Source organism: Triticum urartu, chromosome 7 (assembly GCF_003073215.2).
Source record: "Triticum urartu cultivar G1812 chromosome 7, Tu2.1, whole genome shotgun sequence".
NCBI classification, from domain to species: domain Eukaryota; kingdom Viridiplantae; phylum Streptophyta; class Magnoliopsida; order Poales; family Poaceae; genus Triticum; species Triticum urartu.
Window position 1 is genome coordinate 214,678,661 of NC_053028.1, and position 144,179 is coordinate 214,822,839.

Below are 144,179 nucleotides of genomic sequence, written 5' to 3' on the forward strand. Positions count from 1 at the left end.
TACATTATTTGCCATTTGCCTCTCGTTTTCCTCCCCCCACTTCACAAAAAATGCCGTTTTATTTGCCCCTCTTTTTCTGTTCGCTGTTTTCTTGCCGGATCTGTTTTGAGTGCAATATTGTTGTGTGGTCATCATGACTCAACAGAACACCAAGTTATGTGATTTCTCAAATACCAACAAAAATGATTTTATTGGCACTCCGCTTTCTCCTCCCACCACTAGTGCGGACTCTTGTGATATTAATACTGCTTTGTTGAATCTTGTTATGAAAGACCAATTTTCCCGTACTCCCAATGAGGACCCCTCGTCCCATCTTAATACCTTCACGGAATTATGCAATATGCAAACGAAAAAAGATGTGGACAATGATGTGGTGAAGATGAAATTATTTCTATTTTCTTTGCGTGATTTTGCAAAAATTTGGTTCTTTTCTTTGCCTCGCAATAGTATCAATCCTTGGAATAAGTGCAAATATGCTTTTATCACTAAGTATTTTCCGCCCGCAAAAATTATATCCCTTAGAACCCAGATCATGAATTTCAAGCAACTTGAACATGAGCATGTTGCACAATCTTGGGAAAGGATGAAAATGATGCTAAGGAATTGCCCAACTCATGGGTTAAATCTTTGGATGATCATACAATTTTTTTATGCGGGGTCGAATTTTGTTTCGCGTAATCTTTTAGATTCCGCCGCGGGTGGTACTTTTATGGAAATTACTTTGGATGAAGCCACCAAATTTCTTGATAATATTATGGCAAATTATTCGCAATGGCATACCGAAAGAGATCCTACTAGTAAAAAAATTAATTCAGTTGAAGAAATTTCTTCTTTGAGTGAAAAAGTTGATGCTCTTGTGAAATTAGTTGCTAGTAGAAGTGCTCCTATTGATTTTAATGATATGCCTTTGTCTACTTTGATTGAGCAAAACAGTGATGCCATATATGTGAATTTTATCTCTTGAAATAATTTCAATAACAGTGCTTATAGAGGTAATCTTAATCCTAGGCCTTTTCCTAGTAATTCCTCTAATAATTATGGTAATTTCTATGGAAATAAATATTATAATAATAATAGGAACACCTCTGATCGTGAGAATAATAGTAAAGAATTTATCAATATGCAAAAAGTTTTCAACACTTCCATAAAAGAAAAGTTGAGTAAGATTGATGATTTGTCTAGAAGTGTTGATAGAATTGCTCATGATGTGGAAAATCTCAAGATGAAATTTTTTGTGCCTAAGGTTAATGAATCAATTAAAGCTCTTTATGTTTCTATGGATGAAATAAGAAAAGAACCGCTATGCTTAGAGCTAAAAGAGAATGTTTAGAAAAAGTGTTTTCTAGTGATTTCTTTCGCTAAAGGGATGAAGATCTTAAAATGATTGGTGTTTCTTCTATTGATTCCTTGTTTAGTAAAGTTAATATTGATGAAAAGGGGACTAGAGAAGAGTCAACTTTAGCTAGAAGGCGTCCCATTGATTCAGAGGTTGAAAATCTTGTTGAGAAGATTGATAAAAGTGGGTTTGAAGAGGTCAAAACTTTAGCAAGTGATGTGACCACTCTTTTGGATTACAAAGAGTTTAATTATGATAGTTTATCTTTGATTGATTGTATTTCTTTGTTGCAATCCATGATAAATTCACCCCATGCTTATGAACAAAATAAAGCTTTTACTCAACATATTGTTGATGCTATGATGAAAGCTTTTGAAGAAAAGTTGGAATTAGAAGTTTCAATTCCTAGAAAATTTCATGATGAATGGGAACCTACTATCAAATTAAAGATTAAAAATAATGAGTGTTTTGCTTTGTGTGACTTGAGTGCTAGTGTTTCTACAATTCCGAAATCTTTATGTGATGTGCTTGGTCTTATCGATATTGAATCATGTTCTTTGAATTTGCACTTGGCGGATTCCACTATTAAAAAGCCTATGGGAAGAATTGATGATGTTCTTATTCTTGCAAATAGGAATTATGTGCCCATATATTTTATTGTTCTTGATATTGATTGCAATCAATCTTGTCCAATTATTCTTGGTAGACCGTTTTTACGCACTATCGTGCCGTGATTGATATGAAAGAAGGCAATATTAAGTTCCAATTTCCTTTGAGGATGGGCATGGAACACTTCCCTAGAAGAATAATTAGTCCACCATATGAATCAATCATGAGGACAACTTATGGATCAAGAACCAAATATGACAAAACTTAGATCCTTGCTTTATGCCTAGCTAAGGGCGTAAAACTATAGCGCTTGTTGGGAGGCAACCCAATGAATAAAATTTATTTTTGCTTTTTGATTCCTGTTTTTGAGTGTTAGCACAATTATGCTACTTCTATGATTGTGTTTTTATGTTTTAATTAGTGTTTATGCCAAGTAAACCCTTTAGGATCTTCTTGGGTGATAGTTGTTTGATGTTGCTGAAAAAACAGAAACTTTTGCGCTCACAAAAATAATTCTCGTTTCTTACCAGAGAGCGATAAAATACTGATTCCATTTGCAGTAGATCAATATACAAATTACTCAGGTCGTCCTAATTTTTAGAATTTTTGGAGTTATAGAAGTATTCAAAATAGTCAGATTTCTACAGACTGTTTTGTTTTGACAGATTCTGTTTTCTTTGTGTTGTGTGCTTATTTTGATGGCTCTATGGTTTTCCATGATGAGTTTTTGCCATAGAAAAGTTGGAATACAGTAGACATAATGCAAGAATAAAATATGAATTGGTTTGATACAACACTTATAGTAGTTATTTGTTATTTTATACTAACGGATCTCACGAAGGTTTTGTTGAGTTTTGTGTGATTGAAGTTTTCAAGTTTTGAGTTATCTTACGATGGATGCAGGAATAAGGAGTAGAAGAGCCTAAGCTTGGGGATGCCCCGGTATCCCAAGCTATTATCAAAAAATGAGCAACCAACTAAGCTTGGGGATGCCCCCGAGTGGCATCCCCTCTTTCTTCTAACGACCATCGGTATTTTACTCGAAGCTATATTTTTATTCGTCACATACTATGTGTTTTGCTTGGAGCGTCTTGTATTATATGAGTCCTTGCTTGTTTTATTTTGTGCTTTAAGTCTTGGTCCCTTGCTCTACACACCTATTTGAGAGAGCCAAAATTATGTCATGACTTGTTAGAATTGCTCTAGTGCTTCACTTATATCTTTTTGAGCACGGTGTGCTTAGTATTTTTGAATAAATGCTCTATTGCTTCACTTAGATTTATTTGAGAGTTAGTAAATTTTCAAGAAAATCTCTCTTGCTTCACTTAAATTAATTTGAGAGAAATAAAAATCATGCTCATGGTCTTCACTTATATTTGTTTGAGCTTATGAAAAGCAACACATGAAAAATAGTCCCAAAGTGATAGATATCCAAGAAGGATATAATAAAAACTTTCATGAAGATCATTGGAAAAAATAAACTTGATTCTTAGTAATAGTTTTGAGATATGATGATGTGATATGTGAGTCATCTTGATGAGTAATTATGCTTTAGTAAGAATATTGGTGTTAAGGTTTGTGATTCCCTATGCAAGCAGGAAAGTCAATAGTCATGCAATGAAATTATATCCTACTTGTGGTGCATTATTCGGTGTTAATTATGCTTAATGCTTGCTTATGAGATTATCCATTTCTTGGTTGGTCGCTTCTCAATCCTTTGCTAGCCTTCATTTTGCACTAGGTATGATCTCTACTAGTGCATCCAAAATCTTTTAAACCAGTTTTGCCATATGAGTCCACTATATCTACCTATATGTGGTATTCTTTTGCCGTTGTAAGCAAATTTGCATGTGCCATCTCTAATTTTCAAAATAAACTTCTCTTTTGTGTGTTCGTTTCGCTCGCGGAGCGGTGAGGGGTGGCTAATATTTTCCATGCTAGATGTGTTATTCTCACGATGAGTGTCTATTCACTTGTCATTGCACGAGAGTAAGGCAAAGGTATTAGGGATGCCGAGTCCCGAAATGAAAAAATGAATTTACTTTATGTTGTCAAATAATAAATTCCTTGGAAAGTGTTGGTATGGAGGGAAATCGTGGATATGGCTAGCCATGGAAAGTGAAATGTTGGAAATATGCCCTAGAGGCAATAATAAAGTGGTTATTATTATATTTCCATGTTCATGATAATTGTCTATTGTTCATGCTATAATTGTATTAACCGGAAACTGTAATATATGTGTGAATACATAGATCGTAATATGTCCCTAGTAAGCCTCTAGTTGACTAGCTCGTTGCTCAATAGATGGTCATGGTTTCCTGACCATGGACATTGGATGTCGTTGATAACAGGATCACATCATTCAGAGAATAATGTGATGTACAAGACCCAATCCTAAGCGTAGCACAAGATCATGTAGTTCATTTGCTAAAGCTTTCCTAATGTCAAGTATCATTTCCTTAGACCATGAGATTGTGCAACTCCCGGATACCGTAGGAATGCTTTGGGTGTACCAAACGTCACAACGTAAATGGATGGCTATAAAGGTGCACTACAGGTATCTCCGAAAGTATGTGTTGGGTTGGCACGAATTGAGACTGGGATTTGTTACTCCGTATGACGGAGAGGTATCTCTAGGCCTACTCGGCAATGCATTATCATAACAAGCTCAGTGTGACTAAGGAGTTAGCCATGGGATCATGCGTTACAGAACGAGTAAAGAGACTTGCCGGTAACGAGATTGAACAAGGTATAGAGATACCGACGATCGAATGTCGGGCAAGTAACATACCGATAGACAAAGGGAATTGTATACGGGATTGATTGAATCCTCGACATCGCGGTGCATCCGATGAGATCATCGTGGAACATGTGGGAGCCAACATGGTATCCCGATCCCGTTGTTGGTTATTGGCCAGAGAGATGTCTCGGTCATGTCTGCATGGTTCCCGAACTCGTAGGGTCTACACACTTAAGGTTCAGTGACACTAGAGTTGTTGTGGGAAATAGTATGTGGTTACCGAAGGTTGTTTGGAGTCCCGGATGAGATCCCAGACGTCACAAGGAGTTCCGGAATGGTACGGAGGTGAAGATTTATATATGGGAAGTCCAGTTTCAGTCGCCGGAATGGTTTCGGGGGTTATCGGTATTGTACCGGGACCATCGAAAGGTGTCCGGGGGTCCACCGGGTGGGGCCACCTGCCCCGGTGGGCTAAGTGGGCTGAACAAGGGTGGGAACCAACCCCTAGTGGGTTGGTGTGCCCCCAAGGGCCCAAGGCGCCTAGGGTTGAAAACCCTAGGGGGTGGGGGCGCCTCCCACCTAACTTGGGGGGCAAGTCCCCCCTTGGCCACCGCTCCCCCCTCTAGATGCATCTAGGGGGGCCGGCCCCCTCTCCCTTCACCCTATAAATAGAGGGGGATGGGAGGGCAGCCGCACCCTTCCCCTGGCGTAGCCCTCCCCCTCTCCAACACCTCCTCCTCCGTAGTGCTTGGCGAAGCCCTGCCGGAGAACTGCAAGCTCCACCACCACACTGTCGTGCTGCCGGAGCTCTCCCTCAAATTCTCCTCTCCCCTTGCTGGATCAAGAAGGAGGAGACGTCCCCGGGCTGTACGTGTGTTGAACACGGAGGCGCCGTCCATTCGACGCTTGATCGGATCTTCCGCGATTTGAATCGCCGCGAGTACGGCTCCATCAACTGCGTTCTTGTAACGCTTCCGCTTAGCGATCTTCAAGGGTATGAAGATGCACTCCCTATCTCTCTCGTTGCTAGCATCTCCTAGATTGATCTTGGTGACACATAGGAAAATTTTGAATTATTGCTACGTTCCCCAACAATGGCATCATGAGCTAGGTCTATGCGTAGATTCTATGCACGAGTAGAACACAAAGTAGTTGTGGGCGATGATTTGTTCAATTTTCTTACCTTTACTAGTATTATCTTGATTCGGCGGCATTGTGGGATGAAGCGGCCCGGACCGACCTTACACATACGCTTACGTGAGACTGGTTCCACCGACTGACATGCACTTGATGCATAAGGTGGCTAGCGGGTGTCTGTCTCTCCCACTTTAGTCGGATCGGATTCGATGAAAAGGGTCCTTATGAAGGGTAAATAGCAATTGGCGTATCACCGTTGTGGCTTTTGCGTAGGTAAGAAACGTTCTTGCTAGAAACCCATAGCAGCCACATAAAACATGCAACAACAATTAGAGGACATCTAATTTGTTTTTGCAGGGTATGCTATGTGATGTGATATGGCCAAAAGGATGTGAGGAATGATATATGTGATGTGTGAGATTGATCATGTTCTTGTAATAGGAATCAGGACTTGCATGTCGATGAGTATGACAACCGGTAGGAGCCATAGGAGTTGTCTTAATTTATTGTATGACTTGCATGCCAATGAAAACGCCATGTAATTACTTTACTTTATCGCTTACCATTAGCCATAGTAGTAGAAGTAATAGTTGGCGAGACAACTTCATGCAGACACAATGATGGAGATCATGGTGTCATGCCCGTGACGATGGTGATCATGCCGTGCCTCGAAGATGGAGATTAAAGGCGCAAGATGATATTGGCCATATCATGTCACTTTATGATTTGCATGTGATGTTTGTCATGTTTACATCTTATTTGCTTAGAATGACGGTAGCATAAATAATATGACCCCTCACTAAAATTTCAAGAAAAGTGTTCCCCCTAACTGTGCACCGTTGCGAAGGTTCGTTGTTTCGAAGCACCACGTGATGATCGGGTGTGATAGAGTCTAACGTTCGCATACAATGGGTGTATGCCATATTTACACATGCAAAACACTTAGGTTGACTTGACAAGCCTAGCATGTACAGACATGGCCTCGGAACACGAGAGACCGAAAGGTCGAACATGAGTCGTATAGTAGATACGATCAACATGGAGATGTTCACCGTTGATGACTAGTCCGTATCACGTGTTGATCAGACATGGCCTAGTCGATTCAGATCATGTATCACTTAGATGACTAGAGGGATGTCTATCTAAGTGGGAGTTCATTAAATAATTTGATTAGATGAACTTAATTATCATGAACTTAGTCTAAAATGTCTTTATAACATGTCTTGTAGATCAAATGGCCCACGCTAATGTTGCCCTCAACTTCAACGCGTTCCTAGAGAAAACCAAGCTGAAAGACGATGGTAGCAACTATAGGGATTGGGTCCGTAACTTTAGGATCATCCTCATAGCTGCCAAGAAAGCTTATGTCCTTGAAGCACCGCTAGGTGACACACCCATTTTCCTAGCAACTCAAGAAGTTATGAACGCCCTGCAGTCGTGTAGTGACGATTACTCCCTGGTTCAGTGCGGCATGCTTTACAGCTTAGAACCGGGGTTCCAAAAGCGTTTTGAGCAGCACAGAGCATATGAGATGTTTTAAGAGCTGAAAATGGTTTTCCAAGCTCATGCCCGGGTCGAGAGATATGAAGTCTCTGACAAGTTCTACAGTTGGAAGATGGAGGAAAACAGTTCTGTCAGCGAGCATATACTCAAAATGTCTGGGTTGCACAACCACTTGTCTCAGCTGGGAGTTAATCTTCCAGATGACTCGGTCATTGACAGGATCCTCCAGTCGCTTCCACCTAGCTACAAGAGCTTTGTGATGAACTACAATATGCAAGGGATGGAGAAGTCCATTCCTGAGTTATATTCAATGCTGAAATCAACGGAGGTGGAAATCAAAAAGGAACATCAAGTGTTGATGGTGAATAAAACCACTAGTTTCAAGAAAGTCAAGGGTAAGAAGAACTTCAAGAAGGACGGCAAGGGAGTTGCCGCGCCCGGTAAATCAGTTGCCAGGAAGAAGCCAAAAAATGGACCCAAGCCCGAGACTCAGTGCTTTTATTGCAAGGGAAATGGTCACTGGAAGCGGAACTGCCCCAAGTACTTTGCGGATAAGAAGGCCGGCAACGCCAAAGGTATATGTGATATACATGTTATTGATGCGTACCTTACTGTAACATCCCTAATTTTCAATTTGGAATGTTATACATAGGTCATTCGTGCATATCATATTCTATTGCATTTTTGTTTCGCGATCCTAGAAATTCTAAGCAACTCAAGGACCCACAGAGAGAGTTGGGAATTTCGTTTTTTTTCATATTTGAGTTTTCTCAAATTCTGAAAAGAGGATCATTTGATTTTAATTATTTTCCCCAAAAATATTTTATATCAAAATATATGAGAGGAGACAATATGACTTCTCCAAAATGAATGAAATATTGGGGTAAAAATATTAAAATCAAATAAGTTATTTTTTATTTGGATCTTATCGCAATTTTATTTGAATTAGGAAAAATACGCGTTTTTCAAAATTGCATTTTAGGCCTAAATAAATGTTCACTTTGTCCGCAATAATATCAGAGGACCGTGAAAATTTATTTCAGGATTTTTGGAGTCCGCTTAGTATTTATTTTAATTGTTTTTCTATGTCAGGATTTATTTAGAAAAAAAGGTTACCGCCTTACCGGGCCGTACCCGAGCCGGACACCTCCGGCCGGGGCCTTTATAAACCGCCCCGGGCCGCCGCCTCAGCCCACCAGCGCCGCCCTGCCGAAACCCTAACCCTAAGCCGCCGCCACCGTCTGCCGCGCCGCGCCGCCGACCGCCGCCGCCTCGCCGCCCCGTCCCGCCGCCCGCTGTCGAGGTAGCCGCCGCCGCCGGTTTTCGCTAGAAAACCATACGGTTCGTTTTTTTCGAAACCCTAGTTCGTTTTTTTCTAGATTGATTTTTTTTCGGTTTTCTCGGTTTAGTTAAATCGCAGACGTTCGTCCGTACGTTCATTTTAACGAACGACGTTCATCCGTTAGCCACAGACAACAAACGTTCGTTCGTTAGCCTGTTCGTCGGTTTTCTTTTTCCAGGGTTTTTTTGCGATTATTTTCGATCGCGATTTCTGCCCTAATCTTTGATCTAGTTTATCTTTTCGCTCGTTTATCCGAATCAGGTGAAACAAGCGCCTAGATCTTCGTCTCGAAGCCCTCTTTCTGTTTAACCAACGTGAACAATATTTTGGTACTGTAAAATTTGACTTTAGTCCAGATTAGTAATCGGATCTTGTTTTTTTGTAGTTTGAGTTTCCTTGCTCCGTTTGATTTGATTATTTTTGCAAACGGGAGTTTTTCAGTTGAACTTTCTGGTTAGATCTTATTATTTGAGTTTTCCCCGTGCATCTTGGCTTGATTGCTTATGTATGTTATTGTTTGTTTGCGATAGAACACCCAGAGTGCGAAGCGTGCTAGTACGAGTCTTTAGGATTTGCAGATCGTTAGCAAGGCAAGTAACACTTTGATCATACCCCTTTATCACCCAGTTTTTATGCATTAGTTTCAACCCTCACACATTGCATGAGTAGGATCTCTTAACATATGGGTCTGGGAAGTAGATGATGAGGTAGAACCTATTACCTATTTTAATATCAAACCCTTGGGAGTTACTTCTACGTTATGCTTATATTGCTATGCTATGCTCGTAGACGTGGTTTGGGTATGAGTGTATCCATGAAAGATGTGAGTTGTTAATTAATGGTTCAACTTAAGGTGGCAACTCTAACACACATCTGGGTGGATTTCTTGTGGGCACCTGGAGAATCCAGTGTTGTCCTAGGATATCCCGGAGTACCCGTCTGATCATCCTACGTCCGCCACCCAGGCTCAAAGGGATCATAATATTATTCATGCTAGAAACTTCCATGTGCAGCCACAAGCCATTATGGGCTCTGGCATAGTTGAGTATGTTGCGTGACCTCTTTCAGTGGCGGGCTAGCAGATCAAGTGTAACGGTCCACCCAGAGTAAATAGTTAATGCTCCTAGAAGACTATGTCTCGGTCATCCGTTTCTCAAACACCCTGTAGTGCGAGAAATCCAACGGAGGAGATCGAGTCTTGTGGGGAAAAGTGCGCAAACCTCTGCGGAGTGTATAAACTAATCATGGTTAGCCCTGTCGCCGGTTATGGACATCTTGAGTATCTAGTACTTGAATTATTGATTTGATCTCATCACTCAGAAATTAATTTGTTGGGATGTTAATGACTACTTTAATTGGGATTGAGTTGGAGGAACCTTCTCAACGATGTTTCAACTACCTTGATAGTTAAATAAAATATATTCCTTTGTTGTAGGGAAAAATTGGCTTTTCGCATAACAATATAACCATAGGTCGATGTGATCGCCGTCATGTAGTGATAGCATTTATCTGTTCATTGCTCTCTTGTATTATATTGCCAGCATATTCCATGTGCTGACCCGTTTTCGGTCTGCAATGTATCATGTTGCAGACTTTTCAAACGACGAGTAAGATGCCGTAGGTCGTTTGTCATGCACTCAGCTATGCCGCTGGAGTTGATGGACTCACTTTTCTTCCAAGCCTTCCGCTGTTATCTTATTTAGATGGCCTTAAGCCATATTTATTGTAATAAGTTCTCTTTTGAGACATTCGATGTAATAAGTGTGTGATTGCTACTTTGTTATAAATCCTTCGAAGTACTGTGTGTGTTAGCATTACCGACAGGGATGATGATGTCTACTACACAACCTTCTTCTTGTAGACGTTGTTGGGCCTCCAAGTGCAGAGGTTTGTAGGACAGTAGCAAATTTCCCTCAAGTGGATGACCTAAGGTTTATCAATCCGTAGGAGGCGTAGGATGAAGATGGTCTCTCTCAAGCAACCCTGCAACCAAATAACAAAGAGTCTCTTGTGTCCCCAACACACCCAATACAATGGTAAATTGTATAGGTGCACTAGTTCGGCGAAGAGATGGTGATACAAGTGGTATATGGATAGTAGATAAAGGTTTTTGTCTGAAAATATAAAAACAGCAAGGTAACTAATGATAAAAGTGAGCGTAAACGGTATTGCAGATAGTGTTGAAACAAGGCCTAGGGTTCATACTTTCACTAGTGCAAGTTCCTCTCAACAATACTAACATAATTGGATCACATAACTATCAACATGCAACAAAGAGTCACTCCAAAGTCACTAATAGCGGAGAACAAACGAAGAGATTATGGTAGGGTACGAAACCACCTCAAAGTTATTCTTTCCAATCAATCCGTTGGGCTATTCCTATAAGTGTCACAAACAGACCTAGAGTTCGTACTAGAATAACACCTTAAGACACAAATCAACCAAAACCCTAATGTCACCTAGATACTCCAATGTCACCTCAAGTATCCGTGGGTATGATTATACGATATGCATCACAAAATCTTAGATTCATCTATTCAAACAACACATAGAACCTCAAAGAGTGCCCCAAAGTTTCTACCAGAGAATCACGACGAAAACGTGTGCCAACCCCTATGCATAGGTTCATGAACCCGCAAGTTGGTCACCAAAACATACATCAAGTGGCACGCGGTATCCCATTGTCACCACAAATATCCACGGCAATACATACATCAAGTGTTCTCAAGTCTTTAAAGACTCAATCCGATAAGATAAATTCAAAGGGGAAACTCAATTCATTACAAGAGAGAAGAGGGGGAGGAGAAACATAAGATCCAACTATAATAGCAAAGCTCGCGATACATCAAGATCGTGCCAAATCAAGAACACGAGAGAGAGAGAGATCAAACACATAGCTACTGGTACATACCCTCAGCCCCGAGGGAGAACTACTCCCTCCTCGTCATGGAGAGCACCGGGATGATGAAGATGGCCACCGGAGAAGGATTGCCCCCTCCGGCAGGGTGCCGGAACGGGTCTAGATTGGTTTCCGGTGGCTACGGAGGCTTCTGGCGGCGGAACTCCCGATCTATTGTGCGTTCCGGAAGTTTTAGGTCACGTGGGTATATATGGGTGCAGGGAGGACGTCGGAGGAGCCACGGGGGTCCCACGAGACAAGGGGGCGCGCCCTAGGGGGGGGGGGCGCCCCCACCCTCGTGAGCACCTCGTGTCTCCCCTGACGTGGGGTCCAAGTTCATCAGGTGTGTTTCCTTCTAAAAATAACTTCTCCAGTTGATTTCGTTCCGTTTTGACTCCGTCTGATATTCCTTTTCTTCGAAACACCGAAATAGGCATAAAACATCAAATCTGGGCCGGGCCTCCGGTTAATAGGTTAGTCCGAAAAATAATATAAAAGCGGATATTAAAGGCCAATATTTCCCAAAACAGTAGATAATATAGCATGGAGCAATCAAAAATTATAGATACGTTGGAGACGTATCAAGCATCCCCAAGCTTAATTCCTGCTCGTCCTCGAGTAGGTAAATGATAAAAAGATAATTTTTGATGTGGAATGCTAGTTGGCATAATTCCAATGTAATTCTTCTTAATTGTCACATGACTATTCAGATCCATAAGATTCAAGACAAAAGTTCATATTGACATAGAAATAATAATGCTTCAAGCATACTAACAAAGCAATTATGTCTTCTCAAAATAACATGGCCAAAGAAAGTTATCCCTACAAAATCATATAGTCTGGCTATGCTCCATCTTCCCCACACAAAGTATTTAAATCATGCACAACCCCGATGACAAGCCAAGCAATTGTTTCATACTCTAACTTTTTCAAAACTTTTTCAATCTTGACGTAATACATGAGCTTGAGCCATGGATATAGCACTATAGGTGGAATAGAATGGTGGTTGTGGAGAAGGCAAAAAAGGAGAAGATAGTCTCACATCAACTAGGCGTATCAACGGGCTATGGAGATGCCCATCAATAGATATCAATGTGAGTGAGTAGGGATTGCCATGCAACGGATGCACTAGAGCTATAAGTATATGAAAGCTCAACAAAAGAAACTAGTGGGTGTGCATCCAACTCGCTTGCTCACGAAGACCTAGGGCATTTTGAGGAAGCCCATCATTGGAATATACAAGCCAAGTTCTATAATGAAAGATTCCCACTAGTATATGAAAGTGACAACATAGGAGACTCTCTATCATGAAGATCATGGTGCTACTTTGAAGCACAAGTGTGGTAAAAGGATAGTAGCATTGTCCCTTCTCTCTTTTTCTCTCATTTCTCTCTCATTTTTTTATTTGGGCCTTCTCTCTTTTTATGGCCTCTTTTCTCCTTTTTTTATTTGGGCTTCTTTGGCCTCTTTTATTTATTTATTTATTTTTGTCCGGAGTCTCATCCCGACTTGTGGGGGAATCATAGTCTCCATCATCCTTTCCTCACTGGGACAATGCTCTAATAATGATGATCATCACACTTTTATTTACTTACAACTCAAGAATTACAACTCGATACTTAGAACAAGATATGACTCTATATGAATGCCTCTGGTGGTGTACCGGGATGTGCAATGACTCATGAGTGACATGTATGAAAGAATTATGAATGGTGGCTTTGCCACAAATACGATGTCAACTACATGATCATGCTAAGCAATATGACAATGATGGAGTGTGTCATAATAAACGGAACGGTGGAAAGTTGCATGGCAATATATCTCGGAATGGCTATGGAAATGCCATAATAGGTAGGTATGGTGGCTGTTTTGAGGAAGGTATATGGTGTGTTTATAGTACCGGCAAAAGGTGCGCGGTATTAGAGAGGCTAGCAATGATGGAAGGGTGAGAGTGTGTATAATCCATGGACTCAACATTAGTCATAAAAAACTCACATACTTATTGCAAAAATCTACAAGTTATCAAAGTAAAGTATCACGCGCATGCTCCTAGGGGGATAGATTGGTAGGAAAAGACCATCGCTCGTCCCCGATCGCCACTCATAAGGAAGACAATCAATAAATAAATCATGCTCCGACTTCATCACATAACGGTTCACCATACGTGCATGCTACGGGAATCACAAACGTCAAGACAAGTATTTCTCAAATTCATAACCACTCAACTAGCATGAATCTAGTATCACCATCTCCATATCTCAAAACAATCATCAAGCATCAAACTTCTCGTAGTATTCAACACACTCATAAGAGAATTTTATTATTCTTGAATACCTAGCATATTAGGATTTTAAGCAAATTACCATGCTATTTAAGAATCTCAAAATAATATAAGTGAATCATGAGAGTTCATCTATTTCTTCAAAATAAAACTACTACCATGCTCTAAAAGATATAAGTGAAGCACTAGAGCAAACGACAAACTACTCCGAAAGATATAAGTGAAGATCAATGAGTAGTTGAATAATTATGCAACTATGTGAAGACTCTCTAACATTTACTAATTTCATATCTTGGTATTTTATCCAAACATCAAGCAAAGCAAAAGAAATGACATGATGCTCCAAGCAAAACACATATCATGTGGCGAATAAAAATATAGCTCCAAGTAAAGTTACCAATGAACGAAGACGAAAGGGGGGATGCCACCCGGGGCATCCCCAAGCTTAGACTCTTGGTTATCCTTGAATATTACCTTGGGGTGCCTTGGGCATCCCCAAGCTTAGTCTCTTTCCACTCCTTATTCCATAGTCCATCGAATCCTTACCCAAAACTTGAAAACTTCACAACACAAAACTTAAAGTAGAAAACTCGTAAGCTCCGTTAGTATAAGAAAGTAAATCACCACTTCAAGGTACTGTAATGAAATAATTATTTATTTATATTGGTGTTAAACCTACTGTATTCCAACTTCTCTATGGTTTATAAACTATTTTACTAGCCATAGATTCATCAAAATAAGTAAACAACACATGAAAAATAGAATCTGTCAAAAACAGAACAGTCTGTAGTAATCTGGATCAATCGTATACTTATGGAACTCATAAAATTCTCAAATAAATTTATGGACCTGATAATTTATCTATTAATCATCTGCAAAAAGAATTAACTAAATAGCACTCTCCAAATAAAAATGGCAGCACTTCTCGTGAGCGCTAAAGGTTCTGTTTTTGACAGCATGATCAACAAGACTTTCCCCAAGTCTTCCCAAAGGTTCTACTTGGCACAAACACTATTAAAAGCATAAAACCACATATAAACATAGGCTAGATGAATTTTTTATTACTAAACATGATCAAAAAGTAAGGAACAAAAATAAAATTGGGTTGCCTCCCAACAAGCGCTATCGTTTAACGCCCCTAGCTAGGCATGATAATGACAATGATGCTCACATAAAAGATAAGAACTGAAACATAAATAGAGCATCATGAAGAACATGAATAGAACATTTAAGTCTAATATGCTTCCTATGCATAGGGATTTTGTGAGAAAATAACTTATGGGAACAAGAATCAACTTGCATAGGAAGGTAAAACAAGCATAACTTCAAAACTTTAAGAACATAGAGAGGAAACTTGATATTATTGCAATTCCTACAAGCATATGTTCCTCCCTCATAATAATTTTCAGTAGCATCATGAATGAATTCATCAATATAACCAGCACCTAAAGCATTCTTTTCATGATCTACATGTATAGAAATTTTACTACTCTCCACATAAGCAAAATTCTTCTCATGAATAATAGTGGGAGTATCATAAGAGACTTGAATATTATAAATTGTTTCTACATTAAAAGAGTAATGTTCAGAAAAGGGGTAACCATAATCATGACAAGTTTTATAAATATAATCCTCACTACTTTTTATAGCATATGTATCATCACAATAATTATCATAAGTAGGAGGCATGTTATTATCATTATGAGTTTGCATATCAAAATTTGGTAGACTAAAAATATAATCTTCATTAAGCGTAGCATACCCAAGATTGGGACAAACATTAATTGCAGCAGATATATTCTCAAAAACATCATCTTCATCAAACATAGCATCCCCAAGCTTGGGCCTTTTCATATTATAAGCATAATCACTCTCATCATTAATAGTATGGATAGCACCAATAGTATAGCAATTATCATATTCTTCCAAGCAAGTGCCAAAAAGATTTTCAAGATCATAAGAAGTATCATTATCTTCCACAATTATATTTTCATGAGGCACAATAGTAATAGGAGCAGCATTATTTGGGAGAGATATCTTTTTACCTCTCTTCCTTTTTCTTTTCTTCTTCTTCACCACATCATGCGTGGGTTCAATTCTCTTTTTGGAGCTCCTTATTAATGAGATTGGTTGAATAGGAGGCTCCTTCTCGTTACCTGATTCATCATAAGAAATAATAGGAGGATATTGGGAAGTCTCTTCCCTTTCATTAGTATTCTCTTCATCCTCTATTTGTTTTCTTTTCTTTATGTAATTGGCAATATAAGGATTTTCAATGCAATTCACCGCACAATACATATAAATATTTTCTAGATCAAAATCAAGAACTTTATCAAGGGCAAATTTTGGAATATCCTTAGTTATACGTTTCATTTCTTCATAACCCAAAAGAAGGCTAAGCTCTTTATGATGCTCAAGGGTAATCAAATTATCACAATATTTGGACACGACTTGATCATGAAACAAATAGCATTGTAGCTTTAAATTTGGTTTCTAAGTACTTATGCCTCTTGCAATATCTATCTTCCCTATTTGGTGTGTACTTGCAAACCCAGTCTACTCCACAAAAATTGACATGTTTATAGGAGGCATTTTCATCATAACTAGTGCAATCATCATTAGTATTATGGATATTCAAATAATTCATACTAACAACATTGCAATCATGCTCATCATTCAAATATTTAGTGCCAAACATTTTATAGATTTCTTTTTTCTAGCACTTGAGCACAATTTTCCTTTCCATCATACTCATGAAAGATATTAAAAAGGTGAAGCGTATGAGACAAACTCAATTCCATTTTTTTGTTTTCTTTTATAGACTAAACTAGTGATAAAACAAGAAAGTAAAAGACTCGATTGCAAGATCTAAAGATATACCTTCAAGCACTCACCTCCCCAGCAACGGCGCCAGAAAAGATCTTGATGTATACTACACAACCTTCTTGTAGACGTTGTTGGGCCTCCAAGTGCAGAGGTTTGTAGGACAGTAGCAAATTTCCCTCAAGTGGATGACCTAAGGTTTATCAATCCGTAGGAGGCGTAGGATGAAGATGGTCTCTCTCAAGCAACCCTGCAACCAAATAACAAAGAGTCTCTTGTGTCCCCAACACACCCAATACAATGGTAAATTGTATAGGTGCACTAGTTCGGCGAAGAGATGATGATACAAGTGAAGTGGTATATGGATAGTAGATAAAGTTGTAATCTGAAATATAAAAACAGCAAGGTAACTAATGATAAAAGTGAGCGTAAACAGTATTGCAATGATAGGAAACAAGGCCTAGGGTTCATACTTTCGCTAGTGTAAGTTCCCTCAACAATACTAACATAATTGGATCACATAACTATCCCTCAACAAACATGCAACAAAGAGTCACTCCAAAGTCACTAATAGCGGATAACAAACGAAGAGATTATGGTAGGGTACGAAACCACCTCAAAGTTATTCTTTCCAATCAATCCGTTGGGCTATTCCTATAAGTGTCACAAACAGCCCTAGAGTTCGTACTAGAATAACACCTTAAGACACAAATCAACCAAAAACCTAATTTCACCTAGATACTCCAATGTCACCTCAAGTATCTGTTGGTATGATTATACGATATGCATCACACAATCTCAGATTCATCTATTCAACCAACACATAGAACCTCAAAGAGTGCCCCAAAGTTTCTACCAGAGAATCACGACGAAGACATGTGCCAACCCCTATGCATAGGTTCATGAACCCACAAGTTGGTCACCAAAACATACATCAAGTGGCACGCAGTATCCCATTGTCACCACAGATATCCACGGCAAGACATACATCAAGTGTTCTCAAGTCTTTAAAGACTCAATCTGATAAGATAACTTCAAAGGGGAAACTCAATTCATTACAAGAGAGAAGAGGGGGAGGAGAAACATAAGATCCAACTATAATAGCAAAGCTCGCGATACATCAAGATCATGCCAAATCAAGAACACGAGAGAGAGAGAGAGATCAAACACATAACTACTGGTACATACCCTCAGCCCCGAGGGAGAACTACTCCCTCCTCGTCATGGAGAGCACCGGGATGATGAAGATGGCCACCGGAGAAGGATTGTCCCCTCCGGCAGGGTGCCGGAACGGGTCTAGATTGGTTTTCGGTGGCTACGGAGGCTTCTGGCGGCGTAACTCCCGATCTATTGTGCGTTCTGGAAGTTTTAGGTCACGTGGGTATATATGGGTGCAGGGAGGACGTCGGAGGAGCCACGGGGCCCACGAGACAGGGGGACGCGCCCTAGGGGGGGCGCCCCCACCCTCGTGAGCACCTCGTGTCTCCCCTGACGTGGGGTCCAAGTTCATCAGGTGTGTTTCCTTCCAAAAATAACTTCTCCAGTTGATTTCGTTCCGTTTCGACTCCGTCTAATATTCCTTTTCTTCGAAACACTGAAATAGGCATAAAACAGCAAATCTGGGCTGGGCCTCCGGTTAATAGGTTAGTCCCAAAAATAATATAAAAGTGGATATTAAATCCCAATATTGCCCAAAACAGTAGATAATATAGCATGGAGCAGTAAAAAATTATAGATACGTTGGAGACGTATCAGATGACACTGAAGCACAGAGACTTGACCGTCTGAGGTCGGGTCACTAGACTTACCAGCACTCGTAGTAGCTCCTGGGTATTTGATACCGGTGCGGTTGCTCAGATTTGTAACTCAAAACAGGAGCTGCGGAATAAGTGGAGACTGGCGAAGGACGGGGTGACGATGCACGTTGGGAATGGTTCCAAGGTCGATGTGATCGTCGTCGGCACACTACCTCTACATCTACCTACGGGATTAGTTTTAAACCTCAATAATTGTTATTTAGTGCCAGCTTTGAGCATGAACATTGTATCTGCATCTCGTTTAATGCGAGATGGCTACTCATTTAAATCCGAGAATAATGGTTGTTCCATTTATATGAGAGATATGTTTTATGGTGATGCCCCGCTGGTCAATGGTTTATTTTTGTTTAATCTTGAACGTGATGTTACACATATTCATAGTGTGAATGCCAAAAGATGTAAGGGTGATAATGATAGTCCCACATACTTGTGGCACTACCGCCTTGGTCACGTTGGTGTCAAACACATGAAGAAACTCCATGCAGATGGACTTTTGGAGTCTCTTGATTATGAATCATTCGACACGTGCGAACCATGCCTCATGGGCAAAATTACAAAGACTCCGTTCTCTGGAACAATGGAGCGAGCAACCAACTTATTGGAAATCATACATACTGATGTGTGCGGTCCAATGAGCATTGAGGCTTATGGTGGCCATCGTTATGTTCTCACCCTCACTGATGACTTGAGTAGATATGGGTATGTCTCTACTTAATGAAACACAAGTCTGAGACCTTTGAAAAGTTCAAGGAATTTCAGAGTGAGGTAGGGGATCAACGTGACAGGAAAATAAAGTTCTTACGATCAGATCGTGGAGGAGAATACTTGAGTCACGAGTTCGACACGCATCTAAGGAAATGTGGAATTGTTTCACAACTCACGCCGCCCGGAACACCTCAGCGAAATGGTGTGTCTGAACATCGTAATCACACTCTATTGGATATGGTGCGATCTATGATGTCTCTTACCGATCTACCACTATCATTTTGGGGTTATGCTTTAGAGACTGCCGCATTCACTTTAAATAGGGCTCTATCGAAATCCGTTGAGACGACACCGTATGAATTATGGTTTGGAAAGAAACCTAAGCTGTCGTTTCTGAAAGTTTGGGGATGCGATGCTTATGTCAATAAACTTCAACCTGAAAAGATCGAACCCAAGTCGGGAAAATGCGTCTTCATAGGATACCCTAAGGAAACTATTGGGTATACCTTCTACCTCAGATCCGAAGTCAAGATCTTTGTTGCCAAGAATGGATCCTTTCTAGAGAAAGAGTTTCTCTCAAAAGAAGTAAGTGGGAGGAAAGTAGAACTTGAGGAGGTACTGCCTCTTGAACCGGAGAGTAGCGCAGCTCAGGAAGATGTTTCTATGGTGCCTGCACTGACTAGAGAAGAAGTTAATGATGATGATCATGAAACTTTGGATCAAGTTGCTACTGAACTTCGAAGGTCCACGAGGACACGTTCCGCACCAAAGTGGTACGGCAACCCTGTCCTGGAAATCATGTTGTTAGACAACGGTAAACCTTCGAACTATGAAGAAGCGATGGCGGGCCTGAATTCCAACAAATGGCTTGAGGCCATGAAATCCGAGATAGGATCCATGTATGAAAACAAAGTATTGACTTTGGCAGACTTGCCCGATGATCGGCAAGCCATAGAGAATAAATGGATCTTTAAGAAGACTGGCGCGGATGGTAATGTGGCCGTCTATAAGGCTCGGCTTGTTGCTAAGGGTTATCGACAAGTTCAAGGGGTTGACTACGATGAGACCTTCTCACCCGTAGCAAAGCTGAAGTATGTCCAAATCATGTTAGCAATTGACGCATTCTATGATTATGAGATATGGCAAATGGACGTTCGGCGCGCAAATTTGTCTTCAGCTTTGCAAGGCAGGTTCTTCTCCAAATTCTGAATATCTGTTGAGTAGTGTCCGGCTCCCCATAAATGTTGCACTTCTTGGCTTCCGCGCCCAATAAGGGCTATCTTCCACGTGTCGAGCGAATGCGAGGAGCCAGGGCATTTTTACATTCGCCACCCTAGCCATGTAAGTAAACTGTCTATTAAAGAGAGGGGGATTCTTAGATCCAGACCACACCATTCTCCCACGACGAGTATCCATCGAAGCGCGCTCGGAAAAATCCATTCCAACATGGTCGGCCATCGCAGCTCCTCCTCCCGCTCCCGTAGCCCTTAGCCCGGTGATTGGGAGAAGTGTTCCATCCCGCACAGCCAATTAGTAGAGTTACATACCCAAGGATTTCTCCCTCCACCGTATATGGTCCCCGTTCGAGCCGGGCTCGCCACCTATAATGGCGGGGAGCAAGCGGAGAGCTTCCCCAATCCCTCCAAGGGGGAGCGGGTATGCCTTGTCCCTTATTTACTAAGGGGACTTGGATTTCCGATCCATCCATTCCTCTGCGGGCTCTTGGAGTTTTATGGCCTCCAGTTGCATAATTTCACCCCCGCTTCCATATTACACATCGCTGGTTTTGTTGCTCTTTGTGAGCTGTTTCTGGGCTGTGAAGCTCATTTCGAGCTGTGGAAGAGGCTATTCTGCCTTGTGCCCCGCACGCAGGAGGGGTCAATATATCAAGTGGGCGGAGCCGAAATATGGCGCATCACCAGGACCGAATATCTGTCCGGTACCCCAAAGAAGACGTCCGAAGACTGGCCTTCGGAGTGGTTTTACATGGAGGACGTCCCCCTTCCAGATCCTATTCGGATGGGTCTTCCCGAGTTCGACAATGCCCCTTTGAAGAAACGCTGAAGCTGGCGCCCACAGAGCCCTCAGGAGGAAGATAACGGAGAAGTCCTTTACCTGATGGGCCGGATAAAAGTATTGCCTCAATCAGGACTGACAATAATCGAGGTTATGTCAATATGTATAATGTGGGGGGTGCAGCCACTTCAATATCGAGGGCACCCCATGTGGCGCTATAACGGGGAAGATGGTGCCACCCACTGCGGGCGTAAGGGACCGGACTCAGTTGCTGCTCTAGCAATTTTTTTTCCGATTTGTTCAAGGGAGAGGAAGAGGAGTTCATCCGTATTAGGCCACGGGATGGATTCTCCATGTACAACCCCCAAGATGGGTGAGTTGTCACTTTTTACTCCCAACCTTCCCGCATTCTTCGTCATAAATACTCACCTTGCCGTTTCATGGCAGGAACTACGAAAAGCCGTAAGGGAGGTCAACAACCCACCTCCACAACCGGAGGACCCTGACCGGGCCCTCGATCTCGGACTCGAAGAGGATCCGGATATATTTGTGGAGCTGACTGACAGGACATTCTATCAATTGAGCTGCGATGATGCCATGGTGGCCATCATAGCCGACTATCTTGGGCTACTCCCTGCATCGCATGTAAGAAAAATCGGAGTCCCAACTTCCGAGAAGGATCCCCTTTTATGCACTTCACCTACCGTACACATATGGTCTTTTATAGGGAAGGCCCTCTGGACGCCATGCCGAACCCGCAGTGACTCGCCAACAAGGGACACCGAAGCAGGTAGGCTAAAAAGGAAGGCGGTCAGGACTAAGATGCCGACGTAGAGGTATGATAGAGAACCTCGCTCCGTGGTTGTCATCTTTCTTAAAATATAATGACGTCCATGTTTCCTAGTAGGAAAAACGCTCGCCGGACTATATCTGGAGAGGTTGCCGATCACGCCTCCACCAGTCGGGCTTCAGGGCCGGACATAGAAGCGGAAGCTAACACGGGGCGAACGCCGGATGCTCCTCCTACAGAGGATGCGGATAGACTATCCACTACAAATTCCGAAGTGGAGAGTGCCATGAATCACAGGCGTCACCGGGCCGTACTTCGTGACGCTTGTGTCTCCCAAGAGGCGTTCGATGCCTTCAACTCAAGAGACGCGTACATCCGTGCTGCTCAAAACGGTCTTGCCAGAGCCACGGACCAGTATGTAAAGGATATACGGGTAAGAAAATCTAACGATTATATATATTAGTAGCCCCTGAGACTTGAAACAGTTGACACAACTGATTTAAGGATCATTATATGTGCAGGTTCTTATAGAGAAGAATACCCAATTGTCTCAAGAGCTGGAGGAGTGCAAAGCCTAGCTACGGGCCGCGGATGCCGTGTTGAAGGAGTCCGAGAAGGCCCCCTCTGGTAACACTTGTTTCCATTGCAAAGAATGACAGGTACCAGATAGTATGCGGCATGCATGCAAATCTAACAATAGATGTTGCAGATGACTCCGGAGTGAATCTGGAGGCCGTGCCGGAGACTGCGCAACGTGCTAATCGATAGCTAAATGTTGGCGAGCGTGTGCTTACGCGGGTCAGGCAGGAGAAAAATAATCTCCAGGATGCCAATATCCAGCTGGGCGTGGAACTGAAAGATGTCCGAGCCTAGCTTGCGGACTCCGTGAAGGAGAACAAGCGGCTTCGACGCGGCATTTTCAGTAAGTGCTTGAACGAACTTTTGAAAGAGTTCAGCGAAGAAGCCGACTAACAGAGTTATGTCTGCAGGTATGCTGACGGGTCATCCCGCGGAGGAGATGCCCGGGTCTGCGGGTGATCTTCTACCAGAGCTTTCACAATTGCACGAACAAGTTCGGCAGGTGATGCAGGGTATTGCCCAAGCCTTGTGGCCATCTGCCTCCCCACCAGGAGGCATGGGGGAGCTTATAGAGAAGCTCAAGGGAGCGCGGCGGTGCTTCCGATTATGGAAGATATCGGCCTGCCGACAAGGTGCAAGGGAAGCCTAGGCCATGGTGAAGAAGCGATATACCAAAGCTGATCCAAACCACATGGCCGAGGTCGGACCTGTGGGGCCCGATGGGACAGAGATCCCCGCCAGTTTGGTGTATGACCAAGTAGAATTAGCCGCAAAGTATTCCCAACAGGATTGTAGGCTAGATAGCCTGTTGGATGGTATAGAAAAAGAATTTAGTCAGTCTTACTAACTGTGTACTTTAAGTGACATATATAATGTCCCTAGCCGGATTGTAAATCATTTGTCATGGCGAACCTTTTCGCTTCGACCTCTGGACCCGATAGTCCGGAGTGTATCCGAATACCCGCTCGGTTATGTAAAAACCGGGGTATGCACAGAAACCAGGCGTAGGGGTCATAAGTGCTTGAACATACAAGTACCCAACTAGCTATGTTATATTACATGCATAGTAAGAAACATCTTCCAGGGAGAATAGTTCCGTTAAGGGTTCGTTTCCCTGGGTACGCAAGCCCTAATGTGCATGTCCGAATTGCGAAAAGAGACGCAAGCTATAAACATTTGGGGGCATGTATCAAAATAAATAAAAGTCATCTTTTGTTCATCGACCGAATATTCCCTTAAGAACGCTAGCTTTCGGCTTCACCCAGTCTGAGGTACACATCCGGCTGACCCGGCAGTAACAATCGCAGAGGTGCTCCCCTTATGCCCTAGCCGAATTAACGGGAACGTAGGGCATAAATACAAGAGCCAGGCAACCCAGCTTGGCCAAAACTTAAGTCATATCGATGCATATAATGGCGAAAAAGGTACATGTGGAAGAATGACACATGTGTGGGGCATAAGGCCCAAAAAAATAGTTATATTAAGCTTCTGTATAAGAAGCCCCCAGGTATAATGAGTGCGGTTAGCGTGTCAAGATTGTGTAGTCAAGACACAATTTAGCCTTTTAAGGCCTTGAGGAGAAGAAAAAAGAAGAGAGAAAGATAGAAAAGACAGATAATGGATATGCAAAAAAATTGACGGGGGTAAGGAGACGAACATAGAGTCCGGCACTAGGCGTAGAATCTTCGGAGTCTGGCTGCGTTCCATGGGTTTGTCTCGAGTCGATTGTCTGATGCATCCCGCAGACGGTACGCTCCACCGGTCAGAACCTGGTCAATAATGAAGGGACCTTCCCATTTGGGCTTGAGCTTGTTCTTTTTCTTCTCCGGCAGGCGTAGAACTAGTTCGCCAACGTTACATGTTTTGGCCCGTACTTCTCTGCTTTGATACTTTCGAGCCTGTTGCTGATGGAATGCGGAACGGGCTTTTGCCACGTCGCGCTCCTCCTCCAGGGCGTCCAAACTGTCCCGCCGATCGAGCTCGGCCTCTTTTTCTTCGTACATGCGCACTCGAGGTGAGTCATGAAATATGTCGCAAGGCAGAACCGCCTCTGTGCCGTACACCATAAAAAATGGTGTGTATCCGATAGTGCGATTCGGCGTGGTCCGCAGCCCCCATAGTACGGAGTAGAGCTCCTATACCCAGTGTGTGTTTGATTCCTTTAAGGACCGCACTAATCTGGGTTTGATGCCGCTCATGATAAGACCATTTGCTCGCTCGACTTGACCGTTAGTTTGCGGGTGATAGACAGAAGCATAATCGAGCTTGATGCCCATGTTGCTGCACCAAAGTTTTACCTCGTCGGCTATAAAGTTCGTGTCGTTGTCAGTGATGATGCTGTGGGGGATGCCATAATGGTGTACAACCCCAGATATGAAGTCTATCACATGTCCGGATTCAGCCGTTTTAACGGGTTTGGCTTCTATCCATTTGCTGAATTTATCCACCATGACCAGTAAGTATTTTTTCTTATGGGTTCCCCCTTTAAGGGGTCCGACCATGTCAAGCCCCCGGACCGCAAAGGGCCAAGTAATGGGGATTGTTTGGAGAGGGCGGCATATGGCTTTGGTTTGCAAAAAGCTAGCAACCGACGCAACATTGGACCAGATACTGTGCATCTGCTCGGGCCGTCGGCCAATAGAAACCTGTATGGAAGGCCTTGTTTACAAGGGCCCAGGCTGTGGCGTGGTGGCCGCCGAGTCCAGCATGGATTTTTGCCAAAAGCTTCCGCCCTTCCTCTTCGGAGATGCACCTTTGAAGGACTCCGGTAGTGCTTTTCTTATAAAACTCTCCCTCATGGACCTTGTAGGCTTTAGATCGCCGCACTATGCAGCGTGCCTCATTTTGGTCCTCAGGTAGTTCCTACCTGGTTAGGTAGGCCAGGAATGGTTCTGTCCACGGGGTGATGACGGCCATTATCACGTGGGCTGAAGGTGTTATTTCGATGGCAGAGCCTCCGATTGTGTCAGAGTGTTCGGTATCTGGTGTTGTGGCCGGGTCCGGAATATTGTTATCGGTGTCCCCTTCCCATACCACGGATGGCTTAAACAGCCTTTCCAAGAAGATGTTAGGTGGGACAGGATCACGCTTAGCGCCGATACGGGCGAGGATATCCGCCGCTTGATTGTTTTCCTGAGCCACATGGTGGAATTCATGCCCCTCGAACCGAGATGACATTTTGAGGACGGCGTTGCGATATGCTGCCATTTTCAGATCCTTGGCATCGAAGTCTCCATTTATTTGAGATATTGCGAGGTTCGAGTCTGCACACACCTCCAAGCGTTGAATGCCCATGGAAACTGCCATCCGGAGACCGTGTAATAGGGCCTCATATTTGGCTGCGTTGTTGGAGTCCGTGTATAGTATTTGGAGTACGTATTGGACTGTATTTCCAGTGGGGGATATCAGGACGACGCCAGCCCCCAGACCAGCCAACATTTTAGAGCTGTCAAAGTGCATGATCCAATTGGAGTACGCGCTGATGAAGCTATGTACCTAGGGTAGGATCATAGACCTGACTTAGACATCCTCCCCTAGGACATCACCCTAAAGCCAGGATCATTCAAAGGGTACCATCATCCACTCGACCAGAGATGTTCCACTCGGAAGAATCAATGTCACTCAACAATCGCAGAAGTCACTCGGCGGACAGAAGAGCTAAAGCCACTTTGCATGAACAACGGTCGAGCATTTACTTATAGGATTAATTGTCATTTATAATACTTTAGTGCGGGCGTTTCCAGTAACGTTCTCTCTTCAATGTACCTTAAACCCTCTGTGACGTGGGCTGGCTGGGGTCCTGGCGCACTCTATATAAGCCACCCCCTCCACAGGCACAAGGGTTCGCACCCCCTGTAACTCACACGCTTATAATCCAGTCGACCGCCTTCGGGCTCCGAGACGTAGGGCTGTTACTTCCTCCGAGAAGGGCCTGAACTCGTAAAACTCGCGTGTACAACTCCTCCATAGCTAGGATCTTTCCTCTACATTCCTACCCCCCATTCTACTGTCAGACTTAGAACCACGACAGTTGGCGCCCACATTGGGGCAGGTGTCTTAGCGACTTGTTGGAGAAGTTGCGATTTTTTCCAATCCCCATCAACATGGTTTCAGGCGGAGGTTTGGTCGAGGGCCGCGAGATCCGTCTCGACGCGCTCGTATTCGTCGCCAACGACTCCGCTTGGCTCCAAGAAGCACCACTCGACGTCGAGGCGCTCCCTGTCCGCGGGGCAACGCACTTTTGCGCGTGCGTCCGTGGCATCCTCCTACGGCAGCCGTTGACTCAGTATCGGTCGGCTCCTGTGCTGACCACCCTCCCTACAGCCCGCCGGAGCAAACATTCCAGTCGATCGAGGCTTCAGCGGTGGGTGAGGCATGCGGTGGCTCGCCAGTCGGCAACCCCCCAAGTCACGGCGATCGAGCCCGATAAAACTCTCTATGGCCTGTTCGACTGGCTCCATAGAGACTGCATCCGAGTGCGACAGCAGCGACCCCGCGGCGGAAGTTTTGATGGTCAATGGACCACGCAGTCCTCCTGGCTTCACCCCTGAAGATGGAGGCGATGAGGGCGGCGATCCGTCGCGTGTTCATGAAGAGTACCGCCCCGAACCCCTCTCTTCGCAGTGGAGGGAAGAACTTCGCTGCCAGAACATGGATGCGCTTCACACTCCTATCGTTGGAGAAACCCTTGAGGCCCAGGCCTTAGAGGAGGCGCGCCTGGCCAACTTGACTGAGCGCACTCGACTGGAGAACCTCCAGCACGCACTCGACGAGCGTTCTCGGCAGCGTATCCCCGAGTCCAGTCGACGTCAACTTTTTCTGCCTCCGACTCAGGTATACTGAACTCCGATCCAGAATCTCACAGCTGCGGCCCAAATAGCAGAGTCAATTCAACCTTCCCAGTCAGAAGCTAGTCAAGGTTTGGTGCAGATCCGGGCTTTGCTCCGAGCGGCGGGAGAACAGAATACAACGGTATCTCAGTCGCGGAATAGGATCCATAGCAGATCCGTGGTTGCAGACACAGTCCAGTCGGCTCACAGCCCGAGATCGCCCCCGAGGCGTGAGGGACGTGGGGACCGGCGAGATTAGTACAGAAACCGTGAGCAGTATGATCACTGACTCGATCACGATGATCGTCGTCGAGTGCCCATGCCTCCCCCAAGGAGTGGGTCATATGTGCCTCGGCAGCATGATGACAGACGTCCTCACAGTGGTGGGCGAAGGATTCCAGTCGACCCTAGAGAACCGGGCTTTGATGCGAGATCTATTCTCGTTCAGGGTCTGGTCGACAGAAACAGAGCTCATAGAGAAGGCCACGACAGAGATTTTCCAACCAACAGCAGAGTGCATGTCTCAGGTCCAGAGTGCTTCAGCAGAGCCATCAGGGCTGCAGTGGTTCCTCCCAACTTCAGGTTGGCGACTGGAGTCAGTAAGTTCACTGGTGAGTCCAAGCCTGACACTTGGCTTGAGGATTACCGAGTGGCTGTACAGATTGGTGGTGGCAACGATGAAGTTGCCATGAAGCATCTCCCTCTGATGTTAGAGGGCTCGGCCAGAGCGTGGTTGAATCAGTTAGCGCCTGGTAGTATTTATACTTGGGAAGATCTTGCCCGGGTATTTGTTAGAACATTTGAAGGTACTTGCAAACGGCCAGCAGGGCTAACGGAATTACAGTGTTGCGTTCAGAAACCGAATGAGACTCTGAGAGATTATATCCAGTGGTGGATCACATTACACCATATGGTGGAGAATGTATCAGACCACCAAGCAATCTGTGTCTTCAAAGAAGGCGTTAAGTATCGGGAATTGAATCTGAAATTCAGTCGGACAGGAGATATGACTCTGACTCGGATGATGGAGATTGCCACCAAATACGCCAATGGTGAAGAGGAAGACCGACTCCGGAGTGGCAAGCACAAAACAGTCGCCCACGAAACCGGAGGAGGGGACTCCAGTCGGAAGCAGAAGTGCAAAGCCGAGCCAGCTGCTCCTGGAGAAGCCTTAGCCGTGACACAAGGAAAGTTCAAAGGGAAACACAAAGGACGGTGGAACCCCAAGAAAGTAAAAGATCAAGATGGAAATGATGTTCTAGATTTACCATGCCACATTCACACTAAGAAAGATGAAGAGGGTAATTTCATTTACCCAAAGCATACCACTCGACAGCGTCGACTCCTAATCCAGCAATTTCGAGAGAAACAGCCCAAGGAAAAGGAGAAGGAAACGGACAAAGTTGAGGATGAGGAAGAGGACGATGATGGTTACCCCCACGTCAATTAAACTTTGATGATTTTCGCTGATGTTGAGAGTAAGAGTTGACTGAAAGTCATCAACAGAGAGGTGAATATGGTCGCTCCGGTGACACCCAGTTATTTGAAATGGTCTCAGACTGCCATTACATTCGACCAGTCCGATCACCCAGCGCACATAGCCACCCCTGGGAGGCAAGCGCTGGTGGTCAACCCAGTAGTCGAAGGCACTCGATGACTAAGGTTCTGATGGACAGTGGCAGTGGTCTGAATATACTGTATGCAGAGACGTTGAAAGGAATGGGCATTCCGATGTCCACACTCAGTGAAAGCAATATGAGTTTCCATGGAGTTATTCCTGGCAAGAAGGCCGCGTCACTCGGCCAGATCGCCCTTGATGTAGTTTTCGGTGATTCCAAGAATTACCGCAAAGAAAAGTTGCCATTTGAAGTCGTGGATTTCCAGAGTGCTTATCATGCTTTTCTGGGCAGGCCAGCTTATGCACGTTTTATGGCTCGACCATGTTACGTGTACCTCAAATTGAAGATGCCTGGTCCTAAAGGGGTGATCACTATCACTGGCAACCAAAAGAAGGCAGAAGAGTGCTTCCAGAAGGGCTCAAAGATCGCCGATGCACAGATGGCAGTAGTGGAATTGCAGAAGTATCAAAAAATGCAGATCTGAGTGATTTGTTGCGAGCTAAGAAGCCTGCCACCGATTCAACATTTCAGTCGTCCGGTGAAATGAAGCTGATTCATATTCACCCCACGGATCCCAATGCTGCTCCGACTCACATTTCAGCAACACTCGACTCCAAATAGGAAGAAGCGCTCATCTGGTTCCTCCATGAGAACTGGGACATCTTTGCATGGAAACCTTCTGACATGCCAGGTGTTCCCAGGGGACTCGCTGAGCATCGTTTGCGAGTCGACCCAAAAGTGAAACCAGTAAAAGAACTTCTTCGACGGTGTCGGTGTCAAAACCGGCGGATCTCGGGTAGGGGGTGCGGAACTGTGCGTCTAGGCCGGATGGTAACAGGAGGCAAGGAACATGATGTTTTACCCAGGTTCGGGCCCTCTTGATGGAGGTAAAACCCTACGTCCTGCTTGATTAATATTGATGATATGGGTAGTACAAGAGTAGATCTACCACGAGATCAAGGAGGCTAAACCCTAGAAGCTAGCCTATGGTATGATTGTTGTATGATGAAGTTGTCCTACGGACTAAAACCCTCTGGTTTATATAGACACCGGAGAGGGTTAGGGTTACACAAAGTCGGTTACAATGGTAGGAGATCTTGAGTATCCGCATCGCCAAGCTTGCCTTCCACGCCAAGGAAAGTCCCATCCGGACACGGGACGAAGTCTTCAATCTTGTACCTTCATAGTCCTGGAGTCCGGCTGAAGGTATAGTCCGGCTACCCGAACACCCCCTAATCCAGGACTCCCTCAGTAGCCCCTGAACCAGGCTTCAATGACGACGAGTCCGGCGCGTAGATTGTCTTCGGCATTGCAAGGCGGGTTCCTCCTCCAAATTCTTCATAAAAGTTTGTAAACACCAAGAGTAGTGTCCGGCTTTGCAAAATAAGTTTCCACGTATTGCCACAGAGAGAACAATATTAACACAAATCTAATCTGCTGACGTACTCCGCAGCATGACATCACACTACGGCCAAGCCTTTATTCAAATCGTTTTCACTTTTCCACCTCAGCGTGTTTTGCGAAGCGGTTTCCTTGGCACGTCTTGTCAAAGCAGAGATCGTGTCCCTCATTTATGGGATTCTCATCAATATGAACGTGGGTAACCCAACCGCGCCATTTATCACGGCGCTTGGGAGGCAAGCGAGTTTTACTAGGCTGGTGGGGACACATAGTCGCATCCGCCCATATAAGGGGATAAGGATCCACCTTTTTATCTACATCTTCTTCCTCCTTTGCCTATCCATCTTCTATGCACCCGAGCTCCAGCGCCCAAGCCCGCACTTCCTACCTCAACCTTATCCAACAATGTCCGGAGCGGGAGGCAAGTGGATGGTCTCCTCCGTCACGGAGGGCCATGTCAAAAAGCTAAGGAAGGCCGGATACCTGTCCAAAGACATCGCGCATCGGCTTCCTGAGGAGGGGCAGCTTCTCCCCACCCCAAGGCCCCATGAGAGGGTAGTATTTCTTCCCCACTTCCTCCGTGGACTGGGTTTTCCTCTCCACCCATTTGTCCACGGGCTCATGTTCTACTATGGCCTAGATTTCCATGATCTGGCCCCGAACTTCATCCTCAACATCTCGACATTTATCGTCGTGTGCGAGGCTTTCCTCTGCATCCGTCCCCATTTGGACCTCTGGCTCAGGACCTTCAACGTCAAGCCAAAGGTGGTGCGCGGCAACCAGGCGGAGTGCGGAGGTGCCATGGCGGGCAAACTAGCCAACGTCCTATGGCTCGAGGGCTCCTTTGTGGAGACCTTGAAGGGGTGGCAGTCAGGGTGGTTTTACATCACCGAGCCACGCAATCCGAAGTGGATCACAGCCCCTGAATTCCGATCCGGACCCCCTACGCGGCTCACGTCCTGGAAGGAGACGGGCCTGTCGTGGGGCGACGAAGAAGAGGTGACCGGACTGCAAAAATGCATCCAGTCCCTAGTGAACAAGCAGCTCAAGCTTGTCAACATAGTCCAGGTCATGCTCATCCGCCGGATCCTTCCGTGTCAAGAACGGGACTTCAATTTGTGGGAGTTCAACCCGGCGCAGCACCGAACTCTGAGCAGGCTCTTCGACACGACGTACGAAGATGTCTGGAGGGGGCTAACCAAAGGCGCCGAGGCTCCCACATCTGCCTCCGAAGACCGCGGATTCAGCTCGCAGCGTCCTGCTGGCGAGGTAAAATATTTTCATCTTTTACAGGATGTTAAGTTTTCTTCATAGTTTGACTCTATGCGGGATCTAAACTCCCTCACCTTTGAGAGGATTGGCAGGCGAAGTCCGGACTGATTAACTGTCCGGCTCCCTTGCCCCAAGACCCAGCCCCTGCTCTCCTAGTGAAGCTGCTGGTTCCGGCACCTTATGTGGTGCCGGAGAAGAAGGCCAAGAAGAAGAAGGCCACGGGGACTCGAAAGAGTTCCCAGCATATGGTGGTGTCGGACTCGTCGTCCGACGAGTCCGAGACGCACTCCTCCCGTTAAGGCGAGGAGGAGGAAGAAGAGACCTCTCCCCCTCCAGCGGGGGGAGGAAAGAAGAGGAAGGCCGCCCCCGTAGGGGAGGCCGAAGGGTCCAAGAAGAGGAAAACCCTCCGCCGGACTACGCCCCCGACGCCGACGAGGACGAAGAGGAGTGGCCGGACAGTGCCAAGCGTCCGGCGAAATCGTAAGTGTTCGGATACCAGAGTAACTCATGATATTCCTTTTGTTGCGCGGCTTTCCCTAATGTTGAATATAATCATGCAGCCCGCCCAAGGACGGGCTCGACGAGTCGTCGAGCGGCTCCCTGGATTCATCGGACGTGAATTCAGTTCCGCCCGCTACCTCCCCCTGTGCTGCGGATGACGACGAAGTGGCGTCGCAACAAGCTCCGGGGCGAGAGGGGGTGGTCCAGGAGGAACCGCGAGGCGACCTCCCGGACTCCATGAGTAAAGGGGACCAGACCCCCCAGGGCTCCAAGTCCGGCTTTAAGCCGGACACCGCGCCGGAATCATCAACGGTTTCGGACCGCGGCAGGCGAATTCCTGCCAAGAGGAGCAAGCCTATTGAGCCGGCGTCCTCCGTCCAACTGGAGGCGCCGGACAATCTGCTGGAGGTGCTTAAGGGCGCCTCCATCGACGAGGAGCACCATACCATCATGAGTACGGTGGTCCAGAAGGTTCGGTCCGCCAAAAGCGGACTGACTAAAGCTTGTGCTAGCCTTCTAACAGGCTTCGAGGTAAGTAAAAAATATGTAAAAATATTACCGCATAGACAGTAGCCCCTGATGCTCTGTTTGGCGTTCGGAAAGAAAAGTCGAATAGAGGATCTATTAAATATCGCAGGAGTCTAACTAAAAAGGAGTCAATATACATATGCAGGCTTCGCTACTGGCCACCGCCGCACTGACTGCGGAGGTGGGTGCCCTGAAGCAGGGCCTCGAGCGGACCGAGCAAGAGCTCGGCCTTGCCAAACGGCAGCTCGAGGAGAAGGAAGGTAAGAGATACCTTATAGAAAAAATGCCTATAAGAAGACGCAATTGCAAAAAATGACAGGAGTACACTGCTTATTATAGGGGCCACAACTGAGGTGGCGACCCTCAAGCAGGCGCTGTCCGAGGCCGAGAAGAAAGCGGCCACGGAGCGCACCGAGCGGGAGAAATTTGAGGCGCAGGTCGGCGAGGTGCAGCAAGAGCTTCAGGCTCTCCTGAAAAAACATGAGAGTTTGGAGCTCGACTCGAAGACGCGAGCGTCCGAGCTTGCTGCGGCCCTTAAAACTGCCAAATCTGCCAAGGCCGAAGCCGAGAAGGCCCTCCAGGAATTGGATGCGGTGAAAAAGATACCGGCGGGTAAGGCATTCTCTATGCAAAGCAGACATATAAAAGTAAACTACTTGTTACTTACCCGATTCCGGAGCTCTCCAGGGGCATTCGCAAATCTTCCCTGCAGCATATCCGATGCCGCCGCATTCTACCGAGCCGAGGAAGGCAGCTCGACGGAGAAGGTGTTCTGGTCTCAGTACGCTAAGGCCGGACACCCTGTGCCCTTGAGCGACCAGCTGAATCAGCTGGTCGAACTCCACAAGGCGGCCGAACAAGCCCTGAAGGGCTTCATAGTTCGGCTGTGGCCTGGAGAGGCCCTACCTGGGAGCTACTTCGGACTGGTGCAGCAGCTGGTGGAGGCTTGTCCCAGGCTCGAGGTCATCAAGCGCTCCGTCTGCATCGAAGGTGCCTGTAGGGCTCTTGCCCGTGCGAAGGTGCACTGGGGTAAGCTGGACGGTGAGAAGCTTGTGAGGGACGGGCCGCCGCCGGGGAAGGAGCATCGCAAGCCCGAGAACTATTACAAGGATGTTCTGGCTGGTGCCCGCCTTATGGCGGATGAATGTACCAAGGATGTAATTTTTGAATGAACTCGCTCGTGTTATCCTGTGCGCTGAAAACTTTTTCATATGCGCTAAGCAATGCTTTTTGAATTTAAAATATTACTTTCTGTGCGGCCGTTTATCAAAAAATTGAGAGATGGCCAGTCGTCGGCTTCTGCCCCCATGCCACTAGTGCTGGGGTGTTCGGGATAAACCTGAGCGCTCTTTTTCCCATGATTGGGTCCGTCGAGGAAGGCGCTCAGCACAACGAACAAGGCAATCGGACTATAATGCTTGAACACTCTCACTTAGCCATAGAACACTATAATTTTAAATTTCGGCGAAGCCCCTAGTATTCGGAAGACCGAGTTCGGGGCGCTATCCACGCCTTGGCCGGACAAAGCCGGTTCCTCGCTCGAAGCGGCATAAGTCTTTAAGGACTTGAAAAACCTCTCGAACCGCGACCGGTCTCTCGCCTCATCATGACAGTTAGTTTTAGCTTTCTCCACTGAGGTGCTCGGCCCAGCTCAACTGGGGCACAATCGCAGTGGTTCTCCTAGTGCTACCTTAGCCGATATAGCGGAACGTAAGGCACCAAAACATAGGAGCCGGGCAAACCCAACTATTGACCCAAATCATGATTCGGAGCCGATGCATATAGTGCTATAAGTTCGGGGTGCCGCACTTGTGAAAGTGTACGGACTTCTCACGCCATATTGATGGGTACTAAAGCCCCTGGCGTATTTTGCCGTACCACAATGTACGGATGCAACATGTTATTAATAAACATATATATATAAAAGAGGATAATGCAAAAAATAGACAAAGAGCTATGCATTGTTTATAGAAAGGTTGCTATGAAAGCGGAATGATACAAATAGTGCGATAAGCAAAAGAGATTGGACTATTTAACATGTCCTGGCCAGGGGCAGGCCGCGGAATTGAATTAAAAAACAGGTATACTGCTCGCAATAGAGACCACCTGGGAGTTCCATAATGCGGCGTGGCTTGTCTGCTTTCCTGGGTCTTGCATCATTTGTGCGGCAGTTGAATTGCCGAACGGGTCATCCGAAGTATGGAGTCCTGAGAGTAAGAAGAAAGAAAAAAAAGGAATCCGGCAGCCCCTGGTGCGGTTTAAGCCGTATTTCGGGCGTGCCGTGATAGTGCCCCTTCCCCTGTGCCCATGGTATTTCAAGAGCGTAGTTATGTACGCGAAGCATTGGTTTCGCTATATCACGAGGGCTAGGGTTGGGGCCGCATTGCTACGCTAGCTCAGAACGTGCCAGGCGGTCTTGTTGTAGGGTACTTCGGGCGCGCTTGACAGTGTCTGGCTTTTTGAAGGCCGAACCAGAGAACTGCCTAGAGAGGCTGCTTTGTACTTCTGCTGCGAGTGCTGCCGTGTGCTCCTCCGTTCGGAGGGAGCGTTCAGTGTTCCCATTGACCGTGATTACTCCTCTAGGGCCTGGCATCTTGAGCTTGAGGTATGCATAGTGTGGTACCGCGTTGAATTTTGCGAATGCGGTTCGCCCGAGAAGTGCGTGATAGCCACTACGGAACGGGACTATGTCGAAGATTAACTCCTCGCTTTGGAAGTTATCCGGAGATCCGAAGACCACTTCCAGTGTGACTGAGCATGTACAGTTGGCTTCTACACCTGGTATGACGCCTTTAAAGGTCGTTTTGGTGGGCTTGATCCTCGAGGGATCTATGCCCATTTTTCGCAGTGTATCCTGGTAAAGCAGGTTCAGGCTGCTGCCGCCGTCCATGAGGACTCTTGTGAGATGAAATCCATCAATGATTGGGTCTAGAACCAATGCGGCGAAGCCGTTGTGACGGATGCTAGTGGGATGGCCCCTTCGATCAAAGGTGATCGGGCAGGAGGACCATGGGTTGAACTTTGGGGCGACTGGCTCTATCGCATATACGTCCCGTAACGCACGCTTCCGCTCCCTCTTGGGGATGTGGGTTGCGTATATCATGTTCACCGTCCGCACTTGCGGGGGAAATCCCTTCTGTCCACTGTTGTTCGGCAGCCTGGGCTCCTCCTCGTCGTCGCTATGCAGCCCCTTGCCTTTGTTTTCGGCTCTTAACTTGCCTGCCTGCTTGAACACCCAACAGTCCCTGTTGGTGTGATTGGCTGGCTTTTCGGGGGTGCCATGTATCTGGGACAAGCGGTCGAGTATTCGGTCCAAACTGGGCGGGCCCTGAATATTTCTTTTGAATGGCTTTTTTCGTTGACCAGATTTGTAGCCTCGGAATCCGGCATTAACTGCCGCATCCTCGTTGCTGTCACTGTTAACGCGGCGCTTTTGTTTGTTCCGACGTGACCTGTCACTTTTGTCCTTGGTATTCGGATTACCAGGGTTCTTGGTTAAGTTGTTGCTGCGAGCTAGCCAGCTGTCTTCTCCTGCGCAAAAGCGGGTCATGAGTGTCGTGAGGGCTGCCATAGATTTCGGCTTTTCCTGTCCCAGGTGCCGTGCAAGCCACTCATCACGGATATTATGCTTGAAGTCCACTAAGGCCTCTGCGTCCGGATAGTCGACTATTTGGTTTTTCTTTGTTAGGAACCGTGTCCAGAATTGCCTGGCCGATTCCTCTAGCTGCTGAATTATGTGGCTTAGGTCATCGGCGTCCGGTGGTTGCACATAAGTGCCCTAGAAGTTGTCAAGGAATGCGGCTTCCAGGTCCTCCCAAGAACCGATTGAGTCTGCTGGCAAGCTGTTAAGCCAATGCCGGGCCGGTCCCTTAAGTTTGAGTGGGAGGTATTTGATGGCGTGTAGATCATCACCGCAGGCCATGTGGATATGAAGGAGATAATCCTCGATCCATACCGCAGGATCTATTGTGCCATCGTACAATTCGATGTTTACGCGTTTGAAGCCCTCAGGGATTTTATGATCCATTACTTCATCTGTGAAGCATAGTGGGTGTGCGGCGCCTCTGTATTGGGCTATATCACGACGCAGCTCGAAGGAGCTTTGTCTGTTGAGTTCGGCCCGGCCGGATTTATTGCATCCGGAGTGACGATCACCGTCACGTGCCGTGGGGCGCCTGCGCGATCCGTAGATCGATCTTGTTTGCCTTGCCTTGTCCTCCAGTATGTCACGCAGGTCGGGCGCATTTTCCCATGCCTTAGTATGCTTAACGTGGCGTCGGGGCATGGCTTGAGTGGAGGGCCAAGAGGCCTCTCTGTCGCGGCCACGAGGTGGCCGGTCGGCCATGTCATGCGCTGGTGATGTAGGTGCTTCCTCCTCTAGTCAGGGTAGCAGCCTGCGCTTTGGGTAACTCTTGGAGGGGCGTTCGAGTTCATACTCTTCGGCCGCAAGGACTTCAGTCCATTTGTCAGCTAGCAAATCCTCATCAGCTCTAAGCTGTTGCTGCTTTTTCTTGAGGCTGCTTGCCGTGGCCATAAGCCTACGTTTAAAACGCTCTTGTTCGGCGAGATCCTCTGGCACGACGAACTCGTCGTAGTTGAGGCTTGCCTCGTCTTCGGAGGGAGGCGTATAATTATCGTCCTCAACCTCTTGGTCTGCCGCCCTCTCGTGAGGGCTGGCTTCTCTGTCCTCTTGTGCTGAATCTTGCTGGAGGGGGTGTTCTTCGGCGCTATCCGGATTAGTATTATCTCCCGTGCCGGAATCACCATTTTTGCTTTGGCGGGATTTAGAGCGGCGCCGCTGACGCCGGCGCTTGGGCTATTTCTTAGAGTTATCGTCCCCCGCTGTTCCATCGCCATCTCCATCCTTTGGAGTGTCCACCATATATATGTCATATGACGAGGTGGCCTTCCAGCGCCCTACAGGTGCTGGTTCTTGTTCGTCTCCTGCATCGTCGTCCATGCCGTCGATGTCTTCGGAGTCGAAGTCAAGCATGTCGGTTAAGTCGTCGACAGTGGCTACGAAGTGGGTGGTGGGTGGGTTTTGAATTTCTTCATCGTCCGTATCCCAACCTTGCTGACCGTAGTCCGGCCAGGGCTCTCCTGATAAAGAGAGACTTTCGAGAATTCAGGATGTCTCCGAAGGGCGAGTGCTGAAAGATGTCCGCGGCGGTGAACTCCATTATCGGCGCCCAATCGGATTCGATCGGCAGGGGCGCGGGGGGCTCGGAGTTCGGAGAGGAATTCGGCTCCTCGGAGTCACGGGCCATGCGGAGTGCGGGGCTGGAGTTCGGCTCGATCGCCTTTGAGATCGCAGCCCCTGAGGCAGCATCCAACCGCTGATCTTTGATCGGCGCAGTAGGCTCCGAATCAATGGTCGGAACCGATGCGTGTGCGGCCTCCAAGGCGCTGTTCGGCGGCAGAGCTATATCATGCCCATCGAGACAGTGCGGCGCGCTTGGCTGTGGCTCGAATCCGTCGAAGATCAAGTCCCCGCGGATGTCAGCCGTGTAGTTTAGGCTTCCAAACCTGACCTGATGGCCAGGGGCGTAGCTTTTGATCTGCTCAAGGTGGCCAAGCGAATTGGCCCGCAGTGCGAAGCCGCCGAAGACGAAGATCTGTCCAGGGAGAAAAGTCTCACCCTGGACTGCATCGTTGTTGATGATCGAAGGAGCCATCGGGCCTAAAAGCGACGACACATAGGAACTCTCAATGAAAGCACCAATGTCAGTGTCAAAACCGGCGGATCTCGGGTAGGGGGTCCCGAACTGTGCGTCTAGGCCGGATGGTAACGGGAGGCAAGGAACACGATGTTTTACCCAGGTTCGGGCCCTCTTGATGGAGGTAAAACCCTACGTCCTGCTTGATTAATATTGATGATATGGGTAGTACAAGAGTAGATCTACCACGAGATCAAGGAGTCTAAACCCTAGAAGCTAGCCTATGGTATGATTGTTGTATGATGAAGTTGTCCTACAGACTAAAACCCTCCGGTTTATATAGACACCGGAGAGGGTTAGGGTTACACAAAGTCGGTTACAATGGTAGGAGATCTTGAGTATCCGCATCACCAAGCTTGCCTTCCACACCAAGGAAAGTCCCATCCGGACACGGGACGAAGTCTTCAATCTTGTACCTTCATAGTCCTGGAGTCCGGCTGAAGGTATAGTCCGGCTACCCGAACACCCCCTAATCCAGGACTCCCTCAGACGGTCCGCTGTACAGAAGAGAAAGGCAATTGGTGAAGAAGTGGCTCGGCTTCTAGCAGCTTAGTTTATCCGAGAGATTTATCACTCCGAGTAGTTAGCTAATGTTGTCATGGTCCCAAAGAAGGACGACTCACTTTGCATGTGCATTGACTTCAAACATATCAATCGGGCCTGCCCAAAAGATCACTTTCCTCTCCCTCGCATCGACCAAATAGTTGACTTGACTGCGGGGTGTGAGCGTTTGTCCTTTTTGGATGCTTATTCCGGGTATCATCAGATCCGTCTGTATGGACCCGATGAGATAAAAACAGCTTTCATCACCCCATTTGGGTGCTTCTATTATGTCACTATGCCATTCGACTTGAAGAACGCTGGGGCCACATTCATGCAGATGATTTAGAAGTGTTTACTCACTCAAATCAGTTGGAATGTAGAAGCATACATGGATGACATTGTGGTCAAGTCACGTAAAGGTTCCGACCTACTGGCTGACCTTGCTGAAACCTTTGCTAACCTCAGAAGGTGTGATATCAAGCTTAATCCAGCAAAGTGCACGTTTGGAGTTCCAGGCGGAAAATTACTCGGTTTTCTCGTTTCCGAACGAGGGATCGATGCTAACCCAGAGAAAGTGGGTTCCATACTCCGGATGAAACACCCTATGCGTGTGCATGATGTCCAGAAGCTTACTCGTTGTTTGGCCGCCCTAAGACGATTCATTTCTCACCTCGTTGAAAAGGCACTGCCTCTTTACCGACCGATGAAGAAGTCAGATAAGTTCGAGTGGACTCCTGAAGCTGATGCAGCATTTGCAGAGCTTAAAGCCCTGCTTTCCACCCAGCCGGTGCTTGCTGCTCCAATCAGCAAAGAGCCTTTACTGCTTTACATTGCAGCCACTGGACAAGTCGTCAGTACAGTACTTACGGTCGAGCGGGAAGAAGAAGGAAAAGCTTACAAAGTTCAGCGCCCAATATACTATGTTTCTGAAGTTTTGACTCCATCAAAGCAAAGATATCCACATTATCAGAAGCTTGTTTATGGGATTTATATGACCACGAAGAAGGTTGCACATTACTTCTCTAACCACTCCATTACAGTCGTCAGCGACGCTCCATTATCAGATATTCTGAACAACAGAGATGCAACTGGTCGAGTGGCAAAGTGGGCGATTGAACTCCTTCCCTTAGATATCAAGTTCGAGGCAAAGAAAGCTATCAAGTCCCAAGCAATAGCAGATTTCCTTGCCGAGTGGATCGAACAACAACTTCTGACTCAAGTTCACTCGGAGCACTGGACCATGTTCTTTGATGGTTCCAAGATGCTGAATGGTTCCGGTGCTGGGGTGGTACTCGTATCCCCCCGAGGAGACAAGCTCAGATATGTCCTCCAGATTCACTTTGATTCCTCCAATAACGAAGCAGAATATGAAGCACTCTTGTATGGGTTACGTATGGCCATCTCACTCGGCGTCCGTCGCCTCATGGTCTATGGCGACTCAGATTTGGTAGCCAACCAAGTGATGAAGGAGTGGGACGTTAGAAGCCCAGCCATGACTGGCTACTGCAATGTGGTGAGGAAGTTGGAAAAGAAGTTTGAGGGGTTAGAGCTCCATCATATACCCCGACTGAAAAATCAAGCAGCCGATGATTTAGCAAAGATAGGCTCCAAGAGAGAAGCCATTCCCATTAATGTGTTCCTGGAGCATATTCATGCACCTTCAATTCAAGAGGATCCCTTCACTGAAGAGCCCCCACAGCCAAAGAGTGCCACCGATCCGACTGAAGTCGAGATTCCAGCCGTGGTCGACCTAATGATGGATATTTTGGTCATTACTCCCGACTGGACAGTGCCGTACATTGCGTATATCCTTAGGAAGGAACTCCCAGAGGATGAAGAAGAGGCTCGACAGATCGTCCGTCGATCCAAAGCCTTTACTGTGATACGAGGACAGCTGTTCAGGGAAAGTATAACCGGAGTCAGCCAGAAATGCATAACCCCAGAAGAAGGTCTAGTGATCCTCAACGACATCCACTCGGGGACCTGTGGCCACCATGCGTCCTCTAGGACCATCATGGCTAAAGCATACCGAGCTGGATTTTATTGGCCACGAGCAAATGAAATGGCGAAAGATATAGTCGACAGATGTGAAGGCTGCCAGTTTTACTCCAATATGTCCCACAAACCTGCATCAGCCCTAAAGACCATTCCACTCGTCTGGACCTTTGCTGTTTGGGGATTAGATATGGTTGAACTGCTGAGGACTGGTAGGAGCGGCTTCACTCACGTGCTTGTAGCAGTCGACAAGTTTACCAAGTGGATTGAAGCCAAGCCTATCAAGAATCTGGAAGCTAGTACTGCCATCAGCTTCATCAGAGAATTGACGTTCAGATACGGAGTTCCACACAGCATCATCACTAACAATGGATCGAACTTCAATTCAGATGAGTCCAGAGCCTTCTGCGCCTCCCAAGGCACGCGAGTCGACTATGCTAATGGCCTGATTCTCAAAGGATTGAAACCCCGACTGATACGAGACCTCAAGCATGCAGCAGGCGCCTGGGTTGATGAAATTCCATCAGTTCTTTGAGGATTGAGGACAACTCCCAATCGGTCGACTGGTCGAACTCCGTTCTTCTTGGTCTATGGAGCTGAAGCTGTTCTACCGAGTGACTTGCTTCATAATGCACCACGAGTCGAGCTCTTCTCTGAAGACGAAGCAGAGCAAGCTCGGCAGGACGCAGTCGACCTCCTAGAGGAGGAAAGAGAGATGTCCTTGATCCGGTCGACCATTTATCAGCAAGACTTGCGTCGATTCCACGCCAGAAATGTGAAAGGTCGATCCTTTCAAGAGGGAGACTTGGTTCTTCGAGTGGATCAGTAGAAACCACACAAGCTCACTCCTGCTTGGGAAGGCCCCTTCATTGTCACCAGAGTGCTCCACAATGGGGCATACCACCTTTACAATGTCGAGCATAAGAAGGACGAGCCACGGGGTTGGAATGCGGAGTTGCTCTGCCCCTTTTACACTTAAGTACCCATTCGAATAAAATGTAATAAGAAGTACCTTTGTAATTTGCTTATCAAAGACAAGAGCTTTACAGTCCTCTTAAACGATTGTTGTTGCTTTTATTTGCGTCTGAAATCCCCCAGTGGGTGACTTAGCTGCGAATCCGTTTCGCCTAAGTTTAAAAGAAAATCCTACCGGGTGGTGAGCAAGACTCCCACTCGGGGGGGGGGGGGGCTTAGCTGCGAATCCGTTTCGCCTAAGTTTAAAAAATCCTACTGAGTGGTGAGCAACCCTCCCACTCGGGGGCTTAGCTGCAGTCCAGTACTTGCCCAAGTTAAAAAAATCCTACCGAGTGGTGAGCAAGCCTCCCACTCGGGGGCTTAGCTGCAGTCCAGTACTCGCCTAAGTTTAAAAAAATCCTACCGAGTGGTGAGCAACCCTCCCACTCGGGGGCTTAGCTGCAGTCCAGTACTCGCCTAAGTTTAAAAAATCCTACCGAGTGGTGAGCAACCCTCCCACTCGGGGGCTTAGCTGCAGTCCATTACTCGCCTAGGTTTAAAAAATCCTACCGAGTGGTGAGCAAGCCTCCCACTCGGGGGCTTAGCTGCAGTCCAGTACTCGCCTAAGTTTAAAAAATCCTACCGAGTGGTGAGCAACCCTCCCACTCGGGGACTTAGATGCAGTACAGTACTCGCCTAAGTTTGTAAAATCCTACCGAGTGGTGAGCAAGCCTCCCACTCGGGGGCTTAGCCGCAGTCCAGTACTCGCCTAAGTTTAAAAAATCCTACCGAGTGGTGAGCAAGCCTCCCACTCGGGGGCTTAGCTGCAGTCCAGTACTCGCCTAAGTTTGTAAAATCCTACCGAGTGGTGAGCAACCCTCCCACTCGGGGACTTAGCTGCAGTCTAGTATTCGCCTAAGTTTGTAAAATCCTACCGAGTGGTGAGCGACCCTCTCACTCAGGGGCTTAGCTGCAGTCCAGTACTCGCCTAAGGTTTAAAGTTCGTCCTTATCCACAAGGACGAGGAGGTGCAGGTCGACTACAACCTTCTCCTTAGGAGTTGCGCGACAAATACAACATACGCTCCATCACCATCCGCAATGGCGACGAGGTGCAGGTCGACTGCAACCTTCTCCTTTGGAGCCGCGCCACAAATACAATGTACGCTCCATCACCATCCACAAGGACGACAGGTGCGGCTCGACTGCAACCTTATCCTTTGGAGCCGCGCCACAAGTACAATGTGCGCTCCATCCCCATCCGCAAGGACGACGAGGTGCAGGTCGACTGCAACCTTCTCCTTGGAGCTGCGCCACAAATACAACGTGCGGTCCACCCCTGTCCGCAAGGACAATGAGATGCAGGTCGAAAGATTATTCAGAGTAAAGAGCAAATCCCACTCGAAGGCAAATACAAGCATATTCAGAAGTAAACCAAGTTCAGACAGATCCTAAAAATTCTAGATGATGGATCAAAAGTATTCGAGCATCAAGCCCAAAGGAGTTTAACGGTTACAACAACCACTCGATATCCCGAGGAAAATTTAAGGCAGGTTTAAATCTCAAAGTTTGCTCATTCGGCAGGAGGAGGGCTGGCAGGTTCGGCGAATTCGTCCAAGTCAATTCCATCTGCAATCCGAGTGGCAGCAGCGATGAAAGTCTCCATAAAGGACTGGAAATCATGTCTTTTGGTGTTGGCGACCTTGATCGCCGCCAGCTTATCTTCGCGGGCTTCCTTGTAGTGGACTCTTACCAAGGACAACACCACGTCAGCACCACACCGGGCAGAGGACTTCTTCCATTCTTGCACTCGACCAGGGACCTCGTTGAGGCGAGCCATTAGAGACTAGAGGTCATTTTGAAGCGTCGCCCTTGGACAGAGTGATGAGTCGATCCGTGAAACTGCCACCTTCAGACGAGCGAGGTAACTTGTAACACTGGCGACACGAGATTCCAGTCGAAGCACATTCATGGCAGCCTCGTCGCCGACTGGAGAAACAATAGGGTCCAAACCTGTCTCGATCCGTCCAGTCTCCTCGTCAAAGTTTTGGCAGAATTCTGCTGTCAAGGAGTGTCGACTGGGCTGGACTAACTTGCAAGCAGTAAAGCAGTCGGATTAAAAGGAGTACCTTCCAGCATAAGAAAGAGCTTCTTGGCGAGAGTTCTCAGATAAGCTTCCACGTCATTTCTCTTACGAGCCGTAGATTCCAGCTTCTCGTTTAGAGCCATCTTGTCCTTCTTCAGACGAGTTACCTCTCGGTTGGACTTAGTGAGAGAGGACTTCGGCTTACTTCTTCTTCCAGCGCTCCGACCGAAGCCAGCTTCTGGACAGCAAGGGCAGTCTTATCTTGAGCCTCCTTCTGCGCAGCTGCAAGGTCCAAGTCCTTCTTCTCCAGAGCCAACCTCATTTTCTCTGCAAAATAAGCAATCGGATCAAACAAGAGATCGAAGAAATATTTTAAAGGACGATCGACGTGAGCATTCGACAGGCAGTTACCTTCCATACCAGTAGCTTCATCTTGAGCTTTCTTCAATTTTTGTTGGGCCAGCTCCAAGTCAAGGTTGAGTTGCCTTTGCTTCTCCTCAAATTCGGCGAACTTGGAAATGAGAGTACAATATTTCTGTAGAGGGTAAAAGACATATCAATCGACAAGATCAAAGATTATTTATTTCCGAGTGAATAAAACTTAAAAGTTTACTCAGACCCCAGCCAACTGCCCGCAGTTGACCACGGTCTCGGGGACTATACCCAGCGGGTGCACTTGGCGTGCCCCCACTGATTCAGACCCCACTCGACCGGTCCGCACGGGTCGAGTAAAAAAAGAAGAAGAAAGAGAGAAGAACTACTCAGACCCCGGCCGACTGCCAACAGTCGACCGTGGTCTCGGGGACTACACCCACTGGATGCACTTGACGTGCCCCCACTGGTTCAGATCCTACTCGGCCGGTCTGCCCGGGTCAAGTGGAAAAAAGGAAAGTGAAAAGAAGTACTCAGACCCCAGCCGATTGCCCGCAGTCGACTGCGGTCTCGGGGACTACACCCAGTGGGTGCACTTAGCGTGCCCCCACCGGTTCAGATCCCACTCGACCAGGCCGAGTGGAAGAGCGCAAATACTAAAGACAACAAAACACCCAATGGGTGTACAGATTCGACGCAAACAATAAGAGATTGTATGAAAAAAATATTTCAGGTAGCATATCCTAATAGAACAAGGTCAGTCGAAAGCCAACTTACCTGGACATTGGCCCGAAGAGCCGTGCTGGCATCGTAAGCAGCCTGGCTGTTGTCGTGCACCATCTTCATCCGCTCCATCATCACGCTAGCCTAACGGATGGCCTCTGCAGCAGCGTCCGACTGGCTTTCCGGAACATGATAGTTGGTGAAGAAGGGAGTAGACGGCCCAGATGCGGCAGCTTGGAGCTTCGAGACATGAGGTTGAATGGCTGAAGGAAACACTGGTACAATTGACGGTGCGGGACACTCACTCGACAATGGGACAACAAAAGTTACAGAGGCCCCACCTGCATCTCCAGGTTGTTGGACGGTTGGTTCTGTCGTCAGTTCCGGCTGAGATGTCTTGCTAGCCGCTACTTTTTTGTTCTTTCTGGGCCTCAGGGCCACATCTTCATCATCATCCGGAAGCTCGATAACGTTGGGTGGGGCTGCAAATAAATCAGCTGACCCCAAGTGAATCGCCAGAATTTAATTGACCAAATAGTCAAGAACAAGATCACGAGAATTGTACCTGGGTTGGAGGTAACCACGTCCTCCATTTCCTCGTCTCGGTATTGGCGGGAGGAAGTTCCAGAGGTAGCAGCACTGCAAATGTCAGCATTCAGTCGGTTATGTTCTGTTGCTCGAGTCGACCAAAGGATCAGGTCAGATGGTTACCCAGAGATGGTGGGAATGGTCACTTTGATTCTGGGAAAAGCCTTCGGCGGCTTGGAGGATGCGACCTTCAATGGTTTCAGCGCTGGAGGCGGCGCGGTCTTGAGCTGCTTCGATACCTTCTCGGTCGGCACCGGAGAAGACGTCCGAGGGCGCTTTGAAGACTGCCCAGTTGGTGCGGCCACCAGGTCAGGGGTGCTTGCCGGGTCATGAGCATGCTTGGACCTCCTTTCTCTGCAAGGAGGCGAGTCGACCTCTTCTTCGTCACTTGGGTCGTCGCTCTCCTCGTTCTCCTCTGCATCCGAGTGCCACTCGCCACTCTCGCCCCCGCTCGCCTCTCCCTTGACATTTTGCTCCTGCACTCCATTGGGCATTGAGTACATATCAACAAGAGCCTGAAAGACAAGGAATAAAAGAAAGACAGTCGACCGTCAACAAGATGCTACATAGTAAAACAAGAAGACACTCAACAATGCAGAATCGTACCTGTTCCGGCTGGCGCGAGTGGTCGAATGGAAACACCCTCCTGGACCCTCGGGGATTATCCTTGTTGCCGGTAATACCTCTCAGCCACTCTCCACTGTGTCCTCACTGACATCCTCTGGGTGGATCCGAGTGGAATCCTCGAGTCCCGTGTACATCCACATCGGATGGTCACGAGCTTGGAGTGGTTGGATGCGTCGACTGAGGAAGACCTCCAACAGGTCCATACCGGTCACTCCGTCGCGGACAAGTTGGACAACCCGCTCGACCAACACCTTCACTTGCGCCTTCTCCTCCGGGATCACTATCAAGGTGGAGGGCTTCTCCACTCGAGCCATGGAAAAGGGGGGAAGCCCAGTCGACTGGCCCAGGGTCGGCTGGTCCTTGCAATAGAACCAGGTCGACTGCCAACCCCGGACCGAGTCAGGAAGGATCATAGTTGGGAAAGTGCTTTTGTTCCTCATTTGAATTCCAAGACCCCCACACATCTGTATCACGTGCGTCCTCTCGTCACTCGGGTTGGCCTTCTTGACCGTCTGAGAGCGACATGTGAATATGTGCTTGAAGAGACCCCAGTGTGGTCGACAACCCAAGAAGTTCTCGCACATGGACACGAAAGAGGCAAGGTACACGATGGTGTTTGGAGAAAAGTGGTGGAGTTGAGCCCCAAAGAAGTTCAAGAAACCACGATAGAAAGGGTGGGGAGGCAAAGAAAACCCGTGGTCGACATGGGTGGCAATGAGAACGCACTCACCCTCCTGCGGCTGCGGCTCAGTCTCGTTCCCCGGGAGCCACGCCGATTCGTGGGGGATCAGTCCCCCCTCAACCAGGTTGTCGATGTCATCTTGACTGATTGTCCAGTGGATCCAGTCGCCCTGGATCCAGCTAGGCGGCAGGCCGGACCTCGACGAAGATCCGCCCCGGCTGGTCTTCTTCCCTTTCGCCTTCACCATCGCCTTCTTCGCACGCTCCAATGCCACCGTCTTCTCCTTCCCCATGGCAGCGAATCGAGTTCGAGGGGGGCGACGACGCCGAGAGCAGAAGGAGACGCAACGGAGAAATCTGAGGACGAGGAAGAAGAATGAGGGTGCACTGTTCAAAAGCCCCGGTCCGGCGCCTTATATAAGGTCACTTTCGAGTCACTGACTTGTAGGCCCGGACAATCTTATCAAATCCCGCAACAGTCACGCGTGCGTTACGTGGCAAAAAAGGTGGCGCAGAGATCGAGGCGGCCTACCTAATCCGTCCCGATTACTGCGGCCTCCCCCGCCCGGCGCGCTTCCCGAAATTTCGGATCCTATGAAATCCACAGACGGCAGAACAACCCATCAGACGGAAGATTTTTTTTCCATATCAACACTCGAAACTTAACAACGAAAGTTCACTCGACAAAACCAAGAATGGATCAAGGCGACTGAACAAGCAGTTGAAGCCATCATGAATGTTCATTCAACCTCTGGGCGAGATATTCTCAAAGCACAAAAGTTGAATCGGAGAGATTATCAACTCCTTCTCCACTCGAACCCTCAACCGTTCAGGGGCTAATGATGAAGCTATGTACCTAGGGTAGGATCATAGACCTGACATAGACATCCTCCCCTAGGACATCACCCTAAAGCCAGGATCATTCAAAGGGTACCATCATCCACTCGACCAGAGACGTTCCACTCGGAAGAATCAATGTCACTCAACCGTCGCAGAAGTCACTCGACGGATAGAAGAGATAAAGCCACTCTGCATGAATAACGGTTGAGCATTTACTTATAGGCTTAATTGTCATTTATAACACTTTAGTGCAGGCGTTACCAGTAATGTTCTCTCTTCAATGTACCTTAAACCCTCTATGACGTGGGCTGGCTGGGGTCCTGGCGCACTCTATATAAGCCACCCCCCTCCACAGGCACAAGGGTTCGCACCCCCTGTAACTCACACGCTTATAATCCAGTCGACCGCCTCCGGGCTCCGAGACGTAGGGCTGTTACTTCCTCCGAGAAGGGTATAAACTCGTAAAACTCACGTGTACAACTCCTCCATAGCTAGGATCTTGCCTCTACATTCCTACCCCCATTCTACTGTCAGACTTAGAACCACGACACGCGCTGTACTCTTTAGGGAGTTCGGCTTCTGTCCACTCGGCGATGAAATCGGCCAGTACTTGCGACTTAATGGCTCGATGTGGTCTATATGTTATGTCGAACGGGAGGAGCTTGATAGCCCATTTGGCAATCCGGCCCATGGCATCACGGTTGTTTATTATGTCGTTGAGTGGTACTTCTGAGGCCACCATAATTGAACACTCTTGAAAGTAGTGTCGTAATTTTCGGGATGCCATGAATACCGTGTATGCTATCTTTTGATAATGTGGGTACCATAATTTGCATGGAGTGAGGACAGTGGATACATAATATATCGGCTTTTGAAGTGGGAATTTATGTCCGTTCGTCTCTCGGTCGACGACGAGCACTGCGCTTACAACTTGGTGAGTTGCCGCTATATATAATAGCATTGGTTCACCGACATTTGGCGCGGCCAAGATTGGGTTGGTGGCCAGGATGGCTTTTATTTCTTCCAATCTGGCCATGGCTGCGTCCTCCACTTGAAGTGTTCGGTGCGCCGAAGAAGGCGATAAAGGGGGAGTGCCTTTTCTCCTAATCGGGAGATAAAGCGGCTTAAGGCCGCCACACATCCAGTTAACTTATGGATTTGCTTGAGCTCAGTTGGGATAGCCAACTGCAACAGAGCTCGGATTTTAGCCGGATTTGCTTCAATTCATCTACTGGAGACGATGAAGCCCAGGAGCTTTCCGGCGGGCACGACGAAAACGCATTTTTCCGGATTGAGCTTAATGTCGTATGTTCGGAGATTGTCGAACGTGAGCCTCAAGTCGTCTATTAAGGAGTCGACGTGTCTGGTTTTAACGACCACATCGTCTACGTATGCCTCCACTATTTTGCCGATCTGCTTTTCCAGACATGTCTGAATCATGCGCTGATACGTTGCATCGGCATTTTTGACCCTGAAGGGCATTGTGTTAAAATAGAAGGGGCCATATGGAGTGATAAATGCCATTGCGGCTTGATCGGACTCTGCCATCTTAATTTGGTGGTAACCGGAGTATGCGTCGAGGAAGCACAATGAGTCGTGTCCTGTGGTAGCGTCGATAATTTGATCGATGCGAGGGAGGGGGAAGGGATCCTTTGGGCAAGCCTTATTAAGGTCCTTGAAGTCAACACATAGGCGCCAGGATTTGTCCTTCTTTGGTACCATCACCAGGTTTGCTAGCCAGTCCGGGTGTTTTATTTCTCTAATGAATCCGGCCTCTAGTAACTTGGCTAGCTCCTCTCCCATGGCTTGTCGCTTAGGTTCAGAGAAACGCCGAAGAGTCTACTTGATCGGCTTGAATCCTTTTAGAATGTTAAGGCTATGCTCGGCCAACCTGCGTGGGATTCCTGGCATGTCTGTAGGATGTCAGGCGAATATGTCCCAATTCTCACGCAGGAACTCCCGTAGTGCGGCGTCTACAGCGGGGTTTAACTGTGCCCCGATGGATGCTGTTTTTGTCGGGTCCGTTGGATGGACTTGGAATTTGACTATTTCATCCACTGGTTTAAAAGAGGTGGACTTGGATCTTTTGCCGAATATCACGTCGTCCCTGTCCACTGTGGAGCTCAACGCCATTAATTCCTCCGCCGCAAGGGCTTCGGATAATGCCTCGAGGGCCAGTGCGGCTGTCTTGTTTTTGGTGCGGAGTGCTATGTCCGGATCACTAGCTAGAGTGATGATTCCATTGGGCCCGGGCATTTTGAGCTTCATGTGCCCGTAATTGGGTATGGCTTGGAAGATCGTGAATGCCTCACGCCCTAGAAGGGCGTGGTATCCGCTAGTGAACGAGGCCACTTGGAATGTAATTTCTTCAGACCTGTAATTCTCCGGAGTGCCGAATACCACATCTAGTGTGATTTTCCCAGCGCAACGTGCCTCTCGACTGGGGATGATTCCTCGAAAGGTCGTGCTGCTTTGCTCAATACGGTTTCTGTCTATTTCCATTTTTTGAAGAGTGCCCTCATAAATGAGGTTTAATCCATCGTCCATGAGCACTTTAGTAAGCCGAAAGCCGTCCACAATTGGACTGAGGACCAAGGCGGCTGGTGCCCGGGCTGTTCGGAATTTAGGTTCGTCACTGGCATTGAAGGTGATAGCCGTGTCACTGCATGGATTTATTGCTGCCACGTGGCAGACTTCGGTAAGGCTGCGGAGTGCTCGCTTACGCCTATTATTTGAGGCGAAGGTCTCGAAGACCATAAATACTGTATTGTTTTTCATGGGATGATGCTCTGCGGTGTTTTGAATGAGGAGATCCTCACCGCTCTTGGCCACCTGCCGGAGTACCCAACATGCTCTAAGGCTGTGTGTTGGTATGGTATCCGCTGTACTATGAATTTTGCAGGGCCTGTTAAGCCATCCCTCCAATATGGTTCCACGCCCTGTAGTGGGCTTTTGCTTCTTTGTGATTGAGTCGGGCGACTTATGAGAGTGCACCCTTTTAGTTCGGACTGGGGGTTTTGTCAGAGCCGGATTATCCCAAAGTTTTGTTTGGGTTTTCCAGGTGCTTTCCATCGCACAATACTTCCATACTATGGCCGCCAAGTCAGGGAAGTGTGCTATGTCACGATGACTTATGGCGTTGAGGATTCCTTGTCCGTGCAATTGTTGCCAAAGAACGAAATTGTGTCTTCCTCACGGCAGTCCTTGACCTTGTTCATTACAAGGAGGAATCTGGAACAATAGTGATGTACTGTCTCTTGGGGCTCTTGCCTAATGTGGGAAAGATCGTTTATATCTGGGTGGGAGGGTGGATTTAAGTCTAGACCTTGACCCAATCTGAGACCCAGGGGTGGGGGATTTTCCGATCTAGGAAGTTCGGGCTCCGGGATGTTGCCCCGCAGGTTCGGCATACTGCCTGATTCTAGGTTCAGAGTTAGGGCGATGTCCTCCCGTGGATGGGTATCCGGCTCGGAGATCTCGGGAATCCGGACATAGTTCGTCCTCAGGATAGAGGAAGATTCGCCGCATTGCTCCTCCACCACCGCTATCTGATGGGTGACCGGCGGAGAGTTAATCTCCCTTTGGTCGGGTTTAAGCCCAATCTGATCATAGTCTGTAGTGACTCCCAGAGCGGCGATGCGATCCAAGAGCTCGTTCAAAGAGGAGAGCTCCATTGGATCCATCTGCTCAGTGAATTTCGAGCCGATGTGGAGGCTATTTTTGATGACCCGAGAAGTCGTCGTCAGCGCAGCGGCCGAGCGGGCGGTCATGATGAAGCCGCCTAGTCGGAGAGTTTGGCCTATAGCCAGGGCTCCCCAGAGTTGATGTTGTTATTTACAATGAGACGAGCCATCCCTCCTTATGATGACGACACAGTGGAACTCTCAACGAAAGCACCAATGTCGGTGTCAAATCTGGCGGATCTCGGGTAGGGGGTCCCGAACTGTGCGTCTAAGGCGGATGGTAACAGGAGGCGGGGGACACGATGTTTACCCAGGTTCGGGCCCTCTCGATGGAGGTAATACCCTACGTCCTGCTTGATTGATCTTGATGATATGAGTATTACAAGAGTTGATCTACCACGAGATCGTAGAGGATAAACCCTAGAAGCTAGCCTATGGTATGATTGTTGTTGTCCTACGGACTAAACCCTCCGGTTTATATAGACACCGGAGGGGGCTAGGGTTACACAGAGTCGGTTACAAGGGAGGAGATCTACATATCCGTATTGCCAAGCTTGCCTTCCACGCCAAGGAGAGTCCCATCCGGACATGGTTATCTTCATAGTCCAACAGTCCGGCCAAAGGATATAGTCCGGCCGTTTGGAGAACCCCTAATCCAGGACTCCCTCAGTTAGGCCCGATGAATCTCTTCTGTGACAACACTGGAGCTATTGCCCTTGCCAAGGAGCCCAGGTTTCAAAAGAAGACCAGGCATATAAAGCATCGATTCAACTCCATTCGTGAATATATTCAAGATGGAGACATAGATATTTGTAAAGTGCATACGGATCTGAATGTCGCAGATCCGTTGACTAAACCTCTTCCGCGAGCAAAACATGATCAACACCAGAACTCTATGGGTGTTCGATTCATCATAATGTAACTAGATTATTGACTAGTGCAAGTGGGAGACTGTTGGAAATATGCCCTAGAGGCAATAATAAAGTGGTTATTATTATATTTCTGTGTTCATGATAATTATCTATTTCATGCTATAATTGTATTAACCGGAAACCGTAATACATGTGTGAATACATAGATCATAATATGTTCCTAGTAAGCCTCTAGTTGACTAGCTCGTTGATCAATAGATGGTCATGGTTTCCTGACCATGGACATTGGATGTCGTTGATAACGAGATCACATCATTAGGAGAATGATGTGATGGACAAGACCTAATCCTAAGCGTATCACAAATTGTGTAGTTCGTTTGCTAAAGCTTTTCTAATGTCATGTATCATTTCTTAGACCATGAGATTGTGCAACTCCGAGATACCGTAGGAATGCTTTGGGTGTACCAAACGTCACAACATAACTGGGTGGCTATAAAGGTGCACTACAGGTATCTCCGAAAGTATCCATTGGGTTGGCATGAATCGAAACTGGGATTTGTCACTCCGTATAATGGAGAGGTATCTTTGGGCCCACTCAGTAATGCATCATCATAACGAGCTCAATGTTACTAAGGAGTTAGCCACGGGGTCATGTGTTACAGAATGAGTAAATAGACTTGCCGGTAATGAGATTGAACGAGGTATAGAGATACCGACGATCGAATCTCGGGCAAGTAACATATGGATAGACAAAGGGAATTGTATACGGGATTGATTGAATCCTCGACATCATGGTTCATCCTATGAGATCATCGTGGAACATGTGGGAGCCGACATGGGTATCCAGATCCCGCTGCTGGTTATTGACCGGAGAGATGTCTCGGTCATGTCTACATGGTTCCCGAACCCGTAGGGTCTACACACTTAAGGTTCGGTGATGCTAGAGTTGTTATGGGAAATAGTATGTGGTTACCGAAGGTTGTTCAGAGTCCCGGATGAGATCCCGGACGCCACGAGGAGTTCTGGAATGGTCCAGAGGTGAAGATTTATATATGGGAAGTCCAGTTTCAGTCACCGGAATGGTTTCGGGGGTTATCGGTATTGTACTGGGACCACCGAAAGGTGTCCCGGGGTCCACCGGGTGGGGCCACCTGCCCCGGTGGGCTAAGTGGGCTGAACAAGGGTGGGAACCCGCCCCTAGTGAGCTGGTGCACCCCAAGGGCCCAAGGCCCCTAGGGTTGTGCTACCTCTTGAGCACTGCGTTGGTTTTCCCTTGAAGAGGAAAGCGTGATGCAGCAAAGTAGCGTCAGTATTTCCCTCAGTTTTTAAGAACCAAGGAACCAATCTAGTAGGAGGGCGCGCACGAGTCCCTCGCACCTACACAAACAAATGAATCCTCGCAACCAACGCGGTAAGGGGTTGTCAATCCCTACACGGTCATTTACGAGAGTGAGATCTGATAGATATGATAAGATAATATTTTTGGTATTTTTATGATAAAGAGAAATAAAATATGCAAAGTAAAATAAATGGCAAAGGAAATAACTAAGTATTGGAAGATTAATATGATGGAAGATAGACCCGGGGGCCATAGGTTTCACTAGTGGCTTCTCTCAAGAGCATAAGTATTTACGGTGGGTGAACAAATTACTGTTGAGCAATTGACAGAATTGAGCATAGTTATGAGAATATCTAGGTATGATCATGTATATAGGCATCACGCCTGAGACAAGTAGACCGACTCCTGCCTGCATCTACTACTATTACTCCACGCATCGACCGCTATCCAGCATACATCTAGAGTATTAAGTTCAAGAGAACAGAGTAACACTTTAAGCAAGATGACATGATGTAGAGGGATAAACTCATGCAATATGATATAAGCCCCATCTTGTTATCCTCAATGGAAACAATACAATACGTGCCTTGCTGCCCCTACTGTCACTGGGAAAGGACACCGCAAGATTGAACCCAAAGCTAAGCACTTCTCCCATTGCAGGAAAGATCAATCTAGTAGGCCAAACCAAACTGATAATTCGAAGAGACTTGCAAGATAACCAATCATACATAAAAGAATTCAGAGAAGATTCAAATATTGTTCATAGATAAACTTGATCATAAACTCACAATTCATCGGTCTCAACAAACACACCGCAAAAGAAGATTACATCGAATAGATCTCCACAAGAGAGGGGGAGAACTTTGTATTGAGATCCAAAAAGAGAGAAGAATCCATCTAGCTAATAACTATGGACCCGTAGGTCTGAACTAAACTACTCACACTTCATCGAAGGGGCTATGGTGTTGATGTAGAAGCCCTCCGTGATCGATGCCCCCTCCGGCGGAGCTCCGGAAAAGGCCCCAAGATGGGATCTCGTGGATACAAAAAGTTACGGCGGTGGAATTAGGGTTTTGGCTCTATATCTGGTAGTCTGGTGGTATGTAGGTATATATAGGAGGAAGGAGTACGTCGGTGGAGCAACAGGGGGCCCACGAGGGTGGAGAGCACGCCTGGGGGGGTAGGCGCGCCCCCTACCTCGTGCCTTCCTCATTGATTGCTTGACGTAGGGTCCAAGTCCTCTGGATCATGTTCATTCCGAAAATCACGTTCCCGAATTCCGTTTGGACTCCGTTTGATATTCTTTTTCCGTGAAACCCTAAAATAGGCAAAAAAAAAGCAATTCTGGGCTGGGCCTCCGGTTAATAGGTTAGTCCCAAAAATAATATAAAAGTGTCTAATAAAGCCCAATAATGTCCAAAACAGAATATAATATAACATGGAACAATCAAAAATTATAGATACGTTGGAGATGTATCAAGCATCCCCAAGCTTAATTCCTGCTCATCCTCGAGTAGGTAAATGATAAAAATAGAATTTTTGATGTGGAATGCTACTTGGCATAATTTCAATGTAATTCTTCTTAATTGTGGTATGAATATTCAGATCCGAAAGATTCAAGACAAAAGTTCAATATTGACATAGAAATAATAATACTTCAAGCATACTAACTAAGAAATTATGTCTCTTCAAAATAACATGGCCAAAGAAAGTTATCCCTACAAAATCATATAGTCTGGCTATGCTCTATCTTCACTACACGAAGTATTTAAATCATGCACAATCCCGATGACAAGCCAAGCAATTGTTTTATACTTTTGGTGTTCTCAAACTTTTTCAATATTCATGCAATACATGAGCGTGAGCCATGGACATAGCACTTTAGGTGGAATAGAATGGTGGTTGTGGAGGAGATAAAAAGGGGGAATATAGTCTCACATCAACTAGGCGTATCAACGGGCTATGGAGATGCCCATCAATAGATATCAATGTGAGTGAGTAGGGATTGCCATGCAACAGATGCACTAGAGCTATAAGTATATGAAAGATCAACAAAAGGAACTAAGTGGGTGTGCATCCAACTCGCTTGCTCACGAAGACCTAGGGCATTTTGAGGAAGCCCATCACTGGAATATACAAGCCAAGTTCTATAATGAAACATTCCCACTAGCATATGAAAGTGATAACATAGGAGATTCTCTATTATGAAGATCATGGTGCTACTTTGAAGCACAAGTGTGGTAAAAGGGTAGTAGCATTGTCCCTTCTCTCTTTTTCTCTCATATTTTTTATTTGGGCCTTTTTCCCTTTTATGGCCTCTTTTTTTATTTGGGCTTCTTTGGCCTCTTTTTTTATTATTTTATTTTTCGTCCGGAGTCTCATCCCGACTTGTGGGGGAATCATAGTCTCCATCATCATTTCCTCACTTGGGACAATACTCTAAAAATGATGATCATCACACTTTTATTTACTTACAACTCAACAATTACAACTCAATACTTAGAACAAAATATGACTCTATGTGAATGCCTCTGGCGGTGTACCGGGATATGCAATGAATCAAGAGTGACATGTATGAAAGAATTATGAACGGTGGCTTTGCCGCAAATACAATGTCAACTACATGATCATGCAAAGCAATATGACAATGATGGAGTGTGTCATAGTAAATGGAATGGTGGAAAGTTGCATGGCAATATATCTTGGAGTTGCTATGGAAATTCCATGATAGGTAGGTATGGTGGCTGTTTTGAGGAAGATATATGGTGGGTGTATGATACCAGCGAAAGGTGTGCGGTATTAGAGAGGCTAGCAATGGTGGAAGGAAGAAAAGTGTGTATGATCCATGGACTCAACCTTAGTCATAAAGAACTCATATACTTATTGCAAAAATCTACAAGTTATCAAAGCAAAGTATTACACGCATGCTCCTAGGGGGATAGATTGGTAGGAAAAGACCATCGCTCATCCCCGACCGCCACTCATAAGGAAGACAATCAATAAATAAATCATGCTCCGACTTCATCACATAACGGTTCGCCATACATGCATGCTACGGGAATCACAAACTTTAACACAAGTATTTCTTAAATTCACAACTACTCGACTAGCATGACTCTAATATTACCATATCCATATCTCAAAAAAATTATCAAGTATCAAACTTCTCATAGTATTCAACACACTCATAAGAAATTTTTTATTAATCTTGAATGCCTAACATAATTAAAGCAAATTACCATGCTGTTTTGTAAGACTCTCAAAATAATCTAAGTGAATCATGAGAGAACAATAGTTTCTATAAAACAAATCCACCGACGTGCTCTAAAAGATATAAGTGAAGCACTAGAGCAAAAACTATATAACTCAAAAGATATAAGTGAAGCACATAGAGTATTCTAACAATTTCCGAATCATGTGTGCTCTCTCAAAAGGTGTGTACAGCAAGGATGATTGTGGAAAACTAACAAATAAAGACTCAAATAATACAAGACGCTCCAAGAAAAACACATATCATGTGGTAAATAAAAATATAGCTCCAAGTAAAGTTACCGATGGAAGTAGACGAAAGAGGGGATGCCTTCTGGGGCCAAGCTTTGGCTTTTAGGTGTCCTTATATTATCTTGGGGTGCCATGGGCATCCCCAATCTTAGACTCTTTCCACTCCTTTTTCCATAATCCATCAAATCTTTTACCCAAAACTTGAAAACTTCACAACACAAAACTTAAAGTAGAAAATCTCGTGAGCTCCGTTAGCGAAAGAAAACAAAACACCACTTCAAGGTACTGTAATGAACTCATTATTTATTTATATTGGTGTTAAACCTACTGTATTCCAACTTCTCTATGGTTTATAAACTATTTTACTAGCCATAGATTCATCAAAATAAGCAAACAACACACGAAAAACAGAATGTGTCAAAAACAGAACAGTCTGTTGTAATATGTAGCTAACGCAAGATCTGGAACCCCAAAAATTCTAAAATAAATCTCTGGACGTGAGTAATTTATCTATTAATCATATTCAAAAATAATTAACTAAATATCAATCTCCAAATAAAAATGGCAGCAATTCTCGTGAGCACTAAAGTTTCTGTTTTTTACAGCAATATTAAAAAGATTTTCCCCAAGTCTTCCCAACGGTTCTACTTGGCACAAGCACTAATTAAACAAAAAACACAACCAAAACATAGGCTAGATAAATTATTTATCACTAAACAGGAGCAAAAATCAAGGAATAAAAATAAAATTGGGTTGCCTCCCAACAAGCGCTATCGTTTAACGCCCCTAGCTAGGCATAAAAGCAAGGATAGATCTAGGTATCTTTAGTTGGTAGTTCTTTAATGAGACATCTATCACCTTTAGGAGTTTATTTCCTTTTATCAATAATCAAACTTCTAGGCACAAGATCGAAAAAATCATTAGTAGCAAATGGTTCCTTAATGATAGCAAAAAGATTAGGATGAATACTTATAGATTTGAGATCCGCAGTTTCTTTGCTAAAGGATTCACCCTTATTTTTAGGAACATACATAAGCTTGGCAATTTTAGTTGAAGGACTTGGAGTATTCTTTACGGAAGAAAAAGTGGTTCCCAAGTTGGTAATGATACCCTCAAGTTTATCGATTCTAGTGGAATCATGATTTATTCTTTCATTAACTATAGGTTCCTTCTCTTTAATATTTTTCAAAGTTACTCCTACTTTAGATCCATATTGGATAATTTGGTTGTGGATATTTTTATCGAAATTTTCAATTAACTCAACGGTAGCAACTTTATTTTCAATAATTTCAAGTTTTTGCATTACATGCTCCAAAGTTAACATAGTTCCATTAACCAAAAGAGGGGGTGAGCCAAACAAATCTATCATAGCATTATAGGAATAGAAAATGTGGCTACCCAAGAAATTCCCTCCGGCAGTGGTATCAAGGACATATCTGTGCCAAGGAATAGCACCTACATAAAAATTGCGGAGAGGAATAGAAGTAGATTGCTTCTTGGTAGATCTATTTTGAGCATTGCAAATTCTATACCAAGCGTCTTTTAGGTTTTCTCCTTCCCATTGCTTAAAATTAAGAACTTCATTTTCGGGAGACAACGGAGAAGATAGGGGACTAGCCATAATGACAAGCAAGCAATCCCACACACAAGCGAACAAGAAACGGGCAAAAAGAGGTAAATAGAGAAAGAGAGGGAGGATGGAGAGAGAGGGTGAAAAAAACGGCAAGGATGAAGTGGGCGAGAGGAAAATGAGAGGCAAATGGCAAATAATGTAATGCTGGAGATAAGGGTTTGTGATGGGTACTTGGTATGTCTTGACTTGCAACGGCACCACAAGTGACTCGTTGTCGGGAGTCAAATCTTGACTTGTCTTGCGCGAACCTCCCCGACAACGGCGCCAGAAATCCTTCTTGCTACCTCTTGAGCACTGCGTTGGTTTTCCCTTGAAGAGGAAAGGGTGATGCAGCAAAGTAGCGTCAGTATTTCCCTCAGTTTTTGAGAACCAAGGTATAAATCCAGTAGGAGGCCGCGCACGAGTCCCTCGCACCTACACAAACAAATAAATCCTCGCAACCAACGCGATAAGGGGTTGTCAATCCCTACATGGTCACTTACCAGAGTGAGATCTAATAGATATGATAAGATAATATTTTTGGTATTTTTATGATAAAGAGAAATAAAATATGCAAAGTAAAATAAATGGCAAAGGAAATAACTAAGTATTGGAAGATTAATATGATGGAAGATAGACCCGAGGGACATAGGTTTCACTAGTGGCTTCTCTCAAGAGCATAAGTATTTACAGTGGGTGAACAAATTACTGTTGAGCAATTGACAGAATTGAGCATAGTTATGAGAATATCTAGGTATGATCATGTATATAGGCATCATGTCCGAGACAAGTAGACCGACTCCTGCCTGCATCTACTACTATTACTCCACGCATCGACCGCTATCCAGCATGCATCTAGAGTATTAAGTTCAAGAGAACAGATTAACACTTTAAGCAAGATGACATGATGTAGAGGGATAAACTCATGCAATATGATATAAACCCATCTTGTTATCCTCGATGGCAACAATACAATACGTGCCTTGCTGCCCCTACTGTCACTGGGAAAGGACACCGCAAGATTGAACCCAAAGCTAAGCACTTCTCCCATTGCAAGAAAGATCAATCTAGTAGGCCAAACCAAACTGATAATTCGAAGAGACTTGCAAAGATAACCAATCATACATAAAAGAATTCAGAGAAGATTCAAATATTGTTCATAGATAAACTTGATCATAAACCCACAATTCATCGGTCTCAACAAACACACCGCAAAAGAAGATTACATCGAATAGATCTCCACAAGAGAGGGGGAGAACTTTGTATTGAGATCCAAAAATAGAGAAGAAGCCATCTAGCTAATAACTATGGACCCGTAGGTCTGAAGTAAACTACTCACACTTCATCGGAGGGGCTATGGTGTTGATGTAGAAGCCCTCCGTGATCGATGCCCCCTTCGGCGGAGCTCCGGAAAAGGCCCCAAGATGGGATCTCGTGGATACAGAAAGTTACGGCGGTGGAATTAGGGTTTTGGCTCTGTATCTGGTAGTTTGGGGGTACGTAGGTATATATAGGAGGAAGGAGTATGTCGGTGGAGCAAAAGGGGGCCCACGAGGGTGGAGGGCGCGCCTGGGGGGGGGGGGTAGGCGCGCCCCCTACCTCGTGCCTTCCTCGCTGATTGCTTGATGTAGTGTCACACCCCGGATATGTTTTGCCCAATTTGTAATCCAATTCTTGCCGTTTCCGGCCTTAAGTTATTTTATTTTCTCGGGTTCGGGTCTTTGTCTCCGTGTGTTGTTGTCGTTGTCATGCATCTCATATCATGTCATCATGTGCATTGCATTTGCATACGTGTTCATCTCTTGCATTTGAGCATTTTCCCCGTTGTCCGTTTTGCATTTCGGCGCTTCGTTCTCCTCCGGTGGTCATTTCTACCTTTCTTTCATGTGTGGGGATTAAACTTTTCCGGATTGGACCGAGACTTCCCAAGCGTCCTGGGTTTACTACCGGTAGAACGCCTGTCAAGTTTCGTACCATTTGGACGTCGTTTGATACTCCAACGGTTAACCGAGGGACCGAAAAGGCCTCGTGTGTGTTGCAGCCCAACACCCCTCCATTTTGGCCCAAAACCCACCAAAACCCTGTCCATCATCTAGAGCGTTCAATCACGATCGCGTGGCCGAAAACCGCACCTCATTTAGACTCTCCTAGCTCCCTCTACCTCTATATATAGACCCCCTCCTCAAATTCGCGGTTCCCCTTGTCCCTAACCCTAGATCCATCTCCTCCGCGCGGCCGGACACGTCCGCCGGCCGCCGGACATGTCCGCTGCCACCCGCAGCCAACCGGGGCGCGCCACGTGGCGCGGGCTCCCCACATCGCCGCCGATCCCGCGCGGGCCCGCCGAGCCCGTATCCGGCCCCCGCGGCCCACTCGCCCAGCCGCCGCCCGGTGCCTTCCCTCCTCTGCGCCGGCGCCTCAGGTCTGCTCCGGCCGCCGCATGCCAAGACCGAGCTCGCCGCGCCGCCGCCCTGCGCTCGCCGGCCGCCGCCCCGTGCCGAGCTCGCCCCGTCGCCGTTCTTCGCCGCCCTGCCGGATCCGGCGCGATCCGGCCGGAGAGGAGCCCCCTATGCCCGGATCTAGTCGGCCCCGCCCTCATCGTCCTTCTTCGACCTCGCTGGAGCCAGATTCGTCTCACCGGAGTCCTCGGTTCGCGCGCCGATGACGAACCCTAGATCTGGAGGGTATAATTTTTCCTAAGTCTGCAGTTCAAATGCCCTTGTTCATCGTGCTATAACTTTGTATCCGTAGCTCCGTTTTGGGCATATAGCATGTCAAAATGTTCGCCTCAGAGAGCACATCATTTCATTCCAGTGCATCATTTTCATTTAAGTTCATCTTGATGCCTGAAATTCTGTTAGAAGAGGGATACTTGAGATAATTGTCAGATCTACTACTCCATTTAGATATTTGTCATTTTTGCCATGATTATTGTGTGCATGATATGACCTGGAGCTCTACATATGTTTTGTTAAGGGTTTTGCCATCTTTCCAGAGGTGCAACCCATGTATTTTTGTGATGTGTGTGGTGACTAGCACAAGCTTGCAAAGTGAGGCACTTGGTAATGCTGATTTCAGGGACTTGGCATTTCCACAAAGTCCTTGATCTGTTTATCTCATATGGCCATATGTTCATATTGTTTCCTAGTGATCCGTGCCTCTTTTGAGAATGATCAGTAAGGATGTTTTGTTAATCTTGTGGTTCTCTATCCATCCATGTCTTTGGTTGCAATTATGGAGCACCCTAGCTTGAGTCAATCGAGCTCTACTTTTGCTACTTCGTGAATCTGGGCAGATTGTCTACTTGTTAGCGATTTTGCCGATGATGTTGTAGTTGATCCGTGCATGCTATGCTATTGTTCTTGCCATGTCTAGCTTGCATTTTGTGTATTCTTGATGGGTGTATTCTTAGCTTGTCATGACTTGCTCTGTAGTGAGTGCATCGAGCTCGTATACATGCCTACTTGATATCTGTTTTCAGCATGCTTCAGTTTCACTAAGTCTGTGATCATATTATGTTTTTGCCATGTTCACATGCTTGCAATTGTATTTTTTGATTCCTTTTGGCTCAAGGTCACTAAGGGACTTTTGTTAAGCTCTTTGAGTAGCTCCATTCCATGCTTTACTTTGCCATGTTCAGGTCCTGTAGCTTGTAGTTTTGCTGCTCCGAAGAGTGATATCTGATTTGAAATTCCAGACAAGTGTTAATTTCACTAAGTCTGAGATCTGTTTACCATATGCATTTTTGCCATGCTTGTTTGAACCTGTTAATGGATGATTTGACTGTAGCTCAGTGCTAGACTTTTGTTAAGCATATTGAATGCATCCCTGACATGTATTTTTATGCCATGTTTGAGTGATGTAGCTTGTTCATCTCATTGCATTTAGATGGCTACTTGCTGTAAATCGCAGAACGTGGTCATATTTGAATTGCTTGCCATTTCCAAACCGTAACTCCGATTCCGGCATTCTTTATATTGTTTTCAAGCGATTTCATCTCATTTTTCCAGTGGCACACTTGGATTCCTAAGTTGAGGCCAGATTCATGCATCCCTTGTCAAATCTTGCATATGCATCCCGCATAGCATACCATCTTTGCATCATATTGTTTGAGCTTTGCACGTGGTTGATTGTGTTCCATTTGCTTGTTTGTCTTGTTTGGGTAGAGCCAGGAGACGAGTTCGCTAACAAGGAGCCTGTTGAGTTTGCTTTCGAAATCACTACTATCTTTGCTTTGCTACATGCTCGCTCTTTTGCTATGCCAATGCTAGGATGCCTACCACTTGCTTTAAAGCCTCCCAAATTGCCATGCCAAACCTCTAACCCACCATGTCCTAGCAAACCGTTGATTGGCTATGTTACCGCTTTGCTCAGCCCCTCTTATAGCGTTGTTAGTTGCAGGTGAAGATTGGAGCTTGTTCCATGTTTGGAACATGGATATTTTGTTGGGATATCACAATATCTCTTATTTAATTAATGCATCTATATACTTGGTAAAGGGTGGAAGGCTCGGCCTCTCGCCTAGTGTTGTGTTCCACTCTTGCCGCCCTAGTTTCCGTCATATCGGTGTTATGTTCCTGGATTTTTGCGTTCCTTACGCGGTTGGGTTATAATGGGAACCCCTTGATAGTTCGCCTTGATTAAAGCGTTTCCAGCAATGCCCAACCTTGGTTTTACCATTTTCCACCTAGCCTCTTTTTCCCTTGGGTTTCCGGAGCCCGAGGGTCATCTTATTTTAAACCCCCCGGGCCAGTGCTCCTCTGAGTGTTGGTCCGAACCAGGCAGCCTGCGGGGCCACCTCGGGGAAACTCGAGGGTTGGTTTTACTCGTAGCTTGACCTATCTGAGTGTGCCCTGAGAACGAGATATGTGCAGCTCCTATCGGGATTTGTCGGCACATTCGGGCGGTGTTGCTGGATTTGTTTTAACTTGTCGAAGTGTCTTGAAGAACTGGGATACCGAGTCTGATCGGAACGTCTCGGGAGGAGGTCTATTCCTTCGTTGACCGTGAGAGCTTGTCATGGGCTAAGTTGGGACTCCCCTGCAGGGATTTGAACTTTCGAAAGCCATGCCCATGGTTATGGGTAGATGGGAATTTGTTACTGTCCGGTTGTAGATAACTTGAACCTTAACTTAATTAAAATGAATCAACTGTGTGAGTTACCGTGATGGTCTCTTCTCGGCGGAGTCCGGGAAGTGAACACGGTGTTGGAGTAATGCTTGCCGCAGGATGCCCTCTAGTTACTCGCTCGCGCTTTGCCCCCTCTTCTCGCTCTCTTTTGCGAACAGGATAGCCACCAGATATGCTAGTCGCTTGCTGCAGCTCCACATATTTTCCTTGCCTTACCTATTAAGCTTAAATAGTCTTGATCGCGAGGGTGCGAGATTGTTGAGTCCCTGTGGCTCACAGATTACTTCCAAACCAGATGCAGGGCCTGATGATTCCGCTCCAGATGACGCGCTTGAGCTCAAGTGGGAGTTCGACGAGGACTCACGCCGATACTACGTGTCTTTCCCTGATGATCAGTAGTGGTGCCCAGTTGGGGTGATCGGGACCGTGTAGCATGTTGGGTTGTTCTTTTACTTTGGCGCCGTAGTCGGGCCATGAGTGTTTGAATGTTGTAATGCTATTTATGTACTTTTATTGACGTGGCGAGTGTAAGCCAACTATGTATCTCCCCTTTTATTATCTATATTACATGGGATGTTCTGAAGATTGCCTAACTTGCGACATTACTTTCAATGCGGTTATGCCTCTAAGTCGTGCCTCGACACGTGGGAGCTATAGCCGCATCGAGGGCGTTACAAGTTGGTAATCAGAGCCTTCCCCAACCTTAGGAGCCCCCATTGCTTGATCCTTTTTAGCAGCCGTTGTTGAGTCTAGAAAAAATGTTTTGAGTCATTTAGGAATTATATATCACAGAGTTTAGGAATTCTTTTTACTTCCCAGTCTCCTCATCGCTCTGGTAAGGCATCCTGACGTAGAGTTTGACTCTTCTCTTCTCAAATTTCACTAAAAAAAATTTAGGATCACGCGGGTATCTTGGAATCGTTCCGATGGTTTTGTGACGAGAACATTGTTCTTGGTGCCTCCTGTCTTTAGGGGTTGTGGCAGTGTCCCGGGGAGTTGAGCTCCGAGGTGTTGTCGTCACAATTTTATCGTTGCAATTCTGGAATACCTGAGTTTAGTACGCCGACATCGAAAATCTCTTTTATGCAGTTCGTTGGTGAGATAACCTCGACGCCACCCAGTACTGGGGCGGGAGTTCGGGAGTATCGCCATAACTTGTATAACGGATGCTTTTCGAAGGTTGAGGTAGATGGTTTCCGAAGTTTTCTCGGTTATGTGTTGAAGGATGGATACAGCTGGATGTAGGAATTGCTAGATTTGGGTGAGATATTATGCTTCCCCTGTATCCCCAACACCTGATTGCATAACCGGAAAGGTTCGGGAGTTTCATAGGTGGGAATTCTTGTAGCTCTAGTCCTTCTTCCATGGATATTTGGTTTGAGATTGGGATTTCTTACCGAGTATTTGTTCTTGATCCATACCTTGTTGATTTATTCCTCTACCTAAATTCTAAGTGGCTTCTCAATTTATGGATATGTGACCATTTCAAGTGGAATGCATCCGTTCATTTTGTTCGGATGTGAAGACTTTATGTTGCAATTTTCATTCCGTTGGATTCAACTTCAATATTTGCCTATCAATGTGCTAATGGTTGTCACCCTCTTCAGGATGGCTCCCGCTAAGAGCACCAATCAGAATCAGAATCAGGATCCGCCACCACCTCCACCTCCTCCGGAGGCATGGCAAGCTGTGATGGCCGCAACCAATGCAAACACGCAGTTGATCATGCAAATTCTTCAAGAGCGCAATCAAGCGAACCAAGGCAACCAAGGCAACAATCAGAATCACTTTGCTACACTCAACCAGTTCCTTGCTAACGGGCCAAAGACTTTCAGCAATTGTGTTGAGGCAACTGATGCTGACGATTGGCTCGTGGATCTGTGCAAGCATTTCGAGTGCAGTAACGTCAGGCCTGAGGACTTTGTCAAGTTCGCTTCCTTCCAACTCAAAGACCAAGCTACAGAATGGTTCCAGCAGTACAAGGATTCCAGAGGAGGCCGTGTGATTACCTGGGATGAATTTTGTCAAGATTTCAAAGCTCATCATATCCCTCAGAGCGTGGTTGAAAGCAAGCGTGAGGAATTCCGCAACCTGAAGCAAGGCTCTTTGTCTGTCTATGACTACAACAAGTTGTTTCAGAAGCTCGCCCGCTTTGCTAAGCAGGACATCCCTGATGAGAAGAGCATGATATACCAGTTCAGGGGTGGTCTCAGAGAAGAAATTCAGCTAGCTCTTGTTCTCTTTGAGCCCTTGAGGTATGATGAGTTCTACAACATGGCATTGAAGCAAGAGGCTGCTCAACTGAGGTATGATGCTTCCAAGAAGCGAGTCAGAGATGCTAATCCTTCTTCCTCTACTCAAGTGGCCAAGCAGCAGAAGTATTGGCTTCCTCCTCCTCCGTTCTGTCAGCCGTTTCAGAAGAGCAAAGGTGGCAGTGGATCTTCCCCCCCCCCCAACCCTGGATTTCAGAACAAGACTTCATCTCAAGCTCCAAGATCAAGTGCTCCGTACCACCGTCTGCTTTCAGAGGTCACGTGCAACAAGTGCCAACAGAAGGGTCACTATGCCAACAAGTGCTTCAATCAAAGGCGTCTTCCTCCTCCTCCTCCTGTGAGATCGGCAAGTACAGATGTGGTCAAGCATAACCCCAAGCACGCCAAGGTCAATTTGCTGAATGCAGCTCAGGCAGAGGACTCGCGAGATGTCATCATGGGTAACCTTCCTGTTAACGATATTCCAGCTAAAGTTCTTTTTGACACTGGTGCATCGCTTTCTTTTATTTCAACACCATTTGTTGCCAAGCATGATTTTGTGACCGAAAGGATTCCTGTCCCGTTGAAGATTGTGTCTCCGGGCAAGCAAATGACTTCTAACAATTGCGTCCCGGATGTCTCTATCACGTTGGGCGATTACAAGTTTCTTTCTTCTCCGGTGGTTCTTGGTAACTCGGATATTGATCTTATTCTCGGGATGGATTGGCTTTCTAAGCACAAGGCGCATCTTGATTGTGCTGCCAGGCAGATTCAATTGACTCATTCGTCTGAGGATGTAATCGTCTTTGCCGCTCGTGATGATACTATCCGTCTGTTTTCTCTCAATGAGAAGGGTGAACTGGATGCTATCTCGCAAATTCTAGTCGTTTGTGAATATCAAGACGTCTTTCCAGAAGAGCTTCCAGGAATGCCTCCGCACCGGCCAGTTGAATTCGTCATTGATCTTGAGCCTGGCACGGAACCAGTGTGCAAGCGTCCTTACAAGCTCGGACCTGAAGAGTTGAAGGAGCTGAAGAAGCAACTCGATATTCAAGAGAGAATGGGTCTCATCCGGCCTAGTTCTTCTCCGTGGGGTTGTGGTGTTCTTTTTGTGAAGAAGAAGGATGGAACGGACCGACTTTGTGTTGACTACCGTCCATTGAACAAGAATACCATCAAGAACAAATACCCACTTCCCAACATCAACGAGCTGTTAGAATAACTCAAAGGCGCCCAAGTATTCTCCAAGCTTGATCTCCATATGGGTTATCATCAGATTCGAATCCGTGAGCAAGATATTCCCAAGACGGCTTTCAGGACAAGCTATGGGTCATATGAATACACTGTCATGTCTTTTGGCCTCGTCAACGCTCCTCCGACTTTCTCTCGCATGATGAACTTTATCTTCAATGCCTACACCAATGACTTCTTTTTGGTCTATCTCGACGACATTCTTGTCTTTTCGAAGAACAAGGAAGATCATGCCAAGCACTTGCGTTTGGTACTCGATAAGCTGAGGGAACACCAGTTCTACGCCAAGTTCTCCAAGTGCAAATTTTGGCTCGATGAGGTTCTTTATCTTGGTCATATCATCTCTGCCAAGGGCATTGCAGTGAATCCTGAGAAGGTGTCTGCAATTGTGAATTGGGAATCACCTCAGAACGTGAAGCAACTCCGTAGCTTCCTCGGTCTTGCAAGCTACTGTCGAAGATTCGTTGAAAACTTTTCTAAGATCACGAAGCCTCTCTCAAATCTTCTCCAGAAGCACGTCAAGTACGTTTGGTCTCCGGAGTGTGACATCGCTTTCAACACTTTGAAAGAGAAATTGGTCACTGCTCCAGTTCTGACTCCTCCTGATGAATCCAAGCCGTACGAGGTCTTTTGCGATGCTTCTCTCCAAGGTCTTGGCGCAGTGTTGATGCAAGAGAAGAAAGTTGTGGCTTATACCTCTCGCCAGTTGAAGCCCAATGAGAAGAACTACCCCACTCATGACCTCGAGTTGGCGGTAGTTGTGCATGCTCTTTTGACTTGGAGACATCTCTTATTGGGAAGAAAAGTGGACATTTTCACTGACCACAAGAGTCTCAAGTACATCTTCACTCAGCCTAATCTCAACCTCAGGCAGACTCGATGGGTCGAAATGATTCAAGAGTATAATCCGAGTATCGAGTATACTCCAGGCAAGGCCAATGTGATTGCTGACGCATTGAGCAGGAAGGCTTATTGCAATAGTCTAATTCTCAAGCCTTATCAACCCAAGCTTTGTGAAGCTTTCCGCAAACTTAATCTGCATGTTGTTCCACAAGGTTTCCTCGCCAACCTTCAAGTCTCTCCTACCTTGGAAGACCAGATTCGCCAAGCCCAGCTTCTTGATGCTATGGTGAGGAAGGTGAAGATTGGGATTGCCAAGAGTCAACCCAAGTACAAGTGCTACCGCCTTGATGACAAAGATACTCTCTTCTTCAAGGATCGTATTGTTGTGCCCAAAGGTGACCTTCGTAAAGTGATCATGAACGAGGCTCAAAATTCTCTCCTCTCCATCCACCCTAGGAGAACGAAGATGTATCAAGACCTCAAGCAGGCTTATTGGTGGACTCGAATGAAGCGCGAGATTGCTCAGTTCGTGAATGAATGTGATTTCTGCAGAAGAGTGAAGGCAGAACACCAAAGACCAGCGGGTCTCCTCCAACCTATTGCCATTCCAGAATGGAAGTTTGACCACATTGAGATGGACTTCGTGACGGGGTTTCCAAAGTCCAAACGTGGCAATGATGCTATATTCGTTGTCATCGACAAACTCACTAAAGTGGCTCACTTTCTGCCTATTAAAGAGTCAATCACTGCAGCTCAATTGGCGGAACTCTATACCTCTCGGATTGTCTCTCTGCACGGTATTCCACAAGTGATCTCTTCAGACCGTGGCAGCATATTTACCTCCAAGTTTTGGGATTCTTTTCAGAAGGCCATGGGCACCAACATCCGCTTCAGCACAGCTTTCCATCCCCAAACTAGCGGTCAAGTCGAGCGTGTCAACCAGATTCTTGAAGATATGCTCAGGGCTTGTGTGATCTCCTTCGGCATGAAGTGGGAGGATTGTCTTCCATATGCTGAATTCTCCTACAACAACAGTTTTCAAGAAAGTTCGGGCAAGGCCCCATTTGAAATTCTGTATGGCAGGAAGTGCCGTACCCCTCTCAACTGGTCTGAAACCGGTGAACGTCAGCTTCTCGGCAATGACTTAATCACAGAGGCAGAGGAAATGTGCAAAGTCATTCGAGATAACCTCAAAGTAGCCCAATCCCGCCAGAAGAGCTACTATGATAGTAAGCACCGTGATTTGGCTTTCGAGATCGGAGATCATGTTTACCTCCGCGTCTCTCCAATGAAAGGTACTCGTCGCTTCGGTATCAAAGGGAAGCTTGCCCCCAGATACGTGGGACCTTTCAAGATCATCAGCAAGAGAGGCGATCTCGCCTATCAACTCGAGCTTCCTTCAAACTTTGCAAATGTGCATGACGTGTTCCATGTCTCTCAGCTCCGAAAGTGCTTCAAGACTCCTGACCGCACCGTCAACTTCGAGGACATTGAGCTCCAAGAAGATCTCTCTTATCGTGAGCACCCCGTTGCTATTCTTGAAGAGACTGAACGCAAGACTCGCAACAAGTCAATCAAAATTCCTCAAAGTCAAGTGGTCACACCATTCCGACCGTGAAGCTACCTGGGAACGCGAGGATCACCTCCGTTCTGAGTACCCGGCGTTTTTTCAGTCCTAGATCTCGGGACGAGATCCTTTCGTAGTGGTGGAGTGTTGTAACACCCCGGATATGATTTACCCAATATGTAATACAACTCTTGCCGTTTCCGGCATTAAGTTATTTTATTTTCTCGGGTTCGGGTTTTTGTCTCCGTGTGTTGTTATCGTTGTCATGCATCTCATATCATGTCATCATGTGCATTGCATTTGCATACGTGTTCATCTCATGCATTCGAGCATTTTCCCCGTTGTCCGTTTTGCATTCCGGCGCTTCGTTCTCCTCCAGTGGTCATTTCTACCTTTCTTTCGTGTGTGGGGATTAAACATTTCTGGATTAGACCGAGACTTGCCAAGCGGCCTTGGGTTACTACCGGTAGACCGCCTGTCAAGTTTCGTACCATTTGGACTTCGTTTGATGCTCCAACGGTTAACCGAGGGACCGAAAAGGCCTCGTGTGTGTTGCAGCCCAACACCCCTCCAATTTGGCCCAAGACCCACCAAAACCCTCTCCATCATCTAGAGCGTTCGATAATGATCGCGTGGCCGAAAACCGCACCTCATTTGGACACTCCTAGCTCCCTCTATGCCTATTTATACGTCCCCCATTCGAAATCCCGGGTCATTCCACCCCTAACCCTAGATCCACTTCGTCCGCCGCCGCCGGACATCTTCGCCACCGACGGACACGTCCGGATCCGCCGGCCCGCGCCACTCCGCGCGCGCCACGTGGCCATCACCGCCTCCCTCCGCCGCCGGCCCGGGAAGCCCGGATCGGGCCCCCGCGAGCCCGAAGCCGCCGCCGCCTAGCTCCTCGCCCGCGCCGCCCTTCGTCCGCCGCGCCGGCGAGCGCCGCCCGTGCCGCCCGACCTTCCTCGCCGGCCGCCGTGCTACCCCGCTCCGGTGGCTGGAGTTCGCCGCACCGCCCGGTGGAGTACGCCGCGCCGCCCTGCGGAGCGCGCCGCCGACCGCGCCATCGCCGGCTTCCGCGTCCCGGGCCGGATCCGACCTCCCCGCCGCCTCTACTTCCTCGCCGGAGCTCTACTTCCTCGCCGGTGAACCTCAGAGAATGCGCCCCGCTACAGTACCATCCAGATCTAGATCGGATCGGTTGACTTTCCGTCCCTAACCCTAATTATTTTGGCTATGTTCATCGCATCGTAACTTTGCATTCGTAGCTCCGTTTTGGGCATATAGCATATCAAAATGTTCGTCTCAAAGAGTACATCATTTCATCTCATTGCATCATTTCATTTGAGTTCATCTTGATGCCCGAAATGCTGTTAGAAGAATGCTATTTGAGATAATTGTCAGATCTGCTGCTCCAATTAGAGATTTGTCATTTTTTGCCATGATTAATGTGTGCATAATATGCCCCTGAGCTCTTCATGAGTTTTGTTATATGTTTTGCCATCTATCCAGAGGTGCAACCCATGTATTTTTGTGATGTGTGTGGTGACTAGCACAAGCTTGCAAAGTGGAGCATTCGTTAATGCTGATTTCAGGGACTTAGCATTTCCACTAAGTCCTTGGACTGTTTATCTCATTATGCCATATGTTCATGTTGTTTTCTAGTGATCTGTGCCTCTTTTGAGGATGATCAGTAAGGATGTTTTGTTAATCTTGTAGTGCTCTATCCATCCATGTCTTTGTTTGCAATTATGGAGCACCCTAGCTTGAGTCAATCGAGCTCTACTTTTTCCATTTCATGAATCTGGGCAGATTGTCTAGTTAGCGATTTTGCCAAGTATGTTGTAGTTGATCCGTGCATGCTATGTTATTGTTCTTGCCATGTCTAGCTTGTATAATGTGCATTCTTGATGGTTGTATGCTTAGATTGTCATGACTTGCTCTGTAGTGAGTGCATCGAGGTCGTTAACATGCCTACTTGATATCTGATTTTGCATGCTCCAATTTTCACTAAGTCTGAGAACTGACTATGTTTTTGCCATGTTCACGTGCTTGCAAATGTATTTTTCTGATCCCTTTTGGCTCAAGGTCAGTAAGGGACTTTTGTTAAGCTCTTTGAGTAGCTCCATGCCATGCTTTACTTTGCCATGTTCAGGTCCTGTAGAATATAGTTTTCATGCTCCAAAGAGTGCTATCTGATCTGAAATTCCAGACAAGTGTTAATTTCACTAAGTCTGAAATCTGTTTACCAAATGCATTTTTGCCATGCTTGTTTGAACCTGTTAATGGATGAATGGGCCGTAGCTCAGTGTTCATCTTTTGTTAAGCATCATGAATGGATCCCTGCCATGTATTTTGTTGTCATGTTTGGGCACTGTAGCATGTTCATCTTGTTGCATTTAGATGGCTACTTGCTGTAAATCGCAGACCGGTGCCATATTTGAATTGCTTGCCATTTCCAAACCGTAACTCCGATTCCGGTGATCTTTATATCGTTTTCAAGTGATTTCATCTCACCTTTCCAGTGGCACACTTGTATTTCCAGGTTGAGGCCAGGTTCATTAATTCCTTGTCAAATCTTGCATATGCATCACATATCGCATCCTGCATAGCATACCATGTTTGCATCATATTGTTTGAGCTTTGCACGTGGTTGCTTGTGTCCTTGTTGCTTGTTTGTCTTGTTTGGGTAGAGCCGGGAGACGAGTTCGCTAACGAGGATCCCGTTGAGTTTGCTTTTGAGGATCTAGTCATCTCTGACAACTTTGCAGGCAAGATGATCATACCCTCGAAATCACTACTATCTTTGCTATGCTAGATGCTCGCTCTTTTGCTATGCCTATGCTACAATGCCTACCACTTGCTTATCATGCCTCCCAAATTGCCATGTCAAACCTCTAACCCACCATTTCCTAGCAAACCGTTGATTGGCTATGTTACCGCTTTGCTCAGCCCCTCTTATAGCGTTGCTAGTTGCAGGTGAAGATTGGAGACCGTTCCTTGTTGGAACATTATTTTACTTGTTGGGATATCATTATATTGCCTTGTTATCTTAATGCATCTATATACTTGGTAAAGGGTCGAAGGCTGGGCCTCTCGCCTAGCGTTTTGTTCCACTCTTGCCGCCCTAGTTTCCGTCATATCGGTGTTATGTTCCCGGATTTTGCGTTCCTTACGCGGTTGGGTTATAATGGGAACCCCTTGATAGTTCGCCTTGATTAAAGCTTTTCCAGCAATGCCCAACCTTGGTTTTACCATTTGCCACCTAGCCTCTTTTCCCTTGGGTTTCCGGAGCCCGAGGGTCATCTTATTTTAAACCCCCCCGGGCCAGTGCTCCTCTGAGTGTTGGTCCAAACAGAGCCACTTGCAGCGCCACCTCGGGGCAACTCGAGGGTTGGTTTTAGTTGTACGTAGTGTTCATCTGAGTGTGCCCTGAGAACGAGACATGTGCAGCTCCTATCGGGATTTGTCGGCACATTCGGGCGGTGTTGCTGGATTTGTTTTAACTTGTCGAAGTGTCTTGAAGAACCGGGATACCGAGTCTGATCGGAACGTCTCGGGAGGAGGTCTATTCCTTCATTGACCGTGAGAGCTTGTCATGGGCTAAGTTGGGACTCCCCTGCAGGGATTTGAACTTTCGAAAGCCATGCCCATGGTTATGGGTAGATGGGAATTTGTTACTGTCCGGTTGTAGATAACTTGAACCTTAACTTAATTAAAATGAATCAACTGTGTGAGTTACCGTGATGGTCTCTTCTCGGCGGAGTCCGGGAAGTGAACACGGTGTTGGAGTAATGCTTGCCGCAGGATGCCCTCTAGTTACTCGCTCGCGCTTTGCCCCCTCTTCTCGCTCTCTTTTGCGAACAGGATAGCCACCAGATATGCTAGTCGCTTGCTGCAGCTCCACATATTTTCCTTGCCTTACCTATTAAGCTTAAATAGTCTTGATCGCGAGGGTGCGAGATTGTTGAGTCCCTGTGGCTCACAGATTACTTCCAAACCAGATGTAGGGCCTGATGATTCTGCTCCAGATGACGCGCTTGATCTCAAGTGGGAGTTCGACAAGGACTCACGCCGATACTACGTGTCTTTCCCTGATGATCAGTAGTGGTGCCCAGTTGGGGTGATCGGGACCGTGTCGCATGTTGGGTTGTTCTTTTACTTTGGCGCCGTAGTTGGGCCATGAGTGTTTGAATGTTGTAATGCTATTTATGTACTTTGATTGACATGGCGAGTGTAAGCCAACTATGTATCTCCCCTTTTATTATCTGTATTACATGGGATGTTGTGAAGATTGCCTAACTTGCGACATTGCTTTCAATGCGGTTATGCCTCTAAGTCATGCCTCGACACGTGGGAGCTATAGCCGCATCGAGGGCGTGACACTCCATCAAGAGGGCCCGAACCTGGGTAAAACATCGTGTTCCTTGCCTCCTGTTACCATCCATCCTAGACGTATAGCTCGGGACCCCCTACCCGAGATCCGCCGGTTTTGACACCGACAGTCAACCCCATAAACGAGAAACATATCCTTAGTCCTTTGTAGGTATTTCAGGATGTTCTTGACCACTGTCCAGTGATCCACTCCTGGATTACTTTGGTACCTCCTTGCTAAACTAATAGCAAGGCACACATCAAGTCTGGTACACAGCATTATATACATGATAGAACCTATGGCTGAGACATAGGGAATGACTTTCATTTTCTCTCTATCTTCTGTAGTGGTCGGGCATTGAGTCTAACTCAACTTCATACCTTGTAACACAGGCAAGAACCCTTTCTTTGACTGATCCATTTTGAACTTCTTCAGACCTTTATCAAGGTATGTGCTTTGTGGAAGTCCAATTAAGCGTCTTCAGCTATCTCTATAGATCTTGATGCCCAATATATAAGTATCTTCAAAGTATCCTTTTATGCTATTCAGAAATTCAGTATCATTTCCAATCAACAATATGTCATCCACATATAATATTAGAAATTCTACAGATCTCCCACTCACTTTCTTGTAAATACAGGCTTCTCCAAAAGTCTGTATAAAACCATATGCTTTGATCACACTATCAAAGCATATATTCCAACTCCGAGAGGCTTGCACCAGTCCATAAATGGATCGCTGGACCTTGCACACTTTGTTAGCACCTTTTGGATCGACAAAACCTTCCAGTTGTATCATATACAACTCTTCTTTAAGAAATCCATTAAGGAATGCAGTTTTGACATCCATTTGCCAAATTTCATAATCATAAAATGCGGCAATTGCTAACGTGATTCGGACAGACTTAAGAATCGCTACGGATGAGAAGGTCTCATCGTAGTCAACTCCTTGAACTTGTCGAAAACCTTTCGCAACAAGTCGAGCTTTGTAAACAGTAACATTATGATACCTCTTGAGCATGCGTTTGTTTTCCTTGAAGAAGAAAGTGTGATGTAGCAAAGTAGCGTAAGTATTTCCCTAAGTTTTTGAGAACCAAGGTATCAATACAGTAGGAGAAAACGCACAAGTCACCTAGTACCTGCACAAACAATCAAGAACCTCGCAACCAACGTGATAAAGGGGTTGTCAATCCCTTCACGATCACTTGCGAAAGTAGATTTGATAGAGATAATAAGATAAATATTTTTGGTATTTTGTTGTATATATTGGAAAGTAAAGATTGCAAAATAGTAAATGAGATGCGATAATAAAAGAGATGCAATATAATAAGAAAGAGACCGGGGGGCATAGGTTTCACTAGTGGCTTCTCTCATGATAGCATGTATTACGGTGGGTGAACAAATTACTGCCAAGTGCTACCTCTTGAGCACTGCGTTGGTTTTCCCTTGAAGAGGAAAGGGTGATGTAGCAAAGTGGTGTAAGTATTTCCCTCAGTTTTTGAGAACCAAGGTATTAATCTAGTAGGAGGCTACACGCGAGTCCCTCGCACCTGCACAAAACAAATAAATCCTCGCAACCAACGCGATAAGGGGTTGTCAATCCCTACACGGTCACTTACGAGAGTGAGATCTGATAGATATGATAAGCTAATATTTTTGGTATTTTCATGATAAAGATGCAAAGTAAAATAAAAGGCAATGAAAATAACTAAGTGTTGGAAGATTAATATGATGAAGATAGACCCGGGGGCCATAGGTTTCCCTAGTGGCTTCTCTCAAGAGCATAAGTATTTTACGGTGGGTGAACAAATTACTGTTGAGCAATTGACAGAATTGAGCATAGTTATGAGAATATCTAGGTATGATCATGTATATAGGCATCACGTCCAACACAAGTAGACCGACTCCTACCTGCATCTACTACTATTACTCCACACATCGACCGCTATCCAGCATGCATCTAGAGTATTAAGTTCAAGAGAACAGAGTAACGCTTTAAGCAAGATGACATGATGTAGAGTGATAAACTCATGCAATATGATATAAACCCATCTTGTTATCCTCGATGGCAACAATACAATACGTGCCTTGCTGCCCCTACTATCACTGGGAAAGGACACTACAAGATTGAACCCAAAGCTAAGCACTTCTCCCATTGCAAGAAAGATCGATCTAGTAGGCCAAACCAAACTGATAATTCGAAGAGACTTGCAAAGATAACCAATCATACATAAAAGAATTCAGAGAAGATTCAAATATTGTTCATAGATAAACTTGATCATAAACCCACAATTCATCGGTCTCAACAAACACACCACAAAAAGAAGATTACATCGAATAGATCTCCACAAGAGAGGGGGAACTTTGTATTGATATCCAAAAAGAGAGAAGAAGCCATCTAGCTAATAACTATGGACCCAAAGGTCTGAAGTAAACTACTCACACTTCATCGGAGAGGCTATGGTGTTGATGTAGAAGCCCTCCATGATCGATGCCCCCTCCGGCGGAGCTCCGGAACAGGCCCCAAGATGGGATCTCGTGGATACAAAAAGTTATGGCGGTGGAATTAGGGTTTTGGCTCCGTATCTGATCGTTTGGGGGTACGTAGGTATATATAGGAGGAAGAAGTACGTCGGTGGAGCAACATGGGGCCCACGAGGGTGGAGGGCGCACCTGGGGGGTAGGCGCGCCCCCTACCTCGTGGGCTCCCTGTTGGTTGCTTGACGTAGGGTCCAAGTCTCCTGGATCTTGTTCGTTCCAAAAATCACGTTCCCGAAGGTTTCATTCCGTTTGGACTCCATTTGATATTCCTTTTCTTCGAAACCCTAAAATAGGCAAAAAAACAGCAATTCTGGGCTGGGCCTCCGGTTAGTAGGTTAGTCCCAAAAATAATATAAAAGTGGATAATAAAGCCCAATAATGTCCAAAACAGAAGATAACATAGCATGGAGCAATCAAAAATTATAGATACGTTGGAGACGTATCAAGCATGCCCAAGCTTAATTCCTGCTCATCCTCGAGTAGGTAAATGATAAAAACAGAATTTTTGATGTGGAATGCTACTAGGCATAATTTCAATGTAATTCTTCTTAATTGTGGCATGAATATTCAGATCCGAAAGATTCAAGATAAAAGTTTAATATTGACATAGAAATAATAATACTTCAAGCATACTAACTAAGCAATTATGTCTTCTCAAAATAACATGGCCAAAGAAAGTTCATCCCTACAAAATCATATAGTTTAGTCATGCTCCATTTTTGTCACACAAGAATGCTCTCATCATGCACAACCCCGATGACAAGCCAAGCAATTGTTTCATATTTTAGTAATCTCAAACTTTATAAACCTTCAAGCAATACATGAGCGTGAGCCATGGATATAGCACTATGGGTGGAATAGAGTATAATGATGGGGTTTATGTGGAGAAGACAAAAAGGAGAAAGTATCACATCAACGAGGCTAATCAATGGGCTATGGAGATGCCCATCGATTGATGTTAATGCAAGGAGCAGGGATTGCCATGCAACGGATGCACTAGAGCTATAAATGTATGAAAGCTCAACAAAAGAAACTAGTGGGTGTGCATCCAAGTTTCTTGCTCACGAAGACCTAGGGCACTTGAGGAGGCCCATTGTTGGAATATACAAGCCAAGTTCGATAATGAAAAATCCCCACTAGTATATGAAAGTGACAAAACAAGAGACTCTCTATCATGAAGATCATGGTGCTACTTTGAAGCACAAGTGTGGAAAAAAGGTAGTAGCATCGTCCCTTTTCATTTCTTTTTTTCTTCTTTTTGGGCCTTCTTTTTTTATTTGGCCTTTCTCCCCCTTTTTTATTGGGACAATGCTCTATTAAATGATGATCATCACACTTCTATTTATTTACAACTCAATGATTGCAACTCGATACTAGAACAAGGTATGACTCTACATGGATGCCTCCGGTGTTGTACCGGGATATGCAATGAATCAAGTGTGACATATATGAAAGAATTATGAATGGTGGCTTTGCCACAAATACTATGTCAACTACATGATCATGCTAAGCAATATGACAATGATGAATGTGCCATGATAAACAAGATGGTGGAAAGTTGCATGGCGATATATCTCGGAATGGCTATGGAAATGCCATAATAGGTAGGTATGGTGGCTGTTTTGAGGACGATATAAGGAGGTTTATGTGTGAAAGAGCGTATCATATCACGGGGTTTGGATGCACCAGCGAAGTTTGCACCAACTCTTAATGTGAGAAAGGGCAATGCATGATACCGAAGAGGCTAGCAATGGTGGAAGGGTGAGAGTGTGTATAATCCATGGACTCAACATTAGTCATAAATAACTCACATACTTATTGCAAAAATCTACAAGTCATCAAAAACCAAGCACTACGCGCATGCTCCTAGGGGGATAGATTGGTAGGAAAAGACCATCGCTCGTCCCCGACCGCCACTCATAAGGAAGACAATCAAAGAACACCTCATGTTTCAAATTTGTTACATAATGTTTACCATACGTGCATGCTACGGGACTTGCAAACTTCAACACAAGTATTTCTCAACTTCACAACTACTCAACTAGCACAACTTTAATATCACTACCTCCATATCTCAAAACAATCATCCAGCATCAAACTTCTCTTAGTATTCAAAACACTCATAAGAAAGTTTTTACAAATCTTGAATACCTAGCATATTAGGATTATTTAAGCAAATCACCATGCTATTTAAGACTCTAAAAATAATCTAAGTGAAGCATGAGATATCAATAGTTTCTATAAAACAAATCCACCACCGTGCTCTAAAAGATATAAGTGAAGTACTAGAGCAAAACTATATAACTCAAAAGATATAAGTGAAGCACATAGAGTATTCTAATAATTTCCGAATCATGTGTCTCTCTCAAAAGGTGTGTACAGAAAAGATGATTGTGTTAAACTAAAAATCAAAGACTCAAATCATACAATACGCTCCAAGCAAAACACATATTATGTGGTGAATAAAAATATAGCTCCAAGTAAAGTTATCGATGGAAGTAGACGAAAGAGGGGATGCCTTCCGGGGCATCCCCAAGCTTTGGCTTTTTGGTGTCCTTAGATTATCTTGGGGGTGCCATGGGCATACCCAATCTTAGGCTCTTGCCACTCCTTGTTCCATAATCCATCAAATCCTTACCCAAAACTTGAAAACTTCACAACACAAAACTTAAAGTAGAAAATCTCGTGAGCTCCGTTAGCGAAAAAAAACAAAAGACCACTTCAAGGTACTGTAATGAACTCATTCTTTATTTATATTGGTGTTAAACCTACTTTATTCCAACTTATCTATGGATTATAAACTATTTTACTAGCCATAGATTCATCAAAATAAGCAAACAACACACGAAAAACAGAATCTGTCAAAAACAGAACAGTCTGTAGTAATCTGTAGCTAGCGCAAGATCTGGAACCCCAAAAATTATAAAATAAATTTCTGGACGTGAGGAATTTATCTATTAATCATATGAAAAAATAATTAACTAAATATCAATCTCCAAATAAAAATGGCAGCAGTTCTCGTGAGCGCTAAAGTTTCTGTTTTTTACAGCAAGATTAACAAGACTCTCCCCAAGTCTTCCCAGCGGTTCTACTTGGCACAAACACTAATTAAACACAAAAAACACAAAAAAACAGAGGCTAGATTAATTATTTATTACTAAACTGGAGCAAAAAGCAAGGAATAAAAATAAAATTAGGTTTCCTCCCAACAAGCGCTATTGTTTAACGCCCCTAGCTAGGCATAAAAAACAAGGATAGATGTAGGTATTGCCATCTTTGACTTTCAACTTTTTAGCGGAATCAAGCTCGAATCCGGGAGGTTCTTTATGTTTCCCTTCATATTCTGAAATTTTTAGATCTAAAGAATCCAACCGCTTATTGCAAAGAGTAATCAACATATTCATGCGGTGAATATTTCCACTGACGTTCTTAAGAGGTTCAAGAGACTTCTGTAAAATCTTAGTTACTTCGCAATTTTTTTCAAAAACTTGTCTCTTCCTTGGTATGATGAGGCCCCTTTTGTTGAGGTAGTGTTCCCACTATACCTTCAATAACTTCATGCACAATATGGGGATCAAGTTCAATGAAATTGCCTTTGGCAACGCAATACAAGAGTTGTCTATGAGACATATTTAATCCAACATAAAAATTGCGAAGCAAAATTCTCAGGTTCACTTCAAATGTACAATTACGGTAAGACTCCATTATTCTCACAGAGGCATCTTTTAAGTTTTCTCCTTGTCTTTGTTTGAAGTGAAAGACTTCAAACTCAGGGGACAAAGGAGTAGATAAGGGACTAGCCATAACGACAAGCAAATGGAAAAGAGGCAAACGGAGAAAGAGAGGGAGGATAGAGAGAGAGGGCGAATAAAACGGCAAGGGTGAAGTGGGGGAGAGGAAAACGAGAGGCAAATGGCAAATAATGTAATGCGGGAGATAAGGGTTTGTGATGGGTACTTGGTATGTTGAATTTTGCGTAGACCTCCCCGGCAACGGCGCCAGAAATCCTTCTTGCTACCTCTTGAGCACTGCATTGGTTTTCCCTTGAAGAGGAAAGGGTGATGCAGCAAAGTAGCATAAGTATTTCCCTCAGTTTTTGAGAACCAAGGTATCAATCCAGTAGGAGGCTACGATCGAGTCCCTCGCACCTGCAGAAAACAAATAAATCCTCGCAACCAACGCGACAAGGGGTTGTCAATCCCTACACGGTCACTTACGAGAGTGAGATCTGATAGATATGATAAGATAATATTTTTGGTATTTTCATGATAAAGATGCAAAGTAAAATAAAAGGCAATGAAAATAACTAAGTGTTGGAAGATTAATATGATGAAGATAGACCCGGGGGCCATAGGTTTCCCTAGTGGCTTCTCTCAAGAGCATAAGTATTTTACGGTGGGTGAACAAATTACTGTTGAGCAATTGACAGAATTGAGCATAGTTATGAGAATATCTAGGTATGATCATGTATATAGGCATCACGTCCAACACAAGTAGACCGACTCCTACCTGCATCTACTACTATTACTCCACACATCGACCGCTATCCAAAATGCATCTAGAGTATTAAGTTCATAAGAACAGAGTAACGCCTTAAGCAAGATGACATGATGTAGAGGGATAAACTCATGCAATATGATGAAAACCCCATCTTGTTATCCTCGATGGCAACAATACAATACGTGCCTTGCTGCCCCTACTATCACTGGGAAAGGACACTGCAAGATTGAACCCAAAGCTAAGCACTTCTCCCATTGCAAGAAAGATCAATCTAGTAGGCCAAACCAAACTGGTAATTCGAAGAGACTTGCAAAGATAACCAATCATACATAAAAGAATTCGGAGAAGATTCAAATATTGTTCATAGATAAACTTGATCATAAACCCACAATTCATCGGCCTCAACAAACACAACGCAAAAAGAAGATTACATCGAATAGATCTCCACAAGAGAGGGGGAGAACTTTGTATTGAGATCCAAAAAGAGAGAAGAAGCCATCTTGCTAATAACTATGGACCCGAAGGTCTGAAGTAAACTACTCACACTTCATCGGAGGGGCTATGGTGTTGATGTAGAAGCCCTCCATGATCGATGCCCCCTCCGGTGGAGCTCCGGAAAAGGCCCCAAGATGGGATCTCGTGGATACAGAAAGTTACGGCGATGGAATTAGGGTTTTGGCTCCGTATCTAATCGTTTGGGGGTACGTAGGTATATATAGGAGGAAGAAGTACGTCGGTGGAGCAACAGGGGGCCCACGAGGGTGGAGGGCGCGCCTGGAGGGGTAGACGTGCCCCCTACCTCGTGGCCTCTCTGTTGGTTGCTTGACATAGGGTCCAAGTCTCCTGGATCTTGTTCGTTCCAAAAATCACGTTCCCGAAGGTTTCATTCCGTTTGGACTCCGTTTGATATTCCTTTTCTTTGAAACCCTAAAATAGGCAAAAACAGCAATTCTGGGCTGGGCCTCCGGTTAGTAGGTTAGTCCCGAAAATAATACTCCCTCCATTCCAAATTACTCATCGTGGTTTTAGTTTAAATTTAAACTAAAACCACGACGAGTAATTTGGAACGGAGGGAGTATAAAAGTGGATAATAAAACCCAATAATGTCCAAAACAGAAGATAATATAGCATGGAGCAATCAAAAATTATAGATACGGTGGAGACGTATCACCGAGCAATTGATAGAAAAGTGCATAGTTATGAAGATATCTAAGGCAATGATCATGAACATAGGCATCACGTCCGTGTCAAGTAGATCGAAATGATTGTGCATCTACTACTATTACTCCACACATCGACCGCTATCCAGCATGCATCTAGAGTATTAAGTTCATAAGAACAGAGTAACACATTAAGCAAGATGACATGATGTAGAGGGGTAAACTCAAGCAATATGATATAAACCCCATATTTCTATCCTTGATGGCAACAATACAATACATGCCTTGCTGCCCCTACTGTCACTGGGAAAGGACACCGCAAGCTTGAACCCAAAGCTAAGAACTTCTCGCATTGCAAGAAAGATCAATCTAGTAGGCCAAACTAAACCGATAATTCAGAGAGACTTGCAAAGATATCAAATCATGCATATAAGAATTCAGAGAAGAACCAAATAATATTCATAGATAATCAAGTTCACAAACCCACAATTCATCGGATCTCGGCAAACACGCCGCAAAAGAGTATTACATCGAATAGATCTCCAAGAACATCGAGGAGAACTTTGTATTGAAAATCAAAGAGAGAGAAGAAGCCATCTAGCTAATAACTATGGACCCGAAGGTCTGTGGAAAACTACTCACGCTTCATCGGAGAGGCTATGGTGTTGATGTAGAAGCCCTCCGTGATCAATTCCCCCTCCGGCAGATCGCCGAAAATGGCCCCAAGATGGGATCTCATAGGTACAGAAGATTGCGGCGGTGGAAAAGTGGTTTCGTGGCTCCCCTGATGTTTTTAGGGTGTAAGAGTATATATAGGCAAAATAAGTACGTCGGAGGAGCTCCGTGGGGCCCACGAGGGTGGGGGGCGCTCCCTCCTATCTCGTGGATGCCTCACGGAGTTCCAGACTTCCACTCCAAGTTTCCTGGTTTGCTTTCGGTCCAAGAAAGATCATCATGAAGGTTTCATTCCGTTTGGTATTCCTTTTCTGCGAAACACTGAAATAGGCAAAAAAACAGAAACTGGCACTGGGCCTCCGGTTAATAGATTAGTCCCAAACATAATATAAAAGAGCATATTAAAGCCCATTAAACATCCAGAATAGATAATATAATAGCATGGAATAAAAAAATATAGATACGTTGGAGACGTATCAAGCATCCCCAAGCTTAATTTCTGCTCGTCCTCGAGTAGGTAAATGATAAAAACAGAATTTTTGATGTGGAATGCTACCTAACATATTTATCGATGTAATTTTCTTTATTGTGGAATGAATGTTCAGATCCGAAAGATTCAAGACAAAAGTTTATTGGCATAAAAATAATAATACTTCAAGCATACTAAGAAAGTAATTATGTCCTCTCAAAATAACATGGCCAAAGAAAGAGCATCCCTACAAAATCATATAGTTTGGTCATGCTCCATCTTCTTCACGCAAAATACTCAAATCATGCACAACCCCGATGACAAGCCAAGCAATTGTTTCCTACTTTAGTAATCTCAAACCTTTTCAACTTTCATGCAAGACATGAGCGTGAGCCATGGACATAACACTATAGGCCGAATAGAGTGATGGTTGTGGAGAGGACAAAAAGGAGGAATATGGTCTCACATCAACTAGGCGTATTAATGGGCTATGGAGATGCCCATCAATAGATGTCAATGTGAGTGAGTAGGGATTGCCATGCAACAGATGCACTAGAGCTATAAATGTATGAAAGCTCAACAAAAGAAACTAAGTGGGTGTGCATCTAACTTGCTTGCTCATGAAGACCTAGAGCATTTGAGGAAGCCCATTGTTGGAATATACAAGCCAAGTTCTATAATGAAAATTTCCCACTAGTATATGAAAGTGACAAAATAAGAGGCTCTCTATCATGAAGATCATGGTGCTACTTTGAAGCACAAGTGTGGAAAAAGGATAGTAGCATTGTCCCTTCTCTCTTTTTCTCTCATTTTTTCTCTCTCTTTTTTTGGGCCTTCTCTTTTTTTATGTGGCCTTTCTCTCTCTTTTTATTTATTTCCTCACATGGAATAATGCTCTAATAATGACGATCATCACACTTCTATTTATTTACAACTCAAAGATTACAACTCGATACTTAGGACAAAAAATATGACTCTATATGCGTGCCTCCAGCGGTGTACTGGGATGTGCAATGAATCAAGAGTGACATGTATGAAAAATTATGAACGGTGGCTTTGCCACAAATACAATGTCAACTACATGATCATGCAAGGCAATATGACAATGATGGATCGTGTCATAATAAACGGAACGGTGGAAAGTTGCATGGCAATATATCTCGGAATGACTATGGAAATGCCATAATAGGTAGGTATGGTGGCTATTTTGACGAAGGGGTGGGTTTATGGTACCGGCGAAAGTTGCGCGGTACTAGAGAGGCTAGCGATGGTGGAAGGGTGAGAGTGTGTATAATCCATGAACTCAACATTAGTCATAAAGAACTCACATACTTATTGCAAAAATCTACAAGTCATCAAATACCAAGCACTATGCGCATGCTCCTAGGGGGGTAGATTGGTAGTAAAAAACCATCGCTCGTCCCCGACCGCCACTCATAAGGAAGACAATCAAAAAATACCTCATGCTTCAAATTTGTTACACAACGGTTACCATACGTGCATGCTACGGGACTTGCAAACCACAACACAAGTATTTCTCAAATTCATAATTACCCCACTAGCATGACACTAATATCACCATCCTCATGTCTCCAAACAATCATCAAGTATCAAACTTCTGCTACTATTCAACGCACTTTATATGCAAGTTTTTATTATACCCAACTTGGATGCCCATCATATTTGGACTAGTTTTGTAACCATAGAAAATTACCATGCTGTTGTAAAGACTCTCAAAATAATATAAGTGAAGCATGAGAGATCAATAATTTCTATAAAATAAAACCACCACCATGCTCTAAAAAGATATAAGTGAAGCACTAGAGCAAAATTGTATAGCTCAAAAGATATAAGTGAAGCACATAGAGTATTCTAATAAATCCCGATTCATGTGTGTCTCTCCCAAAAGGTGTGTACAACAAGGATGATTGTGGTAAACTAAAAGCAAAGACTCAAATCATACAAGACGCTCCAAGCAAAACACATATCATTTGGTGAATAAAAATATAGCCTCAAGTAAAGTTACCGATAGAAGAAGATGAAAGAGGGGATGCCTTCCGGGGCATCCCCAAGCTTAGGCTTTTGATTGTCCTTGAAATTTTACCTTGGGGTGCCTTGGGAATCCCCAAGCTTAGGCTCTTTCCACTCCTTGTTCCAAAATCCATCAAATCTTTTCCCAAAAACTTGAAAACTTCACAACACAAAACTCAACAGAAAATCTCGTGAGCTCTGTTAGTATAAGAAAATAAACCACCACTTTAAGGTACTGTAATTAACTCATTATTTATTTATTTTGGTGTTAAACCTAATGTATTCCAACTTATATATGGTTCATACCCCCCGATACTAGCCATAGATGCATCAAAATAAGCAAAGAACACGCGAAAAACAGAATCTGTCAAAAACAGAACAGTCTGTAGCAATCTGTAGGTTTCGAATACTTCTATAACTCCAAAAATTCTGAAAAATTAGGAAGACCAGGAAAATTTATATATCAATCTACTGCAGTTGGAATTGGTATTTTATCGCTCTCTGGTAAAAAGGTAAAATTATTTTCGTGAGCACATACTTTCTGTTTTTATCTGCTAGATCAAACAACAATCACCCAAGAGGATCCTAAAGGCTTTACTTGGCACAAACACTAATTAAAACATAAAAAACACAATCATAAAAGAGGCTAGATAAATTATGTATTACTAAACAGGAACAACAAGTGAAGAACACAAATAAAATTGGATTGCCTCCTAACAAGCGCTATCGTTTAACGCCCCTATCTAGGCATAAAAGCAAGAATAGATCTAGGTATTGCCATCTTTGGTATTTATCTTTTTAATGGGGTTATGCTCAAATCCGGGAGGTTCTTTACGTTTCCCTTCATACTCGGAGATTTTTAGATCTAGCGCATCCAACCGCTTATTGCAAATAGTGATCAACATATTCATGCGGTTAAGGTTCCCACCAACATTTTTAAGAGGTTCAATAGATTTTTGTATTTTGCAAAGTTTCTCAAAAACTTGGGTTCCTTCCTGAGTATGATGTGGTCCCTTTTGTGGGGGTAGTACTCCTACTATTCCCTCTATAATCTCATGTGCAATACTGGGATCAATTTTGATAAAATTCCCTTTGGCAGCAAAATCCAAGAGTTGTCTATGGGACACGGTTAGCCCAACATAAAAATTACGAAGCAAAATCTTGAAATCTCCCTCTATAGTGCAATTACGATAGGATCCAACCATCCTATACCAAGCATCTTTTAGGTTTTCTCCTTGTCTTTGTTTGAAGTGAAGAACTTCAAAATCGGGAGACAAAGGAAGGCTAGCCATGAGGGCAAATAAACGATCTAACACACAAGCACACAAGAAGCAAGCAAAAAGATATGAATGGAAGAGGGCGAATAAAATGGCAAAGGTGAAGTGGGGGAGAGGAAAACGAGAGGCAAATGCAAATAATGTAATGCTAGGGAGAAGAGTTTATGATGGGTGCTTGATATGTCTTGACTTGGCATAGATCTCCCCGGCAATGGCGCCAGAAATCCTTCTTGCTACCTCTTGAGCATGCGTTGATTTTCCCTTGAAGAGGAAAGGGTGATGCAGCAAAGTAGCATAAGTATTTCCCTCAGTTTTTGAGAACCAAGGTATCAATCCAGTAGGAGACAATGCACAAGTCACCTAGTACCTGCACAAACAATCAAGAACCTCCCAACCAACGCGATAAAGGGGTTGTCAATCCCTTCACGGCCACTTGCGAAAGTGAGATTTGATAGAGATCATAAGATAAATATTTTTGGTATTTTTTTGTATATATTGGAAAGTAAATATTGCAAAATAGTAAACGAGTTGCGATAATAAAAGAGATGCAATATAATAAGAAAGAGACCCAGGGGCCATAGGTTTCACTAGTGGCTTCTCTCATGATAGCATGTATTACGGTGGGTGAACAAATTACTGCCGTGCAATTGATAGAAAAGTGCACAGTTATGAAGATATCTAAGGCAATGATCATGAACATAGGCATCACATCCGTGTCAAGTAGATCGAAACAATTCTGCATCTACTACTATTACTCCACACATCGACCGCTATCCAGCATGCATCTAGAGTATTAAGTTCATAAGAAGAGGGTAACGCATTAAGCAAGATGACATGATATAGAGGGATAAACTCAAGCAATATGATATAAACCCCATATTTTTATCCTCGATGGCAACAATACAATACATGCCTTTCTGCCCCTACTGTCACTGGGAAAGGACACCACAAGATTGAACCCAAAGCTAAGCACGTCTCCCATTGCAAGAAAGATCAATCTAGTAGGCCAAACTAAACCGATAATTCAGAGAGACTTGCAAAGATATCAAATCATGCATATAAGAATTCAGAGAAGAACCAAATAATATTCAGAATCAAGTTCATAAACCCACAATTCATCGGATCTCGGCAAACACATCGCAAAAGAGTATTACATCGAATAGATCTCCAAGAACATCGAGGAGAACTTTGTATTGAAGATCAAAGAGAGAGAAGAAGCCATCTAGCTAATAACTATGGACCCAAAGGTCTGTGGTAAACTACTCATGCTTCATCGGAGAGGCTATGGTGTTGATGTAGAAGCCCTCCGTGATCAATTCCCCCACCGGCTGATCGCCGGAAAAGGCCGCAAGATGGGATATCACGGGTACGGAAGGTTGCGGCAGTGGAAAAGTGGTTTCGTGGCTCCCCCTGATGTTTTTAGGGTATAAGAGTATATATAGGCAAAATAAGTACGTCGGTGGAGCTCCGTGGGGCCCACGAGGGTGGGGGCACGCCTACCCCCCCTGGGCACGCCCTCCTATCTCGTGGATGCCTCACGGAGTTCCAGACTTCCACTCCAAGTCTCTTGGTTTGCTTTCGGTCCAAGAAAGATCATCACGAAGGTTTCATTCCGTTCGGTATTCCTTTTCTCTAAAACACTGAAATAGGCAAAAAACAGAAATTGGCATTGGGCCTCCGGTTAATAGGTTAGTCCCAAAAATAATATAAAAGAGTATATTAAAGCCCATTAAACATCCAAAATAGATAATATAATAGCATGGCACAATCAAAAATTATAGATACGTTGGAGACGTATCACATTACTGTCAGCGTCAGTCTTCTTCTTGAAGATCCATTTATTCTCTATTGCTTGCCGATCATCGGGCAAGTCAACCAAAGTCCAAATTTTGTTCTCATACATGGATCCCATCTCGGATTTCATGGCCTCAAGCCATTTCACGGAATCTGGGCTCATCATCGCTTCCTCATAGATCGTAGGTTTGTCATGGTCAAGTAACATGACTTCCAGAACAGGATTACCGTACCACTCTGGTGCGGATCTTACTCTAGTTGACCTACGAAGTTCGGTAGTAACTTGATCAGAAGTTTCATGATCATCAACATTAGCTTCCTCACTAATTGGTGTAGGAATCATTGGAACTTATTTCTATGATGAAATACTTTCCAATTCGGGAGAAGGTACAATTACCTCACCAAGTTCTACTTTCCTCCCACTCACTTCTTTTGAGAGAAACTCCTTCTCTAGAAAGGATCCATTCTTAGCAACGAATATCTTGCCTTTGGATCTATGATAGAAGGTGTACCCAACAGTCTCTTTTGGGTATCCTATGAAGACACATTTCTCCGATTTGGGTTTGAGCTTATCAGGTTGAAGTTTTTTCACATAACCATCGCAGCCCCAAACTTTAAGAAACCATAACCATCAGTAAGAGACATCATAGATTGCACCATATCTAATAAAGTACGATTACGACATTCGGACACACCATTATGCTGTGGTGTTCTAGGTGGCGTGAGTTGCGAAACTATTTCACATTGTTTCAAATGAAGACCAAACTTGTAACTCAAATATTCACCTCCACGATCAGATCGTAGAAACTTTATTTTCTTGTTACGATGATTTTCCACTTCACTCTGAAATTCTTTGAACTCTTCAAATGTATCAGACTTATGTTTCATCAAGTAGATATACCCATATCTTCTCAAATCATCTGTGAAGGTCAGAAAATAACGATACCCGCCACGAGCCTCAACACTCATCGGACCGCATACATCAGTATGTATTATTCCCAACAAGTCTGTTGCTCGCTCAATTGTTCCAGAGAACTGAGTCTTAGTCATCCTGCCCATGAGGCATGGTTCGCAAGCATCAAGTGATTCCAAAAAGTGCATCAGCATGGAGTTTCTTCATGCACTTTACACCAATATGACATAAATGGCGGTGCCACAAATAAGTTGCACTATCATTATTAAACTTGTATCTTTTGGTTTCAATACTATGAATATGTGTATCACTACTATCGAGATTCAACAAAAATAGACCACTCATTAAGGGTGCATGACCATAAAAGATATTACTCATATAAATAGAACAACCATTATTCTCTGATTTAAATGAATAACCGTCTTGCATCAAACAAGATCCAGATATAATGTTCATGCTTAACGCTGGCACCAAATAACAATTATTTAGGTCTAAAACTAATCCCGAAGGTAGATGTAGAGGTAGCGTGCCGATGGTGATCACATCGACTTTGGAACCATTTCCCACGTGCATCGTCACCTCGTCCTTAGCCAATCTTCGTTTAGTTTGTAGCCCATGTTTTGAGTTGCAAATATGAGCAACAGAACAGTATCAAATACCCAGGCGCTACTACGAGCATTAGTAAGGTACACATCAATAACATGTATATCAAATATACCTTTCACTTTGCCATCCTTCTTATCCGCCAAATACTTGGGGCAATCCCACTTCCAGTGACCAATCCCTTTGCAGTAGAAGCACGCAGTCTCAGGCTTAGGTCCAGACTTGGGATTCTTCACTTGAGCAGCAACTTGGTTGCCGTTGTTCTTGAAGTTCCCCTTCTTCCCTTTGCCATCCTTGTTGAAACTGGTGGTCTTGTTAACCATCAACACTTGATGCTCCTTCTTGATTTCTACCTCTGCAGCCTTTAGCATCGCAAAGAGCTCGGGAATTGTCTTATCCATACCTTGCATATTATAGTTCATCACGAAGCTTTTGTAGCTTGGTGGCAGTGATTGAAGAACTCTGTCAATGACACTATCATCAGGAAGATTAACTCCTAGTTGAGTCAAGTGGTTGTGGTACCCAGACATTCTGAGTATATGTTCATTGGCAGATCTATTCTCCTCCATCTTGCAGTTGTAGAACTTATTGGAGACATCATATTTCTCAATCCGGGCATTTGCTTGAAATATTAACTTCAACTCCTGGAACATCTCATATGCTCCATGACGTTCAAAACGCCGTCGAAGTCCCGGTTCTAAGCCGTAAAGCATGGCACACTGAACTATCGATTAGTCATCAGCTTTGCTCTGCCAAACGTTCATAACGTCCAGAGTTGCTCATGCGGCGGATTTTTCACCTAGAGGTGCTTCCAGGACCTAATTCTTCTATGCAGCAATGAGGATAATCCTCAAGTTATGGACCCAGTCCGTGTAGTTGCTACCATCATCTTTCAACTTAGCTTTCTCTAGGAACGCATTAAAATTCAAAGGAACGGTAGCACGGGCCATTGATCTACAACAACATAGACATGCAAAATACTATCAGGTACTAAGTTCATGATAAATTAAAGTTCAATTAATCATATTACTTAAGAACTCCCACTTAGATAGACATCTCTCTAGTCATCTAAATGATCACGTGATCCATATCAACTAAACCATGTCTGGTCATCACGTGAGATGGAGTAGTTTTCAATGGTGAACATCATTATGTTGATCATATATACTATATGATTCATGCTCGACCTTTCGGTCTTAGTGTTCCGAGGCCATATCTGCATATGCTAGGCTCGTCAAGTTTAACCCGAGTATTCTACGTGTGCAAAACTGGCTTGCACCCGTTGTGTGTGAACGTAGAGCTTATCACACCCGATCATCACTTGGTGTCTCGGCATGACGAACTGTAGCAACGGTGCATACTCAGGGAGAACACTTATACCTTGAAATTTAGTGAGAGGTCATCTTATAGTGCTACCACCGTACTAAGCAAAATAAGATGCATAAAAGATAAACATCACATGCAATCAAAATAAGTGATATGATATGGCCATCATCATCTTGTTCCTTTGATCTCCATCTCCAAAGCACCGTCATGATCACCATTGTCACCGGCTTAACACCTTGATCTCCATCGTAGCATCATTGTCGTCTCACCAGCTATTGCCTCTACGACTATCGCTACCGCTTAGTGATAAAGTAAACAATTACATGGCGATTGCATTTCATACAATGAAGCGACAACCATAAGGCTCCTGCCAGTTGCCGATAACGGTTACAGAACATGATCATCTCATACAACAATTTATATCTTATCACGTCTTGACCATATCACATCACAACATGCCCTGCAAAAACAAGTTAGACGTCCTCTACTTTGTTTTTACAAGTTTTATGTGGCTGCTATGGGCTTAGAGCATCTCCAACAGGCGCGCCAAACTAGCGCCGCGCCGCAAAATCCCCCCTTTTAGCGCGCGCACAACCGGAATAGCTGCTCCAGCGGGCGCGCAAAAACCGCGCTCGCAGCATACGTAGTCCAACGCGCGGGCTGAAACGCAATCGTGCGCCGCTTATTTGCTGCGCCTGCTCCCGTGCGCTGGACTCTCGCGCGCTCGCTCGCACCTCCCACCTCCCCCCTCCAGCCGCGCCGCCGCCGCCGACCGCGCCACCCGGCGACCGTTCCGGCGCTTCCCCGACCTATCCCCGCCCCACGCGCGCTTTCTCTGGCCCCCCTCTAGGCCCACCGCCCCGCGCGCGTGCTGGTCCACCGACGAACAGCGCCCGCGCGCTCGCTGCCGCTCGGCGCCCGCTAGGTGTTCGACAAAACGCCTAGAAGGTTTGTATTGCTCAAAAGCCATGAATTTCGTGCATGTTGATTGTAGTTTTTTATTTATAGCATAGTATTCAACATTGTAGATGAGTTCGTCGTATGATTCTTCTAAAGAAGAATTTGATATGGAAGAGGAGGAGGATCTTGCAATGATCCTAGCTATGCATATTAATAAAAAACCGAAACACGGTGGTTCGGTTATGGGTCGGCAAAAAATTTGGAGGGATAGGATCGATGCCCACAACAGATTGATCAGGCATTATTTTGCGGAGAATCCCACATACCCCGAGTTGTATTTTCGTCGCCGGTTTAGGATGAGCACCGAGTTGTTCAGGCGCATTGCAGAGAAACTAGCGAGCCATGACCGCTTTTTTCAGCAAAGGAGGAATGCCGCCGAAGAGCTCGGGCATAGCACCTTTCAGAAGGTGACAGCCGCTTTGCGTATGTTGGCATACGGTATACCGGCTGATCTAGTTGATGATCACTTGGCTATGGGTGAGAGCCAAGCCATCATGTGTGTCAAGCGCTTCGCAGTCGGAATTGTGCAAGTGTTTGGCGAGGAGTATTTGAGATCTCCCACCGCTGAAGACGTCGCAAGGCTTTTGGCGATGAACAAAGCTCGCGGCTTTCCTGGCATGCTTGGCTCAATAGATTGCATGCATTGGAGTTGGAAGAATTGTCCAAAGGCATGGCATGGGCAATTCCACGGCCAAAAAAAGGGTTCCACTATAATCCTTGAAGCGGTGGCCGATCAAGAGACCTGGATTTGGCATGCATTCTTTGGAATGCCTGGATCTTTGAATGACATCAATGTTGTCAACCAGTCACCATTGATGAGTAAGATTGCAAATGGGGAGTTGCCACCGGTGCAGTTTGTAGCAAATGGACGTACATACAACTATGGCTATTATCTAGCGGATGGCATCTATCGAAAGTGGCAAACCTTTGTCAAGCCGTTGAAAAAGCCATAAGGTAAGAAAATTCTTGATTTCCACAATGCTTAGGCGGCGGCTAGAAAAGATGTGGAGAGAGATTTTGGGATTTTGCAAGCCCAATTTGCTATTGTGAGAGGACCGGCTAGATTTTGGGATCAAAAGATGCTTTGGTACATAATGCACGCTTGTGTGATCATGCACAACATGATCATCGAGAATGAGCGTGGCCAAGATGTAGACTACTCTCAGTATGAGCTCTTGGGATATCCCGTGCGAGTGCGACGGAGGGCTGAAAGGGTGGCCCATTTTGTTGCCTCCTATCATGCCATTCGACGTCCTGCAGCGCATAATGATCTTCAGAAGGATCTCATTGAGGAGCGGTGGGCATGGAATGGACGACAAAGAGCATCATGATTTGTGCGTTTGTTATTGTATTGTTGAACTATTTGTTGTGTTTAATTGCACTATTTGTTGTATTGAAAGATAAACTGTTTGTTTGAGTTGTAATAAACAAAATTGAACTATTTATTTTTGTTTGTTTTTTATTTTTTTGCTTTTGTTTTGAATGCATATGTTGTTTGTGCGAGTCGCGCGCGCTGCATTTTTGCGCTGCTGGAGCGGCGCGTGTGCTGCATTTTAGTGCGGCTGCTGGAGCCAGCGCTGCGCGCCGCACCAAACCAGGCGATGCGCGCGCGGCATACGTGTTTTTTGCGCGCGGCGCGACCGGCACCTGTTGGAGATGCTCTTATAGCAGGAACCGTTCTTACCTACGCATCAAAACCACAACAATTTTTGATCAAGTGTGTTGTTTTAAGCTTCAACAAGGACTGAGCGTAGTCAAACTCGATTCAACTAAAGTTGGAGAAATAGACACCCGCTAGCCACCTGTGTGCGAAGCACGTCAGTAGAACCAGTCTCATGAACGCGGTCATGTAATGTCGGTCCGGGCCACTTCATCCAACAATATCGCCGAATCAAAGTAAGACGTTGTTGGTAAGCAGTATGACTATTATCGCCTACAACTCTTTGTGTTCTACTCATGCATATAACATCTACGCATAGACCTGGCTCGGATGCCACTATTGGGGAACACAATATTTCAAAAAATTTACCTACGATCACGCAAGATCTATCTAGGAGATGGATAGCAACGAGCGGGGAGAGTGTGTCCACGTACCCTCGTAGACCGAGAGCGGAAGCGTTTAATAACGCGGTTGATGTAGTCAAACGTCTTCGTGATCCAACCGATCCAAGCACCGAACGTACAGCACCTCCGTGTTCAGCACACGTTCAGCTCGATGACGTCCCACGATCTCTTGATCCAGTTGAGGACGAGGGAGAGCTCCGTCAGCACGACGGCGTGGCGACGGTGATGATGAAGTTAATAATCGGTGCAGGCTTCGCCTAAGCACTACGACGATATGACCGAGGTGTGTAACTGTGGAGGGGGGCACCACACATGGCTAACAGAAGACTTGGTGTGTCTTTGGGGTGCCCCCCTCCCACGTATATAAAGGGGGAGGAGAGGTGGCCGGCCCAAGGGGGGCGCGCCATGGGAGGAGTCCTACTTAGACTCCCGGTCCAAGTAGGATTCGGTCCCCCCTTCCTATTCCCACTAGGAGAAGGAGGGAAGGAGGAGGAGAAGAGAAGGAAAGGGGGGTCAGGCCCCCCAACCCTAGTCCAATTTGGATTGGGCTTGGGAGGGGAGGAGCCACCACCTGGCCGCCGCCTCCTCTCTCCAGTAGGGCCCATAAACTCCCCTGGGGGTTCCGGTAACCTCCTGGTACTCCGAAAAATGTCCGAACCTATCCGAAACCACTCTGGTGTCCAAACATAACCTTCCAATATATCAATCTTTATGTCTCGACCATTTCGAGACTCCTCGTCATGTTTGTGATCTCATCCGGGACTCCGAACAAGCTTTGGTTCATCAAATCACATAACTCATAATAGAAATAGTCATCGAACGTTAAGCGTGCGGACCCTACGGGTTCGAGAACTATGTAGACATGACCGAGACACATCTCCGGTCAATAACCAATAGCAGAACCTAGATGCTCATATTGGCTCCTACATATTCTATGAAGATCTTTATCGGTAAAACCGCATAACAACATACATTGTTCCCTTTGTCATCGGTATGTGACTTGCCCGAGACTCGATCGTCGGTATCACCATACCTAGTTCAATCTTGTCACCGGCAAGTCTCTTTACTCATTCCGTAATGCATCATCCCGTAACTAACTCATTATTCACAATGCTTGCAAGGCTCATAGTGATGTGCATTACCGAGAGGGGCCAGAGATACCTCTCCGATACACGGAGTGACAAATCCTAATCCCGATCTATGCCAACTAAATAAACACCATCGGAGACACCTTTAGAGCATCTTTATAATCACCTAGTTACGTTGTGACTTTTGATAGAACAAAAGGTGTTCCTCCGGTATACGGGAGTTGCATAATCTCATAGTCAGAGGAACATGTATAAGTCATGAAGAAAGCAATAGCAGTAAAACTAAACGATCATTATGCTAAGCTAACGGATGGGTCTTGTCCATCACATCATTCTCTAATTATGTGATCCCGTTCATCAAATGACAACACATGTCTATGGTCAGGAAACTTAACCATCTTTGATTAACGAGCTAGTCTAGTAGAGGCATACTAGGGACACTCTGTTTGTCTAAGTATTCACACATGTACTAAGTTTCTGGTTAATACAATTCTAGCATGAATAATAAACATTTATCATGCTATAAGGAAATATAAATAACAACTTTATTATTGCCTCTAGGGCAGATTTCCTTCAAGCACAACCCATCGGGGCGCGCCAGGAGGCCCAGGCTCGCCCTGGAGGGTTGTGCCCACCTCGGGTGCCCCCCGGGACCGCCTCTTTGCTATATGAATACCCCAATATTCCCAAAACCCTAGGGGAGTCGACGAAATATTGATCCAGCCGCCGCAGAGTACAGAACCACCAGATTTGTTGGGGATATACCCTGCGGTATGACCCGGTCAGGCTTGGCGACTCACCAGAGACCTGGCTGGAGCTTGGCGACTTACTAGCGATCCGCCCGGACATGGCGGTTTACATGTAACCCGCCGGGACATTGTGACTCATTGGAGATCCGGCGGGCGGCTCAGACGGACGACAAAGCCCAAGGCCCAGTGGGCCGGCTTATACTTTGGTGGGCCGGCTTAAGAGGAAAGGGATGACGAATATTTCCTTTACAAGGAAGCAAGACCCGGACTTGTATTCAACTTGTGAGAAAGGATAGACTAGTACTAGTCCTACTAGGACTCCACATGTAACCCGCCCCTTCAACATATATAAGGAGGGGCAGGGCTCCCCAAAGACGGACAGAAAAATAATCTCTAGGGCTAGACACAAAGAGCCGGCTTACCGGCGACTCCCTCATGATCATAATGAGACCTAGCCACAAACAACATGTAGGGTTATTACCGGATGATGTTTCCCAGGGCCCGAAGCTGTCTAAACCCTTGTCTTGTGTTGCGTCTCTCGATTCCGCTCAACCCCTCTCAAGCTACCACATAGATGCGTTGGCCTCGTGACTAAGTCCTCACACTAAGGACATCTGCCGTGACAATTCCACGACAGTTGGCGCCCACCGTGGGGCTCGCGCACGGTGGTGTTGAGTTCTTGAAGGATCTCTTTCAAGGATCGAGAAACTTGTGATTGACCGGATGAAGAAGAGCCGGCATGGAATGATCACGTGAGCCGCCGAACAACCATGAGAAAGCTGGCAAATTTGTCATTTGGAAATCAGAATTATGGTTAACTTTGAAGATGACAGATGCGAGGTTCATCAGAAAAATGGAGAGATTTTTAGGGTTTCCGTGCGCCACCTCACGCGTCGCTGGGTGACTCATAGAATCCGAGGGCAGATCGTTTTTTCAACAGTCGACACCGGATAGGAGCTGTTGTGCGAGGGGGCAGCCTGCTACAACTCATATCAAGTCCCGAGGAGATAGTACAAGGATACATCGTTGTTTGCATCTACTACATGAGGGTGGGCGGACTATTGAATCTGCACAGCCACACGTGCTAAGACAAAACTTGCAAAAAAGGCCATGTGGGGCAGCAGCATGCGGTCAAAAGCCGCGGCCCCGGACGCTACGTGACGAACAATCAACAATGACCACAAATCCCTTTTTTCCTTACGTGATACACAGGGGAATATAATGACAAAAGTACCCATGATAGCCGGGTTAAGGCTATTCCCAGTGCTCCAACCTGGATCGGTGCTTAGCCTGCCATATCAGCAAAATTCATACGTGGCAGGTTAATTAAGGAGGAGAGAGAGCGAACCGGTAACCCCATGAAGGAACGACTCCAAGCACACGACCCTAGGTGAAACCGCAGTAAATTCGATCCCGTGTGAAGCGTCGTATACCTTCGTCTCTTCTTTTTTTATCCCCTTCTTACCAGCGACCGAGCGGCGCCTTCGCCTCCTCTTCCTCCTCGCCGTGCGTCCTCACCGTGCGGTGCTGCCACGCCTCTCAATCGCCGCGTCAGCCGTTGTTCCGCCTGGTCGTTGAAGCTCCGGCAGACCCTTGAGCCTGCATGGATCGTTCAGTTCAGTTCAGTTCACCACTGGCGCCACAAGTTCAGTTCACCGCAGCCGGGAGCTCCTTGGCCACTCACAGACGGCTCAAAGGTAATTAATTCTTTTCACAAAAGTAGATCTGCTAGTTTGTTTCAAAACGTTCAATTTCACCCTGTGCTTGCTCTCTCCTGTCCATGCTTAGATGGGTTTTTTATCTGCTTCTTGCTAATTGATAGTTTGAACCATATGTAATTGATAGACTGAACCATAGCATCGAGACTCTAATCTAAATAGCATATCACCTGAACCATAGATAATTGATAGTCTGAAGTCTGAACCATGTAGAATTGAGTCTGATATAAATAGTATGTGATCTCAATGGCATGGCCTAGTCCCAGATTCCTGCAACTTTGTCATAAAAACTACAGTCCATGATTTCTTTTCTACATTGCCCATCTAAAAAATCTTACAGAATGTACTACTAGTTGATTTTGTTTTAGGCAATTGAAGGAATTTAGCATGACAATAGTATCAGCATTGATGCAATGAACACTAGCTTGTATCAGGATACTATAGAACTAGCTCCGCCGGCCAGCCACAATCTGCTCGATGGTGTCGTCCTTTCACAAATCAGAATACTCTTTTATTCTGTATCCTAGTGCGCCTCATGCTTTGTCCCTCCCATTCTTGCTTAGATGAGATTTTTCTCTGCATCAGACTTGGGCTGTGGCCAAAATTTGACTGATAATTGGCCAAGAAGACCTAGTTGATTTCAATTCATAATTTTTGTTCAGTCCAGAACGTTCTAATTGATTTACTAGTTTAGCTCATAATACATAATGGTTCAGTTCAGTTTAGTTTGGAGTTACTTGTAGTTGGAAGGGACGTAGTTGATTATACTACATCTAGATACGTCTGTAGCAATCCTTTTATATAGGATCAAACTGAGTTTAGTTCAGTTTAGAACCAACAAGTAATTTCAAGGAATTGCTATCTACTCATACGAATTATCAGGCAACAATTTTTTGACAGAACCAAACTGAGTTTTATTGATCTGATGGTAATCCATAAGGATCTGTTGATCTGAAGTTTCAGATGTTGTACACGGACAATTTGAAGTTCTATGAGAAATTGGTTCAGACAGAATAAGATTAGGGTGTACAAAATTACTTTGTTTTTAGTAGATGAAGCAAAATCAAACGCAATTCTGTTTTTATCACGAGAAGTTCGTCACTTAACTTGTTCGATCTTATTCTGATGTGTACAATTGTTGTCTTATTTGTTACATGTTTCAGGCCTATGTATAACCATCCACCAGATGATCCTGATGATACAGATCTAGTGATGCCAGAAACATTACATATCCAACAGAGTTATACACACTTGATGAATTCCTAGCCGAGGAGGACATGCTAGACTCCTTCGCCGAGGAGATTGCTGTGGAGTTGAAGGGAACACTGGAGGCTCTTCAAGCAAGATCACTTAGCAGGAGTGGTCCGAGGATATACGTGAATAGACCGCGTGAAGAAGCACATCAACAGCTTGTACGAGATTACTTCTGTGACAATCCTCTCTACCACGCCAAAAAATTTCGGAGAATATTCAGGATGAGACGACCTCTCTTTCTTCGCATTGTCAATGCGCTATGTGAATGGTCTCCATACTTCACCACAAGGACAGATGCGCTTAACCGTGAAGGGCTCTCTCCACTGCAAAAGTGCACGGCGGCAATACGCCAATTGGCTTATGGCACACCTGCAGATAGTCTTGATGAATATCTCAAGATTGGCGAGACTACCGCAGTTGATTGCTTGAAGAACTTTGTGCAAGGAGTGATTGATACCTATGCTGCAGAGTATTTGCGAAGCCCCAACACTGAAGATAAAAGAGCGCTTACTCTGCATTGGCGAAGGTCGTGGGTTTCCTGGCATGTTAGGAAGCCAGGATTGTATGCATTGGCGTTGGGAAAAATTTCCTATTGCATGGAAGGGCCAATTTACTCATGGTGATAAAGGGTGGCCTAGTCTTATTCTAGAGGCAGTTGCTCCGCGAGATATCCAGATATGGCATGCCTACTTTGGTATTGCTGGGTCAAACAATGACATCAATGTGCTAAATCAATCACCATTGTTTATCAAGCAGCTGAAAGGCCAAGCTCCTCGAGTGAACTTTTTTTGTAAATGACAAGGAATATCAACATGGTTATTACCTTGTAGATGGGATATACCCAGAATGGGCAGCTTTTGTGAAGACAATATCGATGCCACAAACAGAGAAGCACAAGTTGTTTGCTGCACATCAGGAAGGGGCAAGGAAGGATGTGGAACGTGCTTTTGGTGTTTTGCAGGGTCGATTCTCTATCTTGCATCGTCCTGCACGTTTGTATGACCGGGATGATATCCAGAAGGTCATGATAGCTTGCATCATTCTTCACAATATGGTAGTCAAGGATGAAAAAGAAGCAGCGGCTAATATTCTTGATTTGAACAAGGAGGCGGGTACATCCATTGTTCTACCAGCAGTATTCACACACGGCGAAATACCGGTATTCGCCCAGGTGCTACAAAGGGATGCAAGAATCCAAGATCGTGAGACTCGCAGAGCACTCAAAATTGATTTGGTAGAGCATATTTGGAAAAAATTTGGGCCAAAATAGATTATCATCATCATTTATTTTAAGCACCATTAATTGTAGGTGTAATTTCATGTATTTTCATAATATCTTATTGGCACTTTATGTATGGACTCAAGTCAACTATATTTCCATGTGTTTTCCTCAAGGGATATTATTTGCTTAATACGTAGCACAAATATGCCACAAAGTTTATATACTACAAAAGATCCTTGGACTAATTAAATGAAGAGAGCTTAGCTACAAGAAGCTAAGCACCTATGCATTGGGGAGCTTGGTTGCTAAGCTATTTAATATGCTTAGCACCCCATCTAAGCACCGGTCCATTGGCAGCAGCCTGACGTGAGCAGCCACTTGAAAAGCTTTATGTGAAATCAATTGTAAGGTAATGATTGGCCTAGGAATCTGTACCCTTGAGGGGTTTTCTTCTCCGTGTGAGCTAGTAGCATTTGATTAATGCTCGGTTAGGCTGCTGCCAATGGACCGGTGCTTAGATGGGGTGCTAAGCATATTAAATAGCTTAGCAACCAAACTCCCCAATGCATAGGTGCTTAGCTTCTTGTAGCTAAGCTCTCTTCATTTAATTAGTCCAAGGATCTTTTGTAGTATATAAACTTTGTGGCATATTTGTTCTACGTATTAAGCAAATAATATCCCCTGAGGAAAACACATAGAAATATAGTTGACTTGAGTCCATACATAAAGTGCCAATAAGATATTATGAAAATACATGAAATTACACCTAAAATTAATGGTGCTTCAAATAAATGATGGTGATAATCTATTTTGGCCCAAATTTTTTCCAAATATGCTCTACCAAATCAGTTTTGAGTGCTCTGCGAGTCTCACGATCTTGGATTCTTGCATCCCTTTGTAGCACCTGGGCGAATACCGGTATGTCGCCGTGTGTGAATACTGATGGTAGAACAATGGATGTACCCGCCTCCTTGTTCAAATCAAGAATATTAGCCGCTGCTTCTTTTTCATCCTCGACTACCATATTGTGAAGAATGATGCAAGCTATCATGACCTTCTGGATATCACCCCGGTCATACAAACGTGCAGGACGACGCAAGATAGAGAATCGACCCTACAAAACACCAAAAGCATGTTCCACATCCTTCCTTGCCCCTTCCTGATGTGTAGCAAACAACTTGTGCTTCTCCGTTTGTGGCATCGATATTTTCTTCACAAAAGCTGCCCATTCTGGGTATATCCCATCTACAAGGTAATAACCATGTTGATATTCCTTGTCATTTACAAAAAAAGTTCACTCGAGGAGCTTGGCCTTTCAGCTGCTTGATAAACAATGGTGATTGATTTAGCACATTGATGTCATTGTTTGACCCAGCAATACCAAAGCAGGCATGCCATATCTGGAGATCTCGCGAAGCAACAGCCTCCAGAATAAGACTAGGCCACCCTTTATCACCACGAGTAAATTGGCCCTTCCATGCAATAGGACATTTTTTCCAACGCCAATGCATACAATCCAAGCTTCCTAACATGCCAGGAAACCCACGACCTTCGCCAATGTAGAGTAAGCGCTCTTTTATCTTCAGTGTTGGGGCTTCGTAAATACTCTGCAGCATAGGTATCGATCACTCCTTCCACAAAGTTCTTCAAGCAATCAACTGCGGTAGTCTCGCCAATCTTGAGATATTCATCAAGACTATCTGCAGGTGTGCCATAAGCCAATTGGCGTATTGCTGCCATGCACTTTTGCAGTGGAGAGAGCCCTTCACGGTTAAGCGCATCTGTCCTTGTGGTGAAGTATGGAGACCACTCACATAGCGCATTGACGATGCGAAGAAAGAGAGGTCGTCTCATCCTGAATCTTCTCCGAAATTTTTTGGCATGGTAGAGAGGATTGTCATAGAAGTAATCTCGTACAAGCTGTTGATGTGCTTCTTCATGCGGTCTATTCACGTATATCCTCGGACCACTCCTGCTAAGTGATCTTGCTTGAAGAGCCTCCAGTGTTCCCTTCAACTCCACAGCAATCTCCTCGGCGAAGGAGTCTAGCATGTCCTCCTCGGCTAGGAATTCATCAAGTGTGTATAACTCTGTTGGATATGTAGTGTTTCTGGCATCACTAGATCTGTATCATCAGGATCATCTGGTGGATGGTTATACATAGGCCTGAAACATGTAACAAATAAGACAACAATTGTACACATCAGAATAAGATCGAACAAGTTAAGTGACGAACTTCTCGTGATAAAAACAGAATTGCGTTTTATTTTGCTTCAACTACTAAAAACAAAGTAATTTTGTACACCCTAATCTTATTCTGTCTGAACCAATTTCTCATAGAACTTCAAATTGTCCGTGTACAACATCTGAAACTTCAGATCAACAGATCCTTATGCATTACCATCAGATCAATAAAACTCAGTTTGGTTCTGTCAAAAAATTGTTGCGTGATAATTCGTATGAGTAGATAGCAATACCTTGAAATTACTTGTTGGTTCTAAACTGAACTGAACTCAGTTTGATCCTATATAAAAGGATTGCTACAGACGTATCTAGATGTAGTATAATTAACTACGTCCCTTCCAACTACAAGTAACTCCAAACTAAATTGAACTGAACCATTATGTATTATGAGCTGAACTAGTAAATCAATTAGAACGTTCTCGACTGAACAAAAATTATGAATTGAAATCAACTAGGTCTTCTTGGCCAATTATCAGTCAAATTTTGGCCACAACCCAAGTCTGATGCAGAGAAAAATCTCATCTAAGCAAGAATGGGAGGGACAAAGCATGAGGCGCACTAGGATACAGAACAAAAGAGTATTCTGATTTGTGAAAGGATGACACCATCGAGCAGATTGTGGCTGGCCGGCGGAGCTAGTTCTGTAGTATCCTGATACAAGCTAGTGTTCATTGCATTCTGATACTATTGTCATGCTAAATTCCTTCAATTGCCTAAAACAAAATCAACTAGTAGTACATTCTGTAAGATTTTTTAGATGGGCAATGTAGAAAAGAAATCATGGACTGTAGTTTTTATGACAAAGTTGCAGGAATCTGGGACTAGTCCATGCCGTTGAGATCACATACTATTTATATCAGACTCAATTCTACATGGTTCAGACTTCAGACTATCAATTATCTATGTTTCAGGTGATATGCTATTCAGATTAGAGTCTCGATGCTATGGTTCAGTCTATCAATTACATATGGTTCAAACTATCAATTAGCAAGAAGCAGAGAAAAAACCCATCTAAGCATGGACAGGAGAGAGCAAGCACAGGGTGAAATTGAACGTTTTGAAACAAACTAGCAGATCTGCTTTTGTGAAAAGAATTAATTACCTTTGAGCCATCTGTGAGTGGCCGGAGGAGCTCCCGGCTGCGGCGAACTGAACTTGTGGCGCCAGTGGCGAACTGAACTGAACTGACGGTCCATGCAGGCTCGAGGGTCCGCCGGAGCTTCAACGACCAGGCAAAAGGACAGCTGACGCTGCGATTGAGAGGCGTGGCAGCACTGCACGGTGAGGACGCACGGCGAGGAGGAAGAGGAGGCGAAGGCGCTGCTCGGTCGCTGGGAAGAAGGGGATAAAAAAAGAAGAGACGAAGGTATACGACGCTTCACACGGGATCGAATTTACTGCATTTTCACCTAGGGTCATGTGCTTGGAATCATTCCTTCGTGGGGTTACCGGTTCACTCTCTCTCCTCCTTAATTAACCTGCCACGTATGAATTTTGCTGATATGGCAGGCTAAGCGCCGATCCAGGTTGGAGCACTGGGACTAGCCTTAACCCCCGGCTTTAAGTACTGTACCTGGCTTTTAATAAAGAGTCCAGAGATAATTTCCAACTGGGCTCGATGCGTCGACCTGCTACCCGAAAAGTTGCTGCTACTGTTCCCTGTGTTCACTGCTTTAATCCCACACAGATGCGGATACCCTTTAAAAAAAGATACCAAGATGTGGATACGGCTGCGACCCGGTTTCGCCAGCCGGCCTGCCTCCTGCTGCGGTTCTTGTTGAGGCTCGCCTCGCCAGCGCTGGTCCGACATCCTACACCTCCGCCTCTGTCAAACGGGATTGAGCCGTCGCCGTTCTCGTTGAGCTGTCGACTCTGCTTTGTGCTGCCTCCCCGCTGTCCCACGGCCGTTGTCTCTGCGATGAGTCGTTGTGGTGAGTCGTACTTTGCAGCGCTGAGCCCGTTGCCATGCTGCTTTGTGCCGCCGCAGCATCGGCGTACTACCACTCCTCACGGCTATGGCACCGCCGCTGCTCTGAATCGCTTGGAGCCTCCCCCACGGGCCCTCCTGCCTTCGCTTCTGCTGCAGCCATCCGAGCTGCTCCATCTCTGTCTGTCTGACAAAAAAAGCAAGGTGATATCCATCCAAGTTTATTTTATTAAACACATTGTTTTCATCAAAAAACAATTACTTTGGTTTGTATATTTTTATGTGCAGCAAAGGTGGTGCCATGTTGTGCCTATGAAATGTGCGTCAGCGCCATCACGCACCGGCGTCTGCGCCCGCTTACTGATGGAACAGGTGTGCGCAAGTCGCCGCCCGTGCAGCTTAATCTACATCAACCCATCGGGGCCGCTTTGAGCCGCCCTCGCCGCTTTGAGCCGTCGGGGTTATATTAAGTCGCCGGTCTACCTGAGCCGCCAGAACTATATTGAGTCGCTGGTCTGCCTGAGCCACCTCTGTCGCGATAGATGGATCATCCGTCGTCCAAACAAATCAGGTGATATCCATCCGAGTTTGTTTTATTAGCACATGGTGTTTTTGTCAAAAACAAGTTTGTCTTTGCCTTGGTCTACAATATTGTTTATGCAGGGCAATTATTTATGACATATTAAACCGTGGACATGGAGGCACGCCAGCATCTTTGGGCACAGGTGGTCATTGTTACTCAACGGACTCCCGCACCGGCTTACAATGCCGTCGCCATTTCTCGTGACTGTGCCGGCTTACAATGACGTGGCCGTCTCTTGCGACCACGCCGACTTACAACAAGGAGGACAACTTGCCCGTCCGCACCGGCTTACAACGTCGTGGCCGTCTCTCATGACCGCACCGGTTTACAACGCCGCAGTCGACTCTCCCGTCCACACCGGTTTAAAACGCCGCGGCCAACAGATCTGTCAGCACCCGCGGCTGACTCGGCCGTGATTGATTCCAGTTTCACCATCGTGATCATCAACTCTGCGGTCATAATTGCTGACCTGAGGCATCAGGTGAAATCCATCCAGTATATTTTTATATTATGTATTGTTTTTTCTTAAAAAGAGAAATTGCTCTGGCTTGCAAGTTGTTCAATGCAGGACAAGTTATATCACTAAGTTGTTGAATGACTCATACCGGTTTACATCACAATCAAATATGGAGAATCTCAAGACAACTCCTCGAGTTGCCTCGAGACTCGGGGGCTATGATGACATGACTCAGTAAATGATTGCCAGTTTAAGGCAGATTCAAGAACTTCGGGTCATTGGAAGAAAAAATAGCCCGGCCCCGGAGGCTACTGTCTTTCTGACGAATATTTAAAGGCTGTCAGAAAATTTCAGGCTTAAAAGGAAGGATTCTGGTTCAAAATCCGATTCAAGGTAAACCTGTTTCCCACAAAGCTTGAAGCTCTCAAATCCGGTTTAAAGTTCCGGTTCAAAAAGAATTAATCTCTCGCAAGTTCGAGTTCTCAGACAAATTAATGGTTGCCAAAGAGAATTTGCTGCCATGATGCGCGATTCAAACATGGGTATCCTGCCTTACGGCTTATCTTATTATGATCACTTGGGGGCTTCCTGCTCATCGAGCATATCTGTCGGTACCTTCTTGATCGGCGCGATGCCAGAATTTATATGGTGACTTGTGGGCTTCCTGTTCAAACATAGGTCGTATTCGAACCAAAGAGAACATAGCTGTCGTAACCCTTTTGATCGGTGCAAAGCCAAACTCACTAGGGGGATTCTTGATCGTATCTGAATCATAGCTTAACCCCTTTTGGGTCCGACTTGGATAGTATTCGAATCAGGGTCATTAAAAACCTCTCAAGGTCATTTGGGGGCTTCCTGTTCAAACATAGGTCGTATTCGAACCAAAGATAACATAGCTGTCGGTACCCTCTTGATCGGCACAACGCCAAAGCCACTGGGGGCTACATGATCGTATTCGAATCCTAGCTTAACCCCTTTGGAACGGTTTACTGGTCATATTCGAATCAGAAACCTCGATTTTTATTTGGTTTAAAGTTTTTTCAAACAATCTTTGGTTTTGTCTTGAGACCCTTTTTTTGCTCATATCTGAAGCATATGTATGCGGTTTCTGTTAACCCGGCCTGGCTTTTGACGACAAGTCGCTAGCATATGACAATATTAATACTTGGAAGTATTGGCTTCTAAGGATTGGGTTATCACCCTTACTGCACAGGTCATGTAAACCAGCAGTACAAATTCAATATCACAGTGGTTATATGTGAAATATTATGACCCACCCAGCGGTAAACCACCAAGGGATCTTGTGATCTACTTGTGTGCAGGATAAGACTACATTTGGGTGGTTACCCGCCTTGGCTTTTGACGTTAAATCGCCAGAGCATATGTTGTTTAAACTCTGTGCAGGATTTGGAGAGATATGACTTACATAAATGATTAAGTTCAATTCCGGATTACAATGGAGGCATATTAAATCGCCATCGGCCAAGAGCCGTCGGGTATTTAAACTCCGAATTTACTTGTCAACAGATAAGGTATTCAAAGTCGCTTTGGCGCAAAGGCTATTATTTTACCAATGGATATGATTTATTCTACAATGAAAGCAATAGTCCCAAGTCGTTGCAGGCTTACGACCCGGCACTTGGGGCTGCATTATTCAGTTTGAGATCACATCAAATATGCAAGTCCCATGTCACTGCCAGCATGCACCATGGCACTTGGGGGCTAATGCAAAGACAATTTTACTGGCCTTATTGAAGACCCGACTCATCACATCATAATGAGCTGGCCCTTGGGGTCTACCAATTGCTCATGTCAACAATTCAAGGTACACAAGTTTTATTCCATTATATTGAAGGGTCCACTGCTCAGTTGGTAAAGCACAAAGCTCTTAACCTTATGGACGTGGGTTCAAACCCCATGATGGGGGTTACATCATATGATGTTCTTTTCAAAAGAAGTATATATAAAGTCCCAGCTCAATGTTATCTTACTGAGCCGGCCCTTGGGGGCTACACGTTGTTGTTCAAGTCTATATGATCATATTTATAAAGTCCCTGTTCATTATTGCATAATGACCCGGCCCTTGGGGGCTACACTGGTTATAGTTTTTTATGAGTATAAGGCAATTACAAGTCCCAGGTTGCTGCAAGCATGACAACCCGGCACTTGGGGGATACATATATGGAGTATTCAGTATTTACTAGTGACTAAGATGAACAACATGGATTTCTTCAAAGTGGCAGTATTTATATTGAAGCAAGTCTTAAGTCATCACTTTGTTTCTGCTCAAGACTTGGGGGCTACAGGTAATATGGATATAGGGGAGAAAAAATCTTCAAATTCTTAGTTTTGAGTAAATCAGATTGACCCGGTGTCACCAATAACTATGACCCGGCGTCAGCAACAATTATGACCCAGTGCTATCAATATTTACAAACCGGATATTTTGGCAATGATAAACCGGCAAGTTCTACAAGCCGGTTGAAAGTCGGATGAGTTTTTTCAAGACCAATATTTTTTAAACTAACGCTTTGCAAGCCGATTCAAGTGGATTATTTATTACAATATTCTCTATAAGATACCAATGTCTGCAAATTGGCTCTGAAGCTGGCCTATTGACCTGGATTTCTCAAAAGAAGTATCTGGATTTTTGCATTGGTAAGGTTTGGACATGTCTGCTAAAAGAGATTTGCAATAAGATCTTTGAGTATGCATCCAGGAGGAAATGACAAGGACTTAAAGATGATCAGGTGTCGGTTTAGGAAAATATTTAACCCAGAGCACAACCTATCAAGTTTGTTCTTGTGTTTATTTTACAGGATCAGTTTAACATGGATAAATCCAAGTTAAACTGGGGGCTAATGTCGGGGATATACCTCGCGGTATGACCCGGCCGGGCTTGGCGACTCACCAGAGACCTGGCTGGAGCTTGGCGACTCACTGGCGATCCGCCCGGACATGGCGGTTTACATGTAACCCACCGGGACATTGTGACTCACTAGAGATCCGGCGGGCAGATCAGACGGACGACAAATCCCAAGGCCCAGCGGGCCAACTTATACTCTGGTGGGCCGGCTTAAGAGGAAAGGGATGACGAATATTTCCTTTACGAGGAAGCAAGACCCGGACTTGTATTCAACTTGTGAGAAAGGATAGACTAGTCCTAGTCCTACTAGGACTCCACATGTAACCCGGCCCTTCAACATATATAAGGAGGGGCAGGGCTCCCCAAAGACGGACAGAAAAATAATCTCTAGGGCTAGACACAAAGAGCCGGCTTACCGGTGACTCCCTCATGATCATAATGAGACCTAGCCACAAACAGCATGTAGGGTTATTACCGGATGATGTTTCCCGGGGCCCGAAGCTATCTAAACCCTTGTCTTGTGTTGCGTCTCTCGATTCCGCTCAACCCCTCTCAAGCTACCACATAGATGTGTTGGCCTCGCGACTAAGTCCTCACACTAAGGACATCTGCTGTGACAATTCCACGACAAGATCCAATCTAGACACCATCTCTGATGGGGTTCACCACCTCCATTGGTGCCTCTCCGATGATGCGTGAGTAGTTCTTTGTAGACCTTCGTGTTCGTAGTTAGTAGCTAGATGGCTTTCTCTCTCTCGCTGAATTCTCAATACAATGGTCTCTTGGAGATCCATATGATGTAACTCTTTTTACGGTGTGTTTGTTGGGATCGATGCACTTTGAGTTTATAATCAGATCTATCTCTTTTTATATCCATGAAGGTATTTGAGTATCTTTGATCTCTTTTATGCATGATTGCTTATAGCCTCGTATTTCTTCTCTGATATTTGGGTTTGGTTTGGCCAACTTGATATATTTATCTTGCAATGGGAAGAGGTGCTTTGTAGTGGGTTCGATCTTATGGTGCTTGATCCCAGTGACAGAAGGGGAACCGACACGTATGTATCGTTGCTACTAAGGATAAAACGATGGGGTCTATCTCTACATAGATAGATCTTGTCTACATCATGTCATCGTTCTTATTGCATTACTCCGTTTCTCCATGAACTTAATACACTAGATGCATGCTGGATAGCGGTCGATGTGTGGAGTAATATTAGTAGATGCAGGCATGAGTCGGTCTACTAATCTTGGACGTGATGCCTATGTAATGATCATTTCCTGGATATCTTCATGAGTATTTGAAGTTCTATCAATTGCTCAACAGTAATTTGTTCACACACCGTTTGCTATTTTTCTCGAGAGAAGCCACTAGTGAAACCTACGGCCCCCCGGGTCTCTTTCTCATATTATTTGCCTTTGCGATCTACTTTTCCTTTGCGTTTATTTTTAGATCTATTAATCCAAACACACAATAATACTTTGATGCACTTTATTTTATTTCCAATCTATTTATTCAATCTATTACAACTTTCTCCCATCCACGCACCAATTTCTGGCACCATTACCCGAAAGGGATTGACAACCCCTTTAACATGTCGGGTTGCGAGTGTTTGTTATTTTTGTGCAGGGTCTGTTTACGTTGTGTTGCTTGGTTCTCCTACTGGTTTGATAACCTTGGTTTCATATCTGAGGGAAATACCTACCACCGCCGTGCTGCATCATCCCTTCCTCTTTGGGGAAATACCGACGTAGCTTCAAGCGACATCAAATCTCCGTGTGGTTGATCATTTGGTGAGTCACATATGCCACATCAAAGTCATGAATTGGTTATTTAAAGCATTACACGACCCTTTCATACATACATGGATGCATTGGTGGTTCTCTCGGACACTCTCCCTCATGCGGTTATCAGCGACGTGCCCATTCGTTAGCCCGCAAAGGTTTTTAGTTTCCACCGACAACGAGAGGCATTTGACCAAAAGGTGGATTCATCTTGGCATGTGTGTGTGGATCATGGTGAGATTCCATATCAAAGTTCGAGCACGTGCGTACACACCCTCCTACTGGCTTGAAGTGAGGGGGCTACGCATCGTGGTGTAGTACGTTTCTGGTTTGCGAAGCATGTGCCATGTCAAAGTTGTGCATTGGGTATTCAAACATCACATAACACATGGGCACATGCGCGTGGTGGTTTTGTCCTATGACACTCACTCGCGTGTGCCTCTCTCTATGGGCCCACGAGGTCTATGTCGACCAGTTGAACGTACAACGGGAGAGAGTTTAATTCGACCAACAAGGATGGTTCTTTTTTGGTTTGTGCTACATATATGCACATTATGTACATGTCAAAGAGGGGGCAACATGAATAATCTATATATATGCGCACTACTGCAGGATGCTGCTAACGCGACACTACGGTCAGAGACCCTTTGACGAAACTGTGTGCGATGCATTAGTCACAAACGGTGATGTAAAAACCCATCAAAAAATATGCAAAACATTTGCGATGAAGGATACATCAAACACAGTTCAGATCTTAGTTGCGTGTGCGATGAGGAGCATACGGTTCAGCTCAATTAACTGTTTGCGATGTGGCAGAACAAAAGAAACGGGCAGCCAAATGAAGGCGTGTGCGATATATGGCATATAGTTCACTCGGATGAACCGTTTGTGATTAGTCAACACAAAAGAAACGGTCAGTCAGATCAAGGAGTGTGTGTGTTATACTGCATACAATTCACTCGGATGAACTGTTTTCGATTAGGCAACGCAACAGAAATGGTTCAACCAGATCAAGGTGTGTGCAATGGAGGGCATATAGTTCATTTCGATAAACTGTTTGTGTTGAGCCAAGAGAACAGAAATGTTTCACATAAACAAGATGTGTGTAATACGCGGCAAACATCCAATTACATAGGTGGCTAGTACACACATGCCATTTCCACACACCAAAGTAAACTATTATCTGATCATCATCTACTTCTTGTGCTAGCTCTCCTTCTATGCTAAGTTTCCATTAATTGATGGCCTTTTATGAGCACGCCACCGTTTCCCGCCATTTCCTCACCGGTTTCCCGCCACCCAGCGATATTGCGCATAAACCTAGGCGGCGCGCAATGCACGGAGGCAACAAACTCAGCCTGTAGCACATCCACCTTTTTCAAGCATGCCAACCCACAGAAGCACCGCCTCTACCATCAACCTCGTCGACGAGGAAAACGAGTAGGCGCCACGTGATGGACGACGCCGTGATGTGTGTCATCGCTAGGGTTGAGCAGACCCTTGGCGCATGGCGCTTCAACACCATGGATCAAGATAGGCATGTTAGCGCAGAGAGGTTGTAGTTCGCTGCAGAACATGATAGATGGCGCGCCGCAGAGCAAGCTAGGCGCGTCCGCGCCAATAGGTTGCGGCTCGCCGCACGGTGAGACCATTGGAGTGCCGCAGAGCGAGAGGCGCGGCGCCATGATGGCAGCTGGAACTACGTCGGTATTTCCCCAGAGAGGAAGGGATGATGTAGCACAACAACGATAGAGTATTTCCCTCAGTTATGAAATCATGGTATCGAACCAATAGGAGAACTAAGCAACACAACGTAAACAGCACCTGCACATAAATAACAACACCTCGCAACCCGACGTGTTAAAGGGGTTGTCAATCCCTTTCGGGTAACGGCGCCAGAAATTGGTGCGTGACGGTAAAAAGGTTGTAATAGATGGGATAAATAGATCGCAAATATAATAAAGTGCAGCAAAGTATTTTTGTATTTTTGGTTTAATAGATCTGAAAATAAAATCAAGGAAAAAGTTGATCGCAAAGGCAAATATATGAGAAATAAGACCCGAGGGCCGTAGGTTTCACTAGTGGCTTCTCTCAAGAAAAATAGCAAACGGTGGGTAAACAAATTACTATTCGGCAATTGATAGAACTTCAAATAATTATGAAGATATCCAAGTGATGATCATTACATAGGCATCATGTCCAAGATTAGTAGACCGACTCCTGCCTGCATCTACTACTATTACTCCACACATCGACCGCTATCCAGCATGCATCTAGTGTATTAAGTTCATGAAAAAATGGAGTAATGCAATAAGAACGATGACATGATGTAGACAAGATCCATTATCTATATGGCGGTAGATATAGATCTCGTCTTTTTATCCTTAGTAGCAACGATACATACATGTCGGTTCCCTTTCTGTCACTGGGATCAAGCACCGTAAGATCAAACCCACTACCGGGCATCTCTTCCCATTACAAGATAAATAGATCGAGTTGGCTAGACAAACCCAAATATCGGAGAAGTAATACGAGGCTATAAGAGATCATGCATAAAAGAGATCAAAGAAACTCAAATACTTTCATGGATATAAAAACATAGATCTGATCATAAACTCAAAGTTCATCGATCCCAACAAACACACCGCAAAAGAGTTACATCATATGGATCTCCAAGATACCATTGTATTGAGGATCAAGAGAGAGAGAGAGATGAAGCCATCTAGCTACTAACTACGGACCCGAAGGTCTACAAAGAACTACTCACGCATCATCAAAGAGGCACCAATGGAAGTGGTGAACCCCTCCGTGATGGTGTCTAGATTGGATCTGGTGATTCTGGACTCTGCGGTGGCTGGATGAACATTTCGTCGAATCCCCTAGTGTTCTGGGATTTTTGGGGTATTTATAGAGAAAAGAGGCGGTCCGAGGGGGTACCCGAGGTGGGCACAACCCACCAGGGCGCGCCAGGGCCTCCTGGCGCACCCTGGTGGGTTGTCCCCTCCTTGGGACTCCCCCAGGTGCAACCAGGGCCCATCTGCTTCCTTTTGGCCCATAAAAAATCATCGTAAAGTTTCGTGCCATTTGAACTCTGTTTGATATTGATTTCCTGCAAGGTAAAAAACATGGAAAATCAGGAACTGGCACTGGACACTATGTCAATAGGTTAGTACCAAAAAATGACTATAAAATGATTATAAAACATCCAAGATTGATAATAAAACAGTATGGAACAATCAAAAATTATAGATACGTTGGAGACGTATCAGCATTCCCAAGGTTAACTCCTAGTCGTCCTCGAGTAGGTAAGTGATAAAAACAGAATTTTTGATGTGGAGTGATGTTCATCAAGTCATATCATATTCTTTTCTTTATAGCATGGACATTTGGACTTTTATGTGATTCAAAGCAATAGTCTAGTTTTGACATAATAATTTAGATACTCAAGCATATCAACAAGCAACCATGTCTTTCAAAATATTAATGCTAAAATAAGTTATCCCTAGCCCATCATGCTCAAACATTGATCCATTCATGAAACACACTCGAATATTAACTACACCCAATACTTGAACATGATCATATTGCCTCCTAGTTGGTGCTTTTATGAGAGAAGATGGAGACTTAGATTTCAAAATAAAAAATGCATAAAGTAAAAGAAAGTCCCTTCGCAGAGGGAAGTAAGGATTTGTAAAGGTGCCAGAGCTCAAAGCAAAAAAATTTAGACAAAAACATTTTAGGAGGTGTATCCATCCCACCAACGAAAACGACTTAGAGTTCCGAATACTTTCCATGCTTAGATATATCATAGGTGGTTCCCAAACAGAAAATAAAGTTTATTCCTTTTTCCACCATAACTTTCACTTTCCATGGCTAGCCGTATCCACGGGTGCCCTCCATACCAACACTTTCCAAGGAATTTATTATTTGACAACGTAAAGTGAATTCATTTTTGTTTTTGCATTTCGGGACTAGGCATCCCTAATACCTTTGGCTTACTCTCGTGTAATGACAAGTGAATAAACACTCATCTTGAGAATAACACATCTAGCATGGAAAATATTATCCACCCCTCACCGCTCCACGAGCGAAGCAAACACACAAAAGAGAAATTTATTTTGAAAATTAGAGTTGGCACATGCAAATTTTCTTTAGAACGGCAAAAAAATACCGCATATAGGTAGATATAGTGGACTCATGTGGCAAAACTGGTTTAAAGGATTTTGGATGCAGAAGTAGAAGTCATACTTCGTGCAAAATGAGGGCTAGCAAAAGATTGGGAAGCGACCAACCAAGAAACGAATAATCTCATAAGCAAGCATTAAGCATAATTAACACCGAATAATGCACCACAAGTAGGATATAATTTTCATTGCATGACTATTTACTTTCATACTTGCATAGGGAATCACAAACCTTAACACCCATATTCTTACTAAAGCATAATTACTCATCAAGATGACTCACATATCACATCATCATATCTCAAAACTATTACTAAGAATCAAGTTTATTTTGTCCAATGATCTTCATGAAATTTTCTTTACTTTATCTTTCTTGGATATCTATCACTTTTGGACTAATTTTCATGAGTTGCTTTTCATAAGCTCAACCAAATATAAGTGAAGATCATGAGCATAACATATTTTCTTTCTCTCAAAATAATTTAAGTGAAGCAAGAGAGAATTTCTTCAAAATTTTACTAACTCTAAAATAAATCTAGGTGAATCAAGAGGGCATTTCTTCAAAAATACTAAGCACACCGTGCTCAAAAAGGTATAAGTGAAGCACTAGAGCAAGTCCTAGCTCATAAAGGATTTAAGTGAAGCATAGAGAGCAATTCTAACAAGTCATGACATAATTTTGGCTCTCTCAAATAGGTGTGTCCAGCAAGGATTGATAACTTAAAACACAAAATAAAACAAGTAAAGACACATATCATACAAGACGCTCCAAGCAAAACACATATCATGTGACGAATAAAAATATAGTCTCGAGTAAAATACCGATAGTTGTTGGAAGAAAGCGGGGATGCCACTCGGGGGCATCCCCAAGCTTAGTTGGTTGCTCTTTCTTGGATAATAGCTTGGGATGCCGGGGAATCCCCAAGCTTAGGCTCTTACATCCTTCCTTCATCCATCGTAAGATAAGCCAAAACTTGAAAACTTCAATCACACAAAACTCAACAAAGCCTTCGTGAGACCCGTTAGTATAAGAATAATAAACCACTACTATAAGTGTTGTATCAAACCAATTCATATTTTGTTTTTGTATTATATCTACTGTATTCCAACATTTCTATGGCAAACACTCATCAAAGAAAACCATAGAGCCATCAAAATAAGCACACAACACAAAGAAAACAGAATTTGTCAAAACAGAATAGTCTGTAGCAATCTGACTATTTAGGATACTTCTGTAACTCCAAAAACTCTAAAAAAATTAGGCAGACCTGAGAAATTTGTATATTGATCTATTTCAATTGGAACGGGTATTTTATTGCTCTCTGGTAAAAATCAAAATTAATTTCATGAGCACAAACTTTGTGTTGTTTCAGCAAGATGAAACAACTATTGCCCAAGAAGATCCTAAAGGCTTTACTTGGCACAAACACTAATTAAAACATAAAAACACAATTATAACAGTAGAATAATTGTGCTAACACTCAAGAACAGAAAGCAAAAAGCAAAAATAAATTTTATTCATTGGGTTGCCTCCCAACAAGCGCTATAGTTTTACGCCCTTAGATAGGTGTAAAGCAAGGATCTAAGTTTTGTCACCTTTGGTTCGAGATCCATAAGATGCCCTCATGATTGATTCATAAGGTGGCTTAATTATAGTTCTAGGAAAGTGTTCCATAGCCTTCCTCAAAGTAAATTGGAACTTAATATTGCCTTCTTTCATATCAATCATGGCATCGATAGTGCGTAAAAACGGTCTACCAAGAATAATAGGACAAGACGGATTGCAATCAATATCAAGAACAATAAAATCTATAGGCACATAATTCCTATTTGCAAAAATAAGAACATCATTAATTCTTTCCATAGGCTTTTTAATAGTAGAATCTGCCAAGTGTAAATTCAAAGAACATTCTTCAAGATTGGTAAGACCAAGCACATCACATAAAGATTTCGGAATTGTGGAAACACTAGCACCCAAGTCACACAAAGAAAAACACTCATAATTCTTAATCTTGACTTTGATAGTATGTTCCCACTCATCATACAATTTTCTAGGAATTGAAACTTCTAATTCCAATTTTTCTTCAAAAGCTTTCATCATAGCATCAACAATATGTTTAGTAAAAGCTTTATTTTGTTCATAAGCATGGGGTGAATTTATCATGGATTGCAACAAAGAAATACAATCAATCAAATAGCAACTATCATAATTAAAGCCTTTATAATCCAAAATAGTGGGTGCATCACTAGCTAAAGTTTTGACCTCTCCAAACCCACTTTCATCAATTTTCTCAACAAGATTTTCACCCTCCGAATTATTGGGACGCCTTCTACCTAAAGTTGACTCTTCTCCAGTCCCTCTTTCATAATTCTTAACTTTACTAAACAAGGAATGAATTTGTACCAAAAAATGATATAAAATGATTATAAAACATCTAAGATTGATAATAAAATAGCATGGAACAATCAAAAATTATAGATACGTTGGAGACTATCACGCCGCACGACAAGAGCGGATCCATCGGCGCTTGTCTGCTGTCGACAGGGCGTCGCAGCTGGTTACACGTCCCGTCAGTACCCCCATTCCTTGCCAGGAGTGGGAAGAGGCCCTCTGCACCATACTTGCACCAGAGGCCGGCCGCCTAGGCAAGCGCCGGTAGTGGTGGACTCCTTTGAGGGTGGAAGTGGACGCGACTCTAGTGACGAGACGACATGGGATGACATGCAGGATACAACAGTTGCCGAATCCTTCAATGGCGGCGGTTCGCACAACATCACCGCAAGAACCTCACGGGGGTGGCTTTTGGGACAATAAACAACTCTTTGGAGACCTCTCGTGGCTCCTCCGTCACCGTGAATTTGATAAGCACATCCGCCTGCCTCCCATTATACAGACAAGACCGTCCTCTTCCTCATCTGGGGTAGATCGCCGTGCTCTATATGTGTATCCTTGACGTACATGCCAACACCGCTGCCAGCCTATCTCCCTATCCGACGACAACAATAGGCACTCCAAAATCTACACAGGCTCAGCAAGGAGGGCCTGGAGAATACCGTGCTCGCCATCAACCTGCTCGGTCATGAACCAGAGTGCGTCGAGCAGATGTTGCTCGTAGGGGAGTTGGTCGAAGGGAAATGAGTTTTTGTTACCAAAATTGCTAAATACTAGGTGTAGGACAAACCAGTTTTACTAATCCATAGATTAGCTAGGCTTCCCAAACAGGTTCTATGACTTGGGGCCAAATCGGTTTTCCTTAAATGCGTAATCTCAAAATATGATTGATAACCGACAAGTATAGGGGATCGCAACAGTTTTTGAGGGTAGAGTATTCAACCCAAATTTATAGATTCGACACAAGGGGAGCCAAAGAATATTTGAATGTATTAGCAGCTGAGTTGTAAATTCAACCACACCTGGAGATTAATTATCTGCAGCAACATGATCGATAGCAAAGTAATATGATAGTTTTGATGATAGTGGCAGCAGTAATGGTAACGGTAACAGTGATAGCAGTAGTTTTGTAGCAAGTGCAATAGTAATGATAGCAGTAGTAACGTAGCAAGATCAATATAAGATAAATTCGTAGGCATTGGATCGGTGACTTGTTGGATGATATTCATCATGAGACAGTTATAACCTAGGGCGATACGGCACTAGCTCCAGTTCATCAATATAATGTAGGCATGTTTTCTGTAAATAGTCATACGTGCTTATGGAAAGAACTTGCATGACATCTTTTGTCCTACCCCCCCCATGGCAGCGGGGTCCTATTGGAAACTAAGGGATATTAAGGCCTCCTTTTAATAGAGAACCATAAGAAAGCGTTAACACACGGTGAATACATGAACTCCTCAAACTACGATCATCACCGGGAGTGGTCCCGACTATTGTCACTCCGGGGTTGCCGGATCATAACACATAGTAGGTGACTATAACTTGCAACATCGGATCTAGAACATGGATATAATGGTGATAACATAAACGGTTCAGATCTGAAATCATGGCACCCGGGCCCAAAGTGACAAGCATTAAGCATGGCAAAGTCATAGCAACATCAATCTTAGAACATAGTGGATACTAGGGATCAAGCCCTTGAAGGAAATATGCCCTAGAGGCAATAATAAAGTTATTATTTATTTCCTCATATCATGATAAATGTTTATTATTCATGCTAGAATTGTATTAACCGGAAACATAATACATGTGTGAATACATAGACAAACAGAGTGTCACTAGTATGCCTCTACTTTACTAGCTTGTTAATCAAAGATGGTTATGTTTCCTAACCATGAACAAAGAGTTGTTATTTGATTAACGAGGTCACATCATTAGTTGAATGATCTGATTGACATGACCCATTCCATTAGCTTAGCACCCGGTCGTTTAGTATGTTGCTATTGCTTTCTTCATGACTTATACATGTTCCTATGACTATGAGATTATGCAACTCCCGTTTGCCGGAGGAACACTTTGGGTGCTACCAAACGTCACAATGTAACTGGGTGATTATGAAGGAGTACCACAGGTGTCTCCAAAGGTAGATGTTGGGTTGGCGTATTTCGAGATTAGGATTTGTCACTCCGATTGTCGGAGAGGTATCTCTGGGCCCTCTCGGTAATGCACATCACATAAGCCTTGCAAGCACTGCAACTAATATGTTAGTTGTGAGATGATGTATTACGGAACGAGTAAAGAGATTTGCCGGTAACGAGATTGAACTAGGTATTGGATACCGACGATCGAATCTCGGGCAAGTAACATACCGATGACAAAGGGAACAACGTATGTTGTTATGCGGTCTGACCGATAAAAGATCTTCGTAGAATATGTAGGAACCAATATGGGCATCCAGGTCCCGCTATTGGTTATTGACCAGAGATGTGTCTCAGTCATGTCTACATTGTTCTCGAACCGTAGGGTCCGCACGCTTAACGTTATGATGACAGTTATTATGAGTTTATGCATTTTGATGTACCGAAGGTTGTTCGGAGTCCCGGATGTGATCACGGACATGACGAGGAGTCTCGAAATGGTCGAGACATAAATATTGATATATTGGAAGCCTATGTTTGGACATCGGAAGTGTTCCGGGTGAAATCAGGATTTTACCGGATTACCGGGAGGTTACCGGAACCCCCCGGGAGTCATATGGGCCTTATTGGGCTTTAGTGGAAAGGTGAAAGGGGCTGCCCATAGTGGTCTGCGCGCCTCCCCCCCTCCCCTGGTCCTATTAGGACTAGGAGAGGTGACCGGCCACCTCCCTCTCTCTTTCCCCCTTGGGAGTCCTATTTGGAATAGGATTGGGGGGGGAGTCCTACTCCCGGTAGGAGTAGGACTCCTCCTGTGCCTCCATAGGGTTGGCCGCACCCCTCCCCCTTGGCTCCTTTATATACGGAGGCAGGGGGAACCTCTAGACACACAAGTTGATCATTGAGATCATTCCTTAGCCGTGTGCGGTGCCCCCTGCCACCATATTCCACCTCGATCATATTGTTGTAGTGCTTAGGCGAAGCCCTGCGTCGGTAGAACATCAAGATCGTCACCACGCCGTCGTGCTGACGGAACTCCTCCCCGAAGCTTTGCTGGATCGGAGCCCGGGGATGGTCATCGAGCTGTACGTGTGCTAAGAACTCGGAGGTGCCGGAGTAACGGTGCTTGGATCGGTCGGATCGGGAAGACGTACGACTACTTCCTCTACGTTGCGTCAATGCTTCCGCAGTCGGTCTGCGTGGGTACGTAGACAACACTCTCCCCTCTCGTTGCTATGCATCACCATGATCTTGCATGTGCGTAGGAAATTTTTTGAAATTACTACGTTCCCCAACAATGGCATCCGAGCCTAGGTTTTTATGGTTTGATGTTATTTGCACGAGTAGAACACAAGTGAGTTGTGGGTGATATAAGTCATACTACCTACCAGCATGTCATACTTTGGTTCGGCGGTATTGTTGGATGAAGCGGCCTGGACCGACATTACGCGTACGCTTATGCGAGACCGGTTCTCCCGACGTGCTTTGCACAAAGGTGGCTAGCGGGTGACAGTTTCTCCAACTTTAGTTGAACCGAGTGTGGCTACGCCCGGTCCTTGCGAAGGTTAAACCGGAGTCTATTTGACAAACTATCGTTGTGGTTTTGATGCGTAGGTGAGATTGGTTCTTGCTTAAGCCCGTAGCAGCCACGTAAAACTTGCAACAACAAAGTAGAGGACGTCTAACTTGTTTTTGCAGGGCATGTTGTGATGTGATATGGTCAAGACATGATGCTAAATTTATTGTATGAGATGATCATGTTTTGTAACCGAGTTATCGGCAACTGGCAGGAGCCATATGGTTGTCGCTTTATTGTATGCAATGCAATCGCGATGTAATGCTTTACTTTATCACTAAACGGTAGCGATAGTCATGGAAGCATAAGATTGGCGAGACGACAACGATGCTACGATGGAGATCAAGGTGTCGCGCCGGTGACGATGGTGATCATGACGGTGCTTCAAAGATGGAGATCACAAGCACAAGATGATCATGGCCATATCATATCACTTATATTGATTGCATGTGATGTTTATCTTTTATGCATCTTATCTTGCTTTGATTGACGGTAGCATTATAAGATGATCTCTCACTAATTATCAAGAAGTGTTCTCCCTGAGTATGCACCGTTGCGAAAGTTCTTCGTGCTGAGACACCACGTGATGATTGGGTGTGATAGGCTCTACATTCAAATACAACGGGTGCAAAACAGTTGCACACGTGGAATACTCAGGTTATACTTGACGAGCCAAGCATATACAGATATGGCCTCGGAACACGGAGACCGAAAGGTCGAGCGTGAATCATATAGTAGATATGATCAACATAATGATGTTCACCGATGAAACTACTCCATCTCACATGATGATCGGACATGGTTTAGTTGATTTGGATCACGTGATCACTTAGAGGATTAGAGGGATGTCTATCTAAGTGGGAGTTCTTAAGTAATATGATTAATTGAACTTTAATTTATCATGAACTTAGTCCTGGTAGTATTAGCATATCAATGTTGTAGATCAATAGCTCGCGTTGTTGCTTTCATATGTTTATTTTGATATGTTCCTAGAGAAAATTGTGTTGAAAGATGTTAGTAGCAATAATGCGGATTGGATCCGTGATCTGAGGTTTGTCCTCATTGCTGCACAGAAGAATTATGTCCTTGATGCACCGCTAGGTGACAGACCTATTGCAGGAGCAGATGCAGACGTTATGAACGTTTGGCTAGCTCAATATGATGACTACTTGATAGTTTAAGTGCACCATGCTTAACGGCTTAGAATCGGGACTTCAAAGACGTTTTGAACGTCATGGACCATATGAGATGTTCTAGGAGTTGAAGTTAATATTTCAAGCAAATACCCGAGTTGAGAGATATGAAGTCTCCAACAAGTTCTATAGCTAAAAGATGGAGGAGAATCGCTCAACTAGTGAGCATGTGCCCAGATTGTCTGAGTACTACAATCACTTGAATCAAGTGGGAGTTAATCTTCCAGATAAGATAGTGATTGACAGAATTCTCTAGTCACCATCACCAAGTTAGTAGAACTTCGTGATGAACTATGATATGCAAGGGATAACGGAAACGATTCCCAAGCTCTTCATAATGCGGAAATTGACGAAGGTAGAAATCGAGAAAAAACATCAAGTGTTGATGGTAGACAAGACCACTAGTTTCAAGAAAAGGGCAGAGGGAAGAAGGGGAACTTCAAGAAGAACAGCAAGCAAGTTGCTGCTCAAGTGAAGAAGCCCAAGTCTGGTCCTAAGCCTGAGACTAAGTGTTTCTACTGCAAAGGGACTGGTCACTGGAAGCGGAACTACCCCAAGTGATTGGCAGACAAGAAGGATGGCAAAGTAAACATAAGTATATTTGATATACATGTTATTGATGTGTACTTTACTAGTATTTATAGCAACCCCTCAGTATTTGATACTAGTTCAGTTGCTAAGATTAGTAACTCGAAACGGGAGTTGCAGAATAAACAGAGACTAGTTAAGGGTGAAGTGACGATGTGTGTTGGAAGTGGTTCCAAGATTGATATGATCATCATCGCACACTCCCTATACTTTCGGGATTAGTGTTGAACCTGAATAAGTGTTATTTGGTGTTTGTGTTAAGCATGAATATGATTTGATCATGTTTATTGTAATACGGTTATTCATTTAAGTAAGAGAATAAATTGTTGTTCTGTTTACATGAATAAAACCTTATATGGTTACACACCCAATGAAAAATAGTTCGTTGGATCTTGATCGTAGTGATACACATAATCATAATATTGAAACCAAAAGATGCAAAGTTAATAATGATAAGTGCAACTTATTTGTAGCACTGCCGTTTAGGTCATATTGGTGTAAAGCGCATGAAGAAACTCCATACTGATGGGATTTTGGAATCACTTGATTATGAATCACTTGATGCTTGCGAACCATACCTTTTGGGCAAGATGACTAAAACGCCGTTCTCCGGAACAATGAAGCAAGCAACAGATTTGTTGGAGATCATACATACTGATGTATGTGGTCCGATGAATATTAAGGCTTGCAGTAGGTATCATTATTTTCTGACCTTCACAGATGATTTGAGCAGATATGGGGATATCTACTTGATGAAACATTAGTCTCAAACATTTGAACAGTTCAAAGAATTTCAGAGTGAAGTAGAAAATCATCGTGACAAGAAAATAAAAGTTTCTACGATATGATCGCAGAGGTAAAATATTTGAGTTACGAGTTTGGTCTTCAATTAAAACAATGTGGAATAGTTTCACAAACTCATGCCACATGGAACACCACTGCATAATGGTGTGTCCGAACGTCATAACCGTACTTTATTGGATATAGTGCGATCTATGATGTCTCTTACCGATCTACCACTATCGTTTTGGAGTTATGCATTAGAGACAGCTGCATTCACGTTAAATAGGGCACCATCTAAATCCGTTGAGATGACACCATATGAACTATGGTTTGGCAAGAAACATAAGCTGTCGTTTCTTAAAGTTTGGGACTGCGATGCTTATGTGAAAAAATTTCAACATGATAAGCTCGAACCCAAATCGGAGAAATATGTCTTCATAGGATACCCAAAGGAGACTTTTGGGTACACCTTCTATCACAAATCCGAAGGCAAGACTTTTGTTGCTAAATTCAGAGTTTTTCTAGAGAAGGAGTTTCTCTCGAAAGAATTGAGTGGGAGGAAAGTAGAACTTGATAAGGTAATTGTACCTTCTCCCTTATTGGAAAAGTAGTTCATCACAGAAATCTGTTCCTGTGACTACTACACCAATTAGTGAGGAAGCTAATGATGATGATCATGTAACTTCAGATCAAGTTACTACCAAATCTCGTAGGTAAACCAGAGTGAGATCCACACCAGAGTGGTACGGTAATCCTATTCTAGAAGTCATGTTACTAGACCATGACGAACTTGCGAACTATGAGGAAGCGATGATGAGCCCAGATTCCGCGAAATGGTTTGAGGCCATGAAATCTGAGATATGATCCATGTATGAGAACAAAGTATGGACTTTGATGGATTTGCCCGATGATCGGCAAGCCATAGAAAATAAATGGATCTTCAAGAGGAAGACGGACACTGATAGTAGTGTTACTATCTACAAAGCTAGAATTGTCGCAAAAGGTTTTCGACAAGTTCAAGGTGTTGACAACGATGAGATTTTCTCACTCGTATCTATGCTTAAGTCTGTCCGAATCATTTTATGAAATCTGGCAAATGGATGAACAAAATTGCATTCATTAATAGATTTACTAAAGAAGAGTTGTATACGATGCAACTAGAAGGTTTTGTCGATCCTAAAGGTGTTAACTAAATATGCAAGCTCCAGCAATCCATCTATGGACTGGTGCAAGAATCTCGGAGTTGGAATATACGCTTTGATAAGTTGATGAAAGCATATAGTTTTATACAGACTTGCGGTGAAGCCTGTATTTACAAGAAAGTGAGTGGGAGCACTACATCATTTCTGATAAGTATATGTGTATGACATATTGTTGATCGGAAATAATCTAGAATTATTCTGCAAAGCATAAAGGAGTGTTTGAAAGGAGTTTTTCAAAGAAAGACCTCGGTAAAGCTGCTTACATATTGAGCTTCAAGATCTATAGAGATAGATCAAGACGCTTGATAAGTTTTTTCAATGAGTACATACCTTGACAAGATTTTGAAGTAGTTCAAAATGGAGCAGTCAAAGAAAGAGTTCTTGCCTGTATTACAAGGTGTGAAGTTGAGTAAGACTCAAAGCCCGACCACGGCAGAAGATAGAAAGAGAATGAAAGTCATTTACTATGCCTTGGCCATAGGTTCTATAAAGTATGTCATGCTGTATACCAGATCTATTGTGTACCCTGCACTGATTTGGCAAGGGAGTACAATAGTGATCTAGGAGTAGATCACTGGACAGCGGTCAGAATTATCCTTAGTGAAATAAGGATATGTTTCTCGATTACGGACGTGAAAAAAAAGGTTCGCCGTAAAGGGTTACGTCGATGCAAGTTTTGACACTGATCTGGATGACTCCAAGTCTCGATCTAGATACATATTGAAAGTGGGAGCAATTAGCTAGAGTAGCTCCGTGCAGAGCATTGTAGACATAGAAAATTGCAAAATACATAACGGATCTGAATGTGAAAGACCGTTGACTAAGATTCTCTCACAAGCAAAACATGATCACACCTTAGTACTTTTTGGGTGTTAATCGCATAGCGATGTGAACTAGATTACCGAATCTAGTAAACCCTTTGGGTGTTGGTCACATGGCGATGTGAACTATGGGTGTTAATCACATGATGATGTGAACTATCGATGTTAATCACATGGTGATGTGATCTAGATTATTGACTCTAGTGCAAGTGGGAGACTGAAGGAAATATGCCCTAGAGGCAATAATAAAGTTATTATTTATTTCCTCATATCATGATAAATGTTTATTATTCATGCTAGAATTGTATTAACCGGAAACATAATGCATGTGTGAATACATAGACAAACAGAGTGTCACTAGTATGCCTCTACTTGACTAGCTTGTTAATCAAAGATGGTTATGTTTCCTAACCATGAACAAAGAGTTGTTATTTGATTAACGAGGTCACATCTCATTAGTTGAATGATCTGATTGACATGACCCATTCCATTAGCTTAGCACCCGATCGTTTAGTATGTTGCTATTGCTTTCTTCATGACTTATACATGTTCCTATGACTATGAGATTATGCAACTCCCGTTTGCCGGAGGAACACTTTGGGTGCTACCAAACGTCACAACGTAACTGGGTGAATTATAAAGGAGTACAGGTGTCTCCAAAGGTAGATGTTGGGTTGGCGTATTTCGAGATTAGGATTTGTCACTCCGATTGTCGGAGAGGTATCTCTGGGCCCTCTCGGTAATGCACATCATCAAAGCCTTGCAAGCACTGCAACTAATATGTTAGTTGTGAAGATGATGTATTACGGAACGAGTAAAGAGACTTGCCGGTAACGAGATTGAACTAGGTATTGGATACCGACGATCGAATCTCGGGCAAGTAACATACCGATGACAAAGGGAACAACGTATGTTGTTATGCGGTCTGAGCGATAAAAGATCTTCGTAGAATATGTAGGAACCAATATGGGCATCCAGGTCCCGCTATTGGTTATTGACCAGAGATGTGTCCCAGTCATGTCTACATTGTTCTCGAACCGTAGGGTCCGCACGCTTAACGTTACGATGACAGTTATTATGAGTTTATGCATTTTGATGTACCGAAGGTTGTTCGGAGTCCCGGATGTGATCACGGACATGACGAGGAGTCTCGAAATGGTCGAGACATAAAGATTGATATATTGGAAGCCTATGTTTGGACATCGGAAGTGTTCCGGGTGAAATCAGGATTTTACCGGATTACCGGGAGGTTACCGGAACCCCCTGGGTGTCATATGGGCCTTATTAGGCTTTAGTGGAAAGGTGAAAGGGGCTGCCCATAGTGGTCTGCGCGCCTCCCCCCTCCCCTAGTCCTATTAGGACTAGGAGAGGTGACCGGCCACCTCTCTCTCTCTTTCCCCCTTGGGAGTCCTATTTGGAATAGGATTGGGGGGGAGTCCTACTCCCGGTAGGAGTAGGACTCCTCCTGCGCCTCCATAGGGCTGGCCGCACCCCTCCCCCTTGGCTCCTTTATATACGGAGGCAGGGGGCACCTCTAGACACACAAGTTGATCATTGAGATCGTTCCTTAGCCGTGTGCGGTGCCCCCTGCCACCATATTCCACCTCGATCATATCGTTGTAGTGCTTAGGCGAAGCCCTGCGTCGGTAGAACATCAAGATCGTCACCACGCCGTCGTGCTGACAGAACTCCTCCCCGAAGCTTTGCTGGATCAGAGCACGGGGATCGTCATCGATCTGTACGTGTGCTAAGAACTCGGAGGTGCCGGAGTAACGGTGCTTGGATCGGTCGGATCGGGAAGACGTACGACTACTTCCTCTACGTTGCGTCAATGCTTCCGCAGTCGGTCTGCGTGGGTACGTAGACAACACTCTCCCCTCTCGTTGCTATGCATCACCATGATCTTGCGTGTGCGTAGGAAATTTTTTGAAATTACTACGTTCCCCAACAGCCTTAACAAAACTATCTCGATGAATTACATGATGAATCTCATCCAACTCCTCACCGGCCAGCGAGCCTACGAAGGAATACTCACTCACGGTGGGAAGCATCATGGAATTGGCAATGGAGAAGGGTTGGTGATGAGGAAGAACGAAGATCCCCCTCTCCGGAGCCCCAAACGGACTCCAGATCTGGCCTCCCGATGGAGAACAGGAGGTGACGGTGGCTCCGTCTTGTGGATCATGATAATTCTTTCTCCCTGTTTTTTCTGGAAAAATTGGATTTTATAGCATCGGTTTCAGGGTCTGCGGGGCCACCAGGTGGGGACAACCCACCTGGGTGCGCCAGGAGGGGGGCGCGCCCTGGTGGGTTGTGCCCACCCAGGTTCCTGTTGGGGAACGTAGCAGAAATTCAAAATTTTCCTACGTGTCACCAAGATCTATCTATGGAGAAACCAGCAACGAGGGGAAGGAGAGTGCATCTACATACCCTTGTAGATCGCTAAGCGGAAGCGTTCAAGTGAACGGGGTTGATGGAGTCGTACTCGTCGTGATCCAAATCACCGATGATCAAGTGCCGAACGCACGGCACCTCCGCGTTCAACACACGTACAGCCCGGTGACGTCTCCCATGCCTTGATCCAGCAAGGAGAGAGGGAGAGGTTGAGGAAGACTCCATCCAGTAGCAGCACAATGGCGTGGTGGTGATGGAGGAGCGTGGCAATCCTGCAGGGCTTCGCCAAGCACCACAGAAGAGGAGGGAGAGAGAGATGCAGGGCTGCACCAACGAGAGATCGAATCGCCTGTTGTGGGCAGCCCTATGCCTCAATATATATAGGGAAGGGGAGGGGCTGCGCCCCCTCTAGGGTTCCCACCCCTAGGGGGGTGGCAGCCCTAGATGGGGAGCAAGGGGGCGGCCAAGAGGGGATGGGCGAGGGAGGCGCACCAATATGGGCCCTAAGGCCCATATCCCATTAGGGTTTGCCCCTCTCCATCTCTTAGGCGCATGGGCCTTAGTGGGGCTGGTGCCCTTGGCCCATGTAGGCCAAGGAACACTCCCTACAGCCCATGTGCCCCCCCCGGGGCTGGTGGCCCCACTTGGTGGACCCCCGGGACCCTCCCGGTGGTCCCGGTACGTTACCGATAAACCCAGAAACTCTTCCGGTGACCAAAACAGGACTTCCCATATATAAATCTTTACCTCCGGACCATTCCGGAACTCCTCGTGACGTCCGAGATCTCATCCGGGACTCCGAACAACATTCGGTAACCACATACAAACTTCCTTTACAACCCTAGCGTCATCGAACCTTAAGTGTGTAGACCCTACGGGTTCGGGAGACATGCAGACATGACCGAGACGTTCTCCGGTCAATAACCAACAGCGGGATCTGGATACCCATGTTGGCTCCCACATGTTCCACGATGATCTCATCGGATGAACCACGATGTCAAGGACTTAATCAATCCCGTATACAATTCCCTTTGTCTATCGGTACGATACTTACCCGAGATTCGATCGTCGGTATCCCGATACCTTGTTCAATCTCATTACCGGCAAGTCTCTTTACTCGTTCCATAACACATCATCCCGTGATCAACTCGTTGATCACATTGTGCACATTATGATGATGTCCTACCGAGTGGGCCCAGAGATACCTCTCCGTCACACGGAGTGACAAATCCCAGTCTCGATTCGTGCCAACCCAACAGACACTTTTGGAGATACCTGTAATATACCTTTATAGCCACCCAGTTACATTGTGACGTTTGGCACACCCAAAGCACTCCTACGGTATCCGGGAGTTGCACAATCTCATGGTCTAAGGAAATGATACTTGACATTAGAAAAGCTTTAGCATACGAACTACACGATCTTGTGCTAGGCTTAGGACTGGGTCTTGTCCATCACATCATTCTCCTAATGATGTGATCCCGTTATCAACGACATCCAATGTCCATGGTTAGGAAACCGTAACCATCTATTGATCAACAAGCTAGTCAACTAGAGGCTTACTAGGGACATGGTGTTGTCTATGTATCCACACATGTATCTGAGTTTCCTATCAATACAATTATAGCATGGATAATAAACGATTATCATGAACAAGGAAATATAATAATAATCAATTTATTATTGCCTCTAGGGCATATTTCCAACAGTCTCCCACTTGCACTAGAGTCAATAATCTAGTTCACATCGCCATGTGATTAACACTCACAGGTCACATCGCCATGTAACCAACATCCAAAGAGTTTACTAGAGTCAATAATCTAGTTCACATCACTATGTGATTAGCACTCAATGAATTCTAGGTTTGATCATGTTGCTTGTGAGAGAGGTTTTAGTCAACGGGTCTGAACCTTTCAGATCCGTGTGTGCTTTACAAATCTCTATGTCATCTCCTAGATGCAGCTACCACGCTCTATTTGGAGCTATTCCAAATAACTGTTCTACTATACGAATCCAGTTTACTACTCAGAATAATCTGGATTAGTGTCAAAGTTTGCATCGGCGTAACCCTTTACGACGAACTCTTTTACCACCTCCATAATCGAGAAAATTCCTTAGTCCACTAGTTACTAAGGATAACTTTGACCGCTGTCCTGTGATCCATTCTTGGATCACTCTTGTACCCCTTGACTGACTCATGGCAAGGCACATTTCAGGTGCAGTACACAGCATAGCATACTGTAGAGCCTATGTCTTAAGCATAGGGGACGACCTTCGTCCTTTCTCTCTATTCTGCCGTGGTCAAGCTTTAAGTCTTAACTTCATACCTTACAACTCAGGCAAGAACTCCTTCTTTGACTGGTCCATCTTGAACACCTTCAAGATCATGTCAAGGTATGTGCTCATTTGAAAGTACCATTAAGTGTTTTGATCTATCCTTATAGATCTTGATGCTCAATGTTCAAGTAGCTTAATCCAGGCTTTCCATTGAAAAACACTTTCCAAATAACCCTATATGCTTTCCAGAAATTCTACGTCATTTCTGATCCACAATGTGTCAACAACATATACTCATCAGAAATTCTATAGTGCTCCCACTCACTTCTTTGGAAATACAAGTTTCTCATAAACTTTGTATACACCCAAAATCTTTGATCATCTCATCAAAGCATACATTCCAACTCCGAGATGCTTACTCCAGTCCTTAGAAGGATTGCTGGAGCTTTGCATACTTATTAGCATCTTTCAGGATTGACAAAACCTTCCGGTTGTATCACATACAACCTTTCCTGAAGAAAATCGTCGAGGAAACAATGTTTTGACATCCTATCTGCAAGATTTCATAAATAATGCAGTAATCGCTAATATAATTCCAACAGACTCTTAGCATCGCTACGAGTGAGAAAGTCTCATCATAGTCAACTCCTTGAACTTGTCGGAAAACATCTTAACGACAAGTTGAGCTTTTAATGGTGATACTTACCATCATTGTCCGTCTTCCTTTTAAAATCCATATGTACCTAACAGCCTTACGACCATCAAGTAGTTCTTCCAAAGTCTACACTTTGTTTTCATACATGGATCCTATCTCAGATTTTATGGCCCCGAGCCATTTATCGGAATCCGGGCCCACCATCGCTTCTCCATAGCTCGTAGGTTCATTGTTGTCTAGCAACATGACTTCCAAGACAGGATCACGTACCACTCTGAAGTAGTACGCATCCTTGTCATCCCACGAGGTTTGGTAGTGACTTGATCTAAAGTTTCATGATCACTATCATAAGCTTCCACTTCAATTGATGTAGGTGCCACATGAACAACTTCCTGTGCCCTGCCACACACTAGTTGAAGAGACGGTTCAATAACCTCATCAAGTTTCCACCATCCTCCCACTCAATTCTTTCAAGAGAAACTTTTCCTCGAGAAAGGACCCGATTCTAGAAACAATCCCTTATTGCTTTCGGATCTGAGACAGGAGGTATACCCAACAGTTTTTTGGTGTCCTATGAAGATGTATTTATCCGCTTTGGGTTCGAGCTTATCGGCCTGAAACTTTTTTCACATAAGCGTCGCAGCCCCAAACTTTTAAGAAATGACAGCTTAGGTTTCTCTAAACCATAGTTCATACGGTGTCATCTCATCGGAATTACGTGGTGCCCTATTCAAAGTGAATGTGGTTGTCTCTAATGCCTAACCCATAAACTATCGTGGTAATTCGATAAGAGACATCATGGTATGCATCATATCCAATAGGGTGCAGTTATGATGTTCGGACACACCATCACACTATGGTGTTCCAGGCTGTATTAGTTGTGAAACAATTTCCACAATGTCTTAATTCTGTGCCAAACTCGTAATTCAGATATCCATCTCTATGATCATATTATAGATCTTTTATCCTCTTGTCACGACGATCTTTCAACTTCACCCTGAAATTACTTGAACCTTTCAATAATTCAGACTCGTGATTCATCAAGTAAATATACTCAACATCTACTCAAATCATCTGTGAAGTAAGAACATAACGATATCCACTACATGCCTCAGCACTCATTGGACTGCACACATCAAAATGTATTACTTCCAACAAGTTGCTTTCTAGTTCCATTTTACTGAAACCGAGGCTTTCAGTCATCTTGCCCATGTGGTATGATTTGCATGTCTCAAGTGATTCAAAATCAAGAGAGTCCGAACGGTCCATTTGCATGGAGTTTCTTCATGCATATACACCAACAAACATGGTTTGCATGTCTCAAACTTTTCAAAAATGAGTGAGTCCAAAGATCCATCTACATGGAGCTTCTTCATGCGTTTTATACCGATATGACTTAAGTGGCAGTGCCACAAGTAGGTGGTACTATCATTACTATCTTTTGGCATGAACATGTGTATCACTACGATCGAGATTCAATAAACCATTCATTTTAGGTGCAAGACCATTGAAGGTATTATTCAAATAAACAGAGTAACCATTATTCTCCTTAAATGAATAACCGTATTGCGATAGACATAATCCAATCATGTCTATGCTCAACGCAAACACCAATCTCGATGGTAGAGGGAGCGTACGATATTTGATCATATCAACATTGGAAACACTTCCAACACATATCGTTAGCTCACCTTTAGCTAGTTTCCGTTTATTCCGTAGCTTTTATTTCGAGTTACTAACACTTAGCAACCGAACCGGTATCTAATACCCTGGTGCTACTAGGAGTACTAGTAAAGTACACATCAACACAATGTATATCCAATATACTTCTATCGACCTTGCCAGCCTTCTAATCTACCAAGTATCTAGGGTAATTCTGCTCCAGTGGTTGTTTCTCTTATTACAGAAGCACTTAGTCTCGGGTTTGGGTTCAACCTTGGGTTTCTTCACCAGAGCAGCAGCTGAATTGCCGTTTCATGAAGTATCCCTTCTTGCCCTTGCCCTCTTGAAACTAGTGGTTTCACTAACCATCAACAATTGATGCTCCTTCTTGATTTCTACTTTCGTGGTGTCAAACATCGCGAATATCTCAAGGATCATCATATATGTCCCTGATATATTATAGTTCATCACGAAGCTCTAGCAGCTTGGTGGTAATGACTTCGGAGAAACATCACTATATCATCTGGAAGATCAACTCCCACTCGATTCAAATGATTGTTGTACTCAGACAATCTGAGCACAAGCTCAACAATTGAGCTTTTCTCCCTTAGTTTGCAGGCTAAGAAAATCGTCGGAGGTCTTATACCTCTTGACGTGGGCACGAGCCTGAAATTCCAATTTCAGCCCTCAAAACATCTCATATGTTTCGCGACGTTTCAAAAATGTCTTCGGTGCCTCAACTCTAAACCGTTTAACTGAACTATCACGTAGTTATCAAAATGTGTATGTCAGATGTTCACAACATCCACAGACAATGTTCGAGGTTCAGCACACTGAGCGGTGCATTAAGGACATAAGCCTTCTAAGAAGCAATGAGGACAATCCTCAGTTTACGGACCTAGTCCGCATAATTGCTACTTTCAACTTTCAACTAATTTTTCTCTAGGAACATATCGAAACAGTAGAACTAAAGCGCGAGCTACGACATAATTTGCAAAATCCTTTTGACTATGTTCAGGATAATTAAGTTTATCTTATGAACTCCCACTCAGATAGACATCCCTCTAGTCATCTAAGTGATTACATGATCCGAGTCAACTAGGCCGTGTCCGATCATCACGTGAGACGGACTAGTCATCATCGGTGAACATCTTCATGTTGATCGTATCTTCTATACGACTCATGCTCGACCTTTCGGTCTTCTGTGTTCCGAGGCCATGTCTGTACATGCTAGGCTCGTCAAGTTAACCCTAAGTGTTTCGCGTGTGTAAATCTGCCTTACACCCGTTGTATGTGAACGTTAGAATCTAACACCCGATCATCATGTGGTGCTTCGAAACACGAACTGTCGCAACGGTGCACAGTTAGGGGAGAACACTTCTTGAAATTGTTGTAAGGGATCATCTTATTTACTACCGTCGTTCTAAGCAAATAAGATGTATAAACATGATAAACATCACATGCAATCAAATAGTAGTGACATGATATGGCCAATATCATATAGCTCCTTTGATCTCCATCTTGGGGCTCCATGATCATCTCGTCACCGGCATGACACCATGATCTCCATCATCGTGTCTTCATGAAGTTGTCTCGTCATCTATTACTTCTACTTCTACAGCTAACGGTTAGCAATAAAGTAAAGTAATTACATGACGTTTATGTTGACACGCAGGTCATAAATAAATAAAGACAACTCCTTAGGCTCCTGCCGGTTGTCATACTCATCGACATGCAAGTCGTGATTCCTATTACAAGAACATGATCAATCTCATACATCACATATATCATTCATCACATCCTTTTTGGCCATATCACATCACATAGCATACCCTGCAAAAACAAGTTAGACGTCCTCTAATTGTTGTTTGCATGTTTTACGTGGCTGCTATGGGTTTCTAGCAAGAACGTTTCTTACCTACGCAAAGACCACAACGTGATATGCCAATTTCTATTTACCCTTCATCAGGACCCTGTTCATCGAATCCGATCTGACTAAAGTGGGAGAGACAGACACCCGCCAACCACCTTATGCAACTAGTGCATGTTTGTCGGTGGAACCGGTCTCACGTAAGAGTACGTGTAAGGTTGGTCCGGGCCGCTTCATCCCACGATGCCGCTGAATCAAGATAAGACTAGTAATGGCAAGCATATTGAACAAAATCAACGCCCACAACTACTTTGTGTTCTACTCATGCATAGAATCTACGCAATAAACCTGGCTCTGATACCACTGTTGGGGAACGTAGAAGAAATTCAAAATTTTCCTACGTGTCACCAAGATCTATCTATGGAGAAACCAGCAACGAGGGGAAGGAGAGTGCATCTACATACCCTTGTAGATCGCTAAGCGGAAGCGTTCAAGTGAAAGGGGTTGATGGAGTCGTACTCGTCGTGATCCAAATCACCGATGATCAAGTGCCGAACGCACGGCACCTCCGCGTTCAACACACGTACAGCCCGGTGACGTCTCCCATGCCTTGATCCAGCAAGGAGAGAGGGAGAGGTTGAGGAAGACTCCATCCAGCAGCAGCACAACGGCGTGTTGGTGATGGAGGAGCGTGGCAATCCTGCAGGGCTTCGCCAAGCACCACAGAAGAGGAGGGAGAGAGAGATGCAGGGCTGCACCAACGAGAGATCGAATCACCTGTTGTGGGCAGCCCTATGCCTCAATATATATAGGGAAGGGGAGGGGCTGCGCCCCCTCTAGGGTTCCCACCCCTAGGGGGGCGGCAGCCCTAGATGGGGAGCAAGGGGGCGGCCAAGAGGGGATGGGTGAGGGAGGCGCACCAATATGGGCCCTAAGGCCCATATCCCATTAGGGTTTGCCCCTCTCCATCTCTTAGGCGCATGGGCCTTAGTGGGGCTGGTGCCCTTGGCCCATGTAGGCCAAGGAACACTCCCTACAGCCCATGTGGCCCCCCCGGGGCTGGTGGCCCCACTTGGTGGACCCCTGGGACCCTCCCGGTGGTCCCGGTACGTTACCGATAAACCCCGAAACTCTTCCGGTGACCAAAACAGGACTTCCCATATATAAATCTTTACCTCCGGACCATTCCGGAACTCCTCGTGACATCCGGGATCTCATCCGGGACTCCGAACAACATTCGGTAACCACATACAAACTTCCTTTACAACCCTAGCGTCATCGAACCTTAAGTGTGTAGACCCTACGGGTTCGGGAGACATGCAGACATGACCGAGACGTTCTCCGGTCAATAACCAACAGCGGGATCTGGATACCCATGTTGTCTCCCACATGTTCCACGATGATCTCATCGGATGAACCACGATGTCAAGGACTTAATCAATCCCGTATACAATTCCCTTTGTCTATCGGTACGATACTTGCCCGAGATTCGATCGTAGGTATCCCGATACCTTGTTCAATCTCGTTACCGGCAAGTCTCTTTACTTGTTCCATAACACATCATCCCGTGATCAACTCCTTGATCACATTGTGCACATTATGATGATGTCCTACCGAGTGGGCCTAGAGATACCTCTCCATCACACGGAGTGACAAATCCCAGTCTCGATTCGTGCCAACCCAACAGACACTTTCGGAGATACCTGTAATGTACCTTTATAGCCACCCAGTTACGTTGTGACGTTTGGCACACCCAAAGCACTCCTACGGTATCCGGGAGTTGCACAATCTCATGGTCTAAGGAAATGATACTTGACATTAGAAAAGCTTTAGCATACGAACTACACGATCTTGTGCTAGGCTTAGGATTGGGTCTTGTCCATCACATCATTCTCCTAATGATGTGATCCCGTTATCAACGACATCCAATGTCCATGGTTAGGAAACCGTAACCATCTATTGATCAACGAGCTAGTCAACTAGAGGCTTACTAGGGACATGGTGTTGTCTATGTATCCACACATGTATCTGAGTTTCCTATCAATACAATTATAGCATGGATAATAAACGATTATCATGAACAAGGAAATATAATAATAATCAATTTATTATTGCCTCTAGGGCATATTTCCAACAGTTCCCCCCTCCGGTGGTTCTTGGCTCCAGAAATTCTCTTTATTTGTATAAAAATTCCTCGCAAAGTTTCGTTCCATTCCGAGAACTTCTATTTCTGCACAAAAACAACACCATGGTAGTTCTGCTAAAAACAGTGTCAGTCCGTCATTCAAATCATGCAAAATAGAGTCTAAAACAAGAGGAAAAGTGTTAGGAAAAGTAGATACGTTGGAGACGTATCAACTCCCCCAAGCTTAAACTTTTGCTTGTCCTCAAGCAATTCAGTTGATAAACTGAAAGTGAAAAAGAAAAACTTTTACAAACTCTTTTGCTCTTGTTTGCATAAATAAGCTTAAACAACACCCGGTTTTCAGCCAACATTATAACTAACCATGCTGAAAATAACTCTTAAAGATTATATTAACTCATATCAATGACATAATCAGCTAGCAAGAAATAATAAGATATCTCAAATGGCAACACGGTGTCAAAACAACCATGATATAATATGACAATAGTGGTGTCTCGCTAGCCCTTTCTGAGACCGCAAAACATAAATGCAGAGCACCTCCAAAGTTCAAGCAGCGAGTAAACATTGTAATTCATGGTAGAAAAGATCCAGTCATGATGCACCCAACATTAGCTACACACAATGCATAAGTCATGATAGCAATGCTCTCAGGTTTTGGCACTTGTTTTAGAAGGTAATGCCACAACATAAAAGTAAATAGATAGTCCCTTCGCAGAGGGAAGCGGTGATTTGTAGAGGTGCCAGAGCTCAAGGTTTAAACAGAGATAAGTTATATTTTGAGACATGCACCCATCTCATTTACTTCACGACCATCATTTATCAATATCTTCCATGCTAAGCACACTAGTGGCGGTTCCCAAGCGATAAAAGTAAAGGTTTACCCCCCCCCCCTCCACCAACAATCACAATCCACGGCTTGTCCGAAACAACGGGTGCCTCCAAACCATCAATAGTCCCAGTGACAGAAGGGGAGCTGACATGTATGTATCGTTGCTACTAAGGATAAAACGATGGCGTCTATCTCTACATGGATAGATCTTGTCTACATCATGTTGATACGTCCATTTTGCATCATGCTTTTATATCGATATTTATTACATTATGGGTTGTTATTACACATTATGTCACAATACTTATGTAACGCCCCGAGACCGTTGCGCCAGGTGTCTTCCAGTTATTCATCGTTGTTGCCTTGTCATTTGTTTGTGTGTCATGCATTTCATACCATGTCATCATGTGCATCTCATTTGTATACGTGTTCGTCTCATGCATCCGAGCATTTTCCCCGTTGTCCGTTTTGCGATCCGACACTCCTACGTCCTCCGGCGCCTCCTTTTGTATCTTTTTGTGTGCGGGTGCTAAACGTTCTCGGAATGGACTGAGATTTGCCAAGCGGCCTTTGTATACTACCGGTAGACCGCTTGTCAAGTTTCGTGCCATTTGGAGTCCGTTTGATACTTCAACGGTTAACCGGGGAACCGTAAAGGCCTCGTGTGTGTTGCAGCCCAACACCCCTCCAAAGTGGCCCAAAACCCATCCAAACCCCCTCCATCCTCTCGGTCATTCGATCATGATCGCGTGGCCGAAAACCGCACCTCATTTGGACTCTCCTAGCTCCCTCTACCTATATATAGGTGTCTCCCTCCGAATTTTCGCGGATGAAACCCTAACCTCCTTCCACCTCGCGTCGCCGGACAAATCCTCCCGCGCCCAAACATGTCCGCGCCGCCGTCCGCGTCCAACCAGAGATTGCCACGTGTCACCGCTGTCTTCCTCCACCGCCGTGGCCCACGGAGCCCGCGCGAGGCCCGCCCGGGCCCGAGGCTCCCCGCCGCCACTCAGATTCGCGCGCCGCTCGCGCCCTTACGCCGCCGCCACCGGCCCTCGCTGGCGTTGCCCAGCGTCGCTGTCGCTTCCCTGCCGCCCATCGCCTAAGCTCGCCGGAGCACGCCATCGCCGCCGAGGCTCCTCGCCACCGCGCCGTCGCTTCCCTGTCGTCGCCGCCTCGCCACACCCCGCAGGACCTCGCCATCGCCGGGATCCGTTCCCCGCGCCGGGATCTGGCCGGTCCCCGCCGTCCCTCGCCGGCATCGCCATCGGGCGCCGCCGCCCCTGCCTCCCCAGTCCCGATCGGGATTGAGGGAGACGGCCGCGCCCGCGTTGACCCTCCGTATGGGCCCCGTGCGTGGGCCGCAGCCTTAGCGCCGGCCTGCCTCCTCCTCGCGGTCGACCTGGGCCAGGCCCATGGTGAGCCACCCCTCTAAACCCCACTCGTGCGCACTTTAGCTATCCTACGCTCGGGTGTTTTTTTCACTAAGTCCTCGAATTCTTACATTTCATGCCTCTGTTCATCATGCCATAACTCCATGACCGTAGATCCGTTGTGCATGTATGATATATCGAAATGTTCATCATGATGTGCTCTTCATTTTGTTTCATTGTGCCATGCCTGTTTGAGTCCATCTTGATGCCCTAATTGTTGTTGCAAGAGTGCTATAGAATGTTAGTTCCTGTTTCTTATCAGTTTATGAGCATTTGTCATTTTTGCCATGATTATTGTGTGATGCGTATGGGCATGAGCTGTACATGTGTTTTGGGCTATGTCATGCCATATTTATAGGGGTGTATGCCATGTATTTTTGTGATCAATGTGGTGACTAGCACAAGCATGCAAAGTAGCTCTCGTGATGTTGCTGATTTCAGGGACTTAGAATTTCACTTTTCCTGCTGTTATTTTTATGTCATGTATTCATGTTGCTACAGAGATATCCATGCATCTTTTGAGTATGTTCAGTAAGGGTGATTTTGAAATATGGTTATGCTCTATCCATCCATGTCCCTGTTTGCATTTATGGAGTAACCTAGCATGACTCAAGCTTGCTCTACTTTTGCTATAAAATGGTCCTGGCAGATTGTTTACATGTTAATCAATTTTGCCAAGTTTGTTGTAGTTGATCCATGCATGCTATGAGATTGTTCTTGCCATGGTTAGCTTCTTGATCATGTATTCTTGCTGGGAGTATGCTTAGTTTGTCATTCAATGCCTTGTGTTGAGTGCATCGAGCTCACAAACATGCCTTCATAATTCGGTTTATGCCATGTCCAGTTTTCTGCTAAGTCTGAATCTGTTACGAATCTTGCCATGGTTACATGGGTGCCATAATATCTTCTGGTCCTTTTTGGCTTATGGTCAGTAAGGGACTTTTTTATATGCTTTGAGTAGATTCATGCCATGCCTTGTATTGCTATGATCCGATCCTGTAGCATGCTGTTATCTTGCTCTAAACTTTGCTTCCCGATGTTAAATCCTGACATGTTAGTATTTTTCACTAAGTCTGTGAAGCTGATATCTTTTGCACTTTTGCCATGCTTGTTTGAACCTGCTCTTATGTGATTTAGCCATAGCTCAGTGTTCGTCTTTTGTCAAGAATCTTGAGTAGATCACTGCCATGTGCTTTGTTGCTATGTTGGAGTGCAGTAACTTAGTTTCTTGTTGCATTCTAGATGGCATCGTGCTGTTAATCGCATAATTGTGCCATTATTGTTTTGCTTGCCATTTGCAAACCGTGCATCCGATTCCGATGATCTTTATATCAATTTTGACCGAAATCAACTCATCTTTCCAGCGGCACGCTTGGTTTGCCAAGTTGAGGCCTGGTTCAATCTTTTCCTTCCGGAGCTCGCATATGCATTGCATATCACATCCCGCATGTCATGTCATGTTTTGCATCATGTTGCTTGCGCATTGCACCGTGGTTGATTGTGGTTTACTTTGCTTGTTTTATTGCCTTGGGTAGAGCCGGGAGGCGAGTACGTGATCGAGGAACCTGTTGAGTACGCTTACGAGGATCAAGCTTTCGTCAACTCGGAGAACTTTGCAAGCAAGATGACCATACCCTTGAAATCACTTCTATCTTTGCTTGCTAGTTGCTCGCTCTATTGCTATGCTGCGATACCTACCACTTGCTATATCATACCTCCCATATTGCCATGTCAAGCCTCTAACCCACCTTGTCCTGGAAAACCGTTGTTTGGCTATGTTACCGCTTTGCAGCCCCTCTTATAGCGTTGCTAGTTGCAGGTGAAGATTGGAGTTTGTTCCTTGTTGGAACATGTTTATTGTTGGGATATCACAATATCTCTTATTTAATTAATGCATCTATATACTTGGTAAAGGGTGGAAGGCTCAGCCTTTTGCCTGGTGTTTTGTTCCACTCTTGCCGCCCTAGTTCCATCATACCGGTGTTATGTTCCTTGATTTTGCGTTCCTTACGCGGTTGGGTTATAATGGGAACCCCTTGACAGTTTGCTTTGAATAAAACTCCTCCAGCAAGGCCCAACCTTGGTTTTACATTTGCACTAACAACCTATCACCTTCCCTTGGGTTCTGCATACTCAAGGGTCATCTTTATTTTACCCCCCCCCCCGGGCCAGTGCTTCTCCAAGTGTTGGTCCGACTTGAGCGATGTCTGGCGCCCCCTGGGCAACCAGGGTCTATGCCAACCCGACGTCTTGCTCATCCGGTGTGCCCTGAGAACGAGATATGTGCAGCCCCTATCGGGATTTTTCAGCACATTTGGGCAGCTTTGCTGGTCTTGCTTTACCATTGTCGAAATGTCTTGTAACCGGGATTCCGAGTCTGATCGGGTCTTCCTGGGAGAAGGAATATCCTTCGTTGACCGTGAGAGCTTGTGATGGGCTAAGTTGGGACACCCCTGCAGGGTTTTGAACTTTCGAAAGTCGTGCCCGCGGTTATGGGCAGATGGGAATTTGTTAATGTCCGGTTGTAGAGAACTTGACACTTAATCAAATTAAAACGCATCAACCGCGTGTGTAGCCGTGATGGTCTCTTCTCGGCGGGGTCTGGGAAGTGAACACGGCTTTGGTGTTATGCTTGAACGTAAGTAGATTCAGGATCACTTCTTGATCACTTCTAGTTCACGGTCGTGCTTTGCTTCTCATCTCGCTCTCATTTGCGTATGTTAGCCACCATATATGCTAGTGCTTGCTGCAGCTCCACCTCACTACCTTTTCCTACCCATAAGCTTAAATAGTCTTGATCGTGAGGGTGTGAGATTGATGAGTCTCTGTGACTCACAGATTAGTTCCAAAAACCAGTTGCAGGTGCCGATGATACCGTGCAGGTGACGCAACCGAGCTCAAGGAGGAGCTCGAAGAAGATCGTGTTCGTTGTGTTGTTTTCGTTTCCAGTTGATTAGTAGTGGAGCCCAGTCGGGGCGATCGGGGATCTAGCATTAGGGGTGGTCTTCTTTTATTTTGGTTCCATAGTCGGACCTTGATTGTATTCTTGATGATGTAATGCTATATTTATGTATTGTGTGAAGTGGCGATTGTAAGCCAACTCTTTATCCCTCTCTTATTCAGTACATGGGATATGTAAAGATTACCCCTCTTGCGACATGCCTACTATGCGGTTATGCCTCTAAGTCGTGCCCTGACACGTGGGAGATATAGCCGCATCGTGGGTGTTACAACTTATGCCTATTCTCTTTTATTTTACAAGGCTTGCACGAAGAGGGAGAATGCCGACAGCTGGAATTCTGGGCTAGAAAAGGGGCAAATATTAGAGACCTATTCTGCACAACTCCAAAAGTCATGAAACTTCACGGAAGTCAGTTTTAGAATATAAAAAAATATTGGGCAAAGGAAGCACCAAAGGGTGGCCACCCACCATCCAAGAGGGTGGGGGGCGCGCCCTACCCCTTGGGCGCGCCCCCTATCTCGTGGGCCCCCTGGCAGGCCTCTGGTGCCCATCTTTGGCTATATGAAGTCTTTCGCCCTGGAAAAAATCATAAGCAAGTTCTCGGGATGAAACTACGCCGCCACGAGGAGGAACCTTGGCGGAACCAATCTAGGGCTCTGGCGGAGCTGTTCTGGGGAAACATCCCTCCGGGAGGGGGAAATCATCACCATCGTCATCACCATCGATCCTCTCATCGGGAGGGGGTCAATCTCCATCAACATCTTCACTAGCACCATCTCATCTCAAACCCTAGTTCATCTCTTGTATCCAATCTTTGTCCCAAAACCTCAGATTGGTACCTATGGGTTGCTAGTAGTGTTGATTACTCCTTGTAGTTGATGCTAGTTGGTTTATTTGGTGGAAGATCATATGTTCATATCCTTTATGCATATCAATACCCCTCTGATTATGAACATGAGTATGATTTGTGAGTAGTTATGTTTGTTCCTGAGGACATGGGAGAAGTCTTGTTATAAGTAGTCATGTGAATGTGGTATTCGTTCGATATTTTGATGAGATGTATGTTGTATTTCCTCTAGTGGTGTCATGTGAACGTCGACTACATGACACTTCACCATTATTTGGGCCTAGGGGAAGGCATTGGGAAGTAATAAGTAGATGATGGGTTGCTAGAGTGACAGAAGCTTAAACCCTAGTTTATGTGCTGCTTCGTAAGGGGCTGATTTGGATCCATATGTTTCATGCCATGGTTAGGTTTACCTTAATACTTCTTTTGTAGTTGTGGATGCTTGCAAGAGGGGTTAATCATAAGTGGGATGCCTGTCCAAGGAAGGGAAGTACCCAAGCACCGGTCCACCCACATATCAAATTATCAAAGTACGAACGTGAATCATATGAGCGTGATGAAAACTAGCTTGACGATAATTCCCATGTGTCCTCGGGAGTGTTTTCCTTTATATAAGAGTTTGTCCAGGCTTGCCCTTTGCTACAAAAAGGATTGGGCCATCTTCCTGCACCTTATTTATTTTTATTACTTGTTACCCGTTACAAATTACCTTATCACAAAACTATCTGTTGCCGATAATTTCAGTGCTTGCAGAGAATACCTTACTGAAAACTGCTTATCATTTCCTTCTGATCCTCGTTGGGTTCGACACTCTTACTTATCGAAAGGACTATGATAGATCCCCTATACTTGTGGGTCATTAAGACTCTTTTCTGGCGCCATTGCCGGGGAGTGAAGCGCCTTTGGTAGGTGGAATTTGGTAAGGAAAAATTTATATAGTGTGCTGAAATTTACTGTCACTTGTTACTATGGAAAGTAATCCTTTGAGGGGCTTGTCCGGGGTATCTTCACCCCTACCATTAGAGCAAAGGGTTGCTCCTCAACCTACTGAACCTACTGAAAATGTTTACTTTGAAATTCCTTCGGGTATGATAGAGAAACTACTAGATAATCCTTTTACAGGAGATGGAACATTGCATCCCGATTTGCACCTAATCTATGTGGATGAAGTTTGTGGATTATTTAAGCTTGCAGGTATGCCCGAGGATGTTATCAAGAAGAAGATATTCCCTTTATCTTTGAAGGGAAAGGCATTGACATGGCTTAGGCTATGTGATGATATTGGATCATGGAACTACAACCGATTGAAATTGGAATTTCATCAGAAGTTTTATCCTATGCATCTGGTTCATCGTGATCGTAATTATATGTATAATTTCTGGCCTCACGAAGGAGAAAGCATCGCTCAAGATTGGGAAGGATTAAGTAAATGGTATATTCATGCCCCAATCATGAGCTCTCAAAAGAAATTATTTTTTGAAAATTTTATGCTCGGCTTTCTCTCAGTAATCGCTCCATGCTCGATACTTCTTGTACTGGATCTTTTATGATGAAGACTATTGAATTCAGATGGGATTTATTGGAAAGAATTAAACGCAAGTCTGAAGATTGGGAACTCGATGAAGGTAAGGAGTCAGGTATAACACCTAAGTTTGATTGTGTTAAATCTTTTATGGATACCAATGCTTTTCGTGAATTTAGCACTAAATATGGACTTGACTTTGAGATAGTAGCTTCTTTCTGTG